Source organism: Hyperolius riggenbachi, chromosome 3, assembly GCF_040937935.1.
Source record: "Hyperolius riggenbachi isolate aHypRig1 chromosome 3, aHypRig1.pri, whole genome shotgun sequence".
Taxonomy (NCBI): domain Eukaryota; kingdom Metazoa; phylum Chordata; class Amphibia; order Anura; family Hyperoliidae; genus Hyperolius; species Hyperolius riggenbachi.
The window spans coordinates 102558243-102702421 of NC_090648.1; the positions used below are offsets into that span (position 1 = coordinate 102558243).

Consider the following 144179-nt stretch of genomic DNA (forward strand, 5'->3'; position numbering starts at 1 on the left):
TTTTCACGTATCCCTGCTTAAGCCCTGCTTAAGCCTGCAGTTCATGTGGGTCCCACTCCTCCTCCTCCTGTGATGGTAGATGACCAACCTGAGTATGAAGTAGAGAAAATTTTAGACTCACGCATTGTACAGAACTCAGTACAATATCTGGTGCATTGGAAAGGGTATGGCATTGAGGAAAGGTCATGGGTACCTGGGAATCGCATGCATGCGGACGAATTAAGAAAGGAGTTTCATGCCTTACATCGCGAGAAACCAGGTAGGAGCTGTCCGGAGTTCACTCCTCGGGGGGGGGGGGGGGGTACTGTAAGGAAACGCGGAAAGGCCGCCGTCTCTCGAGGTGAGGCGGTTTCCGCGTCCTGCATGGCGACACAACGCGGAAAAACCGCCGCATAGGCAGAGCGGCGGAGTCCGCATTGGAGGCGGCGGACTTGTCGCATGGTAGTGTCCCTGACAATGGGGGTGAGCGTGGGGAAGCCGCCGCTGGTGTAGTGAGCGGTGCGGCGGCCCCCACGCTCGGTTCGCTGGATGCATTGCAAGGTATGACTGGTGTGGCTGGGACTGATAGTCCACACTGGTTCAGAGTAACGCGCGCGTGCGCTGAGAGGCAAGGCTTATATGACAGCCAGAGGTTAGTCAGCTGACCAGGCCGGTCAGCTGACAATTGCAGCACCATTCATTGGTCCTGCACTTAGGGAGGTGCTGGGCAGTCTTTCTGTATATATACTGCTGGCTGTTCAGTTGCTCGTTGTCTGGCGTTGCGATCACTATATGGTAGCACTCAGACCTGAGTCAGATCCTTAAGTGTGTCGGGACCAGCTGGAGCTGTAATCCTACACTTAGCTAGATTCTGTTGATAGTTTAAAGTACTAGTTGGACTGTGATTATCTGTTATGACCCCTTGCTTGCCTGACTATCCTGCTGAACTCTGATCCTGTACCTTGCCTTCTGATACTCTGTTGCCGAACCTCGGCTCGTCCTTAGACCCTGCATCTGCCTCCTGATTTTGTACCTCGATATATCTGATACCCTGTTGCCAAACCCTGCCTGTACTTTAGACTCCGCCTCTGCCTTCTGAATCTGTACTTTATCTGTCCGTGTGTTTACAACCTGGCTTGTCCGACCTCAAGAACCGACCTTACTGTTAGAGGCGGTTCCCAGTCCTGGTAGTGACACTCCCTCCTAAGTGTCACTCTTGGCTGTCCTTCCTACGTCCAGCCTGACTCCTCCCTCCGGGAGATTTCAGGTCTTCGGGAGGAGTTTGTGCAGTACTCCATACTGCTCAGAGGCCCAGCCCTCTAAGTATTACAGTTGCACCAAACACTCTCACTCTCAGGTGTCCAGAGGTTAGCTTGTATATCTGATTATCGGTGATACTGCAGATCATCAATAATCAGGTATATATCTGTATTCCCAGTGATACTGCAGATCACCGGTAATCAGATCCTCTCTGTGTTACACCGATCGTTACACAAATACTTTCTGTTTTAAGAAGGCAAACTTTGGTTTTGTTAAACATTTTAGTAAGAGGGCTTTTTGGTCCTTTCCTTTGTAGCCCCTTACACACTCCAATTAGTTCTGGTTCACCATGAGCTTTCTGGGTAGTCTGCAACTTAAAAGGTGAAACTAATATATGAAATAGACTCAGTCATTACATGCCAAGCAAGATATTTCCAGCCTTTATTTATCATAATTTTGATGGTTATGGCTTACAGTTTATAATAACCCCATAATCAAAACTTCAGACCATTAGAATATTGAGAAAATGTTCAATATTCTAGGCTAAGTGTCAGACTCTAATCAGCTAATTCATCCAAAACACCTGCAAAGGGTTCCTATTTCATATATTAGTTTCACCTTTTAAGTTGAATGACTGAAATAAATGGATTTTTGCACAATATTCTACGTTTTCGAGTTTCAGCTGACCTGTATCAGAGCAAGTTCACGCAGCGTTTATCCTAGGCTTGCTTCAGCTGATTCCATGAGTCTTTCTATTTGTCATAAGCTGTATGGAATACTGCCATCTACTGGGGAAAACTGAGAGCAAAGCATTTTAGGATTTGCAGGCTCGGGGTTTGCTGCCTTTTTTGCAACTTTACTAGTTGAAAGTTATTGTATTTTTCTTTGCCACTTACTGTACATTCCTGTATGAAATGATAAATTATTCGCATCTCCTTTACCATCTCTAATCAGAATCAGAAGGTCAGTGATTGATACCGGACAGATGAATCATTCAGCTGTCAATGAATGAATCATTAGTTTGTGAATCTGATTTGCTTCATTCTGGTTCTGCCCAGCACTAGTTCCTACAGAGGAAAACATGCTCTAAAGTCAAAATCTACACCTACCCTAAATCCTTACTACTGAGCAGTGCACTCGTATTCTGGTACAATGTCCACGGACAGATATCTAATTGTTTCCTCGTGGACAGCCAGGAGTGCCTGTGAAATATATATACCTCCCAACTTTTGGGGCCAGGGAAAAGGGACAATAAGATTCACCCCTTTCATTGCTCTAGCCAAGCCCCAATTGTGCATGTGGCACAGCTCCCTCTATACCCTATAGAGTCCCCCAGTGTTTAGTAGTCCTCCCTCTTCTATAGAAATCTGTGGTGTCTTGTGGTTCCCTCTCCCTCCCCCATATGGCTACCCTGGTGTCTAGTGCTTCTTCCCTCCCTAATATAGCTTCCCTGGTGTCTAGGGGTACCCCCTCCTTCTCCCCTCCATATAGCTTCACTGGTGCCTAGTGCTTTTCCCTCCCTCCCCAATATAGCTTCCCTGGTGTTTTTTTAGTTGCCCCCTATGCTGTGCTCCCCAGCCCAGTATATGCAGTATACTGTATGTGCAGCCACAGTAGAGGTGCCCTCACCTCCTACAGTCTCCACATAGCATAATGGAGAGTAATAGTAGTAACATGCTTAAAAAGTAACATGCTTAAAGTACCCATAAACTGAGTGCTGTGTTTACATGCTTGTAATAATGTTTTATGTGCAGTGTTGTGACGTATGTCACAGCACCATCCTCACCATGCAGTGGCCCCTGTGGTCCCCGCTCTGCTGTGCTGTAATTTGCGACTTGGATGAACGTTGATTATGGGTGGATAAAAAGTAGCAGTTCTCCTCCTCCGTATGCATTCAGTCCATCACTGAGAATGTCCCTTTCATCCCCCATTTATGTCCACTTACAGTTTAGTTACAGCCCCCTCAGACTCATTCCCAGTATTATTGTGTAATACTACGCAAGTGGGCGCAAACGGGAGGTGAAAAGGACGACTCTTAAGATGGACTGAGTGCATACAGAGGAGGAGAGCTGACACTTTTTCCCAGTCCATAACTCATGTTTTCCAGTCGAACCTTCTGGCAGAGCAGTGCAGAAATCACAGGGGGCAAAGGAAAGTGACCTTCAAAACTCTGGTTTATAAATCGGAAGCAGGAAATTTAGGCGCCCATTGGCATTGCCATAAACTACAATATTAGGGCAGCACGGTGGCGTAGTGGTTAGCTCTCTCGCCTTGCAGCGCTGGGTCCCTGGTTCGAATCCCAGCCAGGGCACTATCTGCAAAGAGTTTGTATGTTCTCTCCGTGTCTGCGTGGGTTTCCTCCGGGCACTCCGGTTTCCTCCCACATTCCAAAAACATACGGATAAGTTAATTGGCTCCCTCTAAAAATTGGCCCTAGACTACAGTACTTACACTACATAATATAGACATATGGCAATGGTAGGGATTAGATTGTGAGCTCCTTTGAGGGACAGTTAGTGACAAGATATATATATATATATATATATACTGTACAGCGCTGCGTAATATGTCGGCGCTATATAAATACTAAATAATAATAATAATAATATTAAATGCCGCTATAGTGGTGCCATGTGGACAAAACAGAGGCAGTGGTTACAGCCAAAGTTCCGGGGCAGTGGGGGGACCACTAGCAGCAGAGATTGCGGAGTGATTGGGGGGTTACTATACTATTAACTTAGGTAGCGGAAGGTTAGTGTTAGGAGTATGAGATGGAGGGTTAGTGTGAGAAGTAGTTTAGGTAAAGCGATAGTAGGATATTGATAAAATTATCAATATTCTAGTATTGGCACTATCCAGCATCCATGTGAGAGAACGCGGAAAAGCCGCCGCGTGTGCTGCTGAGGAGGCGGCTGTTTCCGCGTCCAATGCGGCGGTTTGCACGCGGAGGCGTGTGTCTGGTTACAGGGCAGAACGTGGAAAAGCCGCCGCATGTAACAACAGTAAGGCGGCTGGTTCCACGTCCAGCGTGGCGGTTTGCACGCGGCGGCGTGTGTCTGGTGTGGCTGGGTCTGTTAGTGCACACAGGCTTAGGAATACATGCGCGCGCACTGAGAGGCAGAACTCTTATACTGGGCAAGGAGATGTCAGCTGATCACGCCGATCAGCTGACTCCAGAGCAGGATACTATTTGGTTGATCAATTAGGGGTGGTGCTGGAGAGCACTACTCCATATATAGTTACTGCTGGACAGTCTCAAGTTGTCTGCCGTTGCGATCACTACGTGGAAGCACTCAGACCTTAGTCAGATACAACAGTGTGTTTGAACCAGGTGGACCTGGGAATTTACACTGAGCCAGATTACTTGTACTGTTATTTTGTTTATGCTTAGATTAGTTCCAGGGTGTAGAGACCACGGACCTCACACTCAGACTAGGGAACTTGCATTATCAATCTGTTATACTTCAGACTAGTTCCAGAGTGTAGAGACCATGGACCTCACACCCAGACAAGGGAACTTGCATTATCAATCTGTTATACTTCAGACTAGTTCCAGGGTGTAGAGACCACGGACCTCACACCCAGACTAGGGAACTTGCATTATCAATCTGTTATACTTCAGACTAGTTCCAGGGTGTAGAGACCGCGGACCTCACACCCAGACTAGGGAACTTGTGTCATCTATTTGTTATTCATCAGACTAGTTCCAGGGTGTAGAGACCAAGGACCTCACACCCAGAATAGGCATTGTTGATATCTGTTATGACTTTACTTCTGTCCTGACTATCCCTCTGATCTCTGATTCTGTACCTCGCATATCTGATATTCCGTTGCCAGACCCTGCTTGCATAGGATACCGAAAGCTATCTGTCTTTGTACTTTATCTGTCAGTGAGTTGCCGACCAGGCATGCCCGACCTCGAGAGCTATTTCTCCAGTTAAGAGATAGTCTCCAGATCTGATAGTGACATCCACCTTCAGGTGTCACTCACTCTCTGGTCCTTCCCATCTCCAGCCTGACTCCACCCCTTGGAGAGTCTCAGGCTGCTGGAAGGTTTCTGTGTCCTCAACAGCAGTATTCCAGGCTGCTTCTGATCACCTGCTCAGCAGGTGCATGTCTCAAAGTATTACTGTTACACCAAACACTCACATACCTTAGGTGTCCAGAGGTTAGCATTATATCTGTATTATCGGTGATTCTGCAGATCATCAATAATCAGGTATATATCTGCATTCTTGGTGATACTGCAGATCACCAATAATCAGATTCTCTCTGCGTGCTGACACCAATCGTTACAATCCAATAATAGAATATCCCTAATTTTACCAATATTCTACTACAGACTTCACTCAGTACCCATATTTCTGGATGCCTTTTTTTTCATGTATATACAATTAATCAGCAACTCCCATGAATATATGATTAGATCCTACGGATTTCTTATTCCGCTCCTGCAAATTTTTGTTGGTCTGAGTTTGGATTTTGGCATATTCTGGTGTGTTTGCGTTAAGTTCAATAATTTATTATTTGCGCTGTTTATTGAAACAGGCTGATAATGCTATGCACATGAATGTTAAGAGTTGCATTCAAAGCAATATTCCATGTTTGTATGACTTCTAATGTCTAGTCTATTAAACACATCAAGGTGACTCTAGAACAAGTAGTTCCTATTTCAATTTCGAATCCCTTCTTTTACCCAGTTAATGCTAGGTCCCCTGAGTTAGACACTTTCCAGGATCTTGTAGAGAGGGATTTGACTGAACTGTCTCGCACGGCCAGGGCACCGTCCGACCTCTCTGTCTCCGAGCGACAGGCTTTGACTTCCTTACAGACTAACACAAACATTGTCATACGCTCGGCAGACAAGGGGGGTTCGGTCGTTGTCCTTAATGCGTCCGACTATCGGGCTGAGGCCCTTAGACAGTTGGGGGATGCGGACGTGTACCGGCCCCTCCTTCGAGATCCCACTCAGGATTTTTTGTGTGATCTTCGGGGGCTTTTGGAATTCGGGCATGAATCGGGAGTTCTTACTAAACGTATATCTGAATTTTTGTGTCCATTGCATCCTATCGTGCCCGTCTTCCATCACCTCCCCAAGATCCACAAACCGGACGCTCCCCCCCAGGGCCGCCCAATTGTGGCTGGCATTGGCTCCGTGGGGGAGCGCCTGGGCGAGTGGGTCGATGCGCATCTCTATCCCCTGGTTACCAGACTCCCAGGATATCTGCAGGATACACGACATGTTCTATCTACTTTTGATGGTTTTGTGTGGAAATCAGAGTATCTATGGATCACTATGGATGTTACATCTCTGTATTCGTCCATTCCACACACTTTGGCCCTGGAGGCTTTAGATTTTCATCTTCGCAAATATTCATCGTACGATGCCCCCTTGCAGATTTTCCTTGGGAGGGCCGTCGAGTACCTCCTCACGCACAATTATTTTATGTTTGATTCGGGGTTTTATCTCCAGAGATGCGGAGCTTCTATGGGGGCAAAGTTTTCCCCCTCCCTTGCAAACCTGTATATGGGTTGGTGGGAGGAGCTCCGCATCTTTGGAGATGACAACCCCTATGCCTGCCATATAATTTGGTATGGCAGATTTATTGACGACTTGCTTTTGGTGTGGGGGGGTCCTCCGGCCCTCCTGGGGGACTTTTTGGCCTATGCCAACGAAAATGATCTTAATCTGAGATTTGCCATGAACTCTGATTTCCTCAAAATAGATTATTTGGATCTAACTTTAACTGCAGACCCTATTTCCCATACGGTCTCAACACGAACGTATCGTAAGCCGACAGCAGGAAACTCGATTCTACTTGCAAATTCATGTCATCCCAGGCATACTATCAATGCCATCCCCACCGGGGAATTCACAAGGGCAGTTAGAAACTGCTCTAACATAGATGTACTTGATCAGGAATGTTCACTAGTTGAAGAAAGATTAAGGTGCAGGGGGTATAATAAACGACAACTAGCTGTGGGACGCTCTAGGGGTACTAGAAGATCACGTTCAGATTTGCTGAAACACACCAATCGAAATCATGATGGAGCGGGCAAGCCGACTTTTGTTACCGATTATAGCCTTGAGTTTAATAAAATTACGAAAATTGTAAAACAATATATTCCTGTACTGTACTCAGATACCAGGCTTAGAAAAATCGTTAAGGATGGTTGTCGTTTTTCGGCTAGAAAAGCCCGCACTTTAGGATCAATCCTCTCCCCTAGCCTTTTTCGATCCCCTTCATCCATGCGCACACCCACTTGGCTTACCACAGTAGGCTCATATCCATGTGGCTTTTCAACCTGCCATTACTGCCACTGTCATAGGCGAGGTACTACGATTTTTTCATTTACAGCTAATAAGGACTTTCCAATCAAGCAATATGTCAATTGTAATACCAAATACACCGTCTATGTGATTTCTTGTGTCGCATGCCGTATACAGTATGTAGGGTGCACTACCCGTAATCTTAGAGCCCGAGTAGCGGAGCACTATTGCGGAACTAGTTGGAACACTTTTAGGAAATCGTCTGTTTCGAAACATTTCGAAACAGTCCATAAGGGCGATCTTTCGTCCTTTATTTTCCAAGGGGTGGAACGTGTTACATGTCCTATTAGAGGAGGGAATAAACATACATATATCCAGGCACATCGCCTCTAGTTAGGACATTAAATAAATTATTAGGGAAAGGGAGGTGCTGAAGGGGGTGTGGCTAGAAACAGCAAAAATCAATTAACCCTTCGCACTCTCACATGCAAATGTTCAAACAAATGCATTCACAGATTTACTCATCCAGGCACAACTGTTATCCCTACAGCTAAATTAAAAGCCAGGGTTTTAGTTCACAGAAGAATGCATTCTTATGCTTAGTCACCTATACTGCGTAGAAGTACCCAGGTAAACATAGGTGTCCTAACTCTGGCCCTGTAACATGCATAGTGCAGACATGCAAACACATTCATTGCATCAAACCTATCAATGGATTAGGAGCACACATCCTAACTTCCTCTCCTGGGAAAGACAGTGCATCTTACCAATCGCACAAGGGAGCTAACGTTATGTGTCCATGTGCACCATGCGCATACACCAGCATAATTGATTTTTGCTGTTTCTAGCCACACCCTCTTCAGCACCTCCCTTTCCCTAATAATTTATTTAATGTCCTAACTAGAGGCGATGTGCCTGGATATATGTATGTTTATTCTTATCATTGACCCCTGTGGCTAGAGTCCAATTCGGTGCACTCCCCCCTTCCCCTGTATGTTTGTCAGTATGCAGACAGCTTATGCTGGTGTATGCGCATGGTGCACATGGACACATAACGATAGCTCCCTTGTGCGATTGGTAAGGTGCACTGTCTTTCCCAGGAGAGGAAGTTAGGATGTGTGCTCCTAATCCATTGATAGGTTTGATGCAATGAATGTGTTTGCATGTCTGCACTATGCATGTTACAGGGCCAGAGTTAGGACACCTATGTTTACCTGGGTACTTCTACGCAGTATAGGTGACTAAGCATAAGAATGCATTCTTCTGTGAACTAAAACCCTGGCTTTTAATTTAGCTGTAGGGATAACAGTTGTGCCTGGATGAGTAAATCTGTGAATGCATTTGTTTGAACATTTGCATGTGAGAGTGCGAAGGGTTAATTGATTTTTGCTATTAGAGGAGGGGACATCCATAGTTTACTTCTTAGGAGAGAAGCTTATTGGATCCATCGAATGGGCACACGTGTGCCAGATGGTTTATATAAGCGTTGGGATCTAAGCTTAGTGTATACGTATTAATATTTGTATGTGTCTTTGGTGCAACTGCACACTTGTGTTATGATCCCATTCTTCATGCTGATCCTCCTTTTTCTACTACATTTACTATATTTATTATATCCATGCTGCATATTTTATTACATGTATTTGTCCATATATTGTATTTACACACACTCAGTGGTAACTTTCTTTTTTACCTTTTCTTAAGTTTTATACTGTTGCTATTAAATATGTTTGTAACATGTTTTTGTATATAACACTGTATTGTACCTTTAAGATCTGGGCTGTATGGTGAGTGGGTGGAGTTTTTTCTTTCCCCACCTGCATATAAGCCCTGCTTTAGGCAGATCTACTTCAGCTATGATTAAGGGCAGATTGTAGGCCCGATACGCGTTAGCATTTTCTGTCTTTTTTATTGCACTGTCTATGGAATTTTTCAAATAAAATTTTGTCACCCTTTCTCATCTACCTGGTCTGGTCTGCGGATCCTTCTTCAAACACATCAAGTACCTATACACACATTACCACCCAATGTGGCAAACCGATCAATCCCTCTCTGCTCTGAATCTGATCAGAGAGGGATCAAATCAAATCCATCCATACACAACACAAAGATTTTCAATCAATTTCACTATGAACAGCTATGGGCAATCTTTCTACTGTCACTCCCCTGCCAGGGCCGGATTTCTGGAAAGGCTACCAAGGCCCGGGCTTTGGGTGGCAGATGGCTAAGGGGTGGATGAACATGGAAGAGGGATTGCTGAATATGGAAGAAGAGGCTGCAAATGGAATACAAAGGTTGCAAATAAGGAGCAACACCTGGAAATAGGGAGCTGCTGCCCAAGGGACCTGTATAGAGCTGAAGGAGGCTGCTGTACATGAATGTTAGCCATGGAAGAGGGGGCTGCACAAGGAATAGGAGGGGGTGCTGCACATGGAAGGGAAGCTGCAAGAAAGTTGGCCTAGGGGCGGAAAAGTATTAATCTGGCCTTGTCCCCTGCTGTGTACCAAAACGATCTGTCTGATCTTAATTTCCATCAAATTTTTTGGGCTGCAAATCTATCATCATTCTGATCCAAGTGGTAAGTTGGGCTATAGATTTCCAGCAGTTTGATTCTACCAGAGAGAGTGAAGGGAAAAGTGATGAGTATATGGCCTGCTTTAGAGTGTAAAGAAGGCTTTACAGATTTGTAAGGACTCTCTCAGATGGACAGCTGAACTACACGCTTGCCGAGCAGTTCAGCCTCCTGTCTGCCGCCCGCCAGTGCAATTTAAATGCAGCTGAATTGCAGCAGTTGTAACACCACGTGTGTCAAGCGTTAACACGCGGTGGCATTACTGGGCGGCAGAGATCCACGACATGTAGTGCGGCTGCAGACGCGATCAGATCTCACTCCACGGGGGGGTTGTGGGGACAGTGTAGGTGCCGGTACTGGGCGCTAACAAGTGCCTGGCCGGTGCAGGAGAGAAGGTGACAGTCAGTGACTTCACCCCTTGTCAGCTGCCCATATGAAAGGGGCCTAAATCTGCCACTTGGTGTTCGTGTTCTGCTTTTGATTCCCAGGCTTTGTTACCCTAAACCTGCTATCCAATGAAATAATTTTCTTTTTCTGTTTATCCTAGCTTTCCATGTAGCTCGACAGTGTTTACCTAAGATACATGGAATCACAAAGTAATGAGTGAATGATGGAGCCTTATATGACATCATTAAGTTGACAAATGTTAGACCGGCACACAAATGAGAGCTGTTGTGATTTATAGGCCCAGCCTGTTTTTGTTCTCTCCATTTCAGCCATACGTTATGTTTACCTTCCATATATACTTGTCAGCTGTTGCCGGTTTCCAGACATCGGAGAGCACAGATCAAAAGAATATTAAGACTATTACATGGTAGGTATTTAAGCAATTAGTTTTATTACTTCTCATTATGTAACCACTCGTGTTTTGCTCGGCCCAGTGACATCACACAGCTAACAGAATAGAATGATATATATACATGGGTATCTTATTTGTGACAAAGTGTAAAGGTGTCCACCAATGACACAATCTTTTTTGTCTAAACTTACCATTTCTATGGAATATGAGGGACTACCTTAAATAGACACCCAAAGTATATTCCCTCAGTTTACCCTTCTACTACATAGACATGGTAAGTATGGGTAAAAATTGTATTGTAAAGATTGTATCAGATTGTAAAGATTGTATTGTGCCATTTGTGGGCACCTCATAGTGTACCTAAGACAATGAAAATAAAAAATGTATACATTATACCTTCCTCCAGCCTCTTCAGGCTGATTGGTCCTTCGCCCGCCTCCTCTACTGCCTTGATTCTCCGCTATGGGTCCCAGTAAGTTAGTCAGTTGGCGCCCATGCAGAAGTACTGAGCAAGCACAGAACGCTCCTGGCACACTATACCCTGACTGTCTGACTTTCCGGGCAGAATCCAGGAGGTAAGGGGGGAGGACGAGGGACTAATCAGTCTGAAGGGGGCCGGAGGAAGCCCCAATGTAATGTATACATTTTTTTTTTACTGCATCTCAGGTCACACACTCACCTATAGAAAGGGAAAGATGTGGATCCTATAGAGCCTACCCATTCCTCTCATGGTCCCCTCGTTCCAGCGATGTCACCCCCTTTGCACATTTTTGACTAACTGGTCAAATATGCTTTTGGGGAACCTCGGAAACCTTCAAAAACACTTGGGCCCCGAATGCTTTCAAAGATGGACTGCTCCATACTGTGCATGTGTGAGCATGCTCTCAAGCACACTCACCCTAGCACACGACGGAGCTTTCTGAGGGCTCCTGGAAAATTTGAACCGGGAACTGCGCTGGAATGCGGGGGACCATGAGAGGAACGGGAAGGCTCTATAGGATCCATGGCCTTCCCTTTCCATAGGTAAGCATCTGACATTTTTTTTTTATTTCACTACAGATTTGCTTTAATAGTTATCAAGGAGGCATTATGAGCTGCCTAGTAGAGATGTTGCGAACATAGAATTTTGTGTATGCGAATAGTGAACACGAACTTCCGCAAAATGTTCGCGAACAGGCGAATTTGGTGAACTGCCATAGACTTCAATAGGCAGGGGAATTTTAAAACTTACAAAGACTGTTTCTGACCACAAAAAGTGATGAAAATTTTGTTTCAAGGGGTCTAACACCTGGACTGTGGCATGCCAGAGAGGGATCCATGCCAAAAATCCTACCAAAAATTACAGAGTTGACACAAAGTCGGGTTTTAATCCCTAAAGGGCAGAAATCACATTATGCACAGCTCTGGGTATCTGTCTGTGGAGTGTCTCACAGAGAGATACAATAGTACCATCAGAATACAGTGAAATAATAATGCATTGGAGTGGTTCTGTGCCTGCAACTTACTGAGGCAACAGCACAGCAGTAGTGTCTATGCACACAGCTCTGGGTGTCAGTGGGCTGTGGAGTGTCACACACAAAAAACAAAACACAGGAGACCGATGTGCTAGCCCTCAAAAGGGCTGTTTGGAGTGCTTTCACAGCAAGTAAGGAAGAAAAACACAGGCCTAGCTAATGCTTTCCCTATCTATCTGCAGCAACTCTGACTCTGCTCTCACTAACAGTCAGCAACCAGCAGAGAATTGATCCAATATGGCAACCACAACTGCTTTTTGATAGGGAAGTGGGTGCTAGCTGATTGGCTGCCATGTGTCTGCTGACTGTGAGGTAAGGGGTCAAAGTTTAGCTCAATGATGATGTATAGGGGGCGAATCAAACACGCCAAATGTTTGCTGTTCTCCGCAAATGCGAACAGACGATGTTTGCAGAATACTGCTCGCCGGCGAACTGTTCCAGCCATCACTACTGCCTAGCTGTTGGTAGTTGAGCCACACTTCAATGTGATCAACATTATTATTATTTATACAGCACTGGCATCTTCCACAGCGCTTTAACAGAGTATATAATCTTGTCACTAACTGTCCCTACAATAGTCATATGTCCATTGTTACAGATAAAATGGGTGGTGAGGCCTTCTCTACTATGAGTTTTCTAATGTTTAATCTGTAGCTTTCATTATGCATGTTTTGATTCTCTCACAGGGTAGCCAGAAGTATATGCTCTGTGCCCTGCATTAGCTTTCTTTTAGTGTATGTAAGAATGACTGTTAGCTGAAGACAGGGCAAATGGTTTATGGGAACTCTCACTTTTACATTGTAAACAATGTACAACAAGAAAACGCTTCCCGCACAAGGCCCTGAGCTGCAGTTTTAGGAATTTCACAGGAAATCTTGTCTTAGGTCAATTAGTGCCTATTAATTTGTTACCTATGTTACATGACTAGACGTGATGACAGTTGGCCAATGGGAACAGCTTAATGAAGCAGCAAGGGGTGGGAAGAATGTATGACTTATCCCCAAATCTTACTCCATACACATAAGAAAACAAGCTATATCAGGGTAAAGAAAAATTACCCTGAAGTCATACATGGAACAATCATGAAATGACAACCTTTGTAATGTTTTTGCAAGACTGATTTGCTTGCACGTCTGTTTTCTCTCCTAATCACTACAGAGTAAAATGAAGAAAGCAGAGTTCGATACTATCGGTAGAGTTGGGCCGAACCTCCGATTTTAGGTTCGCGAACCGGGTTCGCGAACTTTCGCGGAAGGTTCGGTTCGCGTTAAAGTTCGCGAACCGCAATAGACTTCAATGGGGATGCGAACTTTGAAAAAAAAAAAAAAATTATGCTGGCCACAAAAGTGATGGAAAAGATGTTTCAAGGGGTCTAACATCTGGAGGGGGGCATGGCGGAGTGGGATACACGCCAAAAGTCCCCGGGAAAAATCTGGATTTGACGCAAAGCAGCGTTTTAAGGGCAGAAATCACATTGAATGCTAAATGACACATTGAATGCTAAAGTGCTTTAAAACATCTTGCATGTGTATACATCAATCAGGTAGTGTAATTAAGGTACTGCTTCACACTGAACAGAACAGGTATACAGTGGCGGGTTCACTGAACAGAACAGGTATGCAGTGGCGGGTTCACTGAACAGAACAGGTATACAGTGGCGGGTTCACTGAACAGAACAGGTATGCAGTGGCGGGTTCACTGAACAGAACAGGTATACAGTGGCGGGTTCACTGAACAGAACAGGTATACAGTGGCGGGTTCACTGAACAGGTATGCAGTGGTGAGTTCACAGTACAGGTATGCAGTGGTGGGTTCACAGAACAGGTATGCAGCCAGGGACAAGCTAAGCCTAACTAATCTTTCCCTATGAGAGAGAGTGTGCAGCAGCTCGCCCTACTCTCACTAATGCAGGCACACGAGTGACCGTAATGGTCGCTGCTGCCTGCCTTTTAGTAGGGGGGGGAGTGGCTCCAGGGGCTAGTGTAGCCTAATTGGCTACACTGGGCCTGCTGACTGTGATGTAGAGGGTCAAAGTTGACCCTGATGGTATATTATGGGGCGAACTGAACTTCCGCAAAAGTTCGCCTGCGGGACGCGAACGCGAACCACGGAAGTTCGCATGGAACCGTTCGCAGGCGAACCGTTCGGCCCAACTCTAACTATCGGCAGGGCTGCAGCCCATTTAGTAGTCCTGTTCTCCTTCCTAACTTAAATCCCTGCTCTGGGGCAGAAGGCTGCATAACTAAGCAGCCTAGGCTAAACATCAGTGGGAGGGCGGGACTACATACCAATATACAGCAATATATAGATGTATGAAGTGTTTCTGATACCTATTTAAATTGTAAACTCTTTAAAGGGGAGCTGTCAGCAATACTATCTCAGAAAAAAAACACATATAGCAGTAGATCAATACTTGTTCTACTTACATAATATATGTATTGTACTGTCCACGTTTTGATTTTAGTGATATTTCTACAGTAAAAAAAAGAGAAAATCCTTCTTAGCATTTCCCATTTTAATTGTGGCTATTTTGAAGCCAATCCTGATGTAATTTCCTCCCTTACTCTCCTCTGCCTGATTGTGTATGCATTGCCTGCCCTTCACTATAAAAAGTGCATTGTCTCAGCATGAGAAATATTGGCCAATCAGAGAGGAACAGAGGTGTGGGAGGGGAAACAGGAGAGAAAGAAGCTTCAGCCAATCAGGCTGCATTAGTTAAGTCTGAGGGGGAAGTAGAAAAGCAAAAAAAGACAACCCAGCATGCCGATGCCGCTTCCTTTTTGCGCACCAAATTGTGTGTGCCAAATAAGAGTCAGGTAAACTGGGGAATGATCATTTATCAACAAGAAAAGTAATAGAGATTGTAACTTTTGGATTGCCTGGTTAGCATCCTTATTACTTGTTTACCAGATAAAAATAAATAATTGATTTTTTTTTATTTTATGCCCGACAGTTACACTTTAAATAACTTGTTTATTAACTGTTTTTGTTTAAATAACTTGTTTATTAACTGTTTTTGTTTTTCAAGTGTGGTCTGTTATTTCCTAATTTACCCTTCCTCAAGTCTTAAAACAAAAATTAAACAATTCTTTAAAGATAACTCTCCACTTTAATGTTTTTTTTTTCTTCTAGAAGAGGATGGGCATTGTTCTGTTGTTCATTGTCTCATTAGCATTCATCATGTTATGGTTAAGCTGTTAATGTATTGAGTTTTCTTCTGTATTCTTACACTACGCAAATAAAGGCAGGCTGGTGTTTGGTTTATACCTAGCATGAATTATACTCCTACGTAGTTAATGGCATGTAATCATTATGCAAGCACGACATCCTTGTATGAAAAGTGCTGTCCTTAGAGTTTTTCTTTTTTTTTCTTCTTTTAAAGTAAATGCAAACTTGTTTTAAGATGGTTTTCTGATTTTTAGATCTTGCTTCACTTTGTTTTAGTTTGCGAAAGTAATGCAAGACCTGATGCAAAGCACTGGAAACAATGAAGGCACTGATGATTTGTCATATCCAGATCTGCTGATGTTTGACTTCCACCCACTCTGCATTGATTGAAATATGAAAAGCACAGTTACATTAAAAGCATGCTGAAAACATTAAAGTGGGATAAAACTCTGATATAACATTCAATAAAAACATGTGTTCCTACTTTTTTATTACTCATAGAGATACCATATTTGCTTTTATGCACAGGTAATATTGTCTGTTTACAAATGACAAATTCCCAAAATACAGTTTATCTGCTCTGAAAGCTGCCATTGCATTTTACTGCATAGCTGCTCTATTTTTATATTAAAATCTATCTAGTAATCATTTCTCAGCTCTTTCTGCTTTTCAGCTCAGTACAGCTCATTTTACACACTTTGCTAATGTTTACCAAATGTATTTGACAAAGGAATGTAAACAAAAGATAATGTTATCGCCTCTTCAGATGTGGCCAGAAGCTGCCTACTGAAGCAACAAGCTTTCCACTGAAGTGTTGTGTTTAACTGTTTGAATGCTGTTCTGCTACAATTTTTTGTGGTAGTAGATTTTTTTTGTTATTAAAGGTGCTTTATTGAAGTGGTAGTAGATTTTATGTTGTAAATAATCTTTTAGAGCAAAGAGGAAATGCTGTGTTTCATACTACATTAAACATAAAATACTTATTGGGCCTGATTCACAAAGCGGTGCAAACTGTTTGCACGCCAGTGAAAAGCCCTTTATCACGCCTAAACTCAGTTTAGGCGTGATAAGAAGAAACTCGCGCGAAATTCCCGTGCGCAAAGTTTTGTGTGCGCAGTCGCGCAGCGCACAGCGCGATGCGCACGGTGAGCGCGATGCACCCATTAAACCCTATGGGCGCTGTGCGCGGAATTGCAAAACTTTGTGCGCGGGACTTTGCGCGCGATCACCAGCACAAAGCGGTGCTAACTCAGCGGTGCAAAGGTTATCACGCCTAAAGTCTTTTAGGCGTGATAACGTGGTTATCACCGCTTTGTGAATCAGGCCCATTGTGTAATTCACATTTTCAAAATCTAATATACCTTTAAAAATGAACTGCAGAATTTTGGGCATAAACTATGAATGCAGAGTGGACATTATTTAGAATTGGGGCAAATGAATTGTTTTTCAGTCATGACTTGACTAAGCAGCTCTTTCACTAAGGAACCTTTTAATAAACGTTGGCATCGTTTTCTATAGGTTGTATTATATTCTGCATGCAATTCACTTGCTGTACATTTGATCAATGTATAAACTTATCAAAACTCAAAAACTGTGGGTTGATAGGAATTCATTCGCTTTAAAGAGACACTGAAGCGAAAAAAAAAAGATGATATTATGATTTGTATGTGTAGCACAACTAAGAAATAAAACATTAAGATCAGATACATCAGTGTAATTGTTTCCAGTACAGGAAGAGTTGAGAAACTCCAGTTGTTATCTCTATGCAAACAAGCCATTAAGCTCTCCGACCAAGTTAAGCAGCGTACACACGCCGGACTTTAGGCAACGACGGGTCCGTCGTTGCCTCCCGCTGGGTGGGCGTGCCAGCGACAGTCCGGCGTGTGTACGCTCTGTCGTCAGACTGATACGGCTGTTTCTGAGCGATCCGCGCAACGACGGACCAGTCGTTGCCTAAAGTCCGGCGTGTGTACGGACCTTTAGTCATGGAGAGGGCTGTTATCTGACTTTTACTATCTCAACTGTAATTGAACTGTTTACTTTTCCTCTGCCAGAGGAGAGGTCATTACTTCACAGACTGCTCTGAAAGACTCATTTTGAATGCTGAGTGTTGTGTAATCTGCACATATTATAGAATAATGCAATGTTAGAAAAAACACTATACACCTGAAAATAAAAGTATGAGAATATTTTCTTTGCTGCTAATCTTCTAGTAATTATTCATAGTACACAACCAATTTACTATATCATATATTTTTTTTCGCTTCAGTGTCTCTTTAACAATTTTGCCACTAACTTTAAAACCTTCTCTGCTGTCCACCATCCACCCACCCCCCTAGTTTCATTAATTAAGTTTCAATGTCATTATTATTATTATTATTATTACTATGTATTTATATAGCACCAACCTTTTCCATAGCGGTGCACATAGTAGAAAACATAGAGTGGGGGAACATAGATATATGAGGAGTTAAGAACTGTATACAATCAGGACATCCAGCTATACACGTATAAATACATACATAGATGATGTGTGGTTTGAGACATCAACAATACTGATACATGTTCATATGAGAAATTACAGAAGAACAAGAAACACTAGGAGGAGGTCCTTGCCCTTGCAAGCATAAAATCTCGAGGATAGTTAAAGACACTAGGGAAGGAGACACAGGTGTTAGCAAATGAGGCATTGATTCTCCAATGCTGCCTATAGCAAATTATAGGCTTATCTTAAAGAGGAACTCCAGCCTAAACAAACATACTGTCATTAAGTTACATTAGTTATGTTAATTAAAATAGATAGGTAATATAATCTCTTACCCACACTGTTTTAAAAGAACAGGCAAATGTTTGATTTCATGATGGCTGCCATCTTTTTGGTTGAAAGGAGGTGACAGGGAGCATGAGACACAGTTCCAATTGTCTTGTGTCCTGAGCACCTCTCCCAGTTGCTAGGCAACGTGAATAACAAAATAGGAAATCCCATCATGCTCTTGCTCTGCACAGCATCAGGGAAAAAAAGTCCGGGCTTTTTTTCTTTGATGGGTGGAGCTTAGTTAAAAGTGCAGCTAAAAATGATGCTTTGGTAAGAAAAACAAAGTTCTGATGCTGTGAAACTGTTAAAGAAACACCAAGCCTTTTCAGTTCTGCTGAGTAGATTTTTAGTCCGGAGGTTCACTTTAAAGAGGATTGAACCTCATTCCAATTAGTAGCCGATATCGCCTTTCCCACGAGAAATCTTTACCTTTTATCAAACGGATCATCAGGGGGCTCTGTATGGCTGATATTGTGGTTAAACCCCTCCCACCGTGTGATGTCAGCATCTAGGTATTGACATCACACTGCGGGAGCCTTGTTGCATTGTGGGAAATAACAGCTGTTTCCAACTGCCAAAAAAAGCAGCTTCTCCTTCCATGGACATCACCTGCCAGCAGTGAAGATGTTGCCATGTGATACATTTCAGAATGTAAATCAGGGAGAGGAAAGATTTTACAATGGGAAATCACTGACTAAATCATTTATAAATAATTATTGTAAAAATTAAGCACTTTTTCCATTATGTTATTTTCACTTCAGTTTCTCTTGAACAGGTGTGTTTTTAGATGATGTTTGAAGGTTTCCAGGCTAGGAACATTCCAAAGTAGAGGTGATGCTGGTGAGAAGTCCTGAATGTGCATGCGCACACACCCGCTGCGGAAACACTGGGTGCGTATACGCCTCCAGATAGACCAGAGCGGATCCTGGATCAAGTGGTTAATGGCACACTGCGGCTTCCTTCTGCTCGCAATACTCTGCAGTAACAGAGTTAGGTGAAGGTGGGCTGCATTGCTGATTGAGGTACCCCCACCCCACCTATGCCTTAGAATCTGCTTACCTTCACCTACCACTAATTGGGGCCCCCACAACCACTGGCCTAACCTAACCCTATACCTGCACCTAACACCTCCGCCCATACCCACACCTAGCACAGACTTCCACCTTCTATGCCTAACACTAACCCCACCACATGCACCTAACACTAACCCCTTTATACCTACACCTAACACTAACCTCTCTCACCTATGCCTGACAATAGCACCCTCAGCCCCCCACACCTACTAACGCCTAATCAGAGCAGTGCCGCAGCTTAATATGCTGCATTCACTCCGGGGTACGGTAGGATTTAATACCCGCCACTGGGTGTCAAATGGCCTTGGTACGCCACTACTTAAATCCATTTGATTACAAACAGTATGCTCATTAGAAATCTCTTTGTCTATTGAAAAATATGACTTATTTGACTATCTAGTTAGAAAGCTACAGATCTGGCGCTAACCTTCTATTGACCTCAGAGATTGAGTATTGAAGAGGTCTGTTGTCTGCTATCAGACTTGTCTACTTTGTCTTTTGAAGCTTTCTGATGCTGGACACAGCTTTTTTTTGCTCTTAATTAGCAGTCTGGACTTGTTTACATAAACTGTTCTAATAGGACATCAAAGGCTGATTTTAAAATGAATGCTATTTTTTAGTTTAAAGCCTCAAACACATGCTGGTCTAAAAGCGGCAATTCGGCATAGATACCGGTAGTAAAAATGTTAATGTCTTAAAGGACCAGTATTGCGAAAAATGTTACACTTTAAAATGCATTTAAACATATACAAATAATAAGTATTTTTCTTCCAGAGTAAAATTAGCCGTAAACTACCTTTCTCCTATGTTGCTGTCACTTACAGTAGGTAGTAGAAATGTGACAGAACAGACAGGTTTTGGACTAGTCCATCTCTTCATGGAGGATTCTCTGCAAGGCTCTTATTCTTTATAAAGACATTCCCTGAAAATAATTTATACAATGATGCTGGCCAGCTTCCCTGCTCGCTGCTTGCTTTTTTATCAGTTGGACAGAGCAACCACCATTCACTAAGTGCTTTTGAAACTAAACAAAACCCTGAGAATTCCTTTATGAGGACATGGGCTAGTCCAAAACCTGTCGCTTCTGGCAGATTTCCAGGGTTGCTCGGGTAATACTTTTTAAAACGTGCCTGGATCCGGGTACCCAGATATCCGGATTCGATTTGGATATCCGGATCCGACCTTGCGGATATCCGAGTGAATTTGGATATCCGACCAAATTACCCACGGGTACCCGACCTATTCGGGAAGTGCCCTTTAAATAGCTTTAAAAAGGGTTTTTAGGTTAAATGATGCATGTAGCATCATGTTTTTTTTAAAGGGAAACACTAATTTATTATTTGGTGGACATAAAATGAAAAAAAAAAAAAAGCTGTCAATTAACATCAGGACTAGGTTCCAGACAGCGGTCGTGCAGCCCACATTGTGTCCAAAGTCCAATCGCACAACTGGGACATGACAGTTTTCAGCCCAGACACCTCCAAAAATGACACCGCAATTGTGTTTTGGGTTGAATATAGGTGGTGGTATCAGCAGCAGTGGCCTGTGGCACCATGGCGATGGGAGCCAGCGCCAGCTTGCTTCAGCCTCTTGAACTCCTCATGCTCAACAACATGTTTTTTGGCCAGATGGGTGATGAAGCTGGAGGTGCCATACTTGTTGGGGTCACAACCTCTGCTCATCTGTAGTTTGCACACATTGCATATGGCAAACTTGCTGTCCAATGAGGGCAGAGTGAAAAACTGCCAGATTGGGGAGGCGAACATTCCCCTGCGGCCTGAATGGGATGCTGCTGCTTTTCTCCCTGTGGCGGTCGGGGGTTGAGTGGTGCGGCTGGTGGTAGCGGCAGAAGAATGTGGTGGGTCCCGCATTCCACGGCCACTGTCTGCAATGCTGATCCTCCGTGCCAAACCCACCGACGCATCCTCCTCCTCAGAGTCAGAGCTGACATCCCCATCCTGTAGATGGTAGTCACGGTCCTTCATCCCATCATCAACATCATACCCCACCTCCTCAAAACCCAGAAAATCCTCCTCAAACTCCTTGCGGCTAACAGCACTGAGTTCAATCGTGGCGCCTGAAGCGAAAAGCTCGCTGACTGAGGGTAGGCTGCCCGCTGGGCACTGACACTGCAGACCTGCTGAGGGTGGCCGTAATGTTGCTCCCTGTCCTCTTGCCCTTGCTGCCCCTCCCCCGGCTGCCGGTGCCAGCAGACATAGTACAACTAATACGTGATGATGATGTCACCAGATGATGTGGTTTACTTTTACTTTAATGAAATCGGGGTTGGACTTTAAATCAAATCAGCATGGAGTGACAGACCGCAGAGTAGAGGACAGACAGTGCACACTATCTGTCTAACTGTCACACTGACAATGCTAAGCACAGCAGCACTGCAGTAATCTGTAGTAAGCTAACACAGTACTACTCTTTCTAACAACCAACTGCAGTACTAACTAACTATATAATACAATACAATAACACAGTAATCCTATTCCCTAACCTATACTGTCCTGCTGGCCTGCACAGCACACACAGACACAGACAGGACCTAACTGAGTGAATGAAATCAAACAATTACACTAGCTAGATAAAAAAAAAAAACATTAGAACAATAGTGTAGTGAAGGTGTTTAGCACTCAAAGCTTTAGTTTTATCACTGTATACAGGCAGCACTTGCTAAGCCAACAGCACTGGAGCAAGTCTGTCAGTGACCAGCCAGCCAGCCACACAAGCAAGGAGGACGATCTGTCTCATCATGTCAGCCCTCCTTATTACACAGGGGGGATGGTCAGGGTTCCCTTCTGTGATTGGGTGCCAGGGTTTAGGCTGGGAGGCCTCTAATTGGCTCAATTAGGTCAGGTGGGGCTGGCCAAAGTTCCCCTCTGTGATTGGTTGCTAGGGCTTCTGCTGGGAGCCCTCTGATAGGCTGGGAGCCCTCTGATTGGCTCAATTACATCATCTCCCTTGTTACAGTACCCGGATCCGGATATCCGTCGGATATCCGCGAGTATCCGGATTATGCGGCCAGATATCCGCATAGAGCTATCCGGATCCGGCCCCAGGTATCCAGAAACCGGATCCGACCGGATATCGGGAAAATGGTCGGATACCCGGGTTTACCCGGGTACCCGGATCCGGATGACCATCCCTGCAGATTTTTACTACCTACTTACTGTAAGTGACAGCAACATAGGAGATAAGTAATTTATGGCTTATTTTACTCTGGAAGAAACCTATTTCTTATTTGTATGTGTTTACATGTATTTAAAATCTTACAATTTTCATGATAGTGGTTGTTTGTCTTGCGCTGGGAATACACCATGAGATTTTTTTGGGCAGATAGATAGTTCGATAGATCATTTCCAACAGGCCTGATCTGATTTTCGATTGTTTTTCTGATCAGATTTCTTATAGAAGTGAATGGAAATTGGTCAGAAAAACGATCGGAAAATCGATCGGACAGTAAATCTGCTGAAAAATATCATTGTTTATTCCCAGCATTAAACACATCCATGGTTTGGATGGCCTACCTACAAACTCAAGATGTATGCTCACCATGATGCTAGGTTCTAAACACGGGACAAGGTGTTAAGGAAGCCTAGTGAGACTACAGTATCCCAATAGTGCCCTTCCTTTTTTAAGCAAAGTACTGGAATGTATTCTGTACATTCCAGTGAAAATGGCAGAAATCGTAAAGTATGGGAAAATTGAAAGTGCAGAGAACATGCAGAAAAATCACAATTACCTAATAGGCATTGGCCACTAAGAAACTGCAGGTTCAATTAGATGCATATTCCTGAATGTGCAATTATTCTTTATTGGTGGGTGGATGATTTGTATATTTTAAGCAATGTTAATTTGATTTTTCTTGAATAAAGTTAAAAGCAGTGTTTCATCCAGCTTTAACTCTTTATATCACTTTGGACTAAAAGTAACGGTAGTGAAAATAAGATATATATATATATATATATATATATATTTCTTATTTTTACAACATTAATTTATAGATGATCTAGTGATCTAGTCAGTGTTTGTACATTGTAAAATCTTTCCTCTCCCTGATTTACTTTCAGAAATGTATCACTGGTGGTGACATCTTTAGACTTGCTAGGTGATCTGTGCAGAATGTTGGTTACTGAGAATTCTATGCACAGCAGGAGATATTGCTTACTTTCCCACAATGCAACAAGGTTTACAGACAGCAAACTGTCAGGACCATGGCCACGACATCACATTGTGGAAGGGTTTTCACCACAATATCAGCCATACAGACTACCCTGATGATCTATTCAAGAAAAGGTAAAGCTTTTTCATGGAAAAAGGGGTACTGGCTATTCATTGGGATGAAGTTCTTCTTCATACACTTTCTAAACCCGCCATATCATGCCTATGGTAAGCCTTATCTTGTATTTTACACTGTGTAACAACAATAAAGAGGCTTTAGTTTTGTGTTGACTCCTTGCCTTGGTGACCAAATTCATTGACATCCTGTTGCCAACGACAGAGGAAATTGAATCGGCTTCTGTTTGGAAGCTACTGTCAGGCTGGAGGCATTGGATAATGACAAGTGCTCAGAGGCTGTGTGCGCACATGCCAGTCACATGACCAGCACTGTGTAAACCTGTCTGATAGGTAGGACTGTGGAATGATCTCTAATTATTATTATAGCAAAGTGTGTAAAAAGGATAAACCTGTCTGTGTACCTATTATCCCCATGGAAACAGAAGCTTAAAGAACACTTTAAAGCATTTTAAAAGTATGGACCTCAAGAATGCATCTCATGATATCAACAGGTATGTTTCTAAAATATCTGTTATCACCTATTTTTTAAGTCTGCATCACGAGATCCTACTGGTCTGTCATGAAATGTGAGGAGGAACTGTGCTAAGTAAAACAGTAACAGAGAGAATTATATATTTTTTATTCAATTTGGAATTGCTTTTCTTTTCTTTTGTGAAAATTAAAGGAAATCAAATGAGACCAGAGTGATGCAGACTGCAGAGCAGGCAGAAGCCGTGCAGAAACTGATCTTACTCTTTTGTATATTTCATGCTACTCAGAAAAATAACATTATTGACTAATGTAAGATAGGGCACTATCTGCATGGAGTTTGTATGTTCTCCCCGCGTCTGCGTGGGTTTCCTCCGGGCACTACAGTTTCCTCCCACTTCCCAAAAACATGCAGCTAAGTTAATTGGCTTGCACCTGCAGTATATTGGCCCTGGACTACAATACATACACTACACGATACATACATAGACATATGGCTATGGTAGGGATTGTGAGCTCCTCCAAGGGACAGTTAAGTGACAAGACAATATATTGTGTACAGTGCTGCGGAAGATGTCGGCAAAATATATATACTAATAATATCTAAAGTTCTGATCACTGCAAAAACTATGCAAAATGAGCGTGCACAAATATATTTTTTTAATATATGCCATATTGTAATCCCTGCAAATCTTATGTGATGAGTTTGGTTTAAAACATTTTTTTTTCAGTTTTTTACCTACTAACCTCAGTTTCACACTGTGCCTGTTACATTGCAATAACATTGCACCACTGCTGAAAAGTCGCATTGCTTGTTGTGCATAGCAAAGTCCCCATACATGCTATTGACACCGCAATTGCTACATAAGTTAAAGGAGTTATCAGGCATTATTAGTCAAAATAAGTTCTACTTACCCGGGGCTTCGTCCAGCCCTAAGCTCCCAGCATGTCCCTCGCCACAGCTCTGCCCGCAGCCATTCGCCTCCTCTCCCTCTCGGTCCGCGGTGATGATGTCAGGTCGACCTGGAGGTCGCTGCTCGGAGACTGAAGGCGGGGCAGAGCTCCGCCCCCCCTAGCAGGAGGTGCATGTGCAGCCTGCGCGTGATCTCCTGCAGTAGCCGGCTCCAGGACCTGACGCCAATTGGTGTTAGGCGGTCCTGGGGCTGCTGCCGCGTTCATGGCCATTGGCGTGACATGGTCGTTAGGTAGTTAAACCACTAGCAAGCAAGAGAATACTCAAAATAATATTGACAGCACTTTTTCATTTAATTTTGGTACTTTTTCCATTGCAAAGTGCTAAAAAAACATTTTAAATCGAAGATGAAAAATTATCTCCTTAGAGAAAACTCAGGAGAAAAAGTGAATTGCATATGGCCCTCTGTCTTTTAAGCTGTAAAACAAAGCCAAAAAAAGGACCCTCTGAACTTCCCTGCAGTAAAACCTTATCTCAAGCTGTCTCTCACTGTTTCTTGGCTGTTTAAGTGCTTCAAAAAAACAGGACTGTATTCAACCCTGTTGGATCGAATAGCTCAGAGAAGCTCTTTTGCATAGATAACAACAGGTCTGGTCTGGATTTATACATGGGAGGGCAGGTGTATACCTTAAAGAGACACTAAAGCGAAAAAAAAAAAATGATATTATGATTTGTATGTGTAGTACAGCTAAGAAATAAAACATTAAGATCAGATACATCAGTGTAATTGTTTCCAGTACAGCAAGAGTTAAGAAACTCCAGTTGTTATCTCTATGCAAAAAAGCCATTAATCTCTACGACTTTCAAAGTCGTGGAGAGGGCTGTTATCTGACTTTTATTATCTCAACTGTAAGTGAACAGTTTTCTTTTTATCTGCCAGAGGAGAGGTCATTAGTTCACAGACTGCTCTGAAAGAATCATTTTGAATGCTGAGTGTTGTGTAATCTACACATATTAGAGAATGATGCAATGTTAGAAAACACACTATATACCTGAAAATAAAAATATGAGAATATTTTCTTTGCTGCTAATCTTCTAGTAATTATTCATAGTACACAACCAATTCATTATATCATATATTTGTTTTCGCTTCAGTGTCTCTTTAAGTCTTTTAACATACCAACTAAGCATATACACTTACCACTACTGAAATAAACACACTGACAACCATTTGGCTTAAAATTGGCGGTAGGCACTTTACTAGAGAAATTAATTTCTTTTAATTACTTAAAACATTTTTATTAATTTAAATAAACAGTACAATTCTTTAAATTCAAACTTTGTATTAAAGAGAACCCGAGGTGGGATTTAATTATATTAGTGGGGCACAGAGGCTGGTTGTACACACTATCACCAGCCTCTGTTGCCCTATGGTGTGCCCTGCCTGCGTCCCTTCCCTCCCGCTGACTGGAGGGAAGGGACGCGGGTGGGTAGCGCCGATACAGAGGAGGCGGGGGAGCAGCGCTGACAGACACGCATAGGCAAACATTGTGCTGGCGACACGCTGCGTGTCGCTAGCACGGCGGAGGGGACAGCAGATCGCAGGGGGGTCCTGAAGGGGACAGCAGATCGCAGGCTGGTGATAGTGTGCACAACCAGCCTCTGTGCCCCACTAATATAATTAAATCCCACCTCGGGTTCTCTTTAAAGTCCATAAAAGCAGAAAAACAATTATTGGGTGACGTTTACACAAACTATAGTCAATAGACGCACAGGCCACCATAAACGACAAACAAACTAACTAGGCCCGTTCACCATAAACAACCTTAACACAACTTCTCAAATAAAATGTGCTAGCAACAAGGGGAAGGGTGGGAGGGAAGAAAATCCAGGCTGAACCTCAGGCAAAGTGAGGCCTGCCCACCTCATAGTTTCTTTTATACTGAGGATCACCTCTCCTGCATTGGGCAGCAATCTTTCTACACTTTGGTCGCTGGCCAATTACAGGTGAACTGCCACATGTATGTTGCCTGGCAACAGCTTCTCTCCTCAGCACCTGAAAGATAAAGAACAAACAGCAGAACCAGCACAGCACAACACCTACTTTTACTCAATACCTGAAACACCAACCCAACCACCAGTTGATTTATCAGATACATAACCATCTATCTATTTATATATAATTATTTTTTAAACTAGTATATATTATTTGCTTTATTTTACCCTTTTATACCTCACCCACCCATGTGGCCCCCTTTGTAGAAATGAGGCCTCTCATTTTTTCTGGTACTGTGCACCAACATCTGTCCATTTCGGAAAATTAATTCTCTCTATATATATTTTTTAGAAGTGAAGCTGGTCTCTAAATGGATCTTAATGAAGAAGAGTGAACAAGATGACAAGTCTATCTGTGTTCATTGATGTTCCTAAAACATCTAAGTTAAAAGAAGAGCAACAGGAGGAGGAGTTTCTACAGAACAGACACCACAGGAAGGTTTTCCTTGGGCAGAGAAGTAAGGCCTGTCACTCTCCAAAGTGTGGAATTTCTAACTACAAAATATTTTTATGTCAGTGATTTTAACCGTTTAGCCATTTTAACAAAGTGCAGTTACTTATATGCAGGGTTGTTCCTGACAATTTTGGTACTGTGAGCAAGGCATCCCTTGCACCCCTAAATCTAATAATCTTCTGGTCACGTCATGCCTTGCTCAAGGCCTATATTCCCAACAGGCCCATATTTACATCACAGGAGCCTATAGACACAGATTTATAGGCTTTTCCCTCCATGAACCTAGAAACACCACACCGAATCTTGCTGGCACAGCTGTCAGATTTCCACGGCAAGTGTTCATACTATTGATGTAACCCTTTGCACATGCACTTTACTAGATATTAAAGCACCTGTGCCAAACTATGTTTACTTCTCCAGATGTTTATATGGGCCTAGAAGTAGTACTCCAAAGGAGTGCTGTATCAGGCCTGAAGTAAAAACTGAAAGTTTTGAAAGCTTGCAAGGAAATCTTGTACATTAGCAATCTTGAACATCAACAATTTATGTTGTTAAGCTTTTGGGTGACTGCTACTTGTTAATGTATTATACAACCAAATGAGCCATGTCTAAGTGGAACAGATTAAGTAGATACTGTATATTTAAAACTGTATATTCAGTTGGGCTTGAAATGCTTCTATGTTTACAGTACTTTTGTCTGACGATGGTCTGCCATGGGTTCCACTGGTGGTGAGGAAAGTGTACCAGCAGATACTTAATGACCCAATACGAAGTTATGAGGATCTACCAGCAGGTGGAAGTCCAGAGTTTGTGCGGGCAGTGACAGAACTGGCCTTGGGAAAGACCAGCAAGGCCATCATGGAAAACAGGGTAAGATAATTATTTTAAATAGAATCCAGTAGTGGTGTAACCATGGAGGGCATACCTTGAGGTCAAAAGGGGGGGCTTGTGGGTTTAATGTGCAGAGGGAGAGTTGGAAGTAGGGGTATCAGGGCCTAAGCTACTTTTTCCTGGGGTGGGCCTGCCATGAATTGTAGGTATGTCAATGATAATCTAACATACGGGGACTGATTTACTAAGGTTGTAGAGCAGTGGAGGCTATAAATGTCTCCAGAGTTATAGTGGACTTTGTTTTTTTACTCTTAGGGCTCTTTCACATCTGCAACACGTGCAGGAGCTGTTATATGCCCTGCGGCGTGTCCTTGGGATGTAGCGGTGCGATGCAATGGGCGGTAGTAATTAATTCAACCTGACGAGAAACCGCTGTCTCCCGGTGATTAAAAGTTTCCGGGTGCATAGAACCGCAACGCATCAAAATTCAGCGTCGACTGTGAAAGGTTAAATGAAAGTCTATGGACTAATGCAAAGTTTCGACTTGTGTTACACCGCAGAAAACGGGCTGTGGTGTGAACAGGGGTGGACTGACAACTCATGGGGCCCCCGGGCAATAGGAGATTATGGGGCCCCCATACCAGTGTTTCCCACCTTTCACGTTATATTTTTACAGACTAAGATATAATCATTTATTGACAACAGTAAATATGTTATATTGAGATATTGTACACTGACAAAAATCCCTGCGCGCGCCAAAAAATGGGTGTGGTCACGCAACAGAATGTGGGCGTGGTCATGGGTGGGGCAAAATATACATGACCTTAGCAGTGGTGTAAAAGGTCTGCCGGGGAAGTTTGAACTCTGCCATAGTGTTTCCCCCCAAAATACATGTAATCTGACAGCATTTCACCAAAAATCCATGCAATTAGGCAGAGGTTCCTCCAAAATACTGATAATATGGCAGTCGTTCCCCCAAAATAGACGTTATCTGGCAGCAGCGGTTCCCCCAAATACACATAATTTGGCAGCGGATCACCAAAAATACATGTAGCAGCAGTGGTTCCCCCAAAATACACAGAATCTGGAAGCAGCAGTTTCTCAAAATACACTTAATCTGGCAGCTGCAGTTCCCCAAAAATAGTTAATCTGGCAGCAGTTCCCCCAAAATAGGTGCCCCCAGTATAGGTAACCAGGTCAAAAGGTATCCCCAGTGGAAGTATCCAGGTCTATAGGTTTTCCCAGTGCAGGTATCCAGGTCTATAGGTGTCCCCAGTATAAGTAGCCTAATCCACAGGTGTCCCCAGAATAGATAACCAGGTCTATAGATGTCCCCATTTAAGATAGCCAGGTCTATAGATGTCCCCAGTTAAGATAGCCAGGTCTATAGGTGTCTCCTGTATAGATAGCCAGGTCTTTAGGTGTCCCCAGTATATGTAGCCAGGTGTATAGGTGTCCCCAGTATAGCCAGGTCTATAGGTGCCCCCAGTATATGCAGCCAGGTGTATAGGTGCCCCCAGTATATGCAGCCAGGTGTATAGGTGCCCCCAGTATATGCAGTCAGATGTATAGGTCTCCCCAGTATAGCCAGGTGTATAGGTCTCCCCAGTATAGCCAGGTGTATAGGTCTCCCCAGTATATGCAGCCAGGTGTATAGGTGTCCCCAGTATAGCCAGGTTTATAGGTGCCCCCAGTATATGTAGCTAGGTCAATAAGTGCCCCCAGTATATGTAGTCAGGTGTATAAGTGCCCCCAGTATATGCAGCCAGGTGTATAGGTCTCCCCAGTATATGTAGCCAGGTGTATAGGTCTCCCCAGTATAGCCAGGTCTGTAAGTGCCCCCAGTATATGCAGCCAGGTGTATAGGTCTCCCCAGTATATGCAGCCAGGTGTATAGGTCTCCCCAGTATAGCCAGGTCTGTAAGTGCCCCCAGTATATGTAGCCAGGTGTATAGGTCTCCCCAGTATAGCCAGGTGTATAGGTCTCCCCAGTATATGCAGCCAGGTGTATAGGTGTCCCCAGTATAGCCAGGTCTATAGGTGCCCTCAGTATATGTAGCTAGGTCTATAAGTGCCCCCAGTATATGTAGTCAGGTCACGTGTATAAGTGCCCCCAGTATATGCAGCCAGGTGTATAGGTCTCCCCAGTATATGCAGCCAGGTGTATAGGTCTCCCCAGTATAGCCAGGTCTATAGGTGCCCTCAGTATATGTAGCTAGGTCTATAAGTGCCCCCAGTATAAGCAGCCAGGCTTGTAGGTGTCTCCAGGAGGGGAGACAGCCAGTGAAGGAGGGCGATGGGCATAGCAGCGGAGAAGAGGGGAAGTTTGCCCCCCTTCTCTCACCTTGGGGCCCCCCTTCCTGGCTCTCCCCTCCGTAATCTGTAATATGTCGGACAGCTGGAAGCGGCTGACAGCAGGCGGAGACTTACCGCTGTTCAGCCACCGGAGGCATCGCTGATCTGTGTGCAGCTAGTCTGGGCTTCTCAAGCCCACACTAGCTGCACACAGATCAGCGATCCCTCCGGTGGCTGAACAGCGTCTCCACCCGCTGTCAGCCGCTTCCAGCTGTCCGACACATTACAGATTACGGAGGGGAGAGCCAGGAAGGGGGGCCCCAAGGTGAGAGAAGGGGGGGAACTTCCCCCCTTCTCCGCTGCTATGCCCATTGCCCTCCTTCACTGGCTGTCTCCCCTCCTGCTCAGGGTTCTCTGGCGGGTGGCGGGCCCCCCCCCTGACCACAGGCCCTCGGTCCGTGCCCGAGTGCCCTAATGGTCAGTCCGCCCCTGGGTGTGAAAGAGCCCTTAGGCGGCAAAACTAGTTCATGTGAGAACATAGCGGACTTGCTTAATCAGTAGATCAGCAGTCATGTGTATACTTCTGCAGTGAAAACAACCTTTTTTACCGTACACGTGCCACTGTTTGTTCTCCAAAGATGCCAGTGTAACTTGTTTTTTGTCCATATTGATTCACATTCCCAGGCTGGAGGCATACAGACACCAGGGAGCACAGCAGCTTTCAGACTAGGTGTAGAATTTCTCAGTCGCTGGTGCAATGTGGATCAGAAGATGTCAGTCTGTATTCCTCAGCCCGATTGTGGTAAGTACAGATAGTCCCCGACTTACAACCACTCAAATAATAAATGACTCATACATACAAAGTGTATTGTATTTGCTATAGTAGATTTCATGTATTGTTACAGTAAAGCTGTTACTGTACAGCTACTGTAACAAAAAACGCCTGTCAAACCGCTCTGAAGTGCTGTTTTTCAGAGCGGTTTGCGTTTTTCCCATACTTAACATTGAGGCAGAAACGCATCCGCAATCCAAAGTCTGCAGCAGCCCGGGAGTATGCGTTTCTGCAAAACGCCTCCCGCTCTGGTGTGCACCAGCCCATTGAAATACATTACCCAAGTGTATCCGCACCCGCAAGCGGATCGCAAACTGCAGCCGAACCGCTCTGGTGTGCACTAGGCCATAGAAGAGTTACCAGTATAAGCAATTTAAAAAAGGATTTAATGCGTAAAATTTTCTGCATGCGGGCATAAGTATCCGCAAACACTACGCTTCCCACTACGCGTAATTGCGTATTTTAACGCGTACTCTACAAAATGCATACGAAGCAAATATTTGATTTCAAAGCCGTAGTTTGGCGAAGCGTAATTGTGTAAAACTATGCTTATGCCTAGTACACACTAGCAATTTTGATGGATCAATCATTGGTCAATTTTACCACCTCCATGTAGTATGAGGGCCAAACAGATTTTCAACTCTATGCAGATTATATTGGTAAATGGTCATACTACATGGAGGTGGTAAAATTGACCAATGATTGATCCATCAAAATTGCTAGTGTGTACTAGGCTTAAATGCTTCCTTAATGAAGCAATTATCTTCCAGGTGATTAGGCACTCACATGCACACACACACAGCAATAGAGCAGGCTAAGACCTGGAACCCACTAGTAGTGCTTTTCTAAGCCTTTTCTGAGCATTTGTGTTTTGAAAAGCTCTTGCTAATGTAACGCTATGGGTGTGATCCCACTTGAGGGATGTGATCTTTATAAAAATCCCCCATAGCATTACATTAGCAGGAACTTTTCGAATCACTAGCTCTTAGAAAAGGCTGCTAGTGGGTGCCAGGCCTTAGGCAGAGTGCAAGAGGAACATATCATCTCATCAAAACTGCAGACAGAGGGATCCTTACACTCCCATCAAGGAGAAGCCACAAAAGAAAACAGCTCCATCAAGGTTTATTTTATGGTAAGATTGTTTTCTATAGTGAGATATTTTAATGTTATTATTGGTTGGTTCAAAAACAACACTTTCAAGCAAATGTAATTTTGAATACTGATGTCCATCTGAATCAACAGTAGTTCCTTGGGGTCCTTTTTTGGCAGACCTTAGTACCGATAAGTCTTTTCCAGCCTCATTATGTAAAAGCATTGTTGGTGTATTTCTTCCACACAGACATCCTTAACAACAAAACAAACCCATAATGGTTTGTAATTAGAATGGCAACCCAATGTTTGCAAGCCTAACGTGAAGTTAAACTTAACTTATTTTTTCCTCTTTAGTTTTGGCTAGCTTGAGGAAAGATTAAAACATCTATTCTGGGTTTCCCCGCTGCATATCTTTCTGTAACCAACTGGCAATAGGTATGAAAAGGGTGTGGTAGGCAGTAGGCACTCAGACTAGCTGCTGTAGACCAAATAGGACATGCTGCAAATGTAAAAATCTCAGCGGGTAGCTGTGTGCTCAAGATCAACAAAGTTCAGAACTACACTTGGATACCAAGAAGTGAGAGAAAAGCCTGGCACTGTAGCTTTAATCAAAGTTGCTTATACACATCTGGCATCCATAAAGTGCAGTCAGTGCTATTGCATGCTATATGTAGATGAATGATATACAGACAGTGGTACTTATCGTGGCAAACCTGCTGAGCAGGGATGATCTCCGAGCTTAATCACAAGTAATCACGAGTGATTACTCGTGATTCAAATGAGGATTAATTACAGCAGCTGAGCAGCGGGGTTTGGAAGGATTATTTACTAATAAATCTGCATCCTCCCCGCGCTCCATATAGGTCCATGCGTCCTAATATTAGCGTTCCAAGCCTTGCTGCCGTCACTTCCTCCTTCCGGCTTGAAGAAGGAAGTGATGGCAGCGAGGCTCGGAACGCTACTATTAGGACGCATGGACCTGTATAGAGCGCGGGGAGGATGTGGATTTATGGGTAAATAACCCTTCCAATCCCCGCCACTCAGCAGCTGTAATTAATCCTCATTTGAATCTTGAGTAATCACTTGTGATTACTCGTGATTAAGCTCGGAGATTATCCCTGCTCCTGAGGTGGAGGAGGTAAATGTAGGTGCCAGAGGGTGCACGGCCCTACCACCGTTTCGCACTGGTGTGAACCTTGCTTCCTCCAAGGCACAGGTGTTGAACTCCAGGCCTGGAGGGCCAGATCCATGCCAGTGTTTAGGATGGACTAATGCTGAATACACACCATGCGTTTCCGCGTCAAATGCATCCGTCGATACGCGTCGATTCGATTATTTCCGAGCATTTCCGAACGCATTTCGATGATTTTTAGGTCGATTGCCATGTAAGGTATGGCAAATCAACCTAACAATCCATCGAAACGTGAATCGGACATGTCGGAAATAATCGAATCGATGCGTATCGACGGACGCAACGAAAGCGGAAACGCGTGGTGTATATCCAGCATAAGAAAGAGAGGAATGTGTTCTACCTGATGGACCACATCTTTCCTGATTCAGACCCATCAATTAATTTGAGCTGTGTCAAAAATGTGTGAGAACCTCGGCCCTCGTAGGACCGGTTTGACATCCCTGCTCTAAGGCCTGTGTGCCTGTGGCATAGACTTTAATACAAGGCCTGTGTGCCTGTGGCATAGACTTTAATACAAGGCCTGTGTGCCTGTGGCATAGACTTTAATACAAGGCCTGTGTGCATGTGCAAAGACTATAATGTAGTGCGATGCAACGCAAAAATTCAAACATGCAAGGGTTACCATAGGCTAACATTGAATGCTTCAATGCATATATTTGCATAAACGCAGAGCAGGATCTGCGTTATTTTTACATACCCCGTTGATGCGCATCGCACCGCATGCACTGTGAATGTCACATTTACTTTTCATTGCTGTGCTATATTCTCCATTATGACGTAACATAACTGAGCACTGTGAACGTAGCCTGGAAGAAACAAAAAGTGAAAAACCAATGAAAGGAACAATTGTATCTATCCTCCTATACTTTTTTTTAGATATCACATATTTTTATTTTATATTTAATCTACTTTTTACATTTTTTCTAATTTATGGTCTCTGCTAAATGACACATTCATTGAACTATGCCAGAACTAAAAATCTATGAACTATTGAACCTTCTTATCTGTTTCCTGCTCTCAGAAGCCATTTTCTGCTTGGAAAGTGTTTTATGGCTTTAATTTGTTATCAATGAGGATTATGCTACAGTCCAACCCAGTCCTGACCCAAACAGCAACTGTCACATGCATTCCTTATGTTTAACTCTTTTAAGCTGAGAAAGAAAAAAGGGAACAAAGCATAGGTATTTGTGTGCTTGTCACTATAGACATACATCTATCCCTTAATGTCATATGTCACCTTCTTTATCTTTTAACACGGCAGCTGGTTCACTGAAGTAGATGCAGAAGGAGTCAGCCCCCTGAGCAGGAGGGGCTTATATTCTACATCTGCTATGCAGCCCCGTAGACTTGAAAAAGGTTTACCACCTAAAACCATGATACTTGGAAAGAGATGCAATAGTGCACTACCGTTGTGCCTCATCACATCTTTATACACTGACCAACCAGCATTAAGATGCCAAATGACATTTCCCATTTTTCACTTTAACGCAGTAGATAGGTTTTCAAAATGAACAGCATAAAAAAAATGAAATGTGAAAGTTGCCAGATCTATTCCTATCCAACAGAGCAGTGCCTATCAATCTCCTGCATGGCATGAAACACATCTCAAGAGACTGCCTCATCTCGGTCTGAAATTGAGTAGTTGAAGGACAGTCATATCTTATTACTGTACATCTCACTTCCTTATCAGCTGCCTTATTTCACAGGAAAAAAAAAAAGTTCCATTATGTAGAAGCCTTTCTACGTATATAACTGTGTTTCACCGGCGGGAACAGCTGTTCCTGCCTCTAATCTCTGACCTGCATTTATTACTAATTGTCTTCGTTGTAGCAGGTTACAGCTGCAATCCACTGACTTAGGAAGTAACCTAGGAAATCCTGGTTTTATGAGAAAATATCTTTTGCATCTTTTTTTAGATTACTTATGAACGGATTTCTTGACTTCAACGCATGGGGATTCCTTATTCATCGCTAAGAAAGTTCTCACAGATATTATTGCATTCTTGAGTATCTGATATTTGCCTGTATTTCTCTGATGGTGTCCGACCTTCATACGAATGCAGCTGCATTGACTGCCTTTGGTAGCGAAGCTTTAATTACTTTTAGTTAACCTTGGGATTTATGTTACAAGTTTTCAAGTTAAATTATTAAGGTGCTGCAGGTGGTAGGGCCTAGGCCCGGTGATGCCCATGAGTGAGGCAATTACTTCAGGCGGCAGAATTCTGGGGGCAGCAACAGGCAGAAACAGGAAGTGAAGAGAGTGCCTGGCCAACCTATACTGGGGGCAACTGTACCTGGCTAACCTATCTAGCTACCAATACTGGGGGCACCTGCACCTAGCTAGCTACCTATACTGAGGGTGTATTTTGGAGGGCTCTCCGCAGCTATAACGTGCAGTACAAATTGTTGGGTGCTGTGCGATCATTCCAATTCAGGAGGGGCGCATCCTTATAAGTTTGCCTCGGGCAGCAAAAAGTCTGGAACTGGCCCTGGTAAGGATTCACACTAGATTTTAAAACGTTGCACGCTAATTTGGGCATAGCGTAAACTGAAAAAAATATTCTCCTCAGGGCACAGAAAAAAAGCGGTAGTAGAAGATCAGTAAATTTGATGATATTCTACTACTTAATTTAAATAGTGAAATATCAGTAATATTTGCTAATATTTCAGTATGACCAAACCTCTCCCTATTCTCACACAGAACCCTCCCCTGGTAGGCAACTATTAACCCCCCAGGTGGCCAACTAATAACACCCTACTGATGGGCAACGAATAACCCCCTACTGATGGGTAACTAATAATACCCCTGGTGGGCAACTAATAACACCCCTGCCAGGCAACTAATAACACCCCCGGTGGGAAACTAATAACTCCCCTTGACAACTAATAACCCCTCAGGGGCAACTAATAACCCCCTACTGATGGGTAACTAATAATACCCCTGGTGGGCAAATAATAACACCCTGCCGGGCAACTAATAACCCCCCCAGTGGGAAACTAATAACTCCCCCAAACAACTATTAAACCCCCAGGGGCAACTAATAACTCCTCCTGGTGGCGACTAACCTCAACCCCCCTGAAAATGAAAAATGGGCGGGCACCAGGCCACCTGCTATGCAAACTGCGACTACTTGTAATGGATATGCACCTGCTATTGGTAGCCGCAGTTGGCATAGGCAACGGCCCAGTTGCCGGCACCCATTTTTTTGTTGCGCTTCTTTTAGCTGCTCCGTAAATAACCTCGGGCTTCCCTGCATTCCATGGGCTGTTCCCGTACACTTAAATCTCTGGACCTTCTAAAATGTGTCCCTGCATTGCAGTCACCCAGGAACATAAATAGAAGTCATATGTACTCCCAGCAGAACTTTAATGCCCCCAATAAGTTTCCACTCTTTTTCTTGTTGGTGACACCCAAAGCACAGGAACCAGTCTGCAAAGAAACATATAACAAGTGTGGCCATCTTGATTCCCTACCCACGACAAGTATGGCCAAAATAACCCCTGATCGGAAGGCTGGAACCCTCTGTAAAAACAAGCAGGTGGGGCTATGATGTTTACTATAGGATTCTAAATTTCCGATTTCCGCAGAAAAGGTTTGCGGGATATTTTTTTGCCATTTTTTGTAAAAAAAAGTTACATAATTTAAAAAAGGGTTTTTTTTTTTTTTTTTTGCAGAAACCGCTATATTTTGAGGAATCCGCTATATTTTGTGGATATATACTATTATGCATACAACCGCAGTACACTTCAGAATTTTCTGATTGGCCTAATAGTTCCAAGCCTTGTAATTGGGTTAACATTTCTGCGGTATTCAGATTTCTGCAGTAAAATACCGATTCTCTGATTGGCACGATACTTCTGAGTTTTGCAATTGACCTAAAATTTCCAAGTCTCTGTAATGCGATATTCCACAGAATTCCAATTGCCACATACCGATTTCCGCCACAGGAGGCTGATTTCTGAATCGGAAACTCAGAAATGAGAATTGTTAGGAATTTGGAAGCTCATCTCTAATCAACAGCAGAGCTAAAAATGCCTGAAATTCATCATGCTAGCAGAAAGATTCAGATTTCCCCAGTAGCTCCCTACTTTGACATTATTTAATTTTTTTTTCAACTGCAGGACGAAATACCTATTATATAATAATGGAGTAGTTTACCACAGTTAATCTGGGCGACCCAGCTGAGAAGTTATATCACAATGCATTTCTCCTTTGAGTCAGGAAGTATCACATAAATAAAAAGCCTTCGGTGATGACACTGGTATATCCTGCTTTCCCAGAATTCCCAGCGAGCTCTTTAAACTTGGCATCTGTAAACAAAGCCTGCTTGGCACGCTAGAAACAATAAGAGGAGCTCCTGGGAGATATTTCACTCAGTGCCCCATGTACAGCTCACTTCCCTCTCACTGCTGGAATTGTATTTGGTGGTTTCTTCCGACTGTATGATGCGTAGTGGGATCTCTACCCAAAGCTACGATCAATCAGTTCTTGTGCTGTCTATTTTTGTTCATTTCCTTCTGATAGTTAAGGCTCTCGGTCTCTCTCTTCTTTCTCTGCTAGAATGTCTTATTTCATGACAGGAAGTGCTGGGTGGCTGCGGCAGCCAGAGGAAAAAACATTGTCCGCCTGCTGTATAGCTTAACTGGCCGAGATAGGCCAATGGCATTCAGACTAAATACAAATAAAGCTGCTGTTTGGCTCTGGGCTAGGGAGGATCTCACGCAATGTTATTGTATAGGATGGCACCTCCATTGTCTACTTACGCAATCTTTCGTTTGGTTTATCAGAAAGGCATCAAAGGAGCTGCAGGCCAGGGCATTCTATCATTGCCAACTTTACATACATTCATATACATTATGTGCCATGACCTTTATGTTCCATTTTTTTCTGTGTGTAGTACCAGAACTAGGGTGACCAGACATAACCTCTTTTTTAACATGGTTTCCTTGGTCCTCAAGGCATTCAAAAAATGTGTCAAAATGTCCTCCTTCTACAACTTCACAAACAGAGTTGACCTTTTTTGACTAATTGCATATGATATGTAGTGGGATTAAAGAGAGTCTGAAGTGAAATTCTTACTTTTTACCTGATATTTAGTTTAAGCAGGATGAGGAGAGGTGAAACGCCGCATTCCCGCGGCAAAACGAGGGCTTTATACCCCCCCCAAATCCCCAGGACAAAATGCGGGCAGCGCTTCCGGAAAGAGGCAGTGCTTTGCACTGTAGCTCCGCCTCTACTGGAGTCAATCGCCACTGATCGCAACCTCTTCCCGCCCCTCTCAGTCTTCCTTTACTGAGAAGGGTGGAGAGAGGCGGAGATCCGTGCGCAGATTGACTTTAGTAGAGACAGAGTTACAGAGCTAAGCTCTGCCTCCCCGGGCAGCAAAATCCACAACTTTGAAAGTCGTGGATGTTTGCCCGGGGATTTGGGGGGTATAAAGCCCTTGTTTTGCTGCAGGAATGCGGCGTTTCACCTCTCTTCATACTGCTTAAACTAAATAGCAGGTAAAGCAAGAATTATTTTCGCCCCAGACTCTCTTTAAGCAGCTTTCGCCCATTCTCGATTCATTTGTTTGACATTACATTACCTTATCACGGTATCAATAGTTATAACATCAAGTAGTGGGTGCGGCAACACTGTTTTATATTTTAGATGCATAATGGATGGAAAACAATCTTCTACTTTATCGTCTCTCAACTCTAATTTATGTTACTTCTAGCATAATTGTAACGATTGGTGTCAGCAAGAACAGATTTTCTGATTATTGGTGATCTGCAGTATCACCAATAATACAGATACTATACCTGATTATATGGTGATCTGCAGAATCACCAATAATGCAAGTATAGCGAGACACAGGACAACCAGATGTAAAGATAGGTGTTTGGTGCAACAGTAATACAGATAGAGATACCAACTCCCCCAGAGAAGCTGGTAGAGGGAGATATCTCTATAGAAAACAGGGATCAGCACTCCAGCAAGCTGGAGATGCAGATGAACTAGTAATCAGTCCACCCGAGTAACGGGTGGTGCACAGTAAGACAACGTATACTGATCACCCGTGGAGCGGGTGATTCAGACTGTACTGCAGCACTTGATCACCTGAGGGGCAGGTGATGAGGACAGTACCGTAGTTACTAGTCACCTGAGGAGCAGGTGATTAAGACTGCACTGCAGCTACTGGTCACCTGAGGAGCAGGTGATTAAGACTGTACTGCAGCCACTGGTCACCTGAGTAGCAGGTGATTAAGACATACAGAGAATCCCTCACCAGGGACTTGGCTCACTGGTGAGGGCAGGAGAGTCAGACAAACAGATTCGGCAACAAACGGACAGATACGGTACAAAGACAGAAGGCTTAAATCAGAGTAGTGTTCAGGCTGAGTCGGCAACGGGACCAGATAGGCAGAAGCACAGACAGAATCAGTAAGCAGAAGAGTAGTCAAGGCTAGCAGAAGGTCATAACAAATAATACAATTCAATTAGTACTTTAGCTATCAACAGAATCTGACTAAGTGCGGATCCCCAGCTCCTGCTGGTTCTAGCACTTTAGGATCTGACTAAGGTCTGAGTGCTAACACGTAGCATTTGCAACAGCAGACGAGGAGCTACTGACAGGCAGGTCCTATATATACTGAGAGCGCCCCACAGCACCGCCCCAGTCACTCAACCAATCAGGAACACTGTTGGAGTCAGCTGACCGGTTGATCAGCTGACTCCCCTTCTATTCGCATAAAGGTCCTGTTGCCTGGTGCAAGCGTGCGCGTAGCCCTCAGTCTATGTGCAACTGATGGACCAGGCAAACCTCCACCATGTAACTGCGCGGCGAAGGCCGCCGGCTGAGACGCGGAGACAGCCGCCATGCCGCTCACCCCTGCGGCGGCATCTGCGCTATCTATTACAATAATCTTTGCTGTGTTTTAAGTGTTAATACATGCATAATTACTAGTTGCCCTAAGGGTACTATTACCCTAAGGGTAATAGTGTGGGCCGATTGGAGAGTGAGAAGCATTAATTGCCTATGGAGGGCTGCTTCTTAGCCCCCTGTCTGTAAGTGCTCTGCCATCTTCTCCATCAAGAGCTGCAAATGCAGCAATTTCAAGCACCGGGAGATGTACTCATGTTGAGTAGTGTTGGGCGAACAGTGTTCGCCACTGTTCGGGTTCTGCAGAACATCACCCTGTTCGGGTGATGTTCGAGTTCGGCCGAACACCTGACGGTGCTCGGCCAAACCGTTCGGCCATATGGCCGAACTAAGAGCGCATGGCCGAACGTTCCCCGAACGTTCGGCTAGCGCTGTGATTGGCCGAACGGGTCACGTGGTTCGGACCCGAACGCGCTCTGATTGGCCGAACTGTCACGTGGTTCGGGTAAATAAATACCCGAACCACGTCATATCTCCGCCATTTGTCTGTGGGTTTAGCTTTGGGTAGGCAGGCAGGGTAGTTCGCGCTCCAGCCACGCTAGCCAGGGTCCCCCCCAGTCATTGTGTGTCGCTGCTGGGAACAGTAGTACACCGCTCGTTCAGCCACACTATATAGCATTCTGTGTACTGTTCTGTGTCTGCTGGGAACAGTAGTACACCGCTCGTTCAGCCACACTATATAGCATTCTGTGTACTGTTCTGTGTCTGCTGGGAACAGTAGTACACCGCTCGTTCAGCCACACTATATAGCATTCTGTGTACTGTTCTGTGTCTGCTGGGAACAGTAGTACACCGCTCGTTCAGCCACACTATATAGCATTCTGTGTACTGTTCTGTGTCTGCTGGGAACAGTAGTACACCGCTCGTTCAGCCACACTATATAGCATTCTGTGTACTGTTCTGTGTCTGCTGGGAACAGTAGTACACCGCTCGTTCAGCCACACTATATAGCATTCTGTGTACTGTTCTGTGTCTGCTGGGAACAGTAGTACACCGCTCGTTCAGCCACACTATATAGCATTCTGTGTACTGTTCTGTGTCTGCTGGGAACAGTGGTACACCGCTCGTTCAGCCACACTATATAGCATTCTGTGTACTGTTCTGTGTCTGCTGGGAACAGTGGTACACCGCTCGTTCAGCCACACTATATAGCATTCTGTGTACTGTTCTGTGTCTGCTGGGAACAGTAGTACACCGCTCGTTCAGCCAGACTATATACCATTGTTTACTGACACTATATAGCAGACTATATAGCATTGTGTGTACACCGCTCAGCCAGACTATATACCATTGTTTACTGACACTCTGTGTACACCGCTCAGCCAGACTATATACCATTGTTTACTGCCACTCTGATTCTGCTGGGAACAGTAGTACACCGCTCGTTCAGCCACACTATATAGCATTCTGTGTACTGTTCTGTGTCTGCTGGGAACAGTAGTACACCGCTCGTTCAGCCACACTATATAGCATTCTGTGTACTGTTCTGTGTCTGCTGGGAACAGTAGTACACCGCTCGTTCAGCCACACTATATAGCATTCTGTGTACTGTTCTGTGTCTGCTGGGAACAGTAATACACCGCTCGTTCAGCCACACTATATAGCATTCTGTGTACTGTTCTGTGTCTGCTGGGAACAGTGGTACACCGCTCGTTCAGCCACACTATATAGCATTCTGTGTACTGTTCTGTGTCTGCTGGGAACAGTAGTACACCGCTCGTTCAGCCACACTATATAGCATTCTGTGTACTGTTCTGTGTCTGCTGGGAATAGTGGTACACCGCTCGTTCAGCCACACTATATAGCATTCTGTGTACTGTTCTGTGTCTGCTGGGAACAGTAGTACACCGCTCGTTCAGCCACACTATATAGCATTCTGTGTACTGTTCTGTGTCTGCTGGGAATAGTGGTACACCGCTCGTTCAGCCACACTATATAGCATTCTGTGTACTGTTCTGTGTCTGCTGGGAACAGTAGTACACCGCTCGTTCAGCCACACTATATAGCATTCTGTGTACTGTTCTGTGTCTGCTGGGAACAGTAGTACACCGCTCGTTCAGCCACACTATATAGCATTCTGTGTACTGTTCTGTGTCTGCTGGGAACAGTAGTACACCGCTCGTTCAGCCACACTATATAGCATTCTGTGTACTGTTCTGTGTCTGCTGGGAACAGTAGTACACCGCTCGTTCAGCCACACTATATAGCATTCTGTGTACTGTTCTGTGTCTGCTGGGAATAGTGGTACACCGCTCGTTCAGCCACACTATATAGCATTCTGTGTACTGTTCTGTGTCTGCTGGGAACAGTAGTACACCGCTCGTTCAGCCACACTATATAGCATTCTGTGTACTGTTCTGTGTCTGCTGGGAACAGTAGTACACCGCTCGTTCAGCCACACTATATAGCATTCTGTGTACTGTTCTGTGTCTGCTGGGAATAGTGGTACACCGCTCGTTCAGCCACACTATATAGCATTCTGTGTACTGTTCTGTGTCTGCTGGGAATAGTGGTACACCGCTCACCCGTCACTGTATAGCATTGTGCTCTGTGTCGCTGCTGGGAATAGTGGTACTGTATAGCATTTCTGTACTGCCACTGTACTGCTGCCAGTCAGCGTGTACTGTAAGGATAAGTGAAATGAGGAAGAAATCCGGTGAAAGAGGGAGGGGCAAGGGAAGAGGTGTTTCCCCTGACGGTTCACGTACAGGCCACAGGGGAGCACCCAAGAAAACCCACTCAATACCGCCCATGTTGTCCAGGACAACAACCCTCACAAATCCAAAAGAACAGGACCAGATAATTACTTGGATGACCTCTCAAGCGTCCAGCAGTGGGTTAAGCAGCACCAGCACATCACGCACGAGGTCCGAGTCCTCAGCCAGTTACAAGGAGCCAGTGGGCACAAAGCTGACACAACCGGCAGCGACACCACGCACACAACTGCCAGATAACCAGTCCGATGAATTACCTCAGGACACAATGGGGTATTCGCAGGAGCTATTCCCAGCCCAACAAACTTCCACCTTTCAAAGGTCAATGGAGGAACAGCCAGAAATGTTGTGCCTGGATTCACAACCGTTAACTGTGGGAAATGCACCGCGCACTGAAATACAAGGCGAGTCCGAAGAGGACTCGGAAACCCAAATCCCAGAGCAATTTGGGCAGGAGGGGTTGCAATTGCAGGAGGTCGGCCGACAAGATCTGGAAGACGACGTTGGAGTGTGCTGCGCAGAGGTTGTTGTGGGGAGCTCTACTCCACGGCGGTGGCCCACAATGACATATGACGAGTTTGAGGAGATGGAAGAGGAGGGTATGGACAATGTGGACAGAGACCCAGATTTTGTTTGTGAACGAGAACATCGCCGTCGTAGCAGCAGCACAGATGAGTCTGTTGAAGAACACACTGCTGCACGAGTTCGCCTTGTGCCACAAGGTAGGCGGCGCGCAATTTCAGGCACCACAAGCGTGGAAGTTCAAGTGAGAGGCAAAAGAGGAGCAAACAGAAATCGCCAGCAAGGAGGCAGGTGCTCCAAAGTCTGGGCTTTCTTTGAAGACTGCACTGAGGATGTTACCATGGCGATTTGCAAGGTGTGCAAGACCCGCCTGAGCAGGGGGAAAAATATTAACAACCTCTCCACCACCAGCATGAGCCGTCACATGCTATCCAAACATCCCACTCTTTGGGCAAACGCGTCAGGACAGGGTACCAGAAACAACACTGCCTCCCTTGGGTTCACCAGACCCGCCTCAGCAGCAGCAGTAGCCCAGCCATTGCGTGGTTCACAACATTCACAAACATCAGACGACGCTGACACTGTCACTTTCCGGAGTAGTGCTCTTGAGGTCTCCCAGTGTTCATCAAACACAACAACCAACAGCCCTTCCGTGTGCAGCGCTACGGTTCAGTTGTCTGTGTCGGAGATGTTTGAGCGCAAGAGGAAATTGCCAGCAAATGACCCCCGGGCCGTGGCAGTAACAGCCAGCATAGCCAAGCTTCTGGCCTGCGAAATGCTGCCATATCGATTGGTGGAGACAAACAGCTTCAAGGGCATGATGTCAGTGGCCATCCCACGTTACGTGGTTCCCAGCCGCTACCACTTTGCACGCTCTGCAGTGCCTGAGTTGCATGAGCACGTGGTCAGCAAAATAACCCGAAGCTTGAAGAATGCCGTTGCCTGCAAGGTTCACCTCACCACTGACACCTGGACGAGTGCGTTCGGCCAGGGTCGATACATCTCCCTTACCGCGCACTGGGTGAACCTTGTGGAGCCTGGCAGCGATTCCTCACCTGCTACGGCACGGGTGTTGCCCACGCCACAAACAGCTGCACCGCCGTCCCTCCCACTGGATAACAACAGCAGCACCTACCTCTCTGACTCCTTCTCCTCCAACGCATCTCAAAGCTGTACCTCATCCGGAAACGCTAACCCAGCAGCAGTAGGATCGTGGAAGCAGTGCAGCACAGCTGTTGGCATGCGTCAGCAAGCGTTGCTGAAGCTAATCTGCCTTGGGGATAAGCAGCACACAGGGGAGGAAATTTGGAGGGGAATAAAGGAACAGACGGATTTGTGGCTGGCACCGCTGGACCTGAAACCGGGCATGGTTGTGTGTGATAATGGGAGTAATCTCATTCGCGCTTTAAGGTTGGCTAAGCTGACACACATCCCTTGCCTGGCGCACGTGATGAACCTAGTAGTTCAGCGGTTCCTGAGGACATACCCAGGCGTGCCCGATCTGCTGTTGAAGGTGCGTCGAGTGTCCAAACATTGTAGAAATTCCAGTACTGCTTCGGGGGCACTCGCCAAGATGCAGGAGCGCTTCAATCTCCCCCACCATCGCTTGCTGTGTGATGTCCCTACGCGCTGGAATTCTACGCTGCACATGCTAGCCCGCTTTTGCGAGCAGAAGAGTGCAGTGGTCCAGTACATGACGGCGCAGTACCGAGGCGCATCCGGCCAGCTGCCAAGCTTCTGTGGATCCGATTGGGCCAACATGTTGGACCTCTGCCAAGTCCTCCAAAATTTTGAGCAATCCACGTTGCTTGTGAGCAGTGACAACTCTTCAGTCAGCATTACCATACCACTGCTGTGTTTACTGAAGAGGTCGATGTTAAAAATCAAGGAAACAGCTGTCATGATGCAACTGGGGGAATCTGAAGGAGAAAACGATCAGCGTGATGGTACCAACATCAGGCCATCCGCCTCAGGGAACGCTGGCCCCAGCAGCTATGACGAAGAAGAGGAGGAGGAACAGCTGGAGTTGGAGCAGGAATTTCATGCCACCACTGACGAGGGCCAGAGCGGTGCACGTTGGACTTCCACAATTCAACGCGAATGGTCAGCAGAAGCAGACCAGGAGGAAGGTGACGACTATGATGCATCACAACAACTATCACAACGCTCACAAGAGGATGATGAGGATTCTGGTAGGACTCTGGCACACATGGCTCAATTCATGCTAGACTGCATTGAACGTGACCCACGCATTGTGCGCATTCTGGACAACACCAATTACTGGGTTTATACCCTTCTGGATCCACGGTACAAACACAATGTTCCAAAACTGCTTGAAGAAAGAGTCAGACAGGTCAAAATGGAAGAATACCAGCAGGCCCTTGTGGAGACTTTAGAGAGGAGATTGACATCCTCCCCCTCCTCTAGCCAGTTGTACGCAGACAGACTGACTTCCGCAAACCCAGGACGACCAGGAGGGCAGCAAACAACGCAAGCCGCAGCTAGTACCCAAAAGGGAATGGTATCGGCAGTGTCCTTGGAGTGGGAAAATTTTCTGACACCCATGCAGCCGCAGCCCACTGAACAGCAAGCGTGCAGATCCACCTCCAACACCGATCGCCTGGAGAAGATGGTCAAGGACTACATGTCAGATGGCGTAGCTGTGTCGAACCATCCATCTGCACCCTTCAACTATTGGGTATCGAAGCTAGACACCTGGCACGAACTGGCAATGTACGCAATAGAGGTGCTGGCTTGCCCGGCAGCCAGCGTTATGTCGGAACGCTGTTTCAGTGCTGCCGGAGGCATCGTCACAGATCGGCGTATCCGCCTCTCTACAGAAAATGCAGACCGTCTGACTCAAATTAAAATGAATCAATCCTGGATTGGAAATGACTACGCAACACTCCAGGACCCCAACCAAGTAACATGACCAATGAACATCTGGGATGGTGTTGCGTTTCCGGGCCCTGTTTATTGAACCTCTCATCTGTATTACATTTATGACTGCATGGCGGCAAAAAGCATTGCTGCTATATCCGCACGCTTTTTGTCCACATGCAAGGCCTGGGTTGTTGTGTCTCACAAAGCGTGGCCTTCTCCTCCTGCGCCTGCTCCTGTTCCATCACGTCTGCTGCTGCTGGGTTAGCGTTGCCGCGTGGTCCCTGTTTATTGAACCACTTATCTTTATTACATTTATGACTGCATGGCGGTACAAAGCATGCTATCCGCACGCTTCTTGCCCTCATGCAAGGCCTGGGTTGTTGTGTCTCACAAAGCGTGGCCTTCTCCTCCTGCGCCTGCTCCTGTTCCATCACGTCTGCTGCTGCTGGGTTAGCGTTGCCGCGTGGTCCCTGTTTATTGAACCACTTATCTTTATTACATTTATGACTGCATGGCGGTACAAAGCATGCTATCCGCACGCTTCTTGCCCTCATGCAAGGCCTGGGTTGTTGTGTCTCACAAAGCGTGGCCTTCTCCTCCTGCGCCTCCTCCTGTTCCATCACGTCTGCTGCTGCTGGGTTAGCGTTGCCGCGTGGTCCCTGTTTATTGAACCACTTATCTTTATTACATTTATGACTGCATGGCGGTACAAAGCCTGCTATCCGCACGCTTCTTGCCCTCATGCAAGGCCGGGGTTGTTGTGTCTCACAAAGCGTGGCCTTCTTCTCCTCCTGCGCCACCCTCCTCCTGTTCCATCACGTGTGCTGCTGCTGGGTTAGCGTTGCCGCGTGGTCCCTGTTTATTGAACCACTTATCTTTATTACATTTATGACTGCATGGCGGTACAAAGCATGCTATCCGCACGCTTCTTGCCCTCATGCAAGGCCTGGGTTGTTGTGTCTCACAAAGCGTGGCCTTCTCCTCCTGCGCCTCCTCCTGTTCCATCACGTCTGCTGCTGCTGGGTTAGCGTTGCCGCGTGGTCCCTGTTTATTGAACCACTTATCTTTATTACATTTATGACTGCATGGCGGTACAAAGCCTGCTATCCGCACGCTTCTTGCCCTCATGCAAGGCCGGGGTTGTTGTGTCTCACAAAGCGTGGCCTTCTTCTCCTCCTGCGCCACCCTCCTCCTGTTCCATCACGTGTGCTGCTGCTGGGTTAGCGTTACCGGTCCCTTTTCCTGGAACCTCTTATATGTATTACATTTATGACTGCATGCCGACAAAAAACATGTTACCTGTGCAAAGAAAACAGACATTTCCCGCATTTAAAAGACAGTTTTCCCTTTGAAACTTTAAAATCGATTTTCTCAAAAACTATAAGCTCTTTTTGCTAATTTTTTTTTCCTCTTGTACCCACTCCCAAGGTGCACATACCCTGTAAATTTGGGGTATGTGGCATGTAAGGAGGCTTTACAAACCACAAAAGTTCGGGTCCCCATTGACTTCCATTATGTTCGGAGTTCGGGTCGAACACCCGAACATCGCGGCCATGTTCGGCCTGTTCGGCCCGAACCCGAACATCTAGATGTTCGCCCAACACTAATGTTGAGGGATTACATAGCCCAGTGTTCATTGCGGCAGTTGATTATTTTAAAAGCTTTCCCCCTTTTTCTGTAACTATTTGTGCACTGTTCCTTTTACCTTTTTAAAAAAGGATATTAAAAAAATCACTCAGCTTATTTGCCATGCTCCGAGGTATAAAAAGTATTGAACTCTATCTCTATATTTCTATTATTTAATTATTATTACTATTACTACTACTATTTGCAACTCTGCAGAATTCTATAAGAAAAGGGTATTTGTTATCATGCTGAATACTCACATGAAGATGAATTGGGGAACCTCACAGCAATGCCTCTCCGACAAACAAGGTTCCCCAATCCATCTTCTTACCCGCGGGAACGAGCGACACCCCGTGATGGCACCGGATGGGTGCAAATGAGAAGTCAAACAATTGTGGTACTTTGTGCAGGCGTTGTCAGGGATCTGAAATATCCGATCTGTCGTGATGGTTGTTGTCGCCGGGCGTCGTCAAACCTCATATGTGTGATCATGTGCCTGTACCCACATTGCCAGATGGCGGAGATAATCACTCGTCACTCAAAAAAATCACTGGTCGTCAGAAAAATCGCCATGAAAATCACATAGTGGGCTTCAGAGACATTGCTTTAAAACAGTCATACAGGCAGCTACATTGCTGATCTAGGGTGCAGGTTCTGTTCTCCTGTAAGGGCTGGTGCACACCAAGAGCGCCTCTGAGCGCTTTTTAAACATACAATTGAAGAGAAATCGAGAGCCCAATATGGTGTAGTATGTCAAGACAGATTGAATAATTGAGACAGTGAGATGGTAATATTCACAAACATGGGTTAGCGCTCAGGTAACCACTCAATAGGCAGGTGAGGAGATTAGACCTGTCCTCACTCAGGATTAAGAAGTCGCTCTCTGTAGATAGGAGAAAAAAGGGTAGATCACCCCTCCACCTGGGGTGGACTTGAATATACTGGTAGGTGAACAGAGGCGCCAGTAGAATAAAAGTACATAAAATTTTAAAAAAATTGCTAGGAGGAAGTGGTGGACTTGCCTCCGTTAAAGCAGACACCAAGGACTGTGATTAAATAAATAAATACACATTTATTGAGGATACCCCAAGGATGCAACGCGTTTCGCAGGCACAGCCCACTTTTTCAGGCAATAAACAGGGGATAAACAACAGCAATTCTGTTATAGCAAACAGAGGTGCTCTGCTTGCTATAACAGAATTGCTGTTGTTTATCCCCTGTTTATTGCCTGAAGAAGTGGGCTGTGCCCGCAAAACACGTTGCATCCTTGGGGTATCCTCAATAAATGTGTATTTATTTATTTAATCACAGTCCTTGGTGTCTGCTTTAACGGAGGCAAGTCCACCACTTCCTCCCAGCAATTTTTTTAAAATGTTATGTACTTTTATTCTACTGGCGCCTCTGTTCACCTACCAGTATACGCTTTTTAAACATGTTTGCGCTTCAAAAAGCGCTTGGCTAATGTAATGGGATGGAGAACACCAGAGCGATGATCTTTTTTCCCAAACGAAATCTCTTGTCCTGCAGCATTTTTGCTGATTTCTGAGGTGATTCAGTCTCAATGTTAAAGTATAGGAAAGTGGAAAATTGCTCTTAAAAACGATAGATCAGAGAGATTTTCCAAGCGTTTTTGTTACAGAAGCTGTTCAGTTACAGCTCTACTGTAACAAAATATAAAAAAACGCTACACCAAAACTCTCAAAAAATGACTAGGCATGCTTAGAAAATCACTAGAATTGTCTTAAAAATCACTTCAGAAAGCACTAAGTGTTTGCTTTTATGCTAGCACTTTTTGGTGTGCACTGGCCCTCAGACACGTGGTAAGTAAAAGATGTCTGTTTGTATGGGCAAAAGTTCATGGTTTAATAAACAGTCTGTGATGCCACTCTCAGCTGACTGTTATTCAGATTAATCTATTGCATGGTGGGAAATGTGCAGGGTGGGGCTACAACTGTCATAGGAAGGACTTCTGCTGTCTCTGATTGGTGTGTGTCTGTATTTGGCAGATTGGTATAAGTGCACACTGGAAGCTGCTGGTGTAACAGACATTTATCCATATCGAATCTGGGATGGCAAAACCACAAAGTTGGTGTTCCTGGAGTTGCTGAAAGATCTGGAGGTAGGAGGATACAGCGGTTGTCAGTTTCATCATTTGTAAAATACACTTACCTATTAAGTTGCATGTAAATGTATATCGCCAAAAATATTAGAATAAAATGACCTTGGAGACAAACTGTAGCCCCAGACACAAGTGACATCATCCAGTGAACATACACTGGTAAGAAAATGTATACATTATTGTGCAGAGAAGGCACTTAAAACCACTTAACAACTAGCCAATGCCGATAGGCGGCGGCTGGTCGCACCTGTGTTTCTATGGAAACAGCCGCTCGTGCGGCCGTTTCCTGTCAGTTCACAGCTGGGGGCTCTGTGAACAGCCTGTGAGCCTCCGATCGCGGCTCGCAGGCTAAATGTAAACACCCGGGGAAGAAATTCCTGGTGTTTACATCGTACTTCGCTGCTGTCACAGGAGATTGGCGATCCCCGTCCTCTGATTGGCCGGGGATCACTGCCGTCTGATAGGCTGAAGCCTATCAGAAGCAGTACAGGATGGATCGCCGTCGTGCACTGCCCATAGAGATAAGGGGAGGGAGGGAAGGAGAGGGAGGGGGGAATAGAGCTGCGGAGGGGTAGTAGTACAGCCAGGCTGATCCCCCAAGGAGTAAGTGACAGCCAGAAGGGTCGGCCAGGCCGGGTCGGCAACACACGAGCAAATAAGGTACAGAGACAGAAGGCTGATTCGGTAACCAGGTACAGGCACGGTCGGCAACAGGTAATCAGATGTGCATAGGTACCGAATCAGATAGCAGGAGAGAGGTCAAGAGAGCAATAGGTCATAACAGATATCAAGCAGAGGCCTAGTCTAGAGTGTGAGGTCCGTGATCACAACACCCTGGAACTGGTCTAAAGTATAACACGGTAATAACACAGGTTTCCTAAACTTGGGTGTGTGGTCCTTGGTCACAATGCCCTGGAACTGGTCTAAGGAATAACACAGTACTGACACAGTATCCCTAAGCCTGGGTGTGAGGTCCGTGGTCACAACACCCTGGAACTGGTCTAAAGTATAACACAGTATTGACACAGTATCCATAAGCTTGGGTGTGAGGTCCGTGGTCACAACACCCTGGAACTGGTCTAAAGTATAACACAGTAATAACACAGTAATCTGGCTAAGTGTGAATTCCCAGGCCCACCTGGTTCTATCACACTGTGGGATCTGACTATGGTCTGAGTGCAAACACATAAGCATTCGCAACGGCAGACAACCTGAGACTGACCAGCAAGATCTATATATAGAGCAGCACTTCTTGGCGCCACCCAGCGCCGCTCAGCCAATGACGATCTGCACTGGGATCAGCTGATCAGCTGATCCCTCTTCTCTTGGCATAAAGGTTTTGCCTCCCAGCGCGTGCGCGCGTAGCTCTCCATCTGTGTGCACTAGAAGGTTCGGATACACCAGACGCATGCTGCTGTGCGGAAACCGCCGGTCTGAACGCGGAGACAGCCGCCTCGCCGCCAGACCGCGCGGCGGCGTCTCCGCAATCCTTTACACAAATAGAGCAAGTTGTGTTACATACACAAAGCACACATTATGCACACTTCATGCTATATGCAGAATGCGCATTATTATACAATCAATGTGTGCATTACTCACTTTGCATATGGCCCGCTAAACCTTAGCTATGTTTTTATTTTACTATTCTTGAGTGAATAAACCAGCTCATATAATTCTGAGTTGTAATTGGATTCTGCTGTTTGACATAACATTCCATAGTTTTGTTTTTTTTGTGGTGCTCCTGATGCATCACACCGCAACGCAATACACCTAACTCATATGACCCTGCAACAGAGTACACCCACAGAGTCATATGTATATGCTAGACAGGAAGTATGTCACTGGGATTCCTGCCAGTCCGCACATGCATGCTGCTCTCCATCGTTTAGACCATCTGCATTGCCCATAGACTTCCATTAACCCAATCACTGTGTGTTAAGCAGGGCCGGATTTCAGGCAAGGCCCAAAGGCCATGGCCTAGGTCACCAGCAAAGCAAGGGGCGGGCTGTAAGCAGCAGGCTGGCAGTAGCAGCTAGCCCTCTGAACGTTCATCCTGCTACACACAGTTTGCGCATAGCGGTTATTGACTACTAACAGCCCGATCTGGCACTCAGGGAATGAAGGGGCAGCGAACAAGCACTTACAGTGATCTATGAGCTGCCGGTCACTTACTGAATGTGCCGTTTGCCAAGAAGCTTACAATCTAATGTAACCCCTGCCATCATGTCACTAGCTGTCCTCACAGGAGCTTACAATCCAATCCCTGCCATGTAGAGGGGGGGAGCTTAGGGTGCTGTCAGTCCGGGGGCAGCTGGTGATAGTGGGCCTTGGACAGTAAAAAGTAAAATACCAAGCCTGGCGTTAAGCATGTTGCTTGCGGTAACGCGCTGCTGTTCTTGCTCGGATACTTCCGGTGCACCACAATGGATCTCAGTAAGTGTGGACCACAATAAGTGTGAAAGTCTCCACAGACTTTCATTGTTTTCCGGCCCCTTGTGGTAAAATAGGATGACGCAACGCAGGTTTACCCTGGAAGTGTAAAAGGGCCCTTCAGGTTAGGATTAATTGTAAGAGAGTTAGTGTCGGAGGATAGCGGAAGGCGAGGAGGAAGTTAACCACTTGCCGACCAGGGGTGATTTGCCTGATCTGTGCTGCGTGGGCTCTCCAGCCCGCAGCACAGATCAGTATTATGACAGGGCGATCAGACTTCCCCCCTTTTTTCCCCCCTAGGGGGATGTCCTGCCGGGGGGGTCTGATCGCCGCCGGCCATCTGCGTTTTGCGGGGGGGGCTCCTCAAAGCACCCCTCCACAGCCATTTCCGCCCTCTGCCTCCTTACCTCCCTCCCTCCCTCTCTCCGTAATGCGCAGGACGGAGTTCCGTCCTGCGCATTGAAGGATAGGCTTCCGCCTATTAGATGCCGGTGATCCCCGGCCAATCAGAGGCCGGGGATCGCCGATCTGCCCTACGGCGCTGCTGCGCAGCACCGCCGTATGATGTAAACAGCGGGGATTTCTTCCCCGCGTGTTTACATTTTGCCGGCGAGCCGCGATCTCGGCGGCTCTCCGGCTGTTCACGGAGACACCCTCCGTGAACTGACATGAAAAGACCGCGTTTCCATGGTAACCCGCAGACGTCCAGTTTACGCCGATCGGCGTTAGCTGGTCGTCAAGAGGTTAATAGTCAGGGCGAGAAGGTTAGTGTCAGGTGTTTAGGAAGGTGATTGCTATGGGAGGAAGGATTAGTGTTAGGTGTTTAGGCAGGGGTGTCCTTTTATGGGAGAGGGTAGTGTTAGGTGTTACGCAAGCCAAAAGTTGATTATTGGTAATATAAAATTACCAATTTTCTACCTATCCACAATACCTGGTGCCCAATGTACCCGGCCTGCAGTTATTAGTACCATCAATAGTGTTGTGCTGCTCAAGTTAAGAACAATGTATTGCGGCTGTGAATGTGGAGCCATTCCCCCTCCCCCCTGACTGGTAGACATTTTACATCTCATCCAACCAACCTTTTGATCAATAAGCAATGTGAAATTAATTGGTAATTTAGTGATTCGATATGTTGAGGATCAAAAGATGACCAATACATTTGATGGAACTGATCAAATCTAATGGACTTGATTCACAAAGCGGTGCAAACTGTTAGCACGCTGGTGAAAAGCCCTTTATCACGCCTAAACTCAGTTTAGGTGTGATAAAAACAAAGTCGCGCGAAATTCCCACACGCAAAGTTTTACGCGAGCTAAGTTTAGTGCGCATAAAGTTTTGCGCGCGTAAACTTTTATGCACCCATTAAACCCTATGCAACTTTCTGTGCGTGTAAAACTTTGCGCGCGTAAAACTTACTAACCTACTGGTGCAAAGGTTATCACGTCTAAACTACTTTAGGCGTACTAAGTAGGTTAGCACCGCTTTGTGAATCAAGCCCATTGACTTCTGTATGGCTGAATATAATCACCACCTACAGCCAGGGCCGGATTTGCACTTTCCAGTGCCCTAGGCTTGCAGTCACCAAGCGCCCCCCCCCCCCCAAAAAAAAATTACAAAAAAATTGTCCAACACTGACTAGCGATCATTGGTTTCAATGGACTCATTTCAGTTGTGCTGCTCTGCCCCCCATTCAACAAATAATTCCTGTAATTTGCGCTCCTGCCCAAATGTGCACAGCAGCCGATAGTGTTCAGGACATGCATACTTGAGAAATGACGCTGATGTATGACTGGTACTTGTCAAGAATACATATGAGCGCTTTGAGTCCGACAGGAGAAAAGCGCTATACAAATGTTCAGATTATTATAACACTGTACCGGCCTCGGTTGCTGTGCACATCTGGGCAGGAGCGAGAAATTACAGGGAGTGCGAGTGGCCAGAGCATGCGCTGCTTCTTTGTCCTCTGTGCGACTGGCTGCAGTCAGAGCCACAAACAGGTGACAGGGAGTGCAAGTGGACAGAGCGTGCGCTGCTTCTTTGTCCTCTGTGCGACTGGCTGCAGTCAGAGCCACAAACAGGTGACAGGGAGTGCAAGTGGACAGAGCGTGCGCTGCTTCTTTGTCCTCTGTGCGACTGGCTGCAGTCAGAGCCACAAACAGGTGACAGGGAGTGCAAGTGGACAGAGCGTGCGCTGCTTCTTTGTCCTCTGTGCGACTGGCTGCAGTCAGAGCCACAAACAGGTGGCAGGGCAGTGCGATGGAGAGAAGCCCATCCAAAACAGAGAACAGGTAAGTAGCAAACATCCTGTCAGGGCCCACTTTGGCTGTTCTGTTGTAATTAGAGTGGACCTGAACTCAGAACTTCCTCTCTGCTCTAAAAGATACACAACAACATAACCTTTAAATAAAAACATTTCTTTGTTACAGCTGATACAAATCCTGCAATAAATCTGCAGTGTGTCTACTTCCTGCTTTTATGGAAGCAGACATATTTTTAACATCCTGTGCTTTCAAATGAGCTTAGCTGTTTTGGCAGTCAGGTGACACAGTGTAGAGATTAAATTACAACTTGTGACACAGAGGAGGGGGAATTAGACAGGCTCTCTAAATACATACATGGTACAGTTCTCTGTTTTCCTTCTGTCCTGTGCAAGAGTTCAGCTTCACTTTAAAGCATCTGAATGACATTTATTTATATTTGCTGAAAAATCTATGCATCTCTTTTGAATGCTGAATGTACATATGGTGGTGTGCTCTAACATATTGACAGTATACGGGAACAAAGTCTGAAGAAGGCTTATTTAAATTGCCTTTAAAACGTTTTTCAGGGTAAATGAGGCATGTAACATCATGTTTTTTTAATGATGTGGGGACTTAAAATCCCTCTCTCTCTCAAATGGGAAATCCGAGTTTGCTCGGATAGTGCTATTCAGATTTTAAAAATATACGAATTGCTATTCAAAGTTCGGATAGTGGAAAATGTTCAGATTATCTGGGTAGTTCGGATACCCAAATATTGGATGAGCACCACTGCTCAGGTGTCATTTAAAATGACAATTTAGCAATGAAAGGGAAGAAAACAGCATTTTTTATCCTGCAGTCTCATAGATTTTAGGAGCTGGAGCACAGAAAATGAGTCAGGAAAGAGTTAACTAAGGAACAGAAGAGACCACTGCTAGCTAGGGGAAAAAAAGTCTTAACAACAGTCATAAATTAGAATTAGATAGGTCAGTGTCAAAGTTGTAAAAAGAGGAGAAGAAACTGCAGAGCTCACTGATGTTTGGGAATGCCTGCAATAAAACTCAGGGGAACTTAGTTCTATCTGCTTTGTAATGTAAATCTCTGGTATTTCTCACATTGATCTGTAAGTCTATCATACAAAGAAAGGAATGGATTATCAGATGACCGTTATGATTGATCCTGATTGTTTTAACACATCAGGAAGTGAGAGAGAGTAGTGTTGGGCGAACAGTGTTCGCCACTGTTCGGGTTCTGCAGAACATCACCCTGTTCGGGTGATGTTCGAGTTCGGCCGAACACCTGACGGTGCTTGGCCAAACCGTTCGGCCATATGGCCGAACTAAGAGCGCATGGCCGAACGTTCCCCGAACGTTCGGCTAGCGCTGTGATTGGCCGAACGGGTCACGTGGTTCGGACCCGAACGCGCTCTGATTGGCCGAACTGTCACGTGGTTCGGGTAAATAAATACCCGAACCACGTCATATCTCCGCCATTTGTCTGTGGGTTTAGCTTTGGGTAGGCAGGCAGGGTAGTTCGCGCTCCAGCCACGCTAGCCAGGGTCCCCCCTGTCATTGTGTCACTGCTGGGAACAGTAGTACACCGCTTGCTCAGCCACACTATATAGCATTCTGTTTACTGCCACTCTGTGTACCTCGCTCAGCCACACTATATAGCATTCTGTTTACTGCCACTCTGTGTCTGCTGGGAATAGTAGTACACCGCTATCTCAGCCACACTATATAGCATTCTGTTTACTGCCACTCTGTGTACCTCGCTCAGCCACACTATATAGCATTCTGTTTACTGCCACTCTGTGTCTGCTGGGAATAGTGGTACACCGCTCGCTCAGCCACACTATATAGCATTCTGTTCACTGTTCTGTGTCTGCTTGGAATAGTGGTACACCGCTCGCTCAGCCACACTATATAGCATTCTGTTTACTGTTCTGTGTCTGCTGGGAATAGTGGTACACCGCTCGCTCAGCCACACTATATAGCATTCTGTTTACTGTTCTGTGTCTGCTGGGAATAGTGGTACACCGCTCGCTCAGCCACACTATATAGCATTCTGTTCACTGTTCTGTGTCTGCTGGGAATAGTGGTACACCGCTCGCTCAGCCACACTATATAGCATTCTGTTCACTGTTCTGTGTCTGCTGGGAATAGTGGTACACCGCTCGCTCAGCCACACTATATAGCATTCTGTTTACTGTTCTGTGTCTGCTGGGAATAGTGGTACACCGCTCGCTCATCCACACTATATAGCATTCTGTTCACTGTTCTGTGTCTGCTGGGAATAGTGGTACACCGCTCGCTCAGCCACACTATATAGCATTCTGTTCACTGTTCTGTGTCTGCTGGGAATAGTGGTACACCGCTCGCTCAGCCACACTATATAGCATTCTGTTCACTGTTCTGTGTCTGCTGGGAATAGTGGTACACCGCTCGCTCAGCCACACTATATAGCATTCTGTTTACTGTTCTGTGTCTGCTGGGAATAGTGGTACACCGCTCGCTCAGCCACACTATATAGCATTCTGTTTACTGTTCTGTGTCTGCTGGGAATAGTGGTACACCGCTCGCTCAGCCACACTATATAGCATTCTGTTTACTGTTCTGTGTCTGCTGGGAACAGTAGTACACCGCTCGCTCAGCCAGAGTATATAGCATTGTGTTTACTGCCACTCTGTGTACACCGCTCAGCCAGACTATATACCATTGTTTACTGACACTCTGTGTACACCGCTCAGCCAGACTATATACCATTGTTTACTGACACTCTGTGTACACCGCTCAGCCAGACTATATACCATTGTTTACTGCCACTCTGATTCTGCTGGGAACAGTAGTACACCGCTCGCTCAGCCAGACTATATACCATTGTTTACTGACACTCTGTGTACACCGCTCAGCCAGACTATATACCATTGTTTACTGCCACTCTGATTCTGCTGGGAACAGTAGTACACCGCTCGCTCAGCCAGACTATATACCATTGTTTACTGACACTATATAGCAGACTATATAGCATTGTGTGTACACCGCTCAGCCAGACTATATACCATTGTTTACTGACACTCTGTGTACACCGCTCAGCCAGACTATATACCATTGTTTACTGCCACTCTGATTCTGCTGGGAACAGTAGTACACCGCTCGCTCAGCCAGACTATATACCATTGTTTACTGACACTCTGTGTACACCGCTCAGCCAGACTATATACCATTGTTTACTGCCACTCTGATTCTGCTGGGAACAGTAGTACACCGCTCGCTCAGCCAGACTATATAGCATTGTGTTTACTGCCACTCTGTGTACACCGCTCAGCCACACTATATAGCATTGCGTACTCTGCCAGTCAGTGTGTATATTGCTGGGATCAGTAATACTCCACTCACCGTCAACCACTATATGAGCTCAACATGAGTTCCCCAGAGACCTCCGCTGTGAGCAGCACTCCCAACAACAGCAACAGCCAACGCCCCACGCAAGCTATAACATCCACCCCAGCAGCCAGTGGTCAGCAGCAGCCCTCCCCGGAGGAGAACGTTGTGTCCATCAGTCCGTCGCCAGAGCGATTAATGAGGGCTGCCATTGAGGAGATGATGGGGCCTGATGTGGAGGAGGAGGTCTGGCTCAGGCCAGCATCCCAAGTTAATGTTGAGGACGATGAGGGGTCTGTGTCTGGGGATGTTGGGGTGGCAGAGGTGGTGGGTGGGTCAGACTCAGGAGAAGAGTTGTATGATGAGGATGATGATCGGGACCATCTGTATGTGCCTCAGAGTCCGACCCCGGAAAACATGTTGTATCGTGTGTTTAGGTACTAAAATCTGCGTTCCCTCCCAGTAGTGTTGGGCGAACAGTGTTTGCCACTGTTCGGGTTCTGCAGAACATCACCCTGTTCGGGGTGACTATATAGCAGACTATATAGCATTGTGTTTAATGCCACTCTGTGTACACGGCTCAGCCACACTATATAGCATTGTGTTTACTTCCACTCTGTGTCTGCTGGGAACAGTAGTACACCGCTCACCCGCCACTGTATAGCATTGTGCTCTGTGTCACTGCTGACAATAGTGGTACACCGCTCACCCACCACTGTATAGCATTTCTGTACTGCCACTGTACTGCTGCCAGTCAGCGTGTACTTTAAGGATAAGTGAAATGAGGAAGAAATCCGGTGAAAGAGGGAGGGGCAAGGGAAGAGGTGTTTCCCCTGACGGTTCACGTACAGGCCACAGGGGAGCACCCAAGAAAACCCACTCAATACTGCCCATGTTGTCCAGGACAACAACCCTCACAGATCCAAAAGAACAGGACCAGATAATTACTTGGATGACCTCTCAAGCGTCCAGCAGTGGGTTAAGCAGCACCAGCACATCACGCACGAGGTCCGAGTCCTCAGCCAGTTAAAGTCTGGGCTTTCTTTGAAGACTGCACTGAGGATGTTACCATGGCGATTTGCAAGGTGTGCAAGACCCGCCTGAGCAGGGGGAAAAGTATTAACAACCTCTCCACCACCAGCATGAGCCGCCACATTCTATCCAAACATCCCACTCTGTGGGCAAACGCGGCAGGACAGGGTACCACCAGCAACACTGCCTCCCTTGGGTTCACCAGACTCACCACCAGACCCGCCTCAGCAGCAGCAGTAGCCCAGCCATTGCGTGGTTCACAACATTCACAAACATCAGACGATGCTGACACTGTCACTTTCCGGACTAGTGCTCTTGAGGTCTCCCAGTGTTCATCAAACACAACAACCAACAGCCCTTCGGTGTGCAGCGCTACGGTTGAGTTGTCTGTCTCTGAGATGTTTGAGCACAAGAGGAAATTGCCAGCAAATGACCCCCGGGCCGTGGCAGTAACAGCCAGCCAGCATAGCCAAGCTTCTGGCCTGCGAAATGCTGCCATATTGAGTGGTGGAGACAAACAGCTTCAAGGGCATGATGTCAGTGGCCATCCCACGTTACGTTGTTCCCAGCCGCTACCACTTTGCGCGCTCTGCAGTGCCTGAGTTGCATGAGCACGTGGTCAGCTAAATAACCCGAAGCTTGAAGAATGCCGTTGCCTGCAAGGTTCACCTCACCACTGACACCTGGACGAGTGCGTTCGGCCAGGGTCGATACATCTCCCTTACCGCGCACTGGGTGAACCTTGTGGAGCCTGGCAGCGATTCCTCACCTGCTACGGCGCGGGTGTTGCCCACGCCGCAAACAGCTGGATAACAACAGCAGCACCTACCTCTCTGACTCCTTCTCCTCCAACGCATCTCAAAGCTGTACCTCATCCGGAAATGCTAACCCAGCACCAGCAGCAGTAGGATCGTGGAAGCAGTGCAGCACAGCTGTTGGCATGCGTCAGCAAGCGTTGCTGAAGCTGATCTGCCTTGGGGATAAGCAGCACACAGGGGAGGAAATTTGGAGGGGAATAAAGGAACAGACGGATTTGTGGCTGGCACCGCTGGACCTGAAACCGGGCATGAAGCTAGACACCTGGCACGAACTGGCAATGTACGCAATAGAGGTGCTGGCTTGCCCGGCAGCCAGCGTTATGTCGGAACGCTGTTTCAGTGCTGCCGGAGGCATCATCACAGATCGGCGTATCCGCCTCTCCACAGAAAATGCAGACCGTCTGACTCAAATTAAAATGAATCAATCCTGGATTGGAAACGACTACGCAACACTCCTGGACCCCAACCAAGTAACATGACCGATGAACATCTGGGATGGTTTAGCGTTTCCGGTCCCTGTTTATTGAACCTCTCATCTGTATTACATTTATGACTGCATGGCGGCAAAAAGCATTGCTGCTATATCCGCACGCTTTTTGTCCTCATGCAAGGCCTGGGTTGTTGTGTCTCACAAAGCGTGGCCTTCTCCTCCTGCGCCTCCTCCTGTTCCATCACGTGTGCTGCTGCGGCTGCTGCTGCTGCTGGGTTACCGTTGCCGGTCCCTGTTTATGGAACCTCTTATCTTTATTACATTTATGACTACATGGCGGTACAAAGCATGCTATCCGCACGCTTTTTGTCCTCATGCAAGGCCTGGGTTGTTGTGTCTCACAAAGCGTGGCCTTCTCCTCCTGCGCCTCCTCCTGTTCCATCACGTGTGCTGCTGCTGCTGCTGCTGCTGCTGCTGCTGGGTTACCGTTGCCGGTCCCTGTTTATGGAACCTCTTATCTTTATTACATTTATGACTACATGGCGGTACAAAGCATGCTATCCGCACGCTTTTTGTCCTCATGCAAGGCCTGGGTTGTTGTGTCTCACAAAGCGTGGCCTTCTCCTCCTGCGCCTCCTCCTGTTCCATCACGTGTGCTGCTGCTGGGTTAGCGTTGCCGCGTGGTCCCTGTTTATTGAACCACTTATCTTTATTACATTTATGACTGCATGGTGGTACAAAGCATGCTATCCGCACGCTTCTTGTCCTCATGCAAGGCCTGGGTTGTTGTGTCTCAAAGCGTGGCCTTCTCCTCCTGCGCCACCCTCCTCCTGTTCCATCACGTGTGCTGCTGCTGGGTTAGCATTACCGGTCCCTTTTCCTGGAACCTCTTATATGTATTACATTTATGACTGCATGCCGACAAAAAGCATGTTACCTGTGCAAAGAAAACAGACATTTCCCGCATTTAAAAGACAGTTTTCCCTTTGAAACTTTAAAATCGATTTTCTCAAAAACTATAAGCTCTTTTTGCTAAATTTTTTTTTCCTCTTGTACCCACTCCCAAGGTGCACATACCCTGTAAATTTGGGGTATGTAGCATGTAAGGAGGCTTTACAAACCACAAAAGTTCGGGTCCCCATTGACTTCCATTATGTTCGGAGTTCGGGTCGAACACCCGAACATCGCGGCCATGTTCGGCCTGTTCGGCCCGAACCCGAACATCTAGATGTTCGCCCAACACTAAGAGAGAGATGCAGGGATTGGGAAACTCTGGAATTCAGCTATTAGTGCAGAGCAGGGCGCTGAATGGCTGCGCTGCAGGAACAGAGGAGATGATTTACTTTGACATATGACCTCTTCTCTCTCCAAGTCATGCCGCCCTTCTTATCTTATCTAATTTACCGCCCTAGGCCGTGGCCTTTCTGGCCTTTCCAGAAATCCGGCCCTGCCTACAGCTACTAAGGGGCCCCACAGCAAAATTTTCATTGGGCCATCTGAGTTAGACACTCTTGAGCAATGACACTTGCCCCTACCCTCTAGGTATAAGATGACTGGGCAATTTCCATTTCCATGCAATGTGCACTGTGTACAGTCCATGGGCACTGAGACAAAGTCAGAGGGTAGAGAAACAAAGCAAAGTTAATAGAGAACACGTCAAGTACCACCGCGGCCCCCTCTTCTCCAGGGCCCTATAGCAGCGGTTGCTATGGCTGCTATGGCTATTGCTACGCGCCTACCACCTATTGAATCTCTGTTCTGTATGCATTACATCTGACATTCATCTGCATCTCACACATATGAACCCACATGGCTATTGGCTAACAGTACCTACGTCTTCTTCTTGCTTAGAAACCTTCATCTTAAGAGGGTTCATTATTAAAGGAGAAACTTCAAACTTGCCATGTATGTTTAAAAATGTCATCGGCTGCAATGGTTTTCGTAATATTTTCCTTACAGCATTAGCTAATAAATAAGAATAAAGTTGGTACAAAGGACAGAGTTGCACTTGAGGCTGTAGAGAGATGTAAACACTAGAAACATTCTCGTTATGCGACTCAGTCCAGCTGTGTTTGGTTATATAGCTGTCAGATGCACATTCACCCTCACTTTCCTTTGTCTTCATCTCCTGCCAGATGTCTCCTGATCATTCTGTTGTAGTGCTTCCAATATGCTGCACTCCCACTGGAATACAACTCAGCAGCAGTGAGTGGAAGGAGATGGCAAGCATCCTGAAGGTGAGAGGCCATTTTATTCTTACAGCAACCTACTTCTGGCAGGTATGCAAAGAACTACATGAGGCTAATTAGCTGGACAGCGTACTGGTTAAGGCTGTTGCCTTTGATGTAAGATTTAAGTCTTTGACCAGGTTTTAAATCCATATGTAAAACAGTAAGGAGTCTTTGGGCAAGGATCCCTAATGATCCTAGCCTATGAAGTGCACCTTAAAGAGAGCCTGATGTGGGCTTATATAGTAAAAACAACCTAGGCTACCTGATCCGGGGGGCTGGGCGGATCAGGCAGCCGCCATCCACGCCGCTCTTTGCCGCTCCTGAGGCCCGCACTGCCCCACTTTCACTTTTGTGACCTCTGGGGGCACAACGCTGGAAGGAGAGAGACCTCTCTCTCACAGCCCACAGGAATGCGGGGGATCGACAGGGGGCGTGGCCAGGGAGAGAGAAAGCCTGCAGGAATGCCGCTAGTGGGCGTTTTGAGCAGGGAATCCCTCTCCTCCCATTACCCTCTGACATAGCAATAAATATTGTTGCTAATTTCGGGGGCTATAGGGTGGCAGTGGGGGGACAGAGAGCGGCAGTAGTCGGAATCAGAGGCATGTCATGAGGCAGAGAACATGCTTCTGTGTCCTATCTGCCCCATCCCCCGCACCGCCTCGGGTTCTCTTTAAGTGGCTACAGCCCTGAATCGCTTTGAGTCCGTCAAGAGAAAAGCACAATATAAATGTTATATGTCTTGTATTGTCCAAGATGCATTCAAATTAAGCTAGAGGAAAAATATTCTAGGTTTGGATAGCTTAGAAATTAGTCGGGGCCTCTTTACTGCGTTCCTGTGTTCCTGTCTGGGAGTAATGATGGTCATGTCCAGTGGCAGCTCAAATTTGGGGGGGGAGGGGGGTTCACAAAAGGGAAATGTCGGCTGGCTGGTGGGGCCCATTTAGGTGATCAATATCGATGTTTGTATGGCGCACTTTAGATATTTTTTATCTAACTCGGGTGGCAAAATGAAGGCTAACTAGTTGAGCAATGATAGGAACCAAATGTAAACATCACACACAGAACTCAGAGGCTTTTGAGCAGCAGGGCCAGTGCTCCCATAGAAGTAAATGAGTCAATTGCCCCGGGGCCCCCGACCTCTGCAGGGGCCCCGAGCCATCCTCCCTGTCAATGCTGCTCCCCGGGTCCCTTGCTTCCTGTAGTTACCTATCTCAGTGGGTGGGCAGGCAGCGGCTGCACATACCGTGCACACTCTGAGGCTGGCATGTTTTCTCCTTCCCACTCTATGACCTGGCACATGTTTACACATTACACGCCGGGTCATAGAGAAGGAAGAAGACAGCAGGCCAACCTCAGAGCAGAGTGCACGAAGTGTGCAGCCGCATCCGGCCCGCCCGCTGAGATAGGTAATTACGGGAAGCATATTCGCAGGTACCCGGGAAGCAATCAGGTAACGGGGGGGGGGGGGATATGATGTCTCAGGCAGGGGGGGCCCCATACTTAAGTTTGCCCCGGGCCTTGGGGCCCCTTAAACCAGCCCTATTGAGCAGAGCAGATTGTCCAAATGATGGTGCTATTATAGAAGAAAAGTTACCTACAGATGTACTTGGCTAGTTGCCTGCCATGTTTTAATCCTTTCTTGCTTGCTAGCAACCTGCTACTATGTGGACAGATGACAGACAAATCATTCCAGCCCCCCGCCTGTGTCTCACCACTCTACAATCAAGCGGAGGGGGAAGAGGCAGGAGTGAGAGAAACACTTTGCGTGTAATTACTTGTCTTAGTAGCTACGCATTGCTGGAGACTAGAGCTTGTATTTTACAGTTAGGAAGTTTTGAATCAGGATAATACCATTTATTGGCTAATTTAAACAAAAAAACAATAAGGTTTCAGCTAGTAAGCCCTCTTTAGACTTGCAAATATCTAGATACATTAATTACAAGGGATCTTGCAAGGATTGTGCGGTATTTATGGCAAATAGATAAGACGCTTGTTGTACTTAAAGGAGCACTATTGCGAAAAATTGTGACATTTAAGATAGGTGCAAACATAGACAAATAAGAAGTATGTTATTTCCAGAGTATTATGAGCCATAAATTACTTTTCTCCTATGTTGCTGTCACTTACAGTAAGTAGTAGAAATCTGAAAGAAACAACAGGTTTTTGGACTAGTCCATCTCTTCATAATCATGATCATGTGCTAAAGCAGGATGTGATGACAGCAAATCAGAGCTTTTCAAATCTATCATCTGATCAAAGAAATCACACGCTTCTCCATGAGTTTTCCTAGACATGGCTAGCAGTGGCGCTACACTGGGGCACGCTGGGGCACTCCTTTACCCGCCCCTCATGCCCCTCGGAGTGTGCCTCAACACCCCACTGGAGATGGCCCGAACGGTTCGCCGGTGAACTTCCGTGGTTCGCGATCGCGGAGAACCGCAAACTTTTTCGGAAGTCCAGTCCGCCCCTATACTACATCATTAGGGTCAACTTTGACCCTCTACATCACAGTCAGCAGGCACATTGTAGTCATTCAGGCTACACTCCCTCCTAGAGCCCCACCCCCCTTATAAAAGGTAGGCAGCATCTCGGAGTGTGCTTCAACACCTCACTGGAGATGGCCCGAACGGTTCGCCGGCGAACTTCCGTAGTTCGCGATCGCGGAGAACCGTGAACTTTTTCGGAAGTTCAGTCCGCTACTAGACTACATCATTAGGGTCAACTTTGACCCTCTACATCACAGTCAGCAGGCACATTGTAGCCAATCCGGCTACACTCCCTCCTGGAGCCCCAGCCCCCTTATAAAAGGTAGGCAGCGTCAGGCATTTCACTCACTAGTACGCCTGCAGTAATTAGATAAGGGAGAGCTGCTGCAGAGAGAGCTATAGGGAAAGCTTAATTAGGCTCTTGTAGGCTTCTTAGCTTGCTCCTTGCTGATTCTTATTGCTAAAAAAGCACCCCTCAACAGCTCTTTTGATAGCTAATCTTGTTATCCATTTTTGGCCTTTGGCCCCTTGGTGGTAATTGCTACTGTGCCACTGCCAGGCCCAGCACATTCAGTGACTACCTGTGTGTGTGACAGGCAACTGCACATTTGTAATCCCAATAACTGCACCTGTTCACTCTTATGTGCACCTACCTACCTACCTACCTACATGAGTGCATGCATTGTTAATACCACCAGTCATTGCACCTTTTCACGGTACCTGTGTGTGTGTGACAGCTGCACATTTGTAATACCAATCCCTGCAGTGCATACCTGTAACCTGTTCAGTGCACCTACGAGACCGCAAGCAGTGTAATATACCACCAGTCACTGCATCTGTTCACGGTACCTGTGTGTGACAGCTGCACATTTGTAATACCAATCACTGCAGTGCATACCTGTACCCTGTTCAGTGCACCTACGTGACCGCAAGCAGTGTAATATACCACCAGTCACTGCACCTGTTCACGGTACCTGTGTGTGACAGCTGCACATTTGTAGTACCAATCACTGCAGTGCATACCTGTACCCTGTTCAGTGCACCTACGTGACCGCAAGCAGTGTAATATACCACCAGTCACTGCACCTGTTCACGGTACCTGTGTTTGACAGCTGCACATTTTTAATACCAATCACTTCAGTGCATACCTGTAACCTGTTCAGTGCACCTACGTGAACGCAAGCAGCATAATATACCACCAGTCACTGAACCTGTTCATGGTACCTGTGTGTGACAGCTGTACATTTGTAAAACCAATCACTGCAGTGAATACCTGTAACCTGTTCAGTGCACCTACATGACCGCAAGCAGTGTAATATACCACCAGTCACTGCACCTGTTCACGGTACCTGTGTGTGACAGCTGCACATTTGTAATACCAATCACTGCAGTGCATACCTGTAACCTGTTCAGTGCACCTACGTGACTGCAAGCAGTGTAATATACCACCAGTTACTGCACCTGTTCATGGTACCTGTGTGTGACAGCTGCACATTTGTAATACCAAGCACTGCAGTTCATACCTGTCACCTGTTCAGTGCACCAACATGACCGCAAGCAGTGTAATATACCACCAGTCACTGCACCTGTTCACGATACCTGTGTGTGACAGCTGCACATTTGTAATACCAATCCCTGCATACCTGTTCACTGCACCTGTGTGACCGCACGCTGTTTAGTATACCAGTCCGTGCATACCTTTTAACGAAGCTGCGGGTGTGGAGAGTTGGCGTGGATGCAGTTGTTTTTATATTACGCTTGATTATTCTTGGAAAATGTGAGTACACTATTTTACTATTTTTTAAATAAATCTATGGTTTTACGCTATGAGAGGCTCTTCAGTTGCTAGGTAAAACGAGTAAGCTGCTGTTATGGTTATCCATCTGCTGGGAGTACAATGTTGATGAGACAAACAAGTGCAGTTGCTGTTGTATAATTTGGACGGCTTCTGAGAAGGTGAGAGGCAACGTGTGCTTGTTGGGACACCTGGATACAGTAAGGAGCTGTGCACATGGTTGTGTGTGGAGGCGTTTATAGCTGTCTGTGATCTGGCAGCCACTGTACATGGTGAGGACCTGTGAGACCCTGTAGATTGGTGGATGTATACGGATTTCACTTGCAGCACTGGTTGTTGTGGGAAGAGGCAATATATTTTACAGTATTATGCTATGGTGCGTTTTTGTTTTTTCTCTTTTCTCTGAGTAACATCTTTGGAGGAAGGATTTCCTGAGGGAGAGAGCGCAGTGTCTTGGAGGAATATCATACCTGTTAACTGCACCTGTGTGACTGCTGCATATTGTTTTGTAACACCAGTCACTGCATACCTTTCACCAGAGCTGGGACAAGGTCCTCCAGCACCCAAGGCTGAGACACCAAAGTGCGCCCCTCCATCCCTGCCACCCCAGCCATCACACACTGATTGCTATTAGACTAAAAGGGCCACAGGGCCCACAACCTCCCCAACACCTTAATATGTAGTTATCTGGCTTGCAGTCACTGCCATGTATCCCCTTTTCTTATTTCTTTCTGCTTCAAACACAATTAGGAATGACAGCTGAATGAATTCTGCGCCCCCTCCTACACTGCGCCCTGAGGCTGGAGCCTCTCCAGCCTATGCCTCGGCCCGGCCCTGCCTTTCACTGCACCTGTGTGATTGCACATTGTGTTAGTCAAGTCAGTGCCTACCTTTCACTTCATCCCCCCCCCCCGATATGGACAAAACAACAGGCAGAGGCAGACCCAGAGGCAGGCCACCCGGCAGGTCTGTTAGAGGTCGTACTGACGTGATTTTGTACGGTGCTAGACAAAAGTACAGTGCTCAGAAGAAGACATGTCCCGTCAACTCCCAAGATTGTCAGGACGTGGTTGACTATTTAACACAGAACACCTCATCTTCCGCAGCCACCAGCGCTACTCCAAGTACCACATCCGCTACATTTGACCCTTCGCAGGAGTTATTTGGTGGGGAAATCACTGATTCACTGCCATTATTGTTACAACCAGTTGAAGGCTCTAAGCAAGTTACACCACCTCATATGTCTGAGTTAGGCGACACTATGGATGTTAGGTGTGAGAAGGAGGATATGAACTACCTGCTGTTGGTGCAGTTTATGAGGTGTCTGAGGCAAGCGAAGCTGGGGAGGATGATTATGATGATTATGATGATACGAATGCCACGTGGGTTCCTAAGAGACAAGATGACCAAGGGGACAGTTCGGAGGGGGAGTCAGAGAGGAGTAGGAGGAGACGAGTTCCTGAAAGAAGCAGGGGGAGCTCGTCATCAGAAACAGCTGGTGTCCGGTGCCATGTATTGCCACCTATGGACAGCCAGCCAACATGCCCTTCAACGTCATCAGAGCTATGCCATCTGTTCTCTCTGCCACCAAAACTTAAGCCGTGGAAAGGCCAACGCCCACGTAGGGACAAGTGCCTTACAAAGGCACATGCAGAAAAGGCACAAACTGCAATGGGAGGACCACCTGAGCAAAAGCAGCACACAAAAGCAAAGCCACCCTCCTTCTCCTCTTCCTCCTTCAGGTGCATCATCATCAGCCGCTTTCTCCCTTGCACCTTCACAATCATCGCCAACCTCCTCCACTCCACCTCTCACCTTGAGCGGCTCCTGCTCTTCTGCCCACAGCAGCACCCATGAGGGAAATCTTTGAGCGGAAGAAGCCAATGTCTGCCAATCACCCCCTTGCTCGCCGTGTGACAGCTGGCTTGGCGGAAATGTTATCCCGCCAGCTGTTACCATACCAACTGGTGGACTCTGAGGCCTTCTGAAAATTTGTGGCCATTGGGACACCGCAGTGGAAGATACCAGGCCGCAATTATTTCTTAAAAAAAGCGATACCCAAACTGTACCGTGAAGTAGAAAGGCAAGTGGTGTCATCTCTGGCACACAGTGTTGGGTCAAGGGTCCATCTGATCACTAGAGATGTAGCGAACGGTTCGCCTGCGAACGGTTCCAGGCGAACTTTGGGGGTTCGCGTTCGCCTGCACCATGCAAACTTTTGCGGAGGTTCGATTCGCCCCATAATGCACTATGAGGGTCAACTTTGACCCTCTGCATCACTGTCAGCAGGCACATTGTAGCTATTCAGGCTACACTAAGCCCTGGAGCCCCACCCCCCTTATATAAGGCAGGCTCGCTGGCCATGACATTCACTCGTGTCCCTGCAATAGACAGAGTAAGGCAAGCTGCTGCAGATTGTTTCTCCTAGGGAAAGATTAGTTAGGCTCTTGGCTTGCTCCTGGCTGATTGTTGGGACACCTACCTATGCCTACCTACTTATACTGGGTCTCCTACCTACGCCTACCTACCTATACTGGGTCTCCTACCTATGCCTACCTACCTATACTGGGTCTCCTACCTATGCCTACCTACCTATACTGGGTCTCCTACCTATGCCTAGCTAACTACTGAGGCGCCTACCTATGCTTACCTACCTATACTGGGTCTCCTACCTATGCCTACCTACCTATACTGGGACTCCTACCTATGCCTACCTACATACAAGAAGATAATAAGGCCGTTGCTTCATTGTGGACAGACCAAATTTGATCAGCTGGACAGTCACTGTTGTTCAATCATTGAGCTACCACAGCCCGGCACCATATGGGCTGGAAAACTGCCACAGCCTGCACTCTGGCCATGTTGCGCATCAGTCCAGCACGGCCGTCACTACGCAAACAGCTTTTTGCGGTGCGTTACACATTGAGTTTGGTGTGTCAGTGTGAAGCAGAACTCTAATTACACTCCCTGATTGATGTATACACATGCAAGATGTTTGAATGCTAAATTGCAGGCCTAAAGTGCTTTCAATGTCATTTCTGCCCTTAAAACGCTGCTTTGCGTCACATCCAGATTTTTCCCCGGGACTTTTGGCATGTATTACACTCCGCCATGCCCCCCTCCAGGTGTTAGACCCCTTGAAACATCTTTTCCATCACTTTTGTGGCCAGCATAATTTTTTCTATTTTTCAAAGTTCGCATCCCCATTGAAGTCTATTGCGGTTCGCGAACTTTTACGCGAACCGAACCTTCCGCGAAGGTTCGCGAACGGGGTTCGCGAACCGAAAATCGGAGGTTCGCGACATCTCTAATGATCACGGATGCCTGGTCTGCCAAGCATGGTCAGGGCAGGTACATTACTTACACAGCCCATTTGGGTCAACCTGGTGACCGATGGCAAGCAGGGAGTACGTGGCTGTGCAGTGGACCTAGTTCTGACACCTCCACGGCTTGCAGGCAGGCCTGCCGCCACCTCCTCGCCTTGTCCTCCTACTCCTCCTGCTACAGCCTCTTCGCTGCAGTCCTCCTCCTCCTTGGCTGAGTGGCAGTGCAACTCTACTGGTGCTGCGATCTTCTCTCCAGCTACACAGCCCCAGCTCCCCAGGGCCTATGCTGCAAGCCAGGTACGACGGTGTCACGCCATCTTAGACATGTCTTGCCTCAAAGCAGAGAGTTACACTGGAGCAGCTCTCTTGGCTGCTCTGAACAAACAGGTGGATCAGTGGCTAACCTCGCACCAACTGGAGATTTGCAACGTGGTGTGTGACAATGGCAGCAATCTCATTTTGGCTTTGAATTTGGGAAAGTTGACACATGTACCCTGCATGGCACATGTGTTCAATTTCATAATCCAGAGATTTGTGTGTAAATACCCAGGCTTACAGGACATCCTGAAGCTGTCCAGGAAGTTGTGTGGGCATTTCAGGCAGTCTTACACGGCCATGACACGCTTGGCCGATATTCAGAGGAGAAACAACTTGCCGGTAAAGCGCATGATTTGCGATAGCCCGACTCGCTGGAATTCGACCTTCCTGATGTTCGACCGCCTGCTACAACAGGAGAAAGCCGTCACCCAGTATCTCTACAACTACAGTAGAAGGGCATGCTCTGGGGAGATGGGGATGCTCTGGCCGAAGAACTGGACACTTATGCGAAATGCCTGCAGGCTCATGCGGCCATTTGAGGAGGTGAAAAACATCGTGAGTCGCAGTGAAGGCGCCAACAGCGACTTGATCCCGTATGCCTTCTTCCTGGAGCGTGCCGTGCGTAGAGTGGTGGATCAAGCTGTGGATGAGCGTAAACAGGAACAGTTACAGGAGGAAGAGTTGTGGGATCAATTCTCATCAGAACCAGATGTTTCCTCAACACCTGCTACAGCACAGAGGGGGAGGAGGAGGAAGAGTTGTGTGGGGAAGAGGAGTCAGATGATGAGAAAGGTGTTTTTATTGAGGAGGAGGCAGCAGAAGAACAACCGCAGCAGGCATCGCAGGGGGCTTGTGCTGCTCAACGCTCCCGTGGTATTGTCCATGGCTGGTGGGAGGAGGAGAACTTACCTGACATCACTGAGGTAGAGCAAGAGGAGTTGGATAGTACGTCTGGATCCAAAATTTAATAGAGAGTGGCGCTAGTTCAGTTCTCACTAAACATGTTTTATTAAAATATCATCATAAAAGTATATAAACAAAGGTTTAAAGGTAAAAAAAAAACCAAGTTAATTATCCAATTTCACAATAGCATCATGTATATTATCAATATTGGTATTAGGGACATCAGCATAGTATCCACACACCACGTGTCCCTATATATCATCAGGCAATATTACACTCTAAAAAAAACGACAATCACACAACCTCCATGCACTCAGTGATCACCTGATTCCCCTTCATAAAATTCCGGAATTACTATTCCTATTAATAAGGTGCTGTTTATAATTATGCGCAGTACAAATAGTCTCCTGAATAAATAAAAGGTTATGGTTATATTATCGGTCGCTCAAAACAAATGCTGTAACAGGATCACGCATCTCCTATAGATACAGTATATTCATTTTTTTTCCTTTTTTTTTGAGGTAGAATGGTAGTGATCAACCGGTTCCCCTGGATCACCTGATTCCCTGTATATAGAGGAAGTAGGTATGAAAGGGGAGGTCTAATTAATTATTTAGGGAGGTCTAATTAATTATATAGGGACACATGGTGTGTGGATACTATGCTGATGTCCCTTATACCAATATTGATAATATACATGATGCCATTGTAAAATTGGATAATTAACTTGTTTTTTTTTAACCTTTAAACCTTTGTTTATATACTTTTATGGTGATATTGTAATAAAACATTTTTAGTGAGAATTGAACTAGTGCCTCTCTATTAAATTTTTTATTATTTTTGTGTGTGGAGGGGAATAGGGGGATATCCCCATCCTGAGAGGATGGCTGCAGGGTGCTGATTGGTTTTAGGGCTGAGAAATAGAAGCAGCGCCCTTCAAAACTTTTCTTGAGTACGTCTGGATCCAACTTTGTGCAAATGGCATCTTTTATGCTGTCCAGCCTGTTGAGGGACCCCCGTATAAAAAAACTCAACGGAAATGAACTGCACTGGGTGGCCACGCTGCTAGACCCTCGGTATAGGCACAAAGTGGCGGACCTGTTACCAACTCACCTGAAGGCAGAAAGTATGCTGCACATGCAGAACAAGCTGGCAACTATGCTTTACAGTGCGTTTAAGGGTGATGTCACAGCACAATAGAATACAGGTACCACTGCCAGTAAACCTTCTCCCATGTCCACGCAGGCAAGCACAGTACGCTCTAGCGATCTCATGGTGATGTCGGACATGCGGACATTCTTCAGTCCAACGCCTCACCTTAGCGCTTCCGGATCCACCTCCCTCCACCAACGTCTCGACCGGCAGGTAGCCGACTACCTGGCCTTAAGTGTAGATGTAGACACTGTGAGCAGCGATGAACCCCTGGACTACTGGGTGTGCAGGCTTGACCTGTGGCCAGAGCTGTCACAATTTGCCATCCAACTTCTGTCTTGCCCTGCCGCAAGCGTCCTGTCAGAAAGGACCTTCAGCACAGCTGGAGGCTTTGTCACTGAGAAGAGAAGTTGCCTAGGTCACAAAAGTGTTCAGTACCCCACCTTCATCAAAATGAATGAGGCATGGATCCCGGAGGGTTACTGCCAGCCTGAAGACTAAGTCAGTCCGCACACACAGCATCTCTGCCTGCACGCCGTGTGACTGGCTGCCTGCCCCAAGACTAAGTCAGTCCCCACACAGCATCTCTGCCTGCAGGACGCTTCACTGTCTGTCACCACCAACAGGGTCCTCCAGGTCCCAGGTGGATTCTGCAGCGGCAACTATAATAATTTTTCTGGTGTGTGTACATGTCTGCCTAATTTTTCTGGCTGCACTGCAGCTGCAACAACAAAACAAAAGGCATGTGTCAATTTCCCTTCGTGATTGTTACCTTGCTGGCTGCGGTGAAGGGGCTTGCGTATCACAATGAAGCAATGACCGCCGGCTATATGAGTGTGTTGGGGTTAGGGGGCACACCTGAAACAAGAAGATAGATAATAAGGTTGTTGCTTCATTGTGGACAGACCAAAATTAATCAGCTGGACACTCAGTCACTGTTGTTCTGTCATTCAGCTATCTCAGCCCGACCATATGGGCTTGAAAACCGCTTTTGCCTGCAAGGCCGTGACTACACAAACAGCTGTTTGCAGTGCGTTACACAGTGAGTTTGGTCTGTCAGTGTGAAGCAGTACACTAATTACACTCCCTGATTGATGTATACACATGCAAGATGTTTTAAAGCACTTTAGGCCTCCAATGTAGCAGTGAAATGTGATTTCTGCCCTTAAAACACTGCTATGCGTTAAATCCTGATTTTTCCCGGGGAGTTTTGGCATGTATCCCACTCCGCCATGCCCCTTCCAGGTGTTAGACCCCTTGAAACATCTTTTCCATCACTTTTGTGGCCAGCATAAATGTTTCTACCTTATTTTTCGGACCATAAGACGCTCTGGACCATAGGTTTTGAGGACAAAAAACAGGAAAAAATGGAAGGACCAGGAAATGTACTAAACCTGGTCCATCCATGGTGCAGGGAGGTCTTGTGGATCTTCTCCCTCTCCCAATTATTATGTCCCCCCTTGTGTCCCCAGCATACTTTGTGTGTCTTCTTTGTGTTCTCTTCTCCCCTGCTTGTGTCCTTCTCTGTCCCCATGTCCTCATATGTACCCTTGTGTCCCTATCCTTGCCCCCATGTCATTATCTCAGCCCCCTGTGTCCTTATATGAGCCGCCTGTGACCTTATATGTGCCCCCTGTGTCCTTATATGTGCCCCCTGTGTCCTTATATGTGCCCCCTGTGTCATATGTGCCCACTGTGTCATATGTGCCCACAGTGTCATATGTGCCCACTGTGTCCTTATCTCTGCCCCCTGTGTGCTTATCTCTGCCCCCTGTGTCCTTATATGTACCCCCTGTGTCCTTATATGCACCCCCTGTGTCGTTATCTGTGCCCCCTCTGTCGTTATCTGTGCCCCCTCTGTCGTTATCTGTGCCCCCTGTGTCCTTATATGTGCCCATTGTGTCCTTATCGCCTCCCCCTGTGTCCTTATATGTGCCCCCGTGTCTTTATTTCTGCCTGTGTCCTAATCGCCACCCCCTGTGTCCTCATGTCACCGCCTTTAATCCTCTCAGTCCTGCCTGCCTCTGTGTCGCGTGAGGCTTACCCCATAATGGCGCTATGAGTATCGGTAATCCTCGTTGTAAAGCAGATGAGAAGTTCGCTCTCGCAGGCAAAGTGTTTCCCTATTCACTTCCGCATTAGTGACGTATGCAGTAGTGAAGAGGGAAACACTTTGCCTGCGAGCGCAAACTCTGCTTTACAACGAGGATTACCGATACTCATAGCGGCGTTATGGGTTAAGTCTCACGCAACACAGAGGCAGGCAGGACTGAGAGGATTAAAGGCAGTGTTCGGAAAGCCGAAATGAGGACACAGGGGGCAGCGATTAGGACACAGGCAGAAATAAAGACACGGGGGAACATATAAGGACACAGGTTGCGGCGATAAGGACACAATGGGCACATCTGCACTGGTGAAAGCAAAATAAATGCCTGGGGATGTTGCCGACAAGAAGATCGGAATGTTCCACTACTACTTATTTAGGGGAGGCAGGTCTGTATTGGCACATTTGGACCACAAGATGCACCAATATTTTCCCCCTCTCTTTGGGGGAAAAAAAGTGCGTCTTATGGTCCGGAAAATACGGACCCCATTAAGGTCTATTGCGGTTTGCGGAAGTTCGCATGTTCGCAAACTTTTGCGGAAGTTCGCATTCGCGGTTTGCGAACCGAAAATCAGAAGTTCGGGCCATCTCTACACCCCACCCCCCGCTCAGTAACCTCAACATATGTTAACATAAGTTAACTGTTTCCAGGCTCCAGGAGCGTACACTGAATAGGATAGGGTCTGTAAAAAAAATCCATCACTATCTGTGAAAATCTCTCTCATTTCTTCTCCCATCAGACTAAAATAAATAAAAGATTTTTGTAGAATGCGGAGGACTTAAGCCTGGGACACGCCTACAGTCTTGATAAGCCATTGATTAGCCAGTTTTACCACCTCCATTTAGTATGAGGCCCAACCGATATTGAATACGATGAATGGAATGTGTAGGTAAGCTCTCATACTACATGGGAGTGGTAAAATTGACCAATAATTGTCAAATCAAAAGTGGATGTTTCTACCCACCCTTAAGCCTAGTACACACATCCAATCCTCCATAAGGCAAACGTGGGCAGCTGCCTAGGGCCTGGAGAGAGTCTATGGGCCTGGTGGATGCTACCCCCACCAAATCTAACTAAAAAAGCTAAGTGACCATTTCATCTTAACCCTTTTGTGCTCTGTACCGCGAACAAAGCCCCCTGTAAAGAGAATTGGTGTAGTCCATTTGGAGCTTCCAGTGTGCAGGTAGCTCAGAATGATTACTCAACTGCACAAGTCTCCTGACACCAGCTGATAATCAGCTAGTTCAGACCCTGTATGTTCCACTGCAGTCTGCACATGTGCAAGAGTGACGCTAGCATGATGACGTGATATTTGTAAGTTTAGGAGATACTGCTAATCTAGTGCAAACTGATACCACACAGGAAGACACCGCAGAAAGTGCATTAGGATAACATGATCATTTGTACACAATGTAGAGAAGTGAACACGCCCATACAATTGTATTCCAATCACTGCCACTGATATGGTTTTTATTTTTTTGTTCAGATTAAACAGATATTTGACAAGCCTTGTCTGGATGTTTTATGATAGTACTATATCTTATTATGTGATTTCAGAAAAAGAACATGTTTCCATTTTTTCACCTAAAAGACCAGGGAATGGCCTCTGGAGATGTAGACATGGATGCCTGGCCTCTGCAATACTTTGTCTCAGAAAACTTTGAGCTTTTCTGCGTCCAATCCTTTTCCGCCAGCTTTGGACTATATGGTGTGTTTACAAGAGAAGTATAGAACAAATTATAATCTGAGTTTGACTTTAGAAAATGAAAAATCTTTCAACAAAGTTATTTACTTTTGGAAATATTCTATTTACTGAAAACTCAGCCAGGCACAAACCAACTATAATTCTGATATTAATCTTCTATTGATCTTCTACAGTTTGAATAATTACATATATTCCCCCCACTGTTTCATGTGTACAGTACATTGCTTTAGCGCTGCCCTCTTTTTTTTTTAATGCATTTAATAATACATTTGCAATTATTAAATCAAACCAGAAGCACAATAAACCTTCTGATATAATGAATTGTATAATTAGTATGAATAACGAATAGAACATTAGTCATACGTGTCATATTATATTTTAGTGTCATATTTATTTTCAGTTGTGTAGCTTATTTATTTATTTATTGACTTTAAAGCAAAGCAAAAATGATGACCCTTTGAACTTCACTGCAGTAAAACCTTATGTCAAGCCGTCTCTCACTGTCTCTTGGGTGTTTAAGTGCTCCCCCCCCCCCCCCCCCGCGCTGTGCTGTCACCCCCCAAAATTGTCAACATGGAACTTTTCAGTCATCTTGAGGGAAAGGGGTATCACTTGCAGGAGAGGCACTCCTGCCAAATGCCTACTGGGGCACTCCTAACGCACCTAACGCATCTCTAATAGGGCAGCTCTCCCCCGCCTCCTTGCAAGCTCTGCTCTGTGATGAAAGAGACAGAGCAGAGCTTGCCGCGTCGTGACCCTAGTGGTCATTTAAAGTGAAAGTAAGGGGTTGCTGGCTACAGGAGTGACCGAAAGCAACAGGGATTGAGGCTACCTGATCCGGTTTGCCCCCGGATCAGGTAACATGGATTTTGTTTTGTTTTTAACAAAGTTGGCCACCTCAGATTCCCTTTAACTTTGCAACTGGTGTTGAGTGAGCAATAATGAATACTCTTGGTTCCTCAAATTTTGCAGATATGTGTTAATTGATCCTATTGTGTTGTAAGTTCAGAATACATTACTTTGGTGTCTCAGCCTCCTGGACCTGATCAAACTATTTTCCCACCATCAAAACCACATTATGTGGATCTGGTGCCAAAAGGAATTCCACCAGTTTACATGTCATGCCATCCCCCTCTGGCATCAGGACTTACACTGTGGTTCTTGCTCAAGAAAAGAAACTATATATGCGAGAACTTGAGATACACTCAGACAAAAAGGTTTACTGAGAGGTTTTATCTTGAATTAAGAGGTCTACTGTTTTCTTGCAGGGGAGAGTGTTGGGAGCCTGCTCTTAGTTATGAGAAGTAATGAAGCTCTCCTCAGCGTTCGCTCTCAGATGGAATGTCTTGTCTATGGAAAATGGTCAACACCAGCAGCCACTGGAGCTCGGGTGGTGGCAACAATTCTCTATAATCCAATGTTGTGTGAAGAATGGTGAGTTAGCCTCCACCCCAGAAGTCCCCTGCGATTCTTCTTAGTCCTTCACTAGGACTATATTAGTGTTCTAATAGAATTAAAATCCTTTCATTTGACCAAGTAAGTTTGTACTTACAAGGAATATGACTTGGCAGTTGCTTATAGGGAAACTGAAGTGAAAGGGATATGGAGGCTGCCATATTTATTCCCCTTTAAAGAGGAACTCCAGTGAAAATAATGTAGTAAAAAAAAGTGCTTCATTTTTTACCATAATTATGTATAAATGATTTAGTCAGTGTTTGTTCATTGTAAAATCTTTCCTCTCCCCGATTTACATTCTGACATTTATTACATGGTGACATTTTTACTATGGGCAGGTTATGTAGCTGCTCCTAGCTGTTTTGGCTGTTAGAGACAGCTGTAAACAGCTAATTCCTGTCTGTGAACATTGTTACATTGTGGCAGTTTGCCCAGAGTACCGCGGTACTCAGAGCTTCTTGTGGGAGGGGTTTCAGCACAAAATCAGTCATACAGCGCCCCCTGATGGTCTGTTTGTGAAAATCATTATATTTCTCATGTAAAAGGGGGTATCAGCTACTGATTGGGATAAAGTTCAATTCTAGGTTGGAGTTTCTCTTTAAGCAATACTAGTAGCCTGACTATCCTGCTGATCCTTTGCCATTAATACTTTTATCCATAGACCCTGAACAAGCATGCAGCAGTATTTTCAGTTGTTTCTGACATTATTGTCATATATGACAAGATTAGCTGCATGCTTGTTTCTGGTGTTATTCAGTCACTTCTGCAGCCAAATAGATTAGCAGAGCTTCGGCATTCAGGCTCATCTATTGAAAAAAGGGCATGGAAATGTAAGCGCCCAGTAATCTCGATAGTAAAATATTGGTATTAAATACCGATATTTTACGATTATGGCTACACCTAAGCCAACTCTTACATCGTACCCTACCCCCGATGCCTAACCCCCATTCCCCCCCCCCACAAACAGTAAGTTTGAGTACCCATTTCTTGAATTGCTGGCATTTTTTTGTTTACCTAAAAATACTGCACCAGATTGGGTTCCCATTATCCATTCCTTTTTTTCTCCACGTTAAGGGCTCAGACACACTATAAGCTCTTTTCCCTGCACTTTTTGGCCATCAACGCTTTCTGTGAGCTTTTTAAAAAAATGCTCTCATTGACTTTCATTAAAGTCGTGGTAAAATTGCAATTTTACAGCAATTTTACTGCGATTTTAATGTAAGTCAATGGGAGCATTTTTTAAAAAAAAGCTTTCAGAAAGCTCTGACGGCCAAAAAGTGCTCAGCGTGTCCGAGCCGAATGTTTTGGAACTGACCATTCTTACTGTATCTTTTATTATTGCTTTTTCATCTTAAGGAAGGACAATGTTCAAACAACAGTAAAGCGCCTCCTAATTATCAGAGAAAAGATGAGGGAAACGCTGAGACTTCTGGAGACTTTGAGATCCTGGAATCACATCACTGAGCAATCCGGCCTGTTCACCTACATTGGCTTAACTTGTAAGTAACATTATTAATTGTGTGCAGATCCATCTATGAGGTCTAAAAATCTAACTGGGTTGAAAAGATGCTACTTTTAATTCCATCTGAACACTCAATGTTTGAAGCAAGATTATATACATACCTTTACTGTGGCCCTGATTTACTAGGGCAAAAGGATCACATGTCAAAATGCTTAGGCTAAAGTCCAGTGCTCATACTTGAGCAAGGGTGTAAACTCAAATACAAAGTGGGCCAAAACCGAACACTGAGACAACCACAATGTCTAGTGGCCACCTCCCTGTCTTATGAAGATACCTGGTGTATAATGACCCCTCCCTCCCTTATACAGTTTCCGGGTGTCTAATGGCCACCTCCCTCCCCTATACAGTTCGTTTCAACTATATCACTAATTACAAGCTCTTATTTGCAATACTAACAGTAATACACTCACCTAAAGGATTATTAAGAACACCTGTTCAAATTCTCATTAATGCAGTTATCTAATCAACCAATCACATGACAGTTGCTTCAATGCATTTAGGGGTGTGGTCCTGGTCAAGACAATCTCCTGAACTCCAAACTGAATGTCAGAATGGGAAAGAAAGGTGATTTAAGCAATTTTGAGCGTGGCATGGTTGTTGGTGCCAGAGGTGCCGGTCTGAGTATTTCACAATATGCTCAGTTACTGGGATTTTCATGCACAACCATTTCTAGGGTTTACAAAGAATAGTGTGAAAAGGGAAAAACATCCAGTACGCGGCAGTCCTGTGGGCGAAAATGCCTTGCTGATGCTAGAGGTCAGAGAAAAATGTGCCAACTAATCCAAGCTGATAGAAGAGCAACGTTGACTGAAATAACCACTCGTTACAACCGAGGTATGCAGCAAAGCATTTGTGATGCTACAACACGCACAACCTTGAGGCGGATGGGTTACAACAGCAGAAGACCCCACCGGGTACCACTCATCACCACTACAAATAGGAAAAAGAGGCTACAATTTGCACGAGCTCACCAAAATTGGACAGTTGAAGACTGGAAACATGTTGCCTGGTCTGATGAGTCTCGATAGAGTCAGAATTTGGCGTAAACAGAATGAGAACATGGATCCATCATGCCTTGTTACCACTGTGCAGGCTGGTGGTGGTCGTGTAATGGTGTGGGGGATGTTTTCTTGGCACACTTTAGGCCTCTTAGTGCCAATTGGGCATTGTTTAAATGCCTCTGATGGCTACTTCCAGCAGGATAATACACCAAGTCACAAAGCTCAAATCATTTCAAATTGGTTTCTTGAACATGATAATGAGTTAATTGTACTAAAATGGCCCCCACAGTCACCAGATATCAACCCAACAGAGCTTCTTTGGGATGTGATGGAATGGGAGCTTCGTGCCCTGGATGTGCATCCCACAAATCTCCATCAACTGCAAGATGCTATCCTATCAATATGGGCCAACATTTCTAAAGAATGCTTTCAGCACCTTGTTGAATCAATGCCACATAGAATTAAGGCAGTTCTGAAGGTGAAAGGGAGTCAAACACCGTATTAGTACAGTGTTCCCAATAATCCTTTAGGTGAGTGTATAGCCTCATGACATACATTTCAAAAAGTTTAGTCCCTAAGGTCACTTACTTTTTTTTTGTAACTATGGGGGAGGGGGGGATTTATTTATTTATAATTAATTTAATGAATGTTGGTGTCTTTTTACTTTTTGTACACTACTAGATGCCCCCCCCCCCCCCCCCACAAACACACTTTATTCATGTGTACTGTGAACAGTATACAGGAAGTGATCATTGATTACAGCTATGTACTTTACTCGACTTTGGGAACTTATGTTCCTATTCACAGATTAATGTACTAATGGATGGCGATGAGAGCGCGCCCAGTGACAGGGGCGCCCAAAGGCAAAGGCACACCAGGCAGCTGCTTGGAGCGCCGTTTGCCATCAGGGGGTGACAGCTGGACCTTGTAGTGCACCTGGAACACATTCATTCCCTGCTGGTGTCCTTTCCTAAGTCGCTATAGCCGCGACCTCGTGCGCTCCCTGGACCAATAGAATTAGAGCAAATGTGCTCTGCCTCGCCTCCACCTTTAGCTCCGCCCCCCGCCGCACGGAAGTTACGTTAGCATGTGCCGGTGGGTAGGGGGCATTTGTTTTGCATTAATCACTGCATCGGCATGCCTGCTAATAGTAAGGGCATAGAGAAGAGGGGGAGGGAGGGAGTAGCCATAGAGAGTAGAGTCAGCATTGAACTCCGTGGGTTTCTGTGACCTGTGAGTGACATGAGAGCACTGTGAGGCTGCGGGGACTCGGGAAGGCAGTTGCTCTCTCTGCCCTGCACATTCACTGTCAGTGTCTTCTGGGGCTGGCCGGGTCACGCTTGAGCTCTGGCTGCAGGACGATGGGAGCTGTGACCGTGTAGTGAGGAAAGTTGGAGAAGCATTCTTTTTCTATTGGCCGGGTGGGGGAGGATGTGAGAGGCAGAGCAGACTGGGTGTGTAGAGCGAGGCATTGGATTTTTATTACTGGGGGGTTGTAGCTGCTGTGAAAACAAGCACAGCGTGGGCATTTGTGTGCACAGTGACTCAGTGTGTTACTGTGCACTGCAGTGTTTTGTTTTCTGACAGGTCAGGTGTGGACTGGTAGTACGTCTGGCTATCCATCTCACTCACTCACTCACTCACTCACTCACTCACTCACTCACTCACTCACTCACTCACTCACTCACTCACTCACTCACTCACTCTTCTATCTATCTATCTCTATTCCCCTCCCTATATCTATCCATCCATCCCTCTCTCTCCCTCCCCCCATATTTCTCTTGTTCTCCCTATAACTACCTATATTTCTCTCTCTCACACACTCACTCTACTTATCTTCCTATATATCTATCAATCCATATCCATTTATCTATCTCCCCCCCCATCTTTCTATTATTCTCCCTATATCTATCTATTTCTCTCTCTCCTTATCTATCTATCTATCTATCTATCTATCTATCTATCTATCTATCTATCTATCTATCTCTGCCCCCCTCTCTCTCACCCTATATCTGTCCTACCTCTCTCTCTCTCTTCAGTTCAGGAGCCACGTGTCAGCCATGAACAGAAGGCACAGCATAGACAGGGAGGGGAGCCCATCCAAACGGTTACCTTGAAGTATTTGCACCCCAGTACACTCATTGGCAAAAATAAAAAGGGGGGGGGCACAGATTTTCTCGCCTGGGGTGACAGAAGGGCCAGAGGCACCCCTGCCCAGCGAGGTACATGTATCTAAGCCCCTGGAGCTGAGATGACTTCTCAAGGGGGGCATAAACTGTCGCTGCTCAAAAAGTGTTAAAGAGGAACTGTAACCATGGATTGAATTTCATTCCAATCAGTAGCTTATACCCCCTTTCCCATGAGAAATATTTACAGTGGCTTGCAAAAGTATTCGGCCCCCTTGAAGTTTTCCACATTTTGTCACATTACTGCCACAAACATAAATCAGTTTTATTGGAATTCCACGTGACAGACCAATACAAAGTGGTGTACACGTGAGAAGTGGAATGAAAATCATACATGATTCCAAACATTTTTTACAAATAAATAACTGCAAAGTGGGGTGTGCATAATTATTCAGCCCCCTTTTGTCTAAGTGTAGTCAGTTGCCCATAGACATTGCCTGATGAGTGCTGATGACTAAATAGAGTGCACCTGTGTGTAATCTAATGTCAGTACAAATACCGCTGCTCTGTAACGGCCTAAGAGGTTGTCTAAAAGAATCTTGGGAGCAACAACACCATGAAGTCCAAAGAACACACCAGACAGGTCAGGGATAAAGAGTAAAATGATACCGAATTAAAACAAATTAAAATATGGGTGGCAGTGGTGGACTTGCCTACCCCCAATGAGAAGGACCACTTATATGGTTGACAGTGAAAATTTAATCAATTTGATACTCCAAAACAATAATCAATTTGCAACGCGTTTCACGGGACACAAGCCCGCTTCCTCAGGCAAAACACATACAAGTAGGAGCAACTGAAATAAAAGAGCATAAAAAAGAACCCATGTAATCACGACATAAAACAAAAGCAATGAAGCAGAATAAAAACCGAACATAAAAAATAAAAACCGAACATAAAACAGAGATCAAATATATCGAATATAATCCTAAGGACAATTCAGTGGCCAATTGGGCCATAAGATATAATCTGCCCTCAAGATATCTGATTGGTCAAGGTCAATACAATTAAACTTGACGTTCATCATCTTATGTTAAACCATGATCAAGGTTAATTAAAAATACGATAACCGAGATAAAAATTATTAATTAACAAAAAAGCCTTTGGATGACTCTTGGTGAGGGTAAATGGGTGGGGGATAGGGATGGGACAAAGGGGGAGGAGGGGGGGAGGGGGGAGGGAACTGGGTTCTATTGGTGTGAGAATATAGGAAATATAGGGAAGAACGGGGGGCAGGGGTTTGAAATTGAAGGGCGGAGAGGAGAGGAAGGAGGGGTTTTGGGGGGCGGGAGGGAGGGGGGAGACTATTATGGTATTCAGCATAAAATCGTCATCTACTGATTACAAAAATATACACCTGCTTTTATATATATGTGTGTGTGTGCATACACAGGTGTGTGCACAAAAAGGTCTCTTAAGTATAGAGTACAGTAAGTACTGTGTTGCCATCCCCTTAAGAATGCGCCTAGTAATGAATGCATGCCCCCCGTTTTTTCTTTGATCATATGGCGTGGGCTGAATGTAGGAGAGTAATAGAAGTGCATCGGCCCCTGGATCAAAGCACTTACCCAGTCGCAGTCCTGTACTAGCGTGGCGCCTTTGTGGTAGACTGACGCCATGCCAGCTCCTAAATGCTCTCTCCGTTCGGATTGAGCGGCAAATGCCGGTGGGCGGGGTTCGCCCCACGTGAGTGACGATGCTCTCCCCCGCTTTGCTATAGGTTCCTGGCTAGGACAGCTGGTATGGGTGGGCGGGGCTCGCCATACGTAAGTGTCATAGTCCGCCGCCACACTGGTAATTTTAGGCTTAGGCGGAATGATGTCATCTAAGGGCAGGGAACCTAAGCCACCATGTTTAATGTGGTCAGTGTTCCGCTGTTGGATAAGAGCACAGTGTCTATGCGGACCTCCACCTTTTAATTGATATTTAATGAATCGTCAAGCTCACAACCACTGGGAGAAAGACTTGTGATTATTAATACCATCAGTAAATGAGAAACGTGATTTTAGAGTATCAATATATGCATATGTGGCATATTGCCCCCTCTAGTGGTCAAATTTTAGAATGTTCATTTGAAAAGGGACAGATTAGATGTAGTATAATTTAAGTCCCATCAAACAATGAAATTAAATAACAATTGAATAATATAATAAAAATATAATGAAAAAAGGGGGGGGGGCGCCCATTTCTGTTGGATACTTGTCATTTGAGAGTGGTGGCCCCTACAATTGCCGATAGATGCGCATATTATCATGACGACCCATAAATTAATACCATAATAAATATGTGTGTGTATATGCGTATGTATACACACACGCACACACCAACACGAACATACGTGCACGCCTGGGTGCGCATAACTGCATGATTAAAAAGCATATAATAATAACAATAATAACAATCAACCAATTAGATTAAATGACCACATGTATGATTCAATCTATGTGGTAATTATAACATTCTCTATAATAAAAAAAGTTTTGATAAAAAGAGAGCGATACTAGGGGTGATGAGACCAGAATTAGTAGTACTAAAAGGTTTTTTCTAATTGTTTATTAAGACCCAGGGGTACCAGGGTTTTTAGGGTTTGGATCCAAAACATCTCTCTGTTTTTTAGTGTTTGGACTGCATTAGTTGTTAAGGGGTTGATGTGTTCCAAGGCTATAAAAGAGACTTCAGTAACATTTCTATTGTGAACTAGATCAAAATGTCTGGATAAACTGTGTGTGGCCAGACCTTTTAAAATATTGCGTTTGTGCTGTCCAATTCTGTCTCGTAGTTGTTGGCTTGTACGTCCTACATATTGTACCTTGCAGGGACATGTTGCTACGTAGATCACCAATCTACAGTCGCAGTCTATGTGCTTTTTGATTGGATAGATGATCTGATTGCTCGTTGCTACCACATGATTCGTATTAGTTATGAATGTGCAGGCAAGGCAGCGCGTTTTGTTGCATGCACAGGAGCCAGCTGGTGCGGGTGGTAACATGGTTTTGGCCCTGATCTTACTCGGTGCCAATAGATTACGAAGATTCGGGGCTCTGCGGTACGTTATAACGGGTTTCTTAGGAATGCACCCTTGTAGGAATGGGTCTTGTTGTAGGATTTCCCACCTGTGGGTTAAGATGTTTCTAATATTTTTATGTTGGGCATTATATTTAGTAATGAACCGTAATATGGTATCCGAGTTGCTGTGGGGTGTGGTGTCTGCTTTTTTTGGGGGGGCTCGGGGGTGTTTGGCTCTAAGTTTGGCATTCTGTATGAGTTTTTTGGGGTATTTTCTATCTCTGAATTTTTCCACTAAAATCTTCGACTGAGTTTCATAATCCACTGTGTCTGTGCAGTATTTACGGATACGTCGGAATTGATTGTAAGGGGTGTTAGTTGTCCATGGTTTATGATGAAAACTGTTAAAATGAATATAACTGTTAGAGTCTACCTGTTTGAAGTGTGTTTTGGTCTTAATCTTCCCTTTGTCATGAAACAACACTAGGTCCAAGAATTCCAAGGATGAGTTATTGAATTGTGAGGTGAAGGAGAGTTTTGCTCTATTAGAATTCAGATAGCTGAGAAACATTGGAATAAGTGATGTGTCACCCCGCCAAATAAATACCAGGTCATCAATATACCTCTTGTATAGCACAATATGGTTACGGAACGGGTTATCATTGTAAATATAAATAGTCTCGAGCAGGCCCATGGACAGATTGGCGTAACTGGGCGCGAAACTGCTTCCCATAGCCGTGCCCCCTATTTGTTGATAGATGGTATCCATAAAAGAAAAATAATTATGTGTAAGTATGAATTCTACACATTGTAATATGAAGCTTTTTTGTCTTTGTGGCATATCGGAGTCTGATTGGAGGTAGAATTGTGTAGCCTCTATCCCAAATTCGTGTGAGATATTGGTATACAGGGCTGATACATCGCATGTTAGCCATGTGTAGTCAGATTTCCAGTCCTGATCCTTGAGTATGTCTATAAGATGTAGGGAGTCTCTTGTGTAAGAATCTAAGTTCCGTACATATTTCTGTAAGTGTTGATCCACATATTTGGATAGATTGCTGGTAATGGAGTTGATTCCAGATATAATGGGCCTTCCTGGGGGATGTATTAAACTTTTGTGTATTTTTGGTAATTGGTAGAAAAAGGGGGTGTTTGGGTTCTCAACCATTATAAAGTTTCTTTCGTTTTTGGTGATTAGTCCATCCATCAGTGCATTATTGATGAATTTTTTGAGGGCTGTGTGGTATAGATCGGTGGGGTCAGAGGGTAATATACGATAACTGACAGGGTCCTGGAGGAGGCGGTATGATTCCTTGATATAATCTTCTCTGTTGAGTATCACTATTCCCCCTCCCTTATCTGCGGGTTTGATAACCAAATTTGTATTATTTTTGAGGTTATTGAGTGCAGTTTTTTCATATGGTGTTAAGTTGGAGGGAAAGTTAAGATTATCTTGACATAATTGTTGTAGGTCTTCTAGAGCTAATGCATAGAAAGTTTCAATAAAATTGCCCTTCGAGGCTGTCGGGTAGAATCTAGATCGACCTTTGAGGGAGGTGACAATACATTTTTCAAGTTGTATTTCCTGTTCATTAACTGTGACGATCGGTATATCATTTTCCTGAGTTATTATAGATGTTCTATTTTTATCATTATTTTTTATTGCGAAGTGCCTCTTTAAAGTAAGTTTACGAACAAACGCATTAAGGTCCGTATATAATTCACTCAGTTGGGCTGTGTTGGTGGGGCAGAAGGATAAACCCTTGCTTAACAATTTCATTTCATTATCCTTGAGTAAATGGCTGGATAAGTTGAATATGGATTTGGTACCCTTGTCAGTGGGTGGGGCTAGACTCTGTTCCTTTTTTCCTCTGCCCCTTCCCCTTGATCCTCGTTTTCGGTGCTTTGATATGGGCGTTTTCGAATACTTTTGGGTTGTAGCATCATGTGAGAAGCTTTTGGACTGGGAAGTTGTGTGTGTAGCGTGTCTGGCGGGTGAGTTGTGAGGGTGGGAGGGAGTTCTAAAAAAGACTCTGATTGTTCACTCAAGCTCTCTGATAGTGGGTGATTGTCATTGGATGACAATGGCAATTCCTGTTCCAGAGTTTTGGAACCATGATCTTGGGGGGGTGAGAGCAAATCTTCCTGGGTATTGTAGGTGCTAAATTGTGTAAGGTCTTCACCTATATTATCTCGGTGGGCCCTGGTGGGGGAATTATGGATTACTCTGTTTGGGTTTATATCTGTTTCTTTGTCTGTTGAGACTGAATCTGAGCTGGTATAATTGTTACTGGACATGGATTCTATATTAGTGATAGCATCCCCTTTTGTCTCTGAGGGGTTGGGCTGAGAATCCGTGAGTTGGGTCCAATCAGTGCTGTGTATAGTCGCAGCCACGTATGGGGGGTTAGTTGTGTGTCTAAACAAAGTGGGGGGTGGTGGTCCTTTTGTGAATTTGTATTTTGGTGAATTTAACAATCCAACAATGGACTGCGTCTTGGGTTTGTCCAGTGGGTTTTGGGTAGATCTTTTCTTGTCTTTTTGGGAATTATGGATTGGTCGTGATTTGTCCGTTGATCTTTTGGGTTGGGTTGTTAAAAAGTTTATTTGTGCCGGTATCTTTGAGGGAGTGAAGGTGTTTGTCCCCGGTGGAGGGTGTTGTATTCCACCGGGTGGATTTAATTTAGGGCTGGCGGTGGTGGTCCCTGGGCTTGGGCACGCATCACCTTCCTGGTTCACATTAGTGACTTTGGACGGTTGGTTATTCCTCTCATCGTTTGGTGTTGTGGGGGTATTTGTCGGTTTGTTAGAGGGATGGACAATGGGGGGTGGAGGAAAATTTGGATATAGAAAGGGTGGCGGTGGAAAATGTAATTTCATAAGTTGTGGGATATTGTTGGGTGCGGATCTCGGTATGTGTGGATCGTTCATTGGAACAGGTCTGGGTGTGTAACCTTCTCTGGGGTGGTTGGGGGGGTCCGGGTGCTTGGGGAGTGAGATTGGACCCCTGGGTTTCCGTTCTCGTTCTCTATGTTCAGCATATGCTAATCTGTCTCTATTCAATTTGCTCAGTTTGGTTTCTGTGGTGTCGTGTTAAAATTTTCTCACTCTAGTGATCATGTTGGACATAAGAGCTTGATATTTTATGCTACCGGTATGGAGGACTAGTGAGTCTCTACAATCTTTTATGATAGGTTGTATTTCCTCTATTAGGGAAGATCGCTTGTTTATAATTCTGGTCATCATGCCCTCAGAGCAGGTTTCCAGATATTGATACCAGTCCTCTGTGAAAACAGTATCCTTTGGGAAGGCTGATAACGTTTTTACCCTTATGCCATCTGGAGAGATTTTCTCCTCAATGTAGGTCTGTTGCATCGAAATGTCTGCTTGGTGAAAAAATTCATCTTTTAAGGCATTCTCCAGTTTTTGGAATATTGGTTTTAGGTCAATCTGGACCTCATTTGTGGTGGATTGAGGGTCCTGTGGTTTTTCAGGCACATCAGGGGTAATGGGTTTCTTGAATACTGCAAGGAGATCACTCCTATGTGTATTACGAAGTTCAAGGAAATTCATCATTGTGGTTTGTTCATATGAGTCAACTTGTCTTTGTGGGGTCTTCAATCGATTAGCCGCAGGACTTGTCCTCGGTACATATATGAGAAGGGAAAAAAATAAAGGGAAAAATCGAGAGCCCCCGATAGTGTATTATTGTTGGTATGAACCTAGTGAGAAATAACGGTAAATTATACTCACAATTGTAGGTTGCCGGGTTAGGCAACCACTTGTATCGCAGACGGGGAGATTAGACCTGTCCCCGCTCAGGTTAAAAGTCGCTCTCTGCGTAGAAGAAAAGAGGGTGACCACACCCATCCACCAGGTGGATATAACGTAATAAGAGGAACAGAGGCGCCAATAGAGTAAAATGATACCGAATTAAAACAAATTAAAATATGGGTGGCAGTGGTGGACTTGCCTACCCCCAATGAGAAGGACCACTTATATGGTTGACAGTGAAAATTTAATCAATTTGATACTCCAAAACAATAATCAATTTGCAACGCGTTTCACGGGACACAAGCCCGCTTCCTCAGGCAAAACACATACAAGTAGGAGCAACTGAAATAAAAGAGCATAAAAAAGAACCCATGTAATCACGACATAAAACAAAAGCAATGAAGCAGAATAAAAACCGAACATAAAAAATAAAAACCGAACATAAAACAGAGATCAAATATATCGAATATAATCCTAAGGACAATTCAGTGGCCAATTGGGCCATAAGATATAATCTGCCCTCAAGATATCTGATTGGTCAAGGTCAATACAATTAAACTTGACGTTTATACAAGAAGAAAGGCGGACTCCGGCACACTCCTTGAAGTTCCTCTTTATTGTATCACGACGTTACAGGTATTTGATATTTAATGAATCGTCAAGCTCACAACCACTGGGAGAAAGACTTGTGATTATTAATACCATCAGTAAATGAGAAACGTGATTTTAGAGTATCAATATATGCATATGTGGCATATTGCCCCCTCTAGTGGTCAAATTTTAGAATGTTCATTTGAAAAGGGACAGATTAGATGTAGTATAATTTAAGTCCCATCAAACAATGAAATTAAATAACAATTGAATAATATAATAAAAATATAATGAAAAAAGGGGGGGGGCGCCCATTTCTGTTGGATACTTGTCATTTGAGAGTGGTGGCCCCTACAATTGCCGATAGATGCGCATATTATCATGACGACCCATAAATTAATACCATAATAAATATGTGTGTGTATATGCGTATGTATACACACACGCACACACCAACACGAACATACGTGCACGCCTGGGTGCGCATAACTGCATGATTAAAAAGCATATAATAATAACAATAATAACAATCAACCAATTAGATTAAATGACCACATGTATGATTCAATCTATGTGGTAATTATAACATTCTCTATAATAAAAAAATTTTTGATAAAAAGAGAGCGCAGTGGTTGTGAGCTTGACGATTCATTAAATATCAATTAAAAGGTGGAGGTCCGCATAGACACTGTGCTCTTATCCAACAGCGGAACACTGACCACATTAAACATGGTGGCTTAGGTTCCCTGCCCTTAGATGACATCATTCCGCCTAAGCCTAAAATTACCAGTGTGGCGGCGGACTATGACACTTACGTATGGCGAGCCCCGCCCACCCATACCAGCTGTCCTAGCCAGGAACCTATAGCAAAGCGGGGGAGAGCATCGTCACTCACGTGGGGCGAACCCCGCCCACCGGCATTTGCCGCTCAATCCGAACGGAGAGAGCATTTAGGAGCTGGCATGGCGTCAGTCTACCACAAAGGCGCCACGCTAGTACAGGACTGCGACTGGGTAAGTGCTTTGATCCAGGGGCCGATGCACTTCTATTACTCTCCTACATTCAGCCCACGCCATATGATCAAAGAAAAAACGGGGGGCATGCATTCATTACTAGGCGCATTCTTAAGGGGATGGCAACACAGTACTTACTGTACTCTATACTTAAGAGACCTTTTTGTGCACACACCTGTGTATGCACACACACACATATATATAAAAGCAGGTGTATATTTTTGTAATCAGTAGATGACGATTTTATGCTGAATACCATAATAGTCTCCCCCCTCCCTCCCGCCCCCCAAAACCCCTCCTTCCTCTCCTCTCCGCCCTTCAATTTCAAACCCCTGCCCCCCGTTCTTCCCTATATTTCCTATATTCTCACACCAATAGAACCCAGTTCCCTCCCCCCTCCCCCCCTCCTCCCCCTTTGTCCCATCCCTATCCCCCACCCATTTACCCTCACCAAGAGTCATCCAAAGGCTTTTTTGTTAATTAATAATTTTTATCTCGGTTATCGTATTTTTAATTAACCTTGATCATGGTTTAACATAAGATGATGAACGTCAAGTTTAATTGTATTGACCTTGACCAATCAGATATCTTGAGGGCAGATTATATCTTATGGCCCAATTGGCCACTGAATTGTCCTTAGGATTATATTCGATATATTTGATCTCTGTTTTATGTTCGGTTTTTATTTTTTATGTTCGGTTTTTATTCTGCTTCATTGCTTTTGTTTTATGTCGTGATTACATGGGTTCTTTTTTATGCTCTTTTATTTCAGTTGCTCCTACTTGTATGTGTTTTGCCTGAGGAAGCGGGCTTGTGTCCCGTGAAACGCGTTGCAAATTGATTATTGTTTTGGAGTATCAAATTGATTAAATTTTCACTGTCAACCATATAAGTGGTCCTTCTCATTGGGGGTAGGCAAGTCCACCACTGCCACCCATATTTTAATTTGTTTTAATTCGGTATCATTTTACTCTATTGGGGCCTTTGTTCCTCTTATTACGTTATATCCACCTGGTGGATGGGTGTGGTCACCCTCTTTTCTTCTACGCAGAGAGCGACTTTTAACCTGAGCGGGGACAGGTCTAATCTCCCCGTCTGCGATACAAGTGGTTGCCTAACCCGGCAACCTACAATTGTGAGTATAATTTACCGTTATTTCTCACTAGGTTCATACCAACAATAATACACTATCGGGGGCTCTCGATTTTTCCCTTTATTTTTTTCCCTTCTCAGGTCAGGGATAAAGTTATTGAGAAATTTAAATCAGGCTTAGGCTACAAAAAGATTTCCAAAGCCTTGAACATCCCATGGAGCACTGTTCAAGTGATCATTCAGAAATAGGAGTATGGCACAACTGTAAACCTACCAAGACAAGGCCGTCCACCTAAACTCACAGGCCGAACAAGGAGAGCGCTGATCACAAATGCAGTCAAGAGGCCCATGGTGACTCTGGACGAACTGCAGAGATCTACAGCTCAGGTGGGGGAATCTGTCTAGAGGACAACTATTAGTCGTGCAGTCGTGCACTGCACGAAGTTGGCCTTTATGGAGAAGTGGCAAGAAGAAAGTCATTGTTAACAGAAAAGCATAAGAAGTCCTGTTTGCAGTTTGCCACAAGCCATGTGAAGGACACAGCAAACATGTGGAAGAAGGTGCTCTGGTCAGATGAGACCAAAATGGAACTTTTTGGCCAAAATGCAAAACTCTGTGTGGCGGTAAACTAACTCTGCACATCACTCAGAACACACCATCCCCACTGTCAAATATGGTGGTGGCAGCATCATGCTCTGGGGGTGCTTCTCTTCAGCAGGGAAAGGGAAACTGGACAGAGTTGATGGGAAGATGTATGGAGCCAAATACAGGGCAAACTTGGAAGAAAACCTCTTGGAGATTGCAAAAGACTTGAGACTGGGGCGGAGGTTCACCTTCCAGCAGGACAACGACCCTATACATAAAGCCAGGGCAACAATGAAATGGTTTAAAACAAAACATATCCATGTGTTAGAATGGCCTAGTCAAAGTCCAGATCTAAATCCAATCGAGACTCTGTGGCAAGATCTGAAAACTGCTGTTCACAAATGCTGTCCATCTAATCTGACTGAGCTGGAGCGGTTTTGCAAAGAAGAATGGGCAAGGATTTCAGTTTCTAGATGTGCAAGGCTGGTAGAGACATACCCTAAAAGACTGGCAGCTGTAATTGCAGCAAACGGTGGTTCTACAAAGTATTGACTCAGGGGGGCTGAATAATTACGCACACCCCACGTTTCAGTTATTGATTTGTAAAAAATGTTTGGAATCATGTATGATTGTCGTTCCACTTCTCACGTGTACACCACTTTGTATTGGTCTTTCACGTGGAATTCAAGTGAAAGACCAATACAACCTCCTGGCCGCAATAGCAGCATAGGGGGCGATATACAGGCTGGGAACACGAAGAATCACTCGCGTTCCCATGCCTGTCGGCCGGTGACGGCCAAACCAGAAGTGTCCGCCGGTGGGTCCTGGAGCGTCAGAGCGGGGCTGCGAGGGCACCGATCGGCTGCAGGGGGCTGAGGGAAGCCCCAGGTGAGTAAATCTCATTTTTTTCCTTTGACTTTAGGTTCACTTTAAGGACAAGGGTCATATACCCCCACACATGTAAGAGTAAGACAATGGTGAATTATGGTATGATAGGCCCCATTCAATTTCCACCCCGAACAATAAGGACATTATTTTAGACCTACTACCTATTTGGAATAAATGTTAACATTTAAACTATATTTGACATACAAACAAATAAAATAGTTCAATAATAATAATAATAATGTTTTCTTATTTTTTTATCTGTATTCTTCATCTGTGTCCCTCTTTCTTTTGCTGTTTATTTATTTTTCATTCCATTATTTTCATCTGTTTTCTTCTTTAATTCTGATATTTGAGTTCTTATATTCCTGCAGTCTTCTGTTCTTCTTTCCTTATAATATCTCTCTACTCCTCATCGTACCTGTGCAGATCTCAGCAGCACTTCATAAACAATGTGTATAAATAGGGGCCATTTCTTATCATTACCAATGGGCACAGCATGCTGATTTGTCAAAAGAGAGGCAACATCTTTAACCTTTTGCAGACCGCCGCAGTTGAAATCTACGTCCTGCATGTGGCAGCGCGGATCTGACAGGACGTAGATTTCAATCATCCCGTTGCGCCATCACGCCGCTCCCACCGATCGTGCCATTTTCTCCCCATCGCAATACATTTGCCCTGCTGTCTCTATGATGGCAGAGCTCTGTGAGCTGGTCAGGAGCTGTTTTCATTGGCTCCTGGCCCTGTCACCACTTTAAGCAAATCCCATTGGCTTAGATTGACTGACCAGGTCAGGAGCTAATGAAAGCGGCACAGCGATCTGCCGTCATAGAGACAGCAGAGAGAGGGACCTGTGGCGGTGGACAGAATGGCGGGACTGGCAGGAGCAGCGAATTATTGTGGCGATTTGTCGGGAGGCAGCGTTTTACTGTACCAGCAGTCTCTGGTCCTTAAGGGGGCAGAGGCTGCTGGTACGGAAATGGTTAAGTATGCTGCTTTATTCCAACAGCACCAAATACTTGTGCACAAAAGCCTACATAGATTTCCACAGCTATTCTCCATCTCTTTCTTGCAAAGGACTTGGAATTACAATCTGCAATTTTTTTGTGATCAATTACATTTTTCTTTAACTTAACAGCAGATCAAGTGGATTTTCTGGCCAAGGAAAATAATTTATATTTACCTGAAGCTGGACAGATCAATATATCTGGGCTGAATGCGAATAACCTGCATTATGTGACGCAGTGTATAAGTGATGTGACACTGAATGACATGAAATGATAACATTGTGTGATTACCTTTAGTATTGTGTGAGTCAAATTAGAGTTTTGTTTTTTTTTATACTGGGTGCGTTCAACTGCTGCCAATTATGTCATGTTTTTCATTGCTATAATAACATTATGTAACACCGTTATTCCATCAAATGCTGTTTACTTTGTGGCTAGCATTCTGGCCTTAAACTAGTAAACTACCTGGTAAATTTCACCTATGCAGCTAGAATGACACTGTCCACATGGGCAACACCCAAAACATACTGATAAGTTATTCCCGTCCCCACAAAAAGCCCTTTGATTATGGTAAGGAAGGATATTTCACTGCAACTTTGGTAGAGATTAGATTGTGTCCTCTAAAGCCTAGGTTGTCAACGTGTGGTACGCATACTCCAGGGGGTACGTCTGATGGTTCCAGGGGGTACTCAGGCTTGATATACTTAACCAGGAATAAGAAATTTAGAGATTTAGAAAATGATAAATCTTATTTAAACAGCACCAAATTAGTGTTTTAGCTCATTAAAAGCAATAGTAAAAGCTTGGAAATTGTTTAGAACCATTTATCATGTACTACAATTAAATATATATTTGTCAGGGGTACTTGTGATAATGTTTTCTATGCTAGGGGGTACTTCGTGAGTACAGGGCTTTAAAAGGGGTACATACCAATAATATGTTGAGAAACACTGCTCTAAAGGATAGTTACGGACTTGACTATGGGCTCCATAAAGTGCTGCAAAAAATGTACAAAAAAAATGTCGGCATTATATCAACACACAATAATAACAACAAAGTTCAATTTTGTGGATGCCTTTTACCCCCATACATCCTTCAATGTACAGCATCTTCCCTTTTCCATGGGCAGCCCCATGTACAGCAGCCCCCTCTGCCTTGTGCATCCGTTTTCCTATTCCATTTGCAGCAGTTCCTATGTGCAGCAGTAGCTCTCATTGTGCAAACTTCTTTTCATATTTAGATTCCCTGTTTTCCAAATGCAGCCCCCTTGCCTTCTCCATAACCTATGAGACTATTAAGGTACTCATATATCATCATATGAAGCTGATTGGCGAGAGAGCTGTTGGCTGCCATAAACTGCAGGCCGATTTCTACATACCCTAAAGCTGGCCACTAACGGTCCAATTTCTAGCGAAAAATCGTTCGAGCGATCAGAAATTCTGATCGGACGAAAAATCGTTCACTACACCATCAACTAACCAATCATTGCTTCCTATCTATCACGACCACCAAGAAAATCCAAATTTTCGTTCGACGAAAATTCATTCGGACGACATTTTTTTCACTCGTTCATAATCGATTGTGTCCACCAATGGAGATTATTTACAACCAATCCGATCAGAATTTCTGATCGCTCAAACGATTTTTCACTAGAAATTGGACAGTTAGTGGCCAGCTTAACATGCTCTTTCCATCATTTCTTTATTACAGATTTGTACAGATTGGAAACTCCCCCTTTAGATTGTAAGCTCCCAAGGGCAGGGCTCTCTCACACTGAGTCTTAAGCTGGCCACTAACGGTCCAATTTCTAGCGAAAAATCGTTCGAGCGATCAGAAATTCTGATCGGATTGGTTGTAAATAATCTCCATTGGTGGACACAATCGATTATGAACGAGTGAAAAAAAATGTCGCCCGAATGAATTTTCGTCGAACGAAAATTTGGATTTTCTTGGTGGTCGTGATAGATAGGAAGCAATGATTGGTTAGTTGATGGTGTAGTGAACGATTTTTCGTCCGATCAGAATTTCTGATCGCTCGAACGATTTTTCGCTAGAAATTGGACCGTTAGTGGCCAGCTTTAGAATTTGTTACACATATATTCATATTATTTTTTGTCACTGTAATTACCAATTCTGTACTTTGTACCATTTCTGTATTTTGTACTAATTCTATATTTAGTAGATTTGTGTATACCATTGTCTGTATTATTATGTACCCCATGTTTTTTTCTTACTTTGTACAGCGCCATGGAATATGTTGGTGCTTTATAAATCGATAATAATAATAATAATAATAACAATAATTTATTTTCAATATATACATATTGTTTACACACACACACACACACACACACGCACGCACGCACGCACGCACGCACGCACGCACACACACACACATTCTTTCATAATTCCATCCTTTTTGTTGTTTATACAAACAACAGTTTGATATGTACTGAATAGATGAATACAAGCGGCTTAATTCACTAAGACAAATAGCATGCCTTATCCGAGTTAACGCGCCTTATCAAAGTTAACACGCCTTATCAAAGTAACATGCCTTATCAGAGTAGCATAGCGAACGCTACAAACACGCAGAGGCTCAGGGCAGGACGAGTGGACCTCTCGTCATTGGCAATTAGTAGGCATAACTTCGTAGCACTCGTTATGCTACACCGATAAGGCGTGTTAACTTTGATAAGGCATGTTATCACTGATAAGGTGTGTTAGCTCGGATAAGGTGTGCTATTCGTCTTAGTGAATCAAGCCCAATGTATTCGGGTTGAATACGATTTGACAATCCATCACACACCATACAATTTTGGGCAAAGTTGGTCTGAATTTTCCAACATGGACAATCTTAAAAGAAATAGAGAAAAACTAGAACTTCGATCACATTTCTCGATTGAAAATAAAACAAAAAACCTTTCAAGGTTTAGGCACATCCAATCGTTTTAGTCGAATTGGGGTAAAATCGAACAGAAACATTTTACCGTGGGCCACCTTTACTCTGTGTCTCCATGTGCTATTTGTGCTACCCTCAGTCCCTCAATTTCTTTCTTTGTCACTCTTTCTCTACTTGTGCCTTTTTTGTGATTTTTTTTTGTGGTATATGAATGGCGTGTAATCAGCATAGCGAGAATCACAGAATATAACTGGGAAATAGAGAGTGAAAAGAAAGATATAAAGAATAAAGCACATGAATAATGAACTGATGGAGGAGTCCTCTGGGGATTTATCAGAACCTCACCATGCAGTACTTTTTATTAACTCAAAGGCCGTATGTAGTCATGAATGTAATAACGAAGGTCTTGCAAACCTACATGAGCATAATAATTCAGAGAAGCAGACTACGCCGTCCGGATCAGACATGGATCCCAGGGTAGCTGATATATGAGCGTTTCATTTTCTTGATATTAATATTTTTTCCTTGTGCATAATACAGTCAATATATACTTAATTAGGTAATAACATGCCTTCAATTTATGAATATCTGAGGACAACAGGGAAAATGTTAGAAACCAAGATACTTGGGGCTTGATTCACTAACCGGCGCTAAGCTAGTTAGTGTGCCTTATCTGAGGTTAGTGTGCCTTATCTGAGTTAGTGTGCCTTATCTGAGGTTAGTGTGCCTTATCTGAGTTAGTGTGCCTTATCTGAGGTTAGTGTGCCTTATCTGAGTTAGTGTGCCTTATCTGAGGTTAGTGTGTCTTATCTGAGGTTAGTGTGCCTTATCTGAGTTAGTGTGCCTTATCTGAGGTTAGTGTGCCTTATCTGAGTTAGTGTGCCTTATCTGAGGTTAGTGTGCCTTATCTGAGTTAGTGTGCCTTATCTGAGGTTAGTGTGCCTTATCTGAGTTAGTGTGCCTTATCTGAGGTTAGTGTGTCTTATCTGAGGTTAGTGTACCTTATCTGAGTTAGTGTGCCTTATCTGAGGTTAGTGTGCCTTATTGTCTCTCCTAAAACGCAGCAGAACTGCGTCTAAAAACCCCCTTGATCACCCCTTACTGATGGGGGTACATGGCAGGCAAATTCCACGACTTTCTTGGTCGTGGATTTTGCTGCCGCCTCTATGCGCGTCAATCAGCGCGTATCTCCGCCTCTCCCCCGCCCCTCTCCGTGAAGGAAGACTGAGAGGGGCGGGGAGAGGCGGAGATCCCCGCTGATTGACGCACATAGAGGCAGAGCTGCGCTGCCTCTATGCGGAAGTTGCCTGCCGTGTACCCCCATGAGTTTGGGGTGATCGAGGGGGTTTTCACGGTTCTGCGGCGCTTTAGGTGGGACAATAATGGTAATGAGATTTTTAAACTAAAAACCTCATTTTAGGGAGACTTCAGAGTCTTTTTAAGATGTGATCAATTTAGTTAACCAATTCCTCTGGAAAAAAAAGAAAAAAAGAATATCATTCCAGGTTCTAACTCCTAGTACACTAGACAGAGGTTTTGGCCTCCCCAATCCCCTACTATACTATCATGCGGCCATACTCAATATGACCCAATTCTGGTGGCATAACACTCCTGACTGAGAAATACTGGGTCAATCTAGAGCAGGGGTCTCAGACTCAATTTAATTGGGGGCCGCAGGAGGCCAAGTCTGGATGAGGCTGGGCTGCATAAGGGAATCAATCAATCAGCAGCTCCCACGCCACCCCCCCCCCCTCCCCGTCCCTTGCATTGAGTTTTATTTCAAAATCAAATTCACACTATTTTGCCTATTTTACCTTATAGTTCGCTTCAGTGCTCCCATTACAAGTAATCTGCCGTGTCCCCGCCGCAAAACGAGGGCTGCAGAGCCACCAAATCGCCCGGGGGGCAATCTGCCGGCATTTCCTGGAAGGGGCAGAGCTTTCAACTACATCTTTGCCCCTCCTGACGTCAATCGTGGCGCATCGCCGCCTCTGCCCGCCCCCCTCACTCTTCCTTCACAGAGAGGGCGGGCAGAGGCGGCAATGCACCGCGATTGACGTCAGGAGGAGCAGAGCTGAAGCTAAAAGCTCTGCCCCTTCCAGGAAATGCCTGCAGATTGCCCCCCAGCGATTTGGGGGCTCTGCAGCCCTCGTTTAGCGGCGGGGATACGGCGGATAACTTGGGAGCACTGAAGCGAACTATAAGTAAGCTTTTGCTGGCGAGGGCCACAAAATATTGTATCGAGGGCCGCAAATGGCCCGCGAGCCGCGAGTTTGAGACCCCTGATCTAGAGAGTAACACCATCAAAGCCAACCCTGGGGACTTGCTTCAATTAACTTGGACAGACCTTCCGATTCACATCACTCCTCACCCCACAATTCAACAGACTCTTTCCTCATGGGAATTTATTAAAAAGCTCTCCCACAAAAACCAACGGGACAATATCAAGCTTAACCTCCCCTTCACAGCTCTCAAACTAAGTATCCCTAATCTAAATATAACCAAATGGCTTAAATCGGGCATTGCCCACCTACCTGTAAATGGTGTGTTGTCTGGGAACCAAATTAACTCATTTGACTTCCTTAAATGGAAGTACAAACTATCCGACACTGAACTCTTCTCCTATATCCAACTTAAACATATGTTATCAGACCCACAAATAATATCTAACATGACAATTCCCCGAGCAATCTGGGATTTTCTATCTACCCCTAAAGGAGGTATATCCTTTTGGTACAAACTAATTTCCGCCAACTCCCCTCCTCCCTTCCTCAAATTCGTCAAAATATGGGAACACGATCTACACACTAACATCTCTCCAACTGACATCAAGAAAGCATTATTGAACCTTAAAAACTTCTCCAGATGTATAACACATATGGAGACTTATAAAAAGATCCTTTATAAATGGTATATCACACCTCGAATATTAGCAAAATTTTCTCCTCAACACTCCCCAGATTGCTGGCGAGGATGCTCCTACACTGGCACCCTTTTACATATTATGTGGGATTGTCCAAAGTTAACCGCACGTTGGACTAACATCTTTAAAATTATCTCAACTATCTCGAAGAAGCAAATATCCCCTAACCCTATTCTAGCCATTTTTCTTATAAACTTAGATCAATTCCCATATAATCTAAGGTTAGGGATTACCCACATCATTAGTGCAGCTAAACACCTACTAGTAACCAACTGGAACCAACCCACCATTCCTACAATCACCCAACTAACCAATCTAGTCGAGTACAACTTAAAGTTGGAACACCTTGGGAGATCAAGAAATAACCTAAACCTCCGGCGCCACAAATGGTCCTTTGACTGGAAACTAATCAAATCGACACTCTCAAACGGCAACAACCTAACCTAATGGAATATCTTGCCCCAAGATTCAGTTGAAGATTCATTAAACATTTGCCTTCAGTGATGTAAGTAGAGACCCTATACACCCCCTCCACCCCCTTCAGTCTGAAGAGCTAGCAGACTCCTAGTCTACCTAGAAATCTTTCAGGATAGTGACTTGGTTCCATGCCATCCTTATTTTATTAGCAATATCTTAGCAAATATACGGAAAATGGTAACAATGAAATAGGATATAGGTCCTCTTCCCAGTCTTATTACCACAGGTTACTATACTCCATTGGGATGTTAAACTAGATTGTTAAGTACCAACCAGTTCTAGGAGTAACATCCTCTCTCTCTCCTTATCTTATTTCGGTTATATACTGTAATAGTTTGATAGATTGTTCAAACACCATTCCAGCCATTTATGGTTATTCTTAATGTTATAATTTGAATGTTACATGTCATTAGCCACTTTTTGAAGACATACAAAGTATCTTTACATTTATTGATTCATTTGTGTTGTTAAATGATTAAAACAAAATAAAAATTATTGACAAAAAAAAAGATGTGATCAATTTTTGCATATGAGTTATGAGCTGCTGAATAATGTGTGTAGCCTTTTTTGCTTCCATGTAGTTCTCTCCAAGAGTCGACTAGGATAGGAAGTTATTCTCTAGTGTTTCCTGTAATTGTCTCCTTTGAGTTTTTGTGAGTTTGTCTGGGGACTGTTTGCATTTATCTAGCTTTTCATTAAGAGTTAAATTAAAGTCATCACACCATATAAAAAGTGTATTGGGGTGGATTGAAATCTGTTTCTATATGAGCTGAAATGTTTTATATGATTTCTGATATGAACTGATGAACTGATAAGTTGAATGTTCCATGAGTATAGTTTGCCATGTAATATAACATATCTACCATATTTGTCAGATATAGCTTTAGTGATCCCTATTGGCAGTGAGTTACGGATTAGAATAAGTACTCCTCTGTGTTTTTTAGGTGCAGTAGTTACGTAAGTCACAGAAGAATAACGTTTATCGAAGTAGGTGGGTATAGATAGATGGGAGAAATGTGTCTCTTGGAGACAAATTATGTCAGGATGATGCCTGCTCAGGTCGTGGAAAACCTTTCTACATTTTTGGGGTGAGTTGAAACCTTTGAACGTTAAGGGATAACATTTTAAGATTTAGCCTGTCAGTTCCCTTGGTCATCTTAACATTTATAGGATTAGGATGCTATGCTTGCATGCAAATACCCCTTTCAAGAAAGCACTGGTTGGTGTACTGTAGTATAAATTTAAAAGCTAAAAACCTAAACATAAACATGGCCCAAAACAAAGGTCCAGAACAAAGGATCAACTCGGTGACCCAGGTCATGCGAGGTCTGGAAGTGGCAGCCATATTATGGCTACCTCTCAACACACCTCCTGATTGGGGCAGCAAGCGAACTCTGAGCAGCATGGGCGCGTATAAAGCTTAATTACTGATATACAGTACAGCAGTGATAAGTTGTATGGTGAAAAGCAAATGATTAAACCCCTGTCAAGTAGTATAATAAACATTAACATAATGTAAGTATAATTCCTATGAATATATACCGTAATAATCATTTTAAACTCAGAGAGGAATAAGCTCTCAACATCAAAGAGGGATATTTTGCCCCACAAGTAATAGTTCGCCATATAGTGGTTGGTATGCGATCATGATCTGCAGATTGCAAAGTCTGTAGACGGGGCTTTGTTCCAGATTATGATTATGGATCCTTGTCGTATTTAGAGGACTCTCGGCAGTTCATGAGGTTTGTGAGGTATGAATGCCATTATACTGGAATAAGTCATGGTGACAAGGTGCAAACAATTGGGGAGTGAGGGGGTATTCAGGGACGGATCTGGGGGGGGGGGGGCAAGCGGGTATCTTGCCCCAGGGGCAGTTTGTTGAATTCCTAAAAAGGAGGCAAAATGAATGGCAGTTTAGGCGCCAAAACCTGACCTTTAGGCGCCAAAACCTGACCTTGCCCCAGGCGCAACTTGGTCTTGATCCGTCCCCGGGGGTATTAAACAGCAAACTGGTTAGTGGGAACTCGTAACGGTTATCTGGCAGGAGACTGCTGATGTAGATGGAGCCGGATTATGATTGTGGGTCCTTGTAGCATTTAGTGGACTCTCGGCAGTTTGTGGCATTGTATAGGTATGAATACCATTAAACTGGTGTAAGTCATGGTGACAAGGCCCAAACAATTGGGGAGTGAGGTTGTATCAAACGGCAAACTGGTTAGTGGGAACTCGTAACGGCATGGAATCAAGAGATAATGAAAGATAAGGCCAGTATATGTGGAAATGTAAGCACTTTAAAGCATATGGTATACTCATCTGGCAGGAGACTGTTCAGGGCTTTGGGATGCAGAGGAACTCTGCCCCGAGGATCTGCTGACGGTCTGCCATGCTCTTTCTGGGCGCTGTTGGCATTGCGATAGTGACTCTTGACGGCTCAGTAATGGCGCTGTGGCTTGTTCAACTTGAATGCCTGCAGCCTCTAGAAGTGTTCTCCCAGCATCAAGGGAGTGACTTGACCATCTGCGTCGAACCGTTAAGCTGGAATTGTAGGCCACATGGAAATGTCCATTTGTAGCGGATATCCTCACGGATTAGGGTCTGCGTAATCCGTCAAAGTAACTTGCGTTTCTGCAGTGTTAGGGGTGATAAGTCTGCATACAGACATACTGAGGTAGGAACAAATTAGGTTACGAGCTGCCATCATTATTTGTTCTTTCACATCATAGTAGTGAAATTTGAGTATCACATCACTGGGTAGGTCCGGGTTTTGTGGGCGGCCTAATGCACTATGGATGTGGTCCTTCCTGAAGTTTGTTGGGTCTACTTGTGGTAAGAGGGCCACGAACAGATTGAGGGCCGCCTCCTTAATGGCAGTAATGCTTTCAGGCAGACCTCGGATTCGAATGTTGGAGTGGCGAACTCTGTTTTCAGTCTTCTTGCCTGCTCTTGAGCTGAACGATTCTGGCCTCCTGCTCATCAAGCCTGGTGTTGTCTGCTTTCAAGATATCGACGCAGGAGTCCACTCTCTTATCCAGGTCATTGACTCTCCCGCCTATTTCTTGTATCTGCGTTGTGATCCCCGAGACTGCTGTGGCTAACTCCGGCTTCAGCATCTCCCTAATGCTGGCAAGAAGTTCAGTGTGCGGAGGATAGCCGCTGGGATCGGGTAGTCGTGCTCACTGGAGTGCTGCGGGCTCTGTGCAGGCGTTATGGTGGGTGAGGAAGCCGCCGCCGTCGCCATTTTGTCTGTCTTCTTAGCGCGCTTTTTTGAGATTAGTGCCGGCAAAGTGGGCTGTGACAAGGGTTCCCAAATATTGTCGGTTTTCTTCCCTCTCCCGGACATCTCCCAGAGGTAGAGGTGTTATGCTGGAACTGATCGGCTGCCCAGATTTGCTGTAATTTGGCCCGGTATGCTACTCAGGCACGGAGCTCACACAGGACACGTCTTATCCTGTTGGCGCCGCGCATGCGCCCCCCTAAAGATTTTACTTTCTAAGTTCCAAATCAAAAAGCTATCTCCCAGTATCAATGGAGCATCTTGGAAAACTGTTTCAAAGCTGTTAGAACATTAGTATTCCTAAAGCTGTACACAGTGATATTAAAGAGGACCTGAGGCCACCCTAAAGCCAAAAAAACACATGATTACTTAGGAGGAATAAAAAAGGGGGGGTGGGGGGGTTTTGAGCTGTGACCCTAAACAAAAAAACCACAAAGACAAAGAGACCCCAAATGGTCACACTCAATAGATGAAATAAGAATAGTATATCGAGGGTACTCAAAAAAAGAAATTGCAATGGGGCAACCAACCACTGCAGGCAGGTGGAGATCAATGAACCCGACTCCACTCGGAGGTCCCGGTCAGCTGGAAATGATTGCACCTTTCAAGGAAAAAAGGGTCCTAGGGATCCGTAGATGGGGTCCAAGGTTATCCCCTACCCTGAGTATTAGGGCCAGTGCACACCAAAAAAGGCTAGCGTACCTGCAAACGCTAGCGCTTTTTAAATACATTTTCCAGAGTGATTCTAGGCATGTGCAGAGCGATGTTCTACACATGCCTGGCATTTTTTGGAGCATTTTGGTGTAGCATATTTATTTTTTGTTACAGTAGAGCTGTAACTGAACAAAACATAACAAAAACGCTTGGAAAATCACTCTGATCTAGCGCTTTTCAGAGCGATTTTCCACTTTCCTAGACTTAACATTGAGGCAGAATCACCTCAGAAATCAGCAAAAATGCTGCAGGACCCGAGTTTGCGCTTGGGGAAAAAATGAATTGCTCTGGTGTGCATCATCCCATTGCAATACATTAGCCAAGCGGTTTTCAAAGCACAAGAGTTTTTAAAAATGCTCAGAACTGCTCTTGGTGTGTACCAGACCTTAGATGCACAAACAGGAGGATCAAATAAATAAGGTCTGGGGTGGCTTACCTCAATGAATAAATAAGGTCTGAGGTGGCTTACCTCAACAAAGACAAATTCATATATCCTATACAGGCCCGGCCCTAGACTTTTTGCCGCCTGAGGCAAACTTTAAAGAAATCCCCCTCCCCCCCCAAGCCGTGGGTGTAAGGGGCCGCCGAGCTGGAGGGGATAGCGTGCAGGAAGGGGGTATTGGGCCTAGCGGCGGGGAGGGGGGTCGGGGACCCCCCCCCCTCCCTCGCCTGGGTCCCCCGTCCTCCGCTCCCCTCTAGCTTTAAAAAGTTAAGTTGCTGCAGCTATTGTAAGAGGCACGGGCGGGGATCACTCACCTTTTCCACTTACAATACAGTGGGCGGCGTAGCAGGAAGTGACGTCAGTGGAGCGCACGCAGGAACGCGGAAGAGGTGAGTGATCCCGCCCGTGCCTCTTACAATAGCCACAAAGATGTGTGAGACCGCACACTAGCGATGTCGGGGAATGGGCGTGCAACGGATCCACCCCTGTACCCACAGCAGGGTATAGCAAACAGTTTCTCCAAGATGATCCAGCACAGCTCTTTTAATCAGAAAATTATTTTATTGGATCATAAAAAGTACAAACACTATAGCTGCATAGTGGCCACTATGCAGCTATAGTGTTTGTACTTTTTATGATCCAATAAAATAATTTTCTGATTAAAAGAGCTGTGCTGGATCATCTTGGAGAAACCTCTCACAATAGCGGCGGCAACTTAACTTTTTAAAGCTGGAGGGGAGCGGAGGACGGGGGACTCAGGTGAGGGAGGGGGGGTCCGACCCCCCTGCCCGCCGCTAGGCCCAATACCCCCTTCCTGCCTGCTATCCCCTCCAGCTCGGGCGGCCCCCCACACCCACGGACGGGCGGGTGCCGCCCCCCCAGAAGTGCCGCCTGAGGCAAAAGTTTCACCCCGCCTCATGGGCGGACCGGCCCTGATCCTATACAATAAAACCTAACTGTCCCTGCGTCATAACTTTCCCTGTCTGTCCGTCCGAAGCTTTTTAGTACTGCGCATGTGCGCAGTACACACAGCCGTTGGGACGGGAGGTGAGGCCAGAGAGCAGGGCGGCCGGGTGCGCGCGCGCGCGGCAGGCAGGTGGGTGCGCTTGCGGGTGGCCGGGTGCTGTTACCAGGAAGACGGTCGACCATCTTCATATCGACTCTCCACGCCCACCACACCACCGACCGCGCGCCAGCCTGACATCATCTGCCCAAAGCCAGCCTGCCAGCCAACTGGGGCAGTTGTCAGGGAAGGGGGCAGAGGCGCAGCTTCATGAGGGAGACTGAGCGAGGAGGAGGCGGGGCCTGAGAAAGGAGGAGGCAGGGCCCGGGCAGAGCAGCAGCAACAGCGGGTGAGACAGAGAGAGCACGAGACACTTCCGGTGTCCCCCTGAGTGTGTAATGTGTGCGTGTTCCCCCTCCTTCCCATTCCCCCTGCTATATGCACTCAGCCCCTATATACTCTGCACTGTACATGGTGTGTGTAAGCTGGGAGATCCCCCTCCCTCCTGTGTGTCTCCTTATATCACCGCTATACATGCATAGCCACCCACCTCCCCTCATGTGGTGTATGGAGATGATGTCCCTGAGCCCTGAGTGCCCCCTGCACTGTGTGTGTGTGTGTGTGTGTAGTGGGGGGGGGGGGGGTTACAGTGAGGAAACTCCCCTTCCTCCTTTGCACACACATATATATATATATATATATATATATATATGCAGTATATATATATATATATATATATATATATATATATATATATATATATATCCTAACTAATAACATACAAGTGTCCCTTTGTCCTGTCCCTGTGTCAGTGTTTTTGCGCTACTGCACATGTCCTGCACTGACAGCTGTTGGGACAGGATGTAGAACGGCCACGGGGCGGTCGGCAGGCGTATGTATGCGTGCGGCAGTGACAGACCTAGAGCCTATTCAGTAAGCCAGTACCTACTCATTAAGGAGTGCTATTAAAGATAATTCATTTACTAGTGACCTAAGGGTGGTACTGGGTCACGGCCCAGTACCACCCTATGTTCAGAGCCAGGAATAAAGTGCCTTGAGACCCTATTGAAGATCATGACTGTGTTTATCTTCATGCACAAGTGCTTGTTTATGAATAGGAGCACGGATATGTTATGGAGTCATGGCACGGCATCGGTGAGGAGCCAGGAGGACGTGAGCCTCAGCAGGATCCAGAGGTCTCCTTCTTCTTGCATTAGTATCTATGTTTTTAAAAAAATATTTTTTGCCTCAGGTACACTTCAAGCAATGGAATTAACCTGTATTGTCGTCATACACTGTACTATGAACACAATTTAATTGTTGTAATAACTGGGGCAAGTAGGCAAATAAAATGTGTAGTTTTATCTACCGTAGCACATTTTATTGTAAAATTATAATTGGCTGAAAACTAAGAAATAATGATTTTTTTTCATTTATTTTCTTCTTATTCTCTTTAAAATACATATGCAACAAAATAATTCTTAGCAAAAAGTACCACCCAAATAAGATAATTTTTGTGTGTTAAGTAGCAATACATTTATTGGCTAAGGAATGGGAGGGGCGGGATATGTGAAAATAACCTGTGGCGGTGAAGTGGTTAAGCAATGGGATGATATACATGTGAAGTGTGATTAATAATTTGCCTTACATGGGGATGTAGAAAAAGCTCATTGTAGTGAGGTGGGATGCACAAGTGGAAAAAGTTATGAAATGCAGCTTTGATGTCTGGTTCATTATTACGTTAATACAATATTAGTGTATTAGATTGAGTAACAAAGATGTTATTACCAAGAATATTTCCAGTAAGACATGAGCTCTGTGTTGCTGCAGGCCAGATTGTTGAGCGTGATTGATCTCACTGACTGCAGTAATCTAAGGTGGTAGTAACAGCTGTGATGGGTATTGAGGCCACTAAAACCTCCCAACCAGGATCATAGCAGGATTTACCTATTGCCGCATAGGGCTTGATTCACTAACTGGCGCTAAGCCGATTAGTGTGCCTTATCTGAGGTTAGTGTGCCTTATCTGAATTAGTGTGCCTTATCTGAGGTTAGTGTGCCTTATCTGAGGTTAGTGTGCCTTATCTGAGTTAGTGTGCCTTATCTGAGGTTAGTGTGCCTTATCTGAGTTAGTGTGCCTTATCTGAGGTTAGTGTGCCTTATCTAAGTTAGTGTGCCTTATCTGAGGTTAGTGTGCCTTATCTGAGTTAGTGTGCCTTATCTGAGTTAGTGTGCCTTATCTGAGTTAGTGTGCCTTATCTGAGGTTAGTGTGCCTTATCTGAACTTAGTGTCCCTTAAGTAGCTTTGTGCACACTAAAAGATGCACAAAGCTACATCGCGCACTGCACGATAACATCGCACCTGCTATACTGTACATGATGTGACCTCAAGATCGCATAGGATGCGACCTAAACGGCGCATCAGTGCACCGTTATCGTCGCATCCTATGCGACCTTATGGTCGCATCATGTACAGTATAGCGGGTGCAACGTTATCGTCGCACCACGAGGAAAGTTCGACACATTACACTGTGCGCGCTGTGGGCTGTCCAGTGCACGATGTAGCTTTGTGCATCTTTTAGTGTGCACAAAGCTACTTAAGGGGCACTAAGTTCGGATAAGGCACACTAACCTCAGATAAGGCACATTAACCTCAGATAAGGCACACTAACCTCAGATAAGGTTAGCGCTGTAGTTTGTGCCCACTAAGTGATGAGGCACACCAGGGCTGTATTTAGGGTTTGGGCTCCCCTAGGCACCCCAAACCTACGGCGCCCCCCCCCCCCCTCCCGAGGACGTTGGCGGCGCGCAAAGCGCGCCGCGGCGAAAAATGGGCGTGGTCACATAATACAGTGGGTGTGTCCATAACCCAGTGGGTGTGGCCAATTAAAATTTTCTAGTAAGCCAAAGTCGGTGGGGCCATGTTTTCTCCCTGGGTATGAGTAAAGTGACCCTAAAAAATCAAGTAGGAAATGTTCCCCCCCCACACACACACACACATTAGCCAGTGTTCTCTCGCACAAAGTAGTGGTAGGTATTAGATTGTGAGCTCCCCTGAGAAAAGTCAGTAACATGACTGTTCTCTGCAAAGTGCTGCAGAAGATGTCAGTGCTATATAACTACATAATAATATGGTAGGGCATTAGACTATGGTAGGATTAGATTGTAAGCTCCTCAGAGGATAGTCAGTGACATGACTACATACTCTGTGAAGTACTGCTGAAGATGGCAGTACAATATAGTACAGCAGTATGGCAGCACGGCGGTGTAGTGGTTATCGCTCTCGCCTTGCAGCGCTGGGTTCCTGGTTCGAATCCCAGCCAGGGCACTATCTGCAAGGAGTTTGTATGTTCTCCCTGTGTCTGTGTGGGTTTCCTTAAGACACTCTGATTTCCTCCCACATCCCAACAACATACGATACAGATAAGTTAATTGGCTTCCCCTAAAAATTGGCCCTAGACTACGATACTTACATACACACATGACTATGGTAGGGATTAGATTGAGAGCCCCACTGTGGGACAGTTAGTGACAAGACAATACATACTCTGTACAGCGATGCGTAATATGTTGGCGCTATATAAATAATTAGTATAAGTACAGTTAGTGGCGGCTCCAGGTTTTTTGGGAGGGGTGCTATGCAGGTGCTGGATTAATTTTTGTGGCTATAAAAAAATGGGTGTGGCCATGACCGGATGAGGGTGGAGCTAACTGTAATTTAACGTGAACCTGAGGTGAGAGTGATATGGAGGCTGCCATATTTATTTCCTTTTAAACAATACTAGTTGCCTGGCAGCCCTGCTGATCTATTTGACTGCAGTAGTGAACTGAATTACACCAGAAACAAGCATGCAGCTAATCTTATCAGTTCTGACAATATTGTAAGAAACCCCCGACCTGCTGCATGCTTGTTCAGGGTCTATGGTTGAAAGAATTAGAGGCAGAGGACCAGCACGGCAGCCAGGCAACTGGTATTGCTTAAAAGGAGATAAATATGGCAGCCTCAATATTATTCTCACCTCGGGTTCGCTTTAAAAGTGCAACGCAAAGACAGTGGGCCCAAGTTTAGGTCACCCTTTGCCCAGAAAATTCACATAATTGTGCAGGTTTTCTCAAGAAAATACACGTAATGTGAGCAGATTGCCCAGAAGATATATTCAATCGTGGCAGATTTGACCAGAAAATACATGTAATCATGTCGGCAGATTTGACCAGAACTACGAGCAATCATGTCGGCAGATTTGACCAGAACTACGAGCAATCATGTCGGCAGATTTGACCAGAACTACGAGCAATCATGTCGGCAGATTTGACCAGAACTACGAGCAATCATGTCGGCAGATTTGACCAGAACTACGAGCAATCATGTCGGCAGATTTGACCAGAACTACGAGCAATCATGTCAGCAGATTTGACCAGAACTACGAGCAATCATGTCAGCAGATTTGACCAGAACTACGAGCAATCATGTCAGCAGATTTGACCAGAACTACGAGCAATCATGTCAGCAGATTTGACCAGAAATACGAGCAATCATGTCAGCAGATTTGACCAGAAATACGAGCAATCATGTCAGCAGATTTGACCAGAACTACGAGCAATCATGTCAGCAGATTTGACCAGAACTACGAGCAATAATGTCAGCAGAATTGATCAGAAATACGAGCAAAAATGTCAGCAGAATTGATCAGAAATACGTGCAATAATGTCAGCAGATTTGATCAGAAATACGTGCAATAATGTCAGCAGATTTGATCAGAAATACGTGCAATAATGTCAGCAGATTTGATCAGAAATACGTGCAATAATGTCAGCAGATTTGATCAGAAATACGTGCTATAATGTCAGCAGATTTGATCAGAAATACGAGCAATCATGTCGGCAGATTTGACCAGAACTACGAGCAATCATGTCAGCAGATTTGACCGGAACTACGAGCAATCATTTCAGCAGATTTGACCAGAAATACGAGCAATCATGTCGGCAGATTTGACCGGAACTACGAGCAATCATTTCAGCAGATTTGACCAGAAATACGAGCAATAATGTCAGCAGATTTGATCAGAACAGTCTAACGGGCTGGGCTGACCAGATGTGTGTTCTCAGTACTGCAGTGTCCTCAATCTACACCCCTCACTTTACATAGGATTTATGTGAGGGCCCGGGGGAGTTAGACTGAGGACACTGCGATATTGAAAACACATCTGGTCACGGGGCAGCTATTTGATGTGATGTGTGTGACTGGCTGATGATCGTGTGCTCCTTTCAAAGCCCCTTCCCCCTCCATACCTGTTTTATTCCAGGCACAGGACAAGGATCCAGCTGTCATCATGTGGATGCCTGGACTCTGTGTCATGCATGGCATTACAGACACGGTTCACTGCTTCCTGAGTGAGATAAAGGGTTTCCTGTCCCGTTCAGTCCAGCCACAGCTCACATGGTTGTTCTCAGGCAACGCTGCAGAAGGCTACTTCCGATGAAGCAGAAATCTGCTTCCTGCTGTTGCCTAGCAACCCTATGCCACACAGCTGTGACTGTCATCTGTCTGATGACAGCGCGGCACAGGGCAGATTGAATAGGAGGACAAGACTGCTAGGGGCTGCTGCAGCTGGCAAGCACACAGTAACACTAAACTGACTCACCAAGTCACCGCTTGCAGCTGCTTCAGTCTCCCACTAGCTAGAGTCCTCCTGACTATCAAAGAAGTGGCTGCTGCTTGCCAATTATTAGCTCCCGGCCCCCAAGTTCAAAGTCGGCAGGTGGCGGGAGCTTGAAAGGGGAAGTGCATAAGGAGACGGAAGAGGATAGTGGATGGGGGGGAGGAGCGGATGCTAGGAAGTAGCAAGTTCCGGCCGGGCGCTGCCACTTTGCTGAATTCTGGAGGGGGGAGAGAGTTCCCCTGATGAGTGTGTGCCTGCTCTCCGCTGCTCATACACCTCCCCCCCCCCCCCCCCCCCCACAGGCCGCACATACAAGAAAAAAAAACTGAGAGGTATAAAAAAAAATTAAAAAATAAAAATAAAAAAATATATAGCCAATAGGTGGCCGCCCCCCCCCCCAGGGGCCGCCCATGGCACCGGCCCACGGGTGCCTCTTAAGAGATACGGCCGTGAGGCACACTAACCGGCTTAGTGCTGGTTAGTGAATCAAGGCCATAGTGATCAAAATACATCATTCAACAGAAAGTATTCGGTGCTTCCAAAGGAAGAAGTAAAGCTAAATTATACATCCAATGTAGAAACGCCTTTTGAAAGACCTGATCAGCTGTGGTATATTGTTTGAATGTATAGAGAATATCTAGGGGATGAGAGTTTACATAAGAATGAGTAGATGGGGGTGTTAAGCCAGTGGCTGTCATGGCATAAACACAGAGAAAATGCATTAGCAGGAGGACTTTCAAGACTGGAGATTCAGAGAAGCCCAAGATCAGAGAATCCATCATCTCGCAGCCATTTACATAGTTCCCTTTCCCTGCAAGAGTCTTATTATTCCACTTCACCATCTAAAGGCAAAATGACTACCACTATCATTAATGTGAATATATATGGAACTCATTTTTCGCAGTGCTTCTACATATACATAGTCATGTCACTAACTGTCCCTGATGCCCCTTTTACACTTGGATTGCAAGGGCGTTATCCTGTTATATCGCAGGGTAACGCAACAACAATGCAAGTTAATGGGGCCTAACACACTGAGGGCTTGATTCACAAAACGGTGCTAACTGTTGGCACGGGTGTGCTAAACAGTTAGCACGCCAAGTGCCGCTCGCAGACTTTTGGATGTGCAAAGTCCCGCGTTCGTGGACATTTGCGTGTGATAACGCAGACTTTTGCAAGCGATCGGGCGGCTATCGCGCGCAGAAGTCCACGCTCAAATGTCCACGATTGCGAGACTTTGCACATCCAAAAGTCCGCGAGCGGCACGTCGAGGGCTAACTGTTTAGCACGCCCGTGCTAACAGCTAGTACCATTTTGTGAATCAAGCCCTGAGTCGCATTGCCCTGGAAGTTTCCAAATTGCCGTCGAGTCACTGCAAAGTCAGCAGCGTGTTACTGAATGACTTCTGCGGCGACACAGCCGCAGCAGAAGTCACTGGACTCAATGGGCGACACAGCCACAGCAGAAGTCACTGGACTCAATGGGCGACACAGCCACAGCAGAAGTCATTGGAGTCAATGGGCGACACAGCCACAGCAGAAGTCACTGGACTCAATGGGCGACACAGCCACTGCAGAAGTCACTGGACTCAATGGGCAACACAGCCACAGCAGAAGTCATTGGAGTCAATGGGCGACACAGCCACAGCAGAAGTCACTGGACTCAATGGGCGACACAGCCACTGCAGAAGTCACTGGACTCAATGGGCAACACAGCCACAGCAGAAGTCATTGGAGTCAATGGACGACACAGCCACAGCAGAAGTCACTGGACTAAATGGGCGACACAGCCGCAGCAGAAGTCACTGGATTCAATGGGCAACACAGCCGCAGCAGAAGTCACTGGATTCAATGGGTGACACAGCCACAGCAGAAGTCACTGGACTCAATGGGCGACACAGCCACAGCAGAAGTCATTAGAGTCAATGGGCGACACAGCCGTAGCATAAGTCATTAGAGTTAGCGACACAGTTGCCGCAGAATTCATTGGAGTCAGTGGGTGATAGGAGTTTCATCCAGAGCAGTGGTAAGTTCCATATTTCTTTCAACCTGACATCACTTTTCTCAATTTCAGTACCTCCTTGTTGACTGTTATGCTATCTGTAATGCTAACTACAGTACTGCTATTCTAATTCTGGAAGATCATTGATATGGCTCTGGTAGACTTCTTAAGACTTTACATAGATAATGTGCAGTAGCCCTATGCAAGCTGTAATCTTTCATAATAACTTTCTACAGATTACAGCTAGGCTGGATAGCGTAATGGTCAAGGGCACCACTTCTGTCATAGGAGAGCACTTTCTATTCAGTAAGCCAGTACCTGCTCATTAAGGAGTCCTTAGGCAAGACTCCCTAACACTGCAGGGTGGTCTACTGAGTGTGCCCCTAGTGGCTGCAGCTCATAAGCGCTTTGAGTCTGCCAGGAGAAAAGCACTATACAAATGTTATTATTATTAGTTACATGGACACCATACAACATGTTTGTTTATCTGCACATGAGACAAACTTACAGCATGAGATGATGGATGCTGCTGTTGTTGACCTTGCTCTATAAAATGACATTGCCTGTCAGTGATTCTCTGCTATTAATATTTTCTAGACCACTGACCTAAAATAAAAATATAGAGCAAGTATACAAATATAGCTACAAAGTGCAGATGAGAGTGACCCACAGAAGGGGACAAATGAAAGACTTACCAAGTACAAGTTAAAAGGGATCTCCGGATCACTCTAATCAGGTATGCAGAAAAAGACTCTCAAGGTCTGATTTACTAAAGACTCTCTAGAGATAACCAAACATCTTTGATAGAGAGATATAATAAATGATTATATGGGCCTGGACTCATTTTTGGGCACTTTTGGGCAGTTCAGCCTCCTGGCTGCCAGCCACGAGTACCTTTTGGCTGCCATTTCATGAATTGAATGGCAGCACTCGGTAACACCACAATTGTGCATTCACGCCGGCAAAAACTCAGCTGTCCATCAATAGCTGAGCTCCATAGAGTAGAATTGGCTCCTAACTCTGTGATCACTGTAAGCCAAAGACAAAAAAAAAAAGTAATCTATTGTAATATTACTGATATTTTACTATTGACTTACCCAACCGGCCAAACTAACAAAGCAATAACCAAAGTACTAGCCATTAGGCTACTAATAGTCAGTTGGCTCATATTAACTGTAAGCAGTTGCAGAATTACTAGTCAATTGGCTACTAATACTCACTCAACTCGGTGCTGTATATTACACATCGACCAAGCTAGGCACTCAGATGACCTGCTTAAAGCAAAACCTTTGTGGGTCTCCCAACATCCAAAGCCCCTCCCCTGTGGTGTAGTTCACAACCAGAAATGCCAGACATCAATTGAGGCCAACATGACTTCCTCCACAACAACACATGCTCTGAAGAGGTGGATAAAGGGGGAGGATAAGAAGATGAAGTCCTCCTCAGCCCCCCCTTCCTGCAGTTCTATGAATTGCACCCTCTACAAGGTCGGATGTATACTTTTCCCTTCCAAGTGCAGCAGCACCCCTCCCATTCCATGTGCAGCCCCCTCTTCCATGTGTATCATCCTTGTACAGCAGTAGCCTCCCATTCCATGTGCAGCCCCCTCTTCCATATGGAACATTCATGTACTGCAGTCCCTCACTTTCATGTACAGCTCCCCTGAGTATCAGCTTCCCTTTTTCATGTGTTCCTCCCCATTTGCAGCCTCCTCTTTCATATGAAGCAACCCCTCTTTCTTGTCCAAGTGCCCCTCGGGCTCCAGCCACCCAAGACCCGGGCCTTTTTGGCCTTCCCAGAATTCCAGCTCTGTCTCCCTGTAGTTATGACTCTGGGCACCCTTGCATTGCAGTAAGCCCAAATGAGAAAGAATTTCACATGAAGTAGCATAGAAGGTGAAATATATGCTGTAATGGCATATAGAGTTTTCTTTTCGTTCGCATTTGCTAGAACAGTGTGTTTAATTCCCGTAAAATATCTATTTTTTTTTAAATTCATTTTAATCATCAGTTTCTTTTACCAAAAGTGCTTCTCGCCTTTCCTTTGAGACTTGACATTTTCATCAGTTCTTTACTAATTTAAAAAATAGATTCAGATTTTATACATTTTAATGAAGTGGCGGAGAGAATTTCACAGCTATTGCTGTTCTTGGCAGGATGAGAGATAAATGTTATCTATCATTGTCACACAGTGTCTGATCGCTTTATAGGCACAAGATTCTCTTATGGTTCAGTCCATGGGGAAATATGGCAAATGGCTGAACAAGCAGTGAATACAGAAGATAGCAAAGTGTGATTTAGTCCGAAGAAAAATGTACTGTGGATGGCTGCTTAAAGTGAACCCAAGGCTAAAAATTATATTAAAAAAAAACCAGATACTTACCATTGGCGTAACTGCAATAATCGCAATGTGTGCAGCATTTCAGCTGAAAATAATCGCCATTTGTGCAACATTTCACCAGAAAATAATTGCAATGTGTGCAGCATTTCAGCAGAAAATAAACTCAATGTGGGCAGCATTTCAGCAGAAAATAAAGGCAATGTGGGCAGCATTTCACCTGCGAAAAAGATAATTTACTCACCTGGCAGAAGTCACCTCACCCAGTTGGCCGGCCTCTGGTGTGCAGCTCCCCGGACGATCTTGCTCCTGCAAATCTCTGAATGGAATAGCAGGGCTACAAGAAGATGGTGCCCGAAGCCCTGTACTGGAGACACAAATAGTCTCCAGTACAAGGCTTCGGACGCCATCTTCCCATAGCCCTTCTCTGCCTGCCGAAGACTATGCAGGCTGGAGCGGGGCTGCGGGCTGCGGGGAATTAATTGGCATGGCGTCTATTAGATGCCGCGGCCAGTTCAATACCGGGGGGTGGTCCCACAATCGGGAAGCAGCGCACGCTATGCTCCATTCAGGCATTCATGCGGGAGATGTAGGGTAGCCTAGCTATCGGATTGGCCCAAATGCTGCCTGTCACAGCAGCGGCTCTGATTGGCCACGATGGTGGTGCGGGCGGGTGCTCGCGCTGTTGTGACACGAGGCATTTGGGCCAATGAGAGAGCTAGGCTACTACACATCTCCCGCATGAGCATCTGTGAGTGGAGCATAGCGTGTGCTGCGGGGAGATTTAAAATAGCTGATATAGTAATTCTAAACTGTGCCGCAGTGGTTCTCCGACATTTTGTCTGCGGCCCCTGGGGGACCCCCTGACAGGTACTGATGTACCCCCAGGGGTACGCGGACCCCAGGTTAAGAACCACTGCTTTAGGGAAAACACGGTAAATAGTGACCTTAGGGACTGAACTTTATGATATGTAGGCCAAGAGGGTATATTACTGGGGTTTTTTTTACCACTTTGTCCTAACGTCTACGTCAACGAGGCCATGTGCACACCTGCGTGCTCCCATGGCCGATCGTGTGTGTGCACGCAGGCGATCGGCCGCAGATCGTTAGCCCAGGAATCAATGAAGCGGGCCATGGTGGCCGATCACTGGTTCCTCTCCCCCGCAGAAAAAGCGACAGCTTCTCTCGGAAGCTTTGCTTTTTCTGCCTCCTATGTCCTTCTAAGCGTACATTGTACGCTTAGAGTGATGTCATGTAAACAAACTCAAGGTTGCCATCTTGTGGCCAAAAAGTAAAACTACATCTAAATGTAAAAAAAAAAAAAAACACATATATTTACCAAAAACAAATACTATTTACATCCCACCCTCCCAAAAATACCCACATAAAATGTTTCATAATAATAAAAAAAAACATTACAATAAAAAAACCACATAAATATTTACCTAAGGGTCTAAACTTTTTAAATATCTATGTAAAGATGAAATATTTTTTTTTTATATAAGCTTGAAAATAGTGATGGATGCAAAACGGAAAAAATGCTCTTTTATTTCCAAATAAAATATTGTCGCCATACATTGTGATAGGGACATAATGTAAATGGTATAATAACCGGGACAAATGGACAAATACAATAGGTGGGTTTTAATTAGGGAGGCATGTATTATTTTAAGACTATAATGGCCGAAAACTGAGAAATAATTAATTTTTTCAGTTTTTTTCTTATTCTTACTGTTAAAATGCATTTACAGTAAGGTAGCTCTTAGCAAAATGTACCACCCAAAGAAAGCCTAATTGGTGGCTGAAAAAACAAGATATAGATCAGTTCATTGTGATAAGTAGTGATAAAGTTATAGGCTAATGAATGGAAGGTGAACATTGCTCGGATGCATAAAGTGAAAACGACCGAGGGCTTAAGTGGTTAACCATTTAACGACCGCCTAACGCCGATAGGCGTCGGCAGATCGAAGTGATGTTTCCATTTGAGCGGCCGTTCCATGGCAGTTCATGCAGGGTGTCTCCGTGAACAGCCTGCGAGCCTCTGATCGCAGGCGACATGTAAACACGCGGGGAAGAAATCATACGGCGCTGCTATCGCAGCAGCGCCGTAAAGCAGATCGGTGATCCCAGCCTCTGATTGGCCGGGGATCGCCGCCGTCTGATAGGCTGAAGCCTATCAGAGGCGGTGCAGGACGGATCACCATCCTGTGCCGCCCATAGCAAGAGGGAGAGGGAGGGAAGGAGAAGGAAGGAGGAATAGGTCTGTGGAGGGGGTCTTTGAGGAGCCCCCCCCCCCCCGCTCGGCAACACAGAGCGGCGGCGATCAGACCACCCAGCAGGACATCCCCCTAGTGGGGAAAAAAGAGGGGAAGTCTGATCGCCCTGCCTCAAAGCTGATCTGTGCTGCGGGCTGAAGAGCCCACGCAGCACAGATCAGTGAAAAATGGCCCGGTCCTTAATTAAATTACAGGCTTGTAAATAGTGATGGACACAAAACTGAAAAAATGCACCTTTATTTCCAAATAAAATATTGGCGCCATGCATTGTGATAGGGACATAATTTAAACAGTGCAATAACCAGGACAAATGGGCAAATAAATGATGTGGGTTTTTATTATGGTAGCATCTATTATTTAAAAACTGTAATGATCAAAAACTGAGAAATAATGATTTTTTAAAAATTTTTTTTACTATTATTCCCATTAAATGCAATTAGAATTACATCATTCTTAGCATACTGTACCACCCAAAGAAAGCCTAATTGATGGCAAAAATAACAAGATATAGATCATTTTGTTGTGATGAGTATTGATAAAGTTATTGGCAAATGAATGGAAGGAACGCTAAAAGGTGAAAATCGCTCTGGTGCTCAGGGGGTAAAACCCCTCAGTGGTGAACTGGTTAAAGTTTGACTTCTTTTTTTAAATGTTGCTTATTTTGGGGATTTTATTGATTAATTACATCAACCACTGTCACTTTTTCTGGATACTAGTACAGTGTTATAGTTGAAAATACTAGTTTGTAATTTTTGCTACAATCCTGCCATCTTGTGGCGACATTTGGACATTACAGCTATATTTTTTCTCTGTAAATCCACTTGATTTTCACTATTATTGTTATTATTATTATTTATTTATAAAGCGCCAACATATTCCGTGGCGCTGTACAATGTAAGAAAACAAACAAGGGATACATAATGATACAGACAATGATATACATCAAATATGAGCACTGATACAAAATACAGCACTGCTGATTACCAGGGGCGTAGCAAGAAATGACTGGGCCCCATAGCAAAAAAATTTTATAGGCCCCCCCCCCCCACAACCTTCCAACCCCACGGACCTCCCACCCAAACATTCCTCCAGGACCCTCCACCCCAACAGTCCCACAACCCTCTAAGTACAGTATAAGTAGCCAGGTCTATAGGTGTCCCCAGAATAGGTGGCCAGGGGTAGAGATGTCCCCAGAACAGGTGGCCAGGGGTAGAGATGTCCCCAGAACAGGTGGCCAGGGGTAGAGATGTCCCCAGAACAGGTAGCCAGGGGTAGAGATGTCCCCAGAACAGGTAGCCAAGGGTAGAGATGTCCCCAGAACAGGTAGCCAGGGGTATATGTGCCCAGTATATGTAGGCAGGGTACAGGGCCGGTTCTAGACTGGCACATATGAGGGGGCAGTCAAAAATGGTTAGGGGGCAACATGTTCGTGGCCATGATGTCATGTGGGTGGGGCTAACTAATGTAGTTATACTAGCTAATGTAGTTACATAAAAAAAATATGAAGTAAATGCACATAATGAGAGACAGATAGATGAGTTCAAATTGATTATTTCTGACAGGTCTAATCTGATTTCTGATCATTTTTCTAATCGACTTTGTATAAGTGATCGGAAAATCGATTCAACCCATCTATCTGGTGCGTACCAGGCATTAGGGACTCACTGCTCTAACAGGAAAAACAATCATTCATCATTTTTCAGAGAGAAAACATTCATAGGTATCCTGCAAACAAGTGATGTTAAGGCTCATACACACATCAGACTATAGTCTTTGGAAAAAGAAAGATCACAGATCAATCTTACCACCCTTCATGTAGTATGAGAACCATACCTTCACAGTCTTTTCTATGGAGCTGAACTCCCCATCAGAAAAAATCTTTGCAAGATTCTGCACACACAGATGCTGTACAGACACAAAAGATCAGTATCTGCAAAAGATCTGTTCCTGCCACAGATCCGTTCCTGCAAATTGCATTCATAGTCTATGAGATCTGCAGATCATCATACACACCTTGTTTAACTGACATTCATCTGCAGATCAGACAATCATCTGCAGATCTGAAAATCCATCCTGGTGGATCGGATCTGCAGAAGAATGTCTGTTAAACAAGGTGTGTATGATGATCTGCAGATATCATAGACTATGAATGCATTTTGCAGGAACAGATCTTTTGCAGATACTGATCTGTTGCATGTGTACAGCATCTTTGTGTGCAGCATCTTGCAAAGATTTCTGTCTGATGGGGAGTTCAGCTCCATAGAATAGACTGTGTAGGTATGGCTCTCATACTACATGGAAGGGGGTAAAATTGGTCTGTGATCTTTCATTTTCCTAAAGGCTCATACACACATCAGACCACAGTCTTTGGAAAATGAAAGATCACAGACCAATTTTACCCCCTTCCATGGAGTCCGAGAGCCATACCTACACAGTCTATTCTATGGAGCTGAACTCCCCATCAGATAAAAATCTTTGCAAGATGCTGAACACGTTCAAAAGATCAATATCTGCAAAAGATCTGTTCCTGCAAAAGATCCGTTCCTGCAAAAAGCATTCATAGTCTATGATATCTGCAGATCCTCATACACACCTGGTTTAACAGACAATTATCTGCAGATCAGACAATCATCTGCAGATCTGAAGATCCATCCTGGTGGATCTGATCTGTAGATGAATGTTTGTTAAACAAGGTGTGTATGAGGATCTGCAGATATCATAGACTATGAATGCATTTTGCAGAAACGGATCTTTTGCAGGAACAGATCTTTTGCAGATACTGATCTGTTGCATGTGTACAGCATCTTTGTGTGCAGCATCTTGCAAAGATTTCTGTCTGATGGGGAGTTCAGCTCCATAGAATAGACTGTGTAGGTATGGCTCTCATACTACATGGAAGGGGGTAAAATTGGTCTGTGATCTTTCATTTTCCTAAAGGCTCATACACACATCAGACCACAGTCTTTGGAAAATGAAAGATCACAGACCAATTTTACCCCCTTCCATGGAGTATGAGAGCCATACCTACACAGTCTATTCTATGGAGCTGAACTCCCCATCAGATAAAAATCTTTGCAAGATGCTGAACACGTTCAAAAGATCAATATCTGCAAAAGATCTGTTCCTGCAAAAGATCCGTTCCTGCAAAATGCATTCATAGTCTATGATATCTGCAGATCCTCATACACACCTTGTTTAACAGACAATTATCTGCAGATCAGACAATCATCTGCAGATCTGAAGATCCATCCTGGTGGATCTGATCTGCAGATGAATGTTTGTTAAACAAGGTGTGTATGAGGATCTGCAGATATCATAGACTATGAATGCATTTTGCAGAAACGGATCTTTTGCAGGAACAGATCTTTTGCAGATACTGATCTGTTGCATGTGTACAGCATCTTTGTGTGCAGCATCTTGCAAATATTTCTATCTGATGGGGAGTTCAGCTCAATAGAATAGACTTTGTAGGTATGGCCCTCATACTACATGGAAGGGGGTAAAATTGGTCTGTGATCCTTCATTTTCCAAAGACTATGGTCTGATGTGTGTATGCACCCTGAGTGTGTGTGTGTGTGTGTGTGTGTGTGTGTGTGTGTGTGTGTGTGTGTGTGTGTGTGTGTGTGTGTGTGGGGGGGGGGGGGTTGGTGGTACCGGGCCTAGGGCACTGGGAAGTCCAAATCCGGCCCTGACTATTGTTATTATTATTATTTATTTATAAAGCGCCAACATATTCCGTGGCGCTGTACAATGTAAGAAAACAAACAAGGGATACATAATGATACAGACAATGATATACATCAAATATGAGCACTGATACAAAATACAGCACTGCTGATTACCAGGGGCGTAGCAAGAAATGACTGGGCCCCATAGCAAAAAAATTTTATAGGCCCCCCCCCCCCCCACAACCTTCCAACCCCACGGACCTCCCACCCAAACATTCCTCCAGGACCCTCCACCCCAACAGTCCCACAACCCTCCAAGTACAGTATAAGTAGCCAGGTCTATAGGTGTCCCCAGAATAGGTGGCCAGGGGTAGAGATGTCCCCAGAACAGGTAGCCAGGGGTAGAGATGTCCCCAGAACAGGTAGCCAGGGGTAGAGATGTCCCCAGAACAGGTAGCCAGGGGTATATGTGCCCAGTATATGTAGGCAGGGTACAGGGCCGGTTCTAGACTGGCACATATGAGGGGGCAGTCAAAAATGGTTAGGGGGCAACATGTTTGTGGCCATGATGTCATGTGGGTGGGGCTAACTAATGTAGTTATACTAGCTAATGTAGTTACATAAAAAAAATATGAAGTAAATGCACATAATGAGAGACAGCGTTTCCCCAGTAAACGCTCATAATAAGAGACAGCGTTTCCCCAGTAAACGCACAGAAATAAGAGACAGCGTTTCCCCAGTAAACGCACATAATAGGAGACAGCTTCTCACCAGTAAACGCACATAATAAGAGACAGCTTTTCACCAGTAAACGCACATAATAAGAGACAGCTTTTCACCAGTAAACGCACATAATAAGAGACAGTGTTTCTTCAGTAAACGCACATAATAAGAGACAGCGTTTCCCCAGTAAACGCACATAATAAGAGACAGCTTTTCACCAGTAAATGCACATAATAAGAGACAGCGTTTCCCCAGTAAACGCACATAATAAGAGACAGCTTTTCACCAGTAAATGCACCTAATGACAAACAGCCAGTGTCCCCAGTATAGGTAGTCAGGGGTATATGCGCCCAGTATATGTAGTCAGGGGTATATGCGCCCAGTATATGTAGTCAGGGGTATATGCGCCCAGTATATGTAGTCAGGGGTATATGCACCCAGTATATGTAGTCAGGGGTATATGCGCCCAGTATATGTAGTCAGGGGTATATGCGCCCAGTATATGTAGTCAGGGGTATATGCGCCCAGTATATGTTGTCAGGGGTATATGTGCCCGCTCCATTTCCCCCCCCCCCCCAGCAGCCAGCAACTTTCTCCCCATAACCCCCCCCCCCCCCCCCCAGCAGCCAGCAACTCTCTCCTCCATTCCTCGCCCCCCCCCCCCCCCAGCAGCCAGCAACTTTCTCCCCCATGACTCCCCCCCCCAGCAGCCAGCAACTCTCCTGCCCTATCCCCCCTTCCCCCAGCAACCAGCCAGCACAGGTTGCATCATGGCCGCTGGCCAGACTGGACAAGGTACGGGTGGCACATGGCAGCAACCAACAAGCCCCCCGGGTCGGCCCCCATTTCCACCCACCTCCAGCTCCATCAGCGTCAGCACAATAAATGCCTTGTGCGTGGCGTGGGGTCGGGTCGGTGACCGTGCTCCGCTCGCTCTCCTCCTCGCAGCCTCGCAGCTCTCCTTCTCCCTCCCTGGCTGGCCGGAAGCCGGAACTATACAGTAAGTGTTGGCCCGGCCGCCAGGGAGGATCAATGCGCCGCCACATAGTCCCTCTCCTCACCACCAGCCACCTTATCAGAGGAGGGGGGCCAGGGGAGCCTGGCGAGTGGCGGCGCTGGTGTAAAATTATCGGGGGGGGGGGGGGGCCCGGGCCGGACGGCATCATAATTTAAAAAAAAAAACAAGTCCCCCGACTCGCACGGGCCCCCTGTGGCTAGGGGCCCCGTAGCAACGCTATGGTGGCTATAGCGAATGCTACGCCACTGCTGATTACAATTTGAATTAACATGATGACTAAAATGTATAAATGTCTAACAGTGTGCAAGCAATTAAATTAATAACAGTCCATGACACAAAAGGATGGGAGCCCTGCCCTTGCGAGCTTACAATCTAAAGGAATGGGGTGGAAACAAGAGGTGGGGATGTATACAGTATATGTACAGGCAGTGCGCAATTAGGTTATTTAGTGGGTGCATGGCCTAAGCTAGAGAATATGCTTGTCGGAAAAGGTGGGTTTTGAGGGAGCGTTTAAAAATTTCAAAGGTGGGAGAGTGGCGAATGTGTTGTGGAAGGGCATTCCAGAGGAGTGGTGAGGCACGTGAGAAGTCCTGAACACGTGAATGTGAGGAGGTAATTGTAGAAGAGGATAGAAGAAGCTCGTGTGCAGATCTGAGATTGCAGTTGGGTTGGTATCTGGAGACTAGTGAGGAGATGTACAGGGGAGAGAGATTGTGGAGAGCTTTGTAGGTTAGGGTTAAGAGTTTGAACTGAATCCTCTCATTAATTGGTAGCCAGTGAAGAGCTTGACAGAGAGGGTCAGCAGAGGAAGAGCGAGAGGAGAGATGAATGAGTCGAGCAGCAGATTTCAGTACAGAATTGAGCAGTGTTAGTCGGTTAGTTGGAAGTCCACCAAGCAATATATTGCAATAGTCCAATCGAGATATAATAAGAGCATGTACTAACATTTTGGTTGTGTCATGGGAGAGAAAAGGTCGGATACGTGCTATGTTTTTCAGTTGGAAATGGCAGGAGCTGGTTAGGGAGTTAATGTGAGGAGTAAATGAGCGAGAAGAATCAAATATTACCCCCAAGCACCGTGCTTTGGGAACTGATGTTATAGACGTGTTGTTAACATTTATTGTAATATCAGGCAAAGGGGTGGACAGGGATGGTGGAAAGACTATTAGTTCAGTTTTATTCATATTAAGTTTTAAGAAGCGAGAGGACATGAAAGAGGAAATAGCAACCAGGCAGTCGGGAACCCGTGTGAGGAGGGAGTTAAGGTCTGGGGCCGATAGGTACAGTTGTGTATCGTCTGCATATAGGTGGTATTGGAAACCAAATGAGCTGATTAAGTTACCAAGACTGTGCATGTAGATGGAGATGAGGAGGGGACCGAGGACAGAGCCTTGAGGTACCCCTACAGACAGAGGATGTGAAGAGGAGGCCTGATCTGAATAAGAAACAGTGAAAGACCTTCCAGAGAGGTAGGAAGATATCCAGGAGAGAGAGAGGTCCTTTATTCCTATAGATGAAAGGATCTGTAGGAGTAGAGTGTGGTCGACAGTGTCAAATGCTGATGACAGATCTACAAGGATGAGTATGGAATAATAGCCTTTGGATTTAGCTGTGAGGAGATCATTAGCTACTTTGGTGAGGGCTGTTTCTGTGGAGTGGTTTGGCCGCAAGCCAGATTGGAACTGATCAAGCAAGGAATGTGCAGATAAATACTGACTTAGTTCAGCATGAATGTGGCGTTCAAGTAATTTAGATGCAAATGGAAGAAGTGACACTGGGCGGTAGTTAGCAAGTTCGGTGGGGTCTAGAGATGGTTTTTTAAGTAGTGGTGTTACAACAGCCCTCTTGAGTGAGGATGGAAAAATTCCAGTGGAGAGGGATAGGTTAAACAGCGATGTTAGGGCAGGGATGAGGGATGTGGATAGCTGTGGAATGAGATGTGATGGGATAGGATCCAACGAACAGGTGGTTAGATGGGATTTGGAGATAAGGGAAGAGAATGAATGTTCGGAGAGTGGAGAGAAACTGGAAAGAGGGCAGTCAACAAGAGGAGTGGAGGTGGAGTTTGATGTCTACGTGGAAAACACACTACGGATTTTTGCAATTTTATCTGTAAAGTATGTTGCAAATTCTTCAGCTGATAAGCATGAAGAAGGAGGAGGAGGGGGTGGACGGAGAAGGGAGTTGAAAGTACTGAACAGGCGCTTTGGATTGTGCAAGTGGGAGGATATGAGGGAGGAGAAGTATGATTGTTTTGCAGAAGAGAGAGTGGTTTTAAACTTGTTCAACTCTTTTTTGTAAGTAATGAAATCCTCATTAGTATTAGTTTTTCTCCAACGGCGTTCAGCTACCCTAGAGCACTCCTTTAGCTGTTTAGTAGCTTTGGTCAGCCAGGGTTGGCGACTGGCACGGTGTGGGCGGACATTGGTGAGGGGTGCGATTTCATCCATGACTTGCGTGATTGAGCAGTGATAGTGTGCAGCTGCTGAGTCAGGGTCAGTGAATAGTTGTTTAAGGAGAGGTGCCAAGGCATCAGAGACAGATTGCATGTCTATGTTGCGGTAGTTCCTGCGTGTGTATGAGCGTGCTTGAGGCAGGGTGGTAGGAAGAGAGGAGGAGAGAGAGAAGTTTAGTAAGTTATGATCAGAGAGCGGGAGAGGAGTATTAGTGAAATCAGTGATAGAACAAAGACGAGTGAATATGAGGTCAAGTGTATGACCATTAGAGTGAGTTGGAGCAGTGGACCACTGAGACAGGCCGTAGGAGGAAGTAAGTGACAGGAGTTTAGTGGCGGCAGAATTGTTGGTGTCAACATGAATGTTAAAGTCGCCCATAATGATGGTAGGGATATCGGAGGACAGGAACTGGAGGAGCCATGCAGAGAAATGATCTAGGAAGAAGGAAGCAGGGCCAGGAGGGCGGTAGATTATTGCGATCAGGAGATTAGAGGGAGAGTATAGACGGACTGCATGGACTTCAAAGGAAGGTAGAGAAAGAGAAGGAATGGGGGTGAGTGGCTTGAAGGAGCATCTATCAGAGAAAAGAATGCCCACACCACCGCCATGTTTATTCCCACTTCTAGGCGTGTGACTAAAGTGGAATCCCCCATAAGAAAGGGCGGCAGGTGAGACCGTGTCAGAAGGCGTCAGCCATGTTTCTGTGACCCCAAAGAAGGTGAAAGCGTTGGAATTGAAAAGGTCATGGATGAATGGAAGTTTGTTGCAGACTGAGCGGGCATTGCAGAGAGCAGCAGAGATAGGTGGGGGACGAGGGGGGAGAAGAGGAATATTAATAAGGTTGTGGCAGTTTCGGTGTGCATGTGGTTGGCTGTTTGCAGTGCGATTAGTGTGCAAGAGTGAGGAGCGAGCCGGCACAGAGGGTCCGGGGTTTGGTGAAATGTCACCTGCAGCAAGGAGTAATAGGAGGCAGAGAGAGCGGAGGATAGGGTGGGATTTAGATTTATGGGTAGTTGGAGTATGAAATGTATAGCGTGGTTGTATGAATAAGAAAGTTTCGTGAGAAGCAACCTGTGGAGATGATAAAAGAGAGGGAGAAATGTAGAGCGTGTTGCTGACAGCAGGAGGATGCAGTGAGTGTACAGATTTGAGAATAGCAGGGGAAAGCAGGCTAATCATGAAGAGTAGAGACAACATTATTGCACTAACCGTGAATCAGATTGCTAAAGTCTTGTGTCTGTTCCTTCTGGTCTCTTCTGGCTTAATTCTGGCTTAATTCGGTCATTCTCTTTGTACTTAGAAACCAGTGTACTTTGAAATACCGGTGCATAACTCGACCAAGGTCTAATCGACTTAGAGTTGCATTCATATAGTAAGCCTGATAAGCCTATGCTTAGCAGGCCTGATTTTAGACTGACTGCTGCAGGTGAGGGAATGAGCTCAGCCTGTAGCAGATCACAGTACAACTCAGGTAATTAGGCAGGAAGCTGCTTAATTGTCTATAGGTGTTAGGGCCAAATTAGCATGGAGCCAGAGGAGAGCAGACTAACTTATGGAATATACAAAGCCAGTCACTTAGCTATAGTAAAATTCAAAGTATTACAGCACTTCAGAATATTCACAGATTGCAGTAAAATCGAAAGTTCACATAAGCGCATATCATACCATAAGAGTTAGATTGCGTTCACAGAAGGATTTCAGTAAAATCGAAAGTTCACATAAGCGCATATCATACCATAAGATTTAGATTGCGTTCACAGAAGGATTGCAGTAAAATCGAAAGTTCACATAAGCGCATATCATACCATAAGAGTTAGATTGTGTTCAAAGAAGGATTGCAGTAAAATCGAAAGTTCACATAAGCGCATATCATACCATAAGAGTTAGATTGCGTTCACAGAAGGATTGCAGTAAAATCGAAAGTTCACATAAGCGCATATCATACCATAAGAGTTAGATTGCGTTCACAGAAGGATTTCAGTAAAATCGAAAGTTCACATAAGCGCATATCATACCATAAGATTTAGATTGCGTTCACAGAAGGATTGCAGTAAAATCGAAAGTTCACATAAGCGCATATCATACCATAAGAGTTAGATTGTGTTCAAAGAAGGATTGCAGTAAAATCGAAAGTTCACATAAGCGCATATCATACCATAAGAGTTAGATTGCGTTCACAGAAGGATTGCAGTAAAATCGAAAGTTCACATAAGCGCATATCATACCATAAGAGTTAGATTGCGTTCACAGAAGGATTGCAGTAAAATCGAAAGTTCACATAAGCGCATATCATACCATAAGAGTTAGATTGCATTCACAGAAGGGTTGCAGTAAAATCGAAAGTTCACATCAGCGCATATCATACCATAAGAGTTAGATTGCGTTCACAGAAGGATTGCAGTAAAATCGAAAGTTCACATAAGCGCATATCATACCATAAGAGTTAGATTGCGTTCACAGAAGGATTGCAGTAAAATCGAAAGTTCACATAAGCGCATATCATACCATAAGAGTTAGATTGCGTTCAAAGAAGGATTGCAGTAAAATCGAAAGTTCACATAAGCGCATATCATACCATAAGAGTTAGATTGCGTTCACAGAAGGATTGCAGTAAAATCGAAAGTTCACATAAGCGCATATCATACCATAAGAGTTAGATTGCATTCACAGAAGGGTTGCAGTAAAATCGAAAGTTCACATCAGCGCATATCATACCATAAGAGTTAGATTGCGTTCACAGAAGGATTGCAGTAAAATCGAAAGTTCACATAAGCGCATATCATACCATAAGAGTTAGATTGCGTTCACAGAAGGATTGCAGTAAAATCGAAAGTTCACATAAGCGCATATCATACCTGTAACACAAAAACATGATGTCAGTCCAGAGAAGTAGATTGAGGGTAGAGGTGCATGGTGAATGTCTGAATTCTGGTGTAATTCGGTCGTTCTCTTTGTACTTAGAAACCGGTGTACTTTGAAATACCGGTGCATAAATCGACCAAGCTCTAATCGACTTAGAGTTGCATTCATATAGTAAGCCTGATAAGCCTATGCTTAGCAGGCCTGATTGTAGACTGACTGCTGCAGGTGAGGGAATGAACCACTATGGCTGACATCTGACAATTCCTAATCAGTAATACATCACTTTAGAGAAGATCATCTCAATAAATATTAACAGTTTCAAAAGTTAACAGTTTCGCTACATCACTAGAGACTAGAATGATGTGTTGCTCTGTCCAGTGTCAGGGCAAGTTTCTCCAGCAAGGTTCTCCTTCTTTGACCGATGTGTTTTTATCTCTGTTTTGATGTAGCGTAAATAACAGAGGCGCCAATTCAGGATAAAATATTTACAAACCATTTAAAAGAGGGAGGAAGTAGTGGACTTACCTCCCTGTAAGCAGACACCACAGTTTGTTTTCACTGTAAAATATTCTTCATTCAAAAAACACTCCACAGATTTTTGCAACATGTTTTGTGGGTGTTGTCCCGCCCCCACAGGCAACAATTAAAGCTTTCTGTAGTTTATGTAATCCAAAGCGCCTCCGCGGAGGCTTACATAGACCACAAAAAGTTCCTATTGTTGCCTGAGGGGGCGGGACAACACCCTCGAAACGCATTGCATAAATCTGTGGAGTGTTTTTTGAATGAATAATCTTTTACTGTCTGCTTACAGAAAAGTTAATCCAGGGGTCGAGTCCTGTGTGGACGCGGGTGAACGGCATCCACCCACTATTTCTTCAGTGTGGACGCCATCCACCCTGGCTTGTGTGGAGGGGAGCAGAGCAGAGAAGGAGAGGCGGAAGAAAACACAGAAAGCAACAAAACTCCACCACAGGGTATGAGTCTGCGCAGCAAGAACAAATAACCGATAATTTGGTGATTAATATCTCCTCTCGTGCTCTATCTGAGGAAGATGGAGTCCTTAAGAGGGGCTTATCGTTTTGTCCTACGTTTTTACCAGATTTTTTTGAGTTGGACATTGAGTTAACGAGATTTTTTTTGAATATCAGACTCAATAACTTTTTCGCCAATCTCCCTTCTCAAGATCAAGGATCTGCTGTTCCGGAGTCTTCACTCCCTCTATCCTTGGGTCCTCTTGGCTTAAAAAATCGAAGTGACTTCAATCCATCGTCCAATCCAACAATTGAGAACTTTATAGATTGTGTGAAGGAGGATGTCCACAAACTGGAGGCCGAAGTAAAACTTGGGAGACGTCATGGCTATAAGAACAATCTCTCACAGACAGAGAAACTGGCTCTACAATCCCTGCAGTCCGCCGATGAGATAATTATCAAATCGGCGGACAAGGGGGGAGCCCTAGTTGTGATGGACAAATATTTCTACTTGGCGAGTGTGCAGTGCCTCTTGGAGGACACTTCTACATATCGAAGACTTGATAGTGATCCACTCCCAAGGATTGAAAGAATAATAGGGAGATTAGTACAGGAAGCAACTCTAAAGGAAATTATCAATGAGGTCCTGGCAAAGTTCTTGATAAAAAAAAACATCCTATCACACCGGTGTTTTACACCTTACCTAAAATTCATAAAAATCTACTGAATCCCCCGGGGAGACCTATCGTCTCCAGGGTAGATTCTGTGTTATCCCCTCTGGCCATCTTTCTTGATGCTGTTCTTCAACCGTATTTGCAGATTCAGGCCTTGTATGTGAGAGATACGGGCATGTTTCTGGAATTATTAAAAGTCTTAACCTTACCCTGAAGAATGTGGATGTGGAGAGTTTGTACACCTCCATTCCCCACCAGGAGGGAATGGAGGTAATACAACATGTCTTTGACACCCGTTCTGATTTTGATAAACAGCAATGTGATTTCCTTATGTCTCTCTTACAGTAGTGCTGACGATGAATTATTTTCTTTTTGGTGATGTCTTTTACGAGCAGGTCCGGGGGACGGCGATGGGCTCGAACGTGGCCCCATGCTATGCGAACCTCTTTATGGAAGCGTATGAAGGGCCGTTCGTTTATACGCATCCATTGTTTCATGCACATGCGAGGATGTGGGTAAGATATATTGATGATGTTTTTCTTTTGTGGGTGGGGCCACGTTCAAACCTTGATGCCTTTATCCTGGACCTGCATGGAAGGTATCATTTTATTAAGTTGATGTAACATGTCAGCAGTACCTGTATTGATTTTTCGGATGTCAGGGTCAAGTGTGGAGAAGGAAGGTTTGTCACCGACTGTCACAGTAGCCCTGGTGGCTGACCGCAATTAGCCTTCTAAACGGTGCCAGCGCACAGATCGTGCGAACTCTGGTCGCAGTCAATGCGCAGGAACCGTTAAGAGATAGCCGCAGACAAACCAGGAGGGCGCCTGTGAGATACAGGTGATTACAACTTCACACACTGGTTCAGGGTAGATCTGCCACCACCGCGGTTACCATGGGCCCGATGAGCCCACTGACTGACTAATCCTGCGAATAAAACGGTTAAACACACGATATTCTGTCTAGCCAACAACAAACAAACAGTAGCGTATCTTCAGAGACCCGGGATCAGTTCTGTGTGTGCTGATAAGCAGGGTAGCGGACAGTGAATGACTTGGAGAAAGTCGTTTATTCACGCAATATAAATAATTAATATATACAGACAATTATTAAAATCAACAATTATTAAGACAGTAATAGCCAGTATGAAATAAAAAGGGAGAAAATACTTATGGTTTGTGGAAATATGTCCTTTTGTGGGAGAATCATAAAGTTCAAGCAAAACGGTTTCAAGTTCTTAAAGCTCTTGGTTTCAATCAAAGTTCAGCAGAATTCTTTGTTCCAGGTTACAGAAGATGGCCAATCAAGATGGCCGCTAGCACATGTGTCCTTTGTTTCAGAGCTTCATTCAAAGTTCAGCAAAATGGCCACCAGCCCTATGTCCTCTGGCTGGCAGCCGGATGTTCTCATATGGATGGAATGGGAGGACCCTATGCCCGCCTGCTGGCCAGGTGCTTTTGATGAAGCTGGTTTGGGGGTGTGGCAATGCCGGCCCCTCTGAGTCACCAACCAATGACAGTTCATTCCCTCTGAGAGATTTTAGGGCTAAACTTATGAAATGCTGTAACTCCTGAACCATACACGTTATATTTAGGGGGGTAACAGCTTCATACTTGTTGGAAAATACAGATTAATATGATATCCGACATGGCTAGTGCAGCAGATCAGGTTCCTGAGAAGATTCATACCTGGGTTGTAGGGGCCCCGGGCCCCTCTCGACTGGTATCAAGAGATCCAGCATGACCCTACCGATCCAATGATACCGCTCTCATAACCACCCTATTTATTGTATTCTGTAAATGGGCAAAAGATTATATAGTACATTCATTTCTTTCTGCTAAGGCTGGAGCCAGGCTGGTTGGAGTCCAGCTGTGTCTAGCTTCCTGGGATCTCCCTCTATGAAAGGCCCTGTTGGCTCCTTTAATTAACATCTGAATGTGAGATCAGCTTAGACAAACTTTGAGCCAGTCTTCCTGCCAGCTGCTAACAGGGGGAAAAAAAACTGCCTATTTAAAAAAACAGGAATGTCACTCTCTAAATCGCTGGCCTGACTACAATCCAGGGCAATCGGCGCAATAAACCGATTGCGTTCTCGTTTCTCACGGCTGTTCCGTGACACCGACCTTTTTAGAAAATTAACGGATAGAAATTCCACTCTACACTTTGACTCCTTTCATCCATTATCTCTAAAAAGTGCAATTCCGACTTCCGGTTCCGGCGCCTGGGAGTGAAGACGGCAGTGTAAGGAGCTCCGTCCGCGGACCTCTGCCCGCCCGCTCAAACACAGTGAAAAGTGCCCACTTTACAGTGAAAGAGCAAGGGGAGACGGCGGACAACCTCCAGGGCTCGGGGGACGTGGCATGGACCGGTACTTACTTCGGTCTGACGCTAGAACATCCATGGCCGGGGAATCTAAGATGGCGCCCAAAGGCAAAGAGCGGAGGACTCAGCAAGATAAACAGACCTCTCCATCTGGTAAGGAGACGGCAAGCAAGCATGTGCAGGAAGGGGCCAGTGACTCAGAGGATCCTGTAGATGAGGGTAAAAACCCGGCAGGATCACTAGACTATGCAGAGATAGCTGACGCAGTAGTATCCAAACTGACTCCGGAACTGCACAATATGATACAATCCGCCCTAGCACAATCCCTGAAGCAGATCCACAAAGATATACAGGCCCACTCCACCAGGCTCAAGCAGGCAGAAAGCAGAATCTCTAAACTAGAGGATGACAGAGCTAAGCATAAGGAGCGTATTAAAAAGCTGGAAGCTAACAACAAAGAGATGTATGACAAATTGCAAGACTTGGAGAACAGGTCACGTAGAAGCAACCTTAGAATGGTGGGTCTCCCTGAATCGTTTGCAGCCAATACTTTACATGATATCTGCTCTGCAACTCTTCCCCAACTGTTGGGACTACCATCATCATGTAAGATTGAACGCGCACACAGGATTGGGCCCCCTAAGGAAAATAGTGCACGGAAAGGTCCAAGAGTAGTCATTATGAAGTTCCTAGACTTCACGGAGAAGGTAGCCATAATGAAAGCTTATAAAGAATCCAAACAGGCTCTATCATACCAAGGACATACCCTGAGACTTTTTAATGACTATTCCCTAGAAGTGTCCAAAGCAAGACAACAATTCAACAAAGCATGCTCAATGTGCATTACTAAAAATGTGAGATTCATGCTTCTATACCCTGCCACTATGAAAATCACTGACGACAAAAAAAATGAGCACGTGTTCAAAACGGCTCAAGAAGCAGAAAAATACGTGGAGGAATTGGCTAGCACTGAAGACGTTTAATTATTTGCTGCGCCATCACGAGCTCGAGGTTATTCTAATCGCAGGAACTTTAACACCACAGCTCATGAACAACAACGAGATTCCACAGAGTCTCTTTTTCTTCATAAGGCACTGACAAGCATCATCTTATATATTTGGTATATACCATATAAGGACGGGCGGGCTGGCTCGTGAGGATATCCTGGTGTTACCGCTTTTGATCCTCAGTGATCAGGAAAGTACAGTTTTGCCTCACAGGGAAGAAGTGAGGTCACGGAAAAGTTAGGAGCTAGGATCTGAGTTCATCTCAGATCTTGTGACTATGTGCTCCAGTTGGGGAGTTTGGGTTAGGGGGGTTAGGGAGGGGGGGGGGGAGAGGGGTTGTCACCAAGTTTAGTCATCCAATCTGGTATTGAGATATGTACGGGCATACTGCAATGTGTCTTATTAATTTGTCACACATATATGAAAATGCATATAACCTCTGTTCAAAGCCACACAATGGCGGAAAATGCCTTTCCAGGTATTAACTTGGAACGTTAAGGGGTTACGCACCCCGGCAAAGAGGTCTATAGTTCTACGCCATATTCAGAAACATAAAGTAGACATAGCAATACTCCAAGAAACCCACCTACCAAAAGAATTGTTTTGTTCAATGAAGAAGTTCTGGGTAGGAGAGGTTTATGGCTCTGCTGCACAAGGCAGGAAAGAGGGGGTCCTAACCTTCATACATAAAAATTTACGAGGTGCAGTAATAGGCCATGAGGCAGATGACAATGGCAGATGGGTCAAAGTAAGGATTAAGATGGCAGCAGAAATAGAAGAAATTCTGAATATCTATGGGCCGAATAATGATAATGAGCAATTTCTGACTGATATCACAACACTATCACTAAGTTCTTCGGGATCTCCTCTCATAGTAGGGGGAGATTTTAATTCAGTGATGAATGACTTAGAAGATAGAACACATAAAAAACCAATAATACATCCCATTACCAAAAAATCATAAAGACTCAGTCAGTTTGCAGCTGATGCCAACTTGACTACCTCTTGGAGATTCCTGCACCCATACGAGAGACAATATTCTTTTTTCTCCTCTCCCCATGACGTATGGTCGAGAATTGACTATATATTTATCTCGTCTTCCTTAACTACAACGATTGAAAAGACAGAAATTGCAGATTTACTTATTTCAGATCATTCGCCAGTATATATTGACCTACATGAGATAACCCCCAGGGGAAGTGATATCCTATGGAGATTTCCCTCTCAGTTATACACAGACGAGAAATTTGCTAACCAGCTAATCTTGTGGTGGCAGGAGTATGTACATGATAACAGGGCACATTTAAGCGACCCGATTTTGCTGTGGGAAGCGGCCAAGCCAGTCCTTAGAGGAAGGATAATTGCTTACATGGCGGGAGCAAAGAAGCAAGCAAATGAAAAATACCACCAAACAGTAGCGGAGGTACGCAAATCACTATGCGAATACCAATCACATCCCACAATCCCTAATAAGGAAAAGTGGGTGAAAGCTAAATTAGTAGTAGATAAACTTCTCAAATATAAGGAGGTCCTACAGGGCTCATTTAGAGAAATCAGGTTTAAGAGATATGGGAATAAGATGGGGAAAATTCTGAGTGGTCTGATCAGGGGCTCTGAAGCTAACTCCCATGTACTATCTCTCAAAACAAACTCAAACGTATACACCTCTGACCCGAAACAAATAAATCTAATATTTCGGGAATATTATGCTAAATTATATGGCCCAGACTCCCACACTCTAGATTTAGGAAAAATTGATAGCATACTATCTAGGATTAATCTGCCAAAACTATCGGAAGAAGACAAGGAGTGCTTAGACGCAGCTATAACGGAAGGGGAAGTTAGGCTATGCATTACCTCACTTGCTAATAATAAGGCCCCTGGCCCTGTTGGCCTGACAGGAGAATTTTTTAAAATCTTAAAAAATGAGATCAGTAACATATTGCAAAAAGTATATTCCACCTCTATTTCTAAACAACAAGCCACTGAAGCCTCACTATTAGCGTATATTAAACTATTGCCAAAACCAGGCAAAGATAACACCCTCCCAGAGTCTTATCGACCGATTTCATTAATAAATGTGGACAGGAAAATACTAACAAAAATATTAGCCAATAGACTAGCCGACATCATGCCCAAATTGGTGAGCCCATGCCAAGCAGGCTTCACACATAATAGATCTGCAGTGGCAAATGTACGCAAGGTTCTTACTCTTCTTGATTATGCAAAGAATTATCCAGTAACTTCAAAAAAATATGCCTTGCTGTTCCTCGACGCAGAAAAGGCATTTGATAATGTCAAATGGCCTTGGTTAGAAAAAATCATGCATAAGCTTGAATTTCCCCCAATGTTTCTGAATATATTAGCTATATTACATGCACATCCTACAGCTCAAATTTATACTCCAGGTTTCCTCTTCCCCAAATTTTCGTTATTTAAAGGGACAAGACAGGGATGCCCCTTATCCCCTTTATTGTTCAATTTGGCTCTTGAGCCCCTTCTCAGACTACTCCAGCTCAAACTGAAAGGAATACCCATTGGCCCAACAAGAGTTCTACAGGCAGCGTTTGCAGACGACCTAGTCCTTTTTCTGGCCGACCCAATAGCTCAGATCCCGATAATATTTGAATTATTAGAGGAACTCAGCCCCCTTAGTGGTTTTAAGATAAACCAATCCAAAAGTGAACTGCTGTTTCTCACAGGGACGGGCCAAACACAGTCAGGAGTGGGAGCCTTACCGGTAAAAATTACCAATAAGGTACGATACCTAGGCATATATTTTAATAGGGACCCATCTTCACTTTACTCTTTGAACTATGAACCACTAGTGCGAGACCTCCAAGAGAAACTGCACAGATGGGAGAGTCTACCTATTAACTTAATGGGAAGGGCGGCAATCCTCAAATCAGTTTGCTTTGGCAAATTGCTTTATCCACTCCAAACAATTCCCCTATTAGTTAAACATGTGGATATTCAAAAGCTGGAGAAATCTTTTACACGCTTTCTATGGAAGGGAAAAAAGGCGAGGATTGCTTTGTCCAAATTAAAATTTTCTAAAGACAAGGGTGGACTGGAACTGCCAGACATACGACGCTATAACTTAGCCTGCTTGTTCAGGCATGTGAGAGATTGGGTCCGCCAGACGAGCGTTTTCTCCAATTTTAAATTAGAGAGTGCCTATGTAGAGCCATGGTCACTGACTGCTACACTTCACACTCCATATAAGGCTCTACCAGCGAGGCTGAAGGGCAGCAGACTAATTCGGGATACATGGGTTACCTGGAAGGAAACACGCAAATTGTTCCAGGTCCCTATACATGTATCCAAATATATGCCTTTGTGGGGACATCCCGGTTTTAGGGCCAGTATGGCACATAGTGGTTTTAGCGATTGGGAGGAAAGAGGTATAACTAAGTTGGGAAACATTCTAGCACTGGATAAACACAGGTGGTTGTCTTTTAGAGAAATCCAAGATCAGTTTGGTATACCCTGCTCTCATTTCCTATTTTATACTCAATTGCGTTCATATATCACCTCCCAGACGCGGGATATGTCTAAAATACATTGTATAAATGACTTCGATCTTTTCTTCTCACCCACAATCAAAAAATTATCTTTAGCAGATATCCAGAAAAAATTAGAATATAGAACATTGAGAGGAGCAAGCGAGGTATACCAAAAGATCTGGTCGAAATATATAAATGATCCGTTAATTGGAAATAAGATACTAGAGGGGAATAATGTGTTTAGGTATATAATGATCAGTGAATCTTGGAGAGAATCACACTACAAGATGATAAATAAGGCAAAATATGCCTTCAACCTGAAATATATAAATCCCCCTTCTTATTATGCTCCAATGTGTCCCAAATGTGGAGAACCAGAGGCGGATATGTTTCATTGCATCTGGACCTGTGCTCCTATTTCCCTGTTCTGGACGCAAGTCCAAAGGTATATCAAAGACGTGTGCAATATTGAATGGCTAACCAACCCCCAACTTTTTCTATTTCATTACAAGGAAGATCCAGCTAATATAGGGGTACCTCCTAAACCTCCCCCCAAAGGAACTAACAAACTGGCTCACTTAATCCTGGCTGCAGCAAGAAAAACGATTTACAATAAATGGATCTATCCCAGCCCCCCTAAGTTGTGGGACCTAAAAGAGGAATTAATGCACATTTTCAACCTGGACAAATTGGAGACGCTACAACATAAGGAGAAGCTCACAAAATCTTTATTCACCACATGGAAACATTTTATTCTTCATTCATACTCAGATGTTGAGATCCACAAAATGATGGAACACTTTAAATACACCTCTTGGTATGCAGTTCTAGACTTGCAGGACAAACTTGGCAGGCTAAAAGTTCCGGGCCGCTAACTGTGTTCTGGATTTATCCAGGGGAGCATGCTACCAATAGCAGCATCCTGTTTGTAAGGCCTGTTGGAAATCTTGGCCTATTTTCTTTGTTTTCTTTGTTTTGGATATATTGTGGTAGACACTGATATTATTCCATTATTTCAGCCTGTAATTCAGAGGAGGACGGCCTCTTGGTGACAAAAAGGGGGGGTGGAGGGGAGGGTTAGGTTTGGTAGGGAGTAGTAGGGTGGGAGAGGTTGGGGTATATGTACATGTACTTACCATTGTATGGGCCTATGGCCAATAACCTGTAATGCTTTATAGGGGTTTAATAAAACAATAAAATATGTTTAAAAAAAAAAAAAGTGCAATTCCTAGATCTCAAATACTGAGAGTTGAGAGAATAGTTTCTGACCCAACCACATGTGATTTACGGGTAGAGGAATTAAGAGACAGATTTAGGGTGAGAGGTTACCCGGAAGGGGTCTTAAAAGTAAGGGATGGGTGCCAGAGGGGTGGGAAGAAGAGAAGAGAAAATAGTGGTAGGATTCCGTTTATCTCAAGGTTTAGCACAATTTCAAATCAGGTTAAGGGTATTATACAGCAAAGAAGGTCCATTCTGAGGGAGGGACTTCCGAGGGTTCCTGAATTTAGGGATCCTCCTTTGTTCTCCTTCAGATGGGCACCCTCACTTAGGGACAAGTTAGTAAGGTCAGATTTGGGTCCTTCAGTTGACAATGTAGGCACGAGAAGAAGGGGAACTTTCCCCTGTAGGGATTGTGTCCAGTGCGGAAATGTTTTGGGTGGTGACTCTGTCCGACACCCTCTAAGTGGAAGAAATTTCCCACTGAAAGGTTTTTTTGACTGCAACTCTAGATTTGTAGTATATTGCATAAAGTGCCCATGTGGGCTATTATATGTGGGCCAAACCACTCAGAGGGTGAAAGATAGGATCTCTGCCCACAAATCCGCGATTAGAAAAAAACGAATGGAACAGGCAGTTTCTGCCCATTTTACTGACAGGTCACATGGGGTGGCGTCATTACGTTTCCAAGTATTACAGCAGATTCATAGACCAAGGAGAGGTGGGGATCGTTTAAAATTATTCCTTAAGGCCGAAGCATGGTGGATCAGACAATTGGGGACTTTACATCCCCGGGGTCTAAACCTGGAATATGACCTGTTACCTGTAATCTGACTTTATTAATTAATGTAAAGGTTGATCGCCACATTGCAGCCCATTCTATATTTGTTCACTATTTTTGTCATTTTGTTTTTAATTAACCCCTTTATCCCTCTTTTTATAAAGTGTTTTCATTAAAAATTCTTTTTAATTTTTAGGATGATAGGATGGGAGTACTCCACATCTGGTGAACAATACCTGGATATTCTATTCTGCTTTGCTGTCCCTCAAATGAAACCTAAATGCGGCGGTATGTATGGGTGTCCAGTATTTTTAGGACCCATGTGTCTATTGGTATTTGATGAGAGCTTATGGCAAAGCAGAATTGTATTTTTGAGGTTCATTCTCTTATGTGGCCACTAGATGACATTAAATTTATCCATGCGTACATATGTGAAAGTGATGCGTAAATTTGTATGCATGACGCTAATGCGACTTGCATGATAATTATGCGACTTTTTTGAAGCGTCTAATGTGAACGTTTTTACGCATGAATATGACGTTTTGGATTGTGATTGGTAGACATGACGTTTTACACACTCCCAGTTAATGGCTTTTCAAATTTGCCTATCCAGGTATGTGATTGGATGTTCTGGAGTTTGCTTCCAGTTCCCCATCAGGTCCACCTCTGTAGCGATTGGCTATAGCTTATGGGTGAGGGGTATAAATAGGGTTTAGGCAGGCAATAGTGACATGCTTTTACTTGACAAAGTGCGGTTTATCCGTTCGAAACGGCGACAATCCGTTGTGACTAGAATTGGGCTGCAATGGAGGCGTAACCTATTCTGGAGGAAATCCTCATGCCATTGTATGCAGCTAAGAGCTATACTTACTACCAAGAGCTATAGTTACATTCTGGGAGTCCGGATGTCATGGCTATTTTTATTCACTCTTTTTTGTGAATAAATATTCTGCTTTTTAAGAATTGGCAAGTGCTGGTCATCTTTACTTTTTTGCTTGCATCAAGTCTGTATCAGCCACACAGGCTAGACCTGGCACAGCCGTTGAAGCAAGATAGGTGTGCTCAGGGCCGGGCCGAGGCATAGGCTGGAGAGGCTCCAGCCTCAGGGCGCAGTGTAGGAGGGGGCGCAGAATTCATTCAGCTGTCATTCCTAATTGTGTTTGAAGCAGAAAGAAATAAGAAAAGGGCATACATGGCAGTGACTGCAAGCCAGATAACTAGATATTAAGGTGTTGGGGAGGTTGTGGTCCCTGTGGCGCCTCTTAGTCTAATAGCAATCAGTGTGTGATGGCTGGGGTGGGAGGGATGGAGGGGCGCACTTTGGTGTCTCAGCCTTGGGTGCTGGAGGACCTTGTCCCGGCTCTGGGTGTGCTGTCCAAGAAGTACGTAACGTCCGTGTTCTACGCATGCACGCTGGCAAAAAAGCACGGACACATGGACAGGGGCCACAGGGCCACAGGGGTTTTATTGTATAGGATAAAAGTAAAACAATATCAGCAATATTAATAATTATGAAAATAATCATCATCATCCACAATTATGACAAATTCTGACATATATGCGACACCGTAACGGCAGAAAGCAGTCCAAAGCTGCATATAATTGTGATATGATATAATAAAAAGTAGAATGCTGCTTAACTACTAGCTGACTGCGTCACACCGATGGACGTGGCCGTGGCGGCAGCCCCAGGACCGCCTAACGCCGACCGACATGAAGTCCTGGGGCTCCGTTTGGCATGAGATCGCGCGGAGGCTGTGCGCATCTCCTGCTTGACCGCTGCTCGGGAGCCTGTTAGTCTAATTACCCATACATCGCTGTGATCTACAGCAGCGCTGTATGGGGGACAGCCGTGTGACTCGGCTTTACCGAGGACAGCCGTGCGACACGGCTGTCCCCTTTATTAGCTCAGAGGTGATCCGCTGTCATGACAGCCGATCACAGTGATAGGCTGGCGGGGGGAGGGAGGAAGTGGCCACTGCACATACAATAAAAAAGACATCATTTTAATAAAAAATAAAACAAATATTTATTAAAAAACAAACAAACACCTGGGGAACAATCAGACCCCACCAACAGAGAGCTCTGTTGGTGGGGGGAAAAGGGCGGGATCACTTGTGTGCTGTGTTGTGCGGCCCTGCAGCTTGGCCTTAAAGCTGCAGTGGCCTATTTTACAAAAATCATCAATATTAAAACAATGAAAGAAAGGCTTGAACTACTTCAGTTGTGTGTATTTGAATCTAAAATATATGAAAGTCTAATATTTATCAATATATTACAGAAAATAATGAACTTTATCACAATATGCACATTTTTTGAGAAGATCCTGTGTATTTTTTACCTATGTTGTTGTTGCCATCATGTACGGTAGGTAGTAAAAATAGGGCAAATATGGACTATTCCACTCATCCCCTCATCAGAATTTTCAATGACAGTATGAAATAGCCAAAAATGAGGGGTTTTGAAAATGTTGGTGTCTAAGATAAGTTCACAATTTGTTTCTGCCTGTACTGTATTTGGTATTTTTTTCTTTTTTTTTTTTTCATGATTTGTTTTCTAAGCAATACCCTGATGGTAAAATGCTACCAAGTGAAGCCATCAGGGATCAACTCCCAAATGTTTCATAACATCATAAAAGCTAGATCTGTTTATTCCTAATAAAACAGCTTATGCATGTAATACAATTGTGCTGACAGGTATGAGGCAATGTCTGCATTCATGGCAGTAAACCATAAATTATGTGATTGGCATTTATTTCTGTTTGACTTTTATTGATACAATTTCTATTGAAGCTGCCAGCAGACTTGTTTTCAGGGACATTCCTACTACACTTTGATTCTTTGTTTCTAGTACCGGGCTCATTTCTTTATAAATTGTCACTAAGTTAAATCCAACAAACTGTGTCATGTCATCTTTTTCTTTAACAAATCTCAGCTAGACGTAATTTATTAATAGAAGAAATCTTGCTCTGTGTGTGCGTGTGATTGCAACTGTCCATCCATTGGTTCACTAACCTCTCAGCAGGACAAAATCTATTATGCTTAGATCACATTTACAAGATCTCTGATGTTCGTTAACTCCTTCACAAAAGGGTCCGCACCATCCGAATTTACAAAACTTTATTCAATCTTCATAAAATCATTTAGAGGTTAGAGGCACAGAATGTGCCGGGTCTCTGACAACGACGCACAGCGTTTCAAATCAGATGATTATTCTTCAATTTATCTGACACAAATGGTGCATTTGTGCCAGATAACTTGAAGAAGAATCATCTGATTTGAAACGGAGAGTGTCGTTGTCAGACACCAGATGCATTCAATGCTTTTAAATGATTTTATGAAGATTGAATAAAGTTTTGTAAGTTCGGATGGTGCGGATTGTTTTGTGAAGAAGTTCAAGTGATTTTCCTCCTAACTTCAAGGGACGGATGCTGCTGCACACCATTAAATTCTATTGGTGCTTAACCTTTTGCTATAATCGGATGTCCGTTAACAAGAAAAATTGCACACCCAGAGTTTCAATTGTTTCAACATGCAAGAAATGTACTATTAAGCAAACAAAAAAATACACATACAATATTAAAATAAAAAAAAGTTACAAATGATAAACACTCCACAGTGTTTTACAACGGATGGGCCAAGGCACAGAAAAATCACAGAAATCATCTGTGCGTTAGCTTTGTAGAACTGTATAAAAAGTTTTCTATATATAAAAAGAGGTGTATGTTCTTAATATCAATAAACAAAAAATGTGAAAAAGTGGGAAGCTTTACAGGACACCAGACTTCATTTGTGTTAAAGTGTACTTGAGCCTAAGT

The 144179-nt window shown here is 44.9% G+C and overlaps 1 protein-coding gene across 5 annotated transcripts; it reads left to right on the plus strand.

The window, feature by feature from the left end:
- Positions 1 to 22511: 22511 nt before the first annotated feature.
- LOC137561080 (aspartate aminotransferase, cytoplasmic-like) lies at positions 22512 to 115242 on the plus strand. Of its 5 annotated transcripts, XR_011029870.1 has the most exons (12): positions 22512 to 22628; positions 23528 to 23753; positions 27485 to 27650; positions 28335 to 28516; positions 31457 to 31574; positions 50565 to 50677; positions 63146 to 63247; positions 76884 to 77034; positions 78300 to 78465; positions 79843 to 79985; positions 102395 to 102538; positions 115141 to 115242. XR_011029870.1 is itself a non-coding variant. In XM_068272320.1 (11 exons), exons 3-11 carry the CDS (start codon positions 27533 to 27535, stop codon positions 115146 to 115148), a joined length of 1101 nt encoding a protein of 366 aa, XP_068128421.1. In that variant the 5' UTR covers positions 22512 to 22628; positions 23528 to 23753; positions 27485 to 27532; the 3' UTR covers positions 115149 to 115242. The 5 variants fall into 5 exon arrangements, 4 of the variants coding, with proteins under 4 accessions (XP_068128421.1, XP_068128418.1, XP_068128420.1 ...); XM_068272320.1 differs by lacking the exon at positions 102395 to 102538; XM_068272317.1 differs by lacking the exons at positions 102395 to 102538; positions 115141 to 115242 and adding an exon at positions 95280 to 95768.
- Positions 115243 to 144179: the final 28937 nt, after the last annotated feature.

Coding starts and splice junctions, on each gene's coding strand:
- LOC137561080 (XM_068272317.1), top strand. CDS start 27,533: ATGACAAGTCTATCTGTGTTCATTGATGTTCCTAAAACATCTAAGTTA. Junction 28,517..31,456: donor AGGCCATCATGGAAAACAGG/GTAAGATAATTA, acceptor TCACATTCCCAG/GCTGGAGGCATACAGACACC. Junction 78,466..79,842: donor CCAATGTTGTGTGAAGAATG/GTGAGTTAGCCT, acceptor TTTCATCTTAAG/GAAGGACAATGTTCAAACAA.